The sequence below is a fragment of the Schistocerca gregaria genome, chromosome 11 (assembly GCF_023897955.1).
Source record: "Schistocerca gregaria isolate iqSchGreg1 chromosome 11, iqSchGreg1.2, whole genome shotgun sequence".
In the NCBI taxonomy this organism is placed as follows: domain Eukaryota; kingdom Metazoa; phylum Arthropoda; class Insecta; order Orthoptera; family Acrididae; genus Schistocerca; species Schistocerca gregaria.
Genome location: NC_064930.1, coordinates 58,715,169 through 58,848,431, shown reverse-complemented (window position 1 = coordinate 58,848,431; position 133,263 = coordinate 58,715,169). Strand labels below are relative to the sequence as shown.

At 41.2% G+C, this 133,263-nt stretch overlaps 1 protein-coding gene across 2 annotated transcripts; it reads left to right on the top strand.

Annotated features, from left to right (window-relative positions):
- Positions 1–13,873: 13,873 nt before the first annotated feature.
- On the top strand, positions 13,874–91,107 carry LOC126295406 (beta-1,3-galactosyltransferase 6-like). 2 transcript variants are annotated; one of them, XM_049987887.1, is made up of 5 exons: positions 13,874–14,169; positions 30,761–31,187; positions 40,813–41,000; positions 55,874–55,990; positions 90,937–91,107. In XM_049987887.1, exons 2-5 carry the CDS (start codon positions 30,774–30,776, stop codon positions 90,953–90,955), a joined length of 738 nt encoding a protein of 245 aa, XP_049843844.1. In that variant the 5' UTR covers positions 13,874–14,169; positions 30,761–30,773; the 3' UTR covers positions 90,956–91,107. The 2 variants fall into 2 exon arrangements, with proteins under 2 accessions (XP_049843844.1, XP_049843843.1); XM_049987886.1 differs by lacking the exon at positions 90,937–91,107 and adding an exon at positions 76,080–82,046 and having other exon boundaries at positions 13,875–14,169.
- The last annotated feature ends 42,156 nt before the right edge of the window (positions 91,108–133,263 follow it).

Genomic DNA, 133,263 nt, shown 5'->3' with positions numbered 1-133,263 from the left:
TTTACAGAAGCTCTTCTGCGAAACTTGCAGAACTAGCACTCCTGAAAGAAAGGATATTGCGGAGACATGGCTTAGCCACAGCCTGGGGGATGTTTCCAGAATGAGATTTTCACTCTGCAGCGGAGTGTGCGCTGATATGTTTGCTGAACATGGCTTGCACGTGTCTAACAGTTTGTTCCACATAGGAAGCACTGCAGTCAGGACATTCAATTCTATAGACATCTGACCTATGGAAAATATTTTGGCTTTTCAGCACGATTTTTTAAAATTCTACCCAAGTTACGTGTAGGAAAAAAATGACACATTTACTTTTTGTTTTCTAAAAAGTAAGGCCACCATGTCATTAATTTTACCATAGTATGGCAAACAAATGTACTTATTAATGCTATTGTCACCTACACTAAAACTATTATCTTTCTACCTTTTGTTCCGTATGCTGTTATACATGTCGTCTACATAATTTTGAGGAGAATTTTAAAAAATAGAGTTAAAAAATTAATCTTTTCCGTGAGTCAGGTGTCTATAGACTTGAATGTCATGACTGCAATTCTTGCTATGTGGGACAAACCGGTAGACAGCTGGAAGCCAGGATCAACAAACATATTACATTAGATCGTAAAAATGTGTCAGAAAAACCTAACTTCACTATGCTGCTTCTTGTTAGTGGGCACACCACATCAGTTTGCTTACACATCACTCATGTGGAGGGCTGTAGCCTCTCCCTGATGCTATTCAATCTGTATATTGAGCATGCAGTAAAGGAAACAAAAGAAAAGTTCGGAGTAGGTATTAAAATCCATGGAGAAGAAATAAAAACTTTGAGGATCGCTGATGAAATTGTAATTCTGTCACAGACAGCAAAGGACTTGGAAGAGCAGTTGAATGGAATGAACAGTGTCTTGAAAGGAGAGTATAAGACGAACATCAACAAAAGCAAAATGAGGATAATGGAATGTAGTCGAATTAAGTCAAGTGATGCTGAGGGAATTAGAGTAGGAAGTGAGACACTTAAAGTAGTAGAGGAGTTTTGGTATCTGGGGAGCAATATAACTGATGATGGTTGAAGTAGAGAGGATATAAAATGTAGACTGGCAATCGCAAGGAAAGCGTTTCTGAAGAATAAAAATTTGTTAACATAGAGTATTGATTTAAGTATCAGGAAGTCGTTTCTGAAAGTATTTATATGGAGTATAGCCATGTATGGAAGTGAAACATGGACGATAAATAGTTTAGACAAGAAGGGAATAGAAGCTTTTGAAATGTGGTGCTACAGAAGAATGCTGGAGATTAGATGGGTAGATGACATAACTAATGAGGAGGTATTGAATAGAATTGGGAGAAGAGGAGTTTGTGGCACAACTTAACTAGAAGGAGGGATTGGTTGTTGGACATGTTCTGAGGCATCAAGGGATCATCAGTTTACTACTGGAGGTCAGCGTGGAGGGTAAAAATCATAGAGGGAGACCAAGAGATGAATACACTAAGCAGATTCAGAAGGATGTAGGTTGCAGCAGGTACTGGGAGGTGAAGAAGCTGGCACAGGATAGAGTAGCATGGAGAGCTGCACCAAACCAGTCTCAGGACTGAATATATATATATATATATATATATATATATACACACACACACACACACACACACACACACACACACACACACACACACACACACACACACACACACGTGTGGAGGCTTCTAGAATATCACACACACACACACACACACACACACACACACACACACACACACACACACACACACACACACGTGTGGAGGCTTCTAGAATATTGCTCAAGTGTGTGGAACTACCAAATAGGACTAACAGGGGATTTTGATTTTGAACATATACAGAGAAGGGCAGCACGAGTGCTCACAGGTTTGTTTAGTCCATGGGAGAGTGACACAAGAGATACTGAATAAACTGAAATGGCAGACTCTTAAAGATAGATGTAAGCTATCCTGAAAAAGTCTACACAATAAGTTTCAGGAACTGGATTTAAATGACAACTTTAGGAATATAGAAGGATTGTTCAATAAGTAATCCAATTTTTTTTTTTTTTGGTTTTAAATTGGTAAATTTCGGCTGACAGAAATGTGGAATTCATGTGGGACATCGTGGAATATTGCCACTTGAGCCTCTATTGTTTCACAATGTTCCAATAAGTGGCGGCCTAAATGTAGCCTTCAAAATTGTGCCTGTAATGGAGGTGAATTCCAAGCAAAGAGTTGTGTCTCCTTCTTTTTTCAGAAAACGAGAGCATCACAGATATTCATAGGTGCTTGTAGGATGTCTCCAGAGATCTGGCAGTGAACAAAAGCATGGAAAGTCATTGGGCGACATGTTCATTATCATCACAGCTGTCCTTCCTCACTCACCCTACACCCCAGATCTCACATCTTCTGACTTCCATCTGTTTGGCCCAATGAAAGATACACTCCACGAGAAGCAGTATATGGACGATAGGGAGTTTATTGATGCAACAAGACGTTCACTCCAACGTCGATCAATAGATTGGTACCATGTGGACATAAAGGCCCTTTCAGTAGGGTGGTGCAAGGCCATTGCACTGAATGGAGATTATTTTGAAAAATAGGATTTTGTAGTCAAAAGAGTGGCGAATAATATGGTGTACTGGAACCCTGAATAAAACCAACTTGGTTTTAAAAAAATGTGTTGCATTACTTATTGAATGCTCCTCATACTACAACTCCTACAAATTGCTCCTGCAGGTGTAGTGATGACAAGATCAGACTAATTACAGCAAACAATGACACATTTAAATAGTCATTCTTCCCATACTCTGTATGTGGTGGTGGTGGTTAGTGTTTAACATCCCGTCGACAACGAGGTCATTAGAGAAGGAGCGCAAGCTCGGGTTAAGGAAAGATTGGGAAGGAAATCGGCCGTGCCCTTTCAAAGGAACCATCCCGGCATTTGCCTGAAACGATTTAGGGAAATCACGGAAAACCTAAATCAGGATACCTGGAGACGGGATTGAACCGTCGTCCTCCCAAATGCGAGTCCAGTGTGCTAACCACTGCGCCACCTCGCTCGGTCACTCTGTATGTGAATGGAATGGGAGAAAGTCCTAATAGCTGGTGCAATGGGATGCACCCTCTGTCATGCACTTCACACTGCCTTGGAGAGTATAGATGTAGGTATTGGATTTCTTGCTGACTGCAGAAATGATTTATTTCACTAATGCAGTTTCAGCCTTTGGGCCATTTTCAAGTGGCACTGCAAAAGATTTTGCTTCAACACATGTCAGACTTTAACTAAGGCCTTTGTTTACATGTAAACCGTGTGCTAGAACATTTATTTGTAATGATTCACATGAATGATGTTAATATTGGTAACATTTCATGTAATTTACATAATTTCACGGTGTACATAGCTTCACAGTTGTCTTATATTACTGTATATCTACAATGAAAAGAGAATTTTAAAGTCTGACATCTACTGAAGCACAATCCTTTGCTGTACCACTTGAAAATGGCCCAATGGCCAAAATTGCAATACTGAAATAAATCATTTCCGCAGTCAATGGTGAATATGACATCCTTTAAAAAATTCTACATGACTGTGTACCCGAACTATGAGAAGTTAATAAGCTCAATATGCTTTGCACAAAGACACATTTCATCCTCTGCTGACAGGAAAATAATGATCTTGTCTTATTCCGTGTGCTTCCACTCTTGGATCTTCTATGGTATAATATTATGAGGAAATGCTGCAAAAGTGGAAAAAGTTTTTAAACTGCAAAAATGAGCTTTGATGATCTGTGACATTACAGACTGGACACCCTAGAGGCACCTACTCAATACCCTTAGGATATTGACACAATTCAGTATATCTACTCACTGACATTATTTGTACTCATCAGCAAAACACTTTTCCAATACCTGTGACATTCACACTCATGACCCAATGCAGAAGCAAAGCTCTTGCAAAGACTCAGTAACTCAACACATTACAAAAAGGAGTTACCTAGTCTGGATAAGGATCTACTGAATATAAAAAGGATATTGATAATCCTCAGGTATTCAAGAAAAAACTGAAGCACTTCCTCATAGTCTGTTTGATCCATAGGAGAGAGTCACTGAGATACTGAGGGGACTGAATTGGAAGACTCTTGAAGGTAGACATAAACTAACCATAAAGTCTATTAATAAAGTTTCAAGAACCAGCATTAAATGGCAACTCAAGAAATATGCTAAAGTTCCATAAGTATACTCACCTACAGATCATGAGAATAAAATTATAATAATTATTGCACGCACAGAGGCATTTAAACAGTCATTTTTCCATGCTCTATACATAAATAGAATAGGAGGAAACACTAATAAGTGGTACAATGGCATGTATGTGAGTGTATCAGCTGTTGTTAAGCTGGAGCAAAATTCGCAAATGTAACCAGCAATATACAAAAAGAATGTGCCTGTTCCACTAAAAGTGACTGTGTTATTCTCCTAGCGGGATCAAACGATGTTTACTGCAATGAGGCCAGTGCATTTATAAGAAAGGTGATCATTATCTTGCAGTTTCTATCAACCACAAACGTGATAGTAGCGAATTTACCTCTGAGATCTGATCTGGTGGACTGGTCTCGTGTAAATAGTGAAATTCGACGAACAAATAAAAAATTACAACATTTATGCTCCAAGTTTAAAAATGTAAAACTTCTTTATGTCAACAGCTACAAAAACACTAGTTTCACAATGCATGGTCAACATTTAAATCTATCTGGTAAAAAGAGACTTGCATCCGACATAAACAAAGCTATTGATGTAATAATTCATGATAACAGCTGTGAAAACAGACCGTCTATCGCCCTAAATCCCAACATGCAGGGAAACTAGTGGAAAGGGCCAACAATCCAGAACAGGAGGAAATTCAAAGTGACAAACTAAAAGTACCATAAAGGCTCATGCACTTAAATATGCTATATCTTAGAAATAAGATCAATGTTTTGCAGACTTTTGTAAACGATCATTCACCTCATGTAGTTATGTTAACAGAGCATGGACTGAAATCTGAGGAAATTATTTACTTTAAACAAGATGGCTATTTCCTAGGAAATAGCTACAGTAGACAGCATCATAAAGGTGGAGGTTGTAGCAATATTTGTTACAGAGCAACTCAAAGTAAATAAATTAAACCATCTAGATCTGTATAATAATGAAGGCTTGACTGAAGTGACAAGTGTTGAACTCCATATCAAAGGTTGCAGACAGGGCACGGTGAAACAGAAAATTATTGAGATTTATCATCCACCAAATTCAGAGTTAGGGCGTTTCATAGGTATTTTTAGTAGAATAGTGGGGCACTGTGAGTGAAATGAGGTAACAATACTTGGTGACTTGAATATGGAGGCAACATCTTGCAATAAACATAACAACAGGTTAATAGATACCCTTAACTCCTATAATCTTATGAAAGCGGTAAATTCAGATACAAGAGTAACTGTCTACTTCTAGTAGAATAGACTACATAATACTAAGTAAAGAGGTAAAAGGTATTATTAGATGCTGGAATGTGGACTTTCACTACTTGGACCACAAATGTCAATTTGTAGACTATGAACCACCCAAGAAAGGACTCAGGTCGTAGAACATAAAAGAATGCTTAAAGAGAAAAACATTAATGTTTTTAAAAGTAAACAAGCATCTGGGGAATGGCAACTAGTTCTTCAGCAAAAAGGGTCTGAATACAAATGGGCCAAATTTTATGATGATATTTTACAGTATCTTAATTTTTGCTGCACAGTGAAAGAAATTTAAAAAAATAGTAACTCATAACCAAAATGTACAAAACACAAGAATGACTCTTCAAGCTTACATGATTAAACTCAGGCAAAATATCGAGGATCTATGTGTGTTACATAAATCAACTAAATTGAAAATATTTAAGGATAAGTACAATCAAGCTAAAAAACAATTTTAGGAACAGATCTCAAATTTAAGAAAACAGATCATAGATAAGGAAATAGCTTAGACAACAAACATAGGGAAGACTTCATGGAATATAGTAAATAGATATTGCGAGGCCACCCCTAAGTTAGGTGCTCAAATTGACAGAATCAAACATGAAGGAAACCTTATTAATTATCCAGATAAAATCTGCAATATATTTAATGAATATTTTATAACTTCAGCTGTGAATCCAGTTAATAACACAGGTCTGACTCAAATGATAAAGCCTACCCTAGCCTGGAAACTGCTTTAGAATTTTAGGAGGTGAGTGTGAAGGAAATAAGGAAATAAGAAAATAATAAATAACTTAAAGAATAAGACCTCATATGGCTGAGATGGACTGTGTAGTATTGTAATTAAAAAATGCAATAAGAAATTAGTTGGACTAATTACCCATATGATCAACAGTAGTATCAGGGAGCACACATTTCCAAACATATTGAAGAAAAGTACAGTTAAATCTGTGCATAAAAAAGGATTGAAAGAAAAGCTATCCAACTTCAGGCCCATATCACTAATACCAATTTTTGGTAAAATTTTGACATTTTGTTGTTGACACAACTTATTGATTATTTCACAAAGAATAATTCACTGGCAGAAATAGAAAGCATCACAGTACCATTATGGCAATTACCGAATTTCTCCACAAGATGTGTGATGCCCTGGATGAGGGAATGCAGACAGCAGGGATATTTCTAGACATTACTAAAGCATTTGACTCAGTGAATCATGAGCTACTACTAAGCAAACTGGAAACTTAGAATATAAATGCCACATTCATATAACTACTGATCACTTATCTAACCAATCGTAAGCAGTGTACAAAGCTGAGTTATGAAATTAATGGTCAGATCAAACATTTCCAATCCAGCTATGAAACAGTAAAACAAGGGCTAGGTATTGGGCCCCTTCCTTTTCCTGGTCTACATTAATGATTTAGAGGCACCTCTGTACTCACAAGTAGTAAGTTATGCAGATTATATCTCACTTTTGTCCTTTGCAGACAAACTAATGACTTGACTGCAACTGATGGCATAAGTCAAATAACTACTTACTTCCATAATCAACGTCTAAAAGTCAATATTAGCAAATCCCAACTATTACCATTTAAACTTGGTAATTCATACCAAACCTGTGTGGATAATATAAGTGGCATCAAAAAAGTAGACACTGACAAATGTAAATTTTTGGGGATATACCTAGATGAAAATCGTAGATGGGTAGACCATATCAATCTCGTATGCAATAAAATCAGCAGTTCGCTGCACTTAATTAGCAAACTACCAAAATTAGTCTCTGAACAAACATTAAAAACTGCTTATTATGGGACAATATTTGCATATATTAATTATGGAATAGAGGTACTGGGATGTGCTGCTGATAGACACATGAACAGAATCCTAACACTACAGAAAAGAGCAACCAGGACCATGCATTGGCTAGGATACAGAGATTCATGTAGGGAAACCTTTGTACAACATAAATAACAGTATATTCCTTGTATCTGCACAAATTAATAACATTCTTTGTGGACCATAAATATAATGAAACTAAGTGCTCTGATGTGCATACCCATAACACAAGACAAAAAGATTGCTTCTTCAGTAACAGAACTAAACTAAAGACAACAGATCATAGTCCTTGGATTATGGTTTAATCATCTGCCAAGTGCTATAAGATGTCACAGAGGTAAAGTATTCAAAAGGGAATTAAAAGAGAGAGAGAGAGAGAGAGAGAGAGAGAGAGAGAGAGAGAGAGAGAGAGAGAGAGAGAGAGAGAGTGGCACTGACACACTGTGACCTCAACAAAGCTGTTGACTGCATCTCACACACAACACTAATAGCCAAGTTAAGATGCTATAGTGTTGGAGGTGTTGTTCTATCAACACCCCAATCTTATTTGGAAAACCGAAAGCAGGTAGTACCAGTGCACGAAGCAACTTCTCTTGGACAAAAACTGGAACATGGAGTGCCCCAAGGATCAGTCTTAGGACCTCTTGTATTCCTCATGTATGTCAATGATATGAGCTGTAATATTCAAATGTTTCAGTTTGCAGATGACACTACCCTTATTGCCAAAGGACATACACCCGCAGAAGCTCTTGGTGCATCAAATTTGATGCTTGAAGAAATAAAAGAATTGTTCATCATAAATAAAATGAAAATCAATGAAGAAAAAACCCAACATTTGATATGCAGTCTAACCAACATTAAAGAGCAAGAAAACATGGAGACTGTCAGACTGCTGGGCTTCAAGATTGACAGCAAACTCTCCATGAATGATCACATTGCATATGTATGCACCAAACTTTCTTGTGTGATATACCTCCTGAGGAAGCTGAAGAGGGTAATAACTGACCAGTTTCTCACAATAGTCCACCATGCACTCTTCCACAGCCACATTAGCTATGGACTGTTGTTGTGGGGACACTCCTCAGACTGCAACCACTGTAAGCCTATTTTCACCAGGCTAGGCATAATGACTGTTTTTAGCCAGTATGTGTGTTTCTGACTAATTTATATAAAAGAAAATCAAAGGAATTTTAGCATAAGACAAGAAATACATAATCACTACACTCGCTGTAAGAGGAACATTGAAGTGCCAAGGTGTCTCCCTATCATGTACACAAGACAGCTTTCCAACAGTCGCCCTAAAAATGTACAATCAACTGCCTCCGGAAGTGAAATCCCTGCCACCTGAATTAGTTTGGGAAATAATTGCTCAGGACTTGAAACAACATCCACTATATTCTTCGGAAGAATTTTTCAACAGTGGTTCTAGTGAATGGACAAAATAATAAATATTGTTATGTTTTATATATATAATTTTGCCTAAATTTTATCTTCTTTTTACGTTCTCAGTCAACTGCACATTTAACTTTGTGTTTTACTTAAAGTATATATTTTGCCAAAACAAAACTTTATGTGTGTGACCTACATGGTTTTGTAAACATTTAGCTTTATGGTACTTTCATTTGCTGCTATGAAGTTTTACTTTCCTGTTTAGTTATATTTCATTTTCTCTATGTTCTATGTGTTTTTGTGCACTGCATAAATATGTTCTTTTATTTTTAATATAAATTTTGTATATGGTGTTGTATAAATGTTAGTTGATAGACATTGTATTTGTGATGCAGTCTGTCCAGCCCTGGCTGGTAAACGACGAAGATATAGTAATGAAGTACTATTCGTAGGTGATTGTAATATATATTATTTTTGTAACAACATGCTGTCAATTCAAATACCTATACTATGTAACAACTGTATGTTGCAGTATGAAGTACTGTACCATATATTGCCAAGTGTATCACTCTTAAGTGGATTCTTGTACATGTGAATTGCAAATTCCATCTGTTTGTACAAAAACTGTATAAAAATGCTATGACGTGCGCAGAAGTCACCAGATAATAAATAAAAATAAAATTAAAGTACCCTCTGGTGTGCGCCTCACGGTGGTTTCCAGAGTATAGACCTACAAACCATGATATAAATATATAATTTAAATGAATTTCTAGAGCTGTAAGTTATCTAAATTATGTATCATATTATATATGGTACAGAAATATTATATCTTGTGCGTATGTGTAATATTGTAAGCCTTGAATGTATGTAATTTCCAGTTTTTTGTTCTCCTTTTCTGTATGTAATATTATTTTATTCATTTATTTATTTAATTTTTGGACTTTTAGTATAATCATGGTACAGAATTTAACTTGCCGGACCAAGAAAGGATCATACTACCACAACCAAATGGGTCGAAATAAGAATTTTATTTTATTTCTACGCCTAAAAGAATCTTGTTTATCATAAATGTAATGAATATGTAATGACAACAGAAAATTTAAGCCATGCCAGGACTGATCACCATAAGAAGCAAATCCAGGTTTGAGTCTCAATCTGACAAGTTTTCAACTGTCAGAAGATAATCAGTACATTGCAGATACATCATTTTTGAATAGTTTGCACTGTAAAACGACTTAATTGCATCTTCATTGATTTCATCCCTATGTACCCATTCATTCAGTTTCAGTCCATTTCATATAGATTTTAGTGGTACACCAGGCTCTTAGGATACCTGGGACCCATTATATCTAGGGCACAAATTAACTCTGTCATGGGTAACCACCTTCCCCATGAACCATGGACCTTTCCGTTGGTGGGGAGGCTTGTGTGCCTCAACCGTAGGTGCAACCACAACGGAGGGGTATTTGTGGAGAGGCCAGACAAATGTGTGGTTCCTGAAGAGGGTCAGCAGCCTTTTCAGTAGCTGCCGGGGCAACAGTCTGGATGATTGACTGGTCTGGCCTTGTAACATTAACCAAAATGGCCTTGATGTTGTGGTACTGCGAACGGCTGAAAGAAAGAGGAAACTACAGCTGTAATTTTTCCCGAGGGCATGCAGCTTTACTGTATGGTTAATGATGATGGTGTCCTCTTGGGTAAAATATTCCGGAGGTAAAATAGCTCCCATTCGGATCTCCGGGCGGGGACTACTCAAGAGGATGCCGTTATCAGGAGAAAGAAAACTGGCGTTCCATGGATCGGAGCGTGGAATGTCAGATCCCTTAATTGGGCAGGTAGGTTAGAAAATTTAAAAAGGGAAATGGATAGGTTAAAATTAGTTATAGTGGGAATTAGTGAAATTTTGTGGCAGGAGGAGCAAGACTTCTGGTCAGGTGAATACAGGGTTATAAACACAAAATCAAATAGGGGTAATGCAGGAGTAGGTTTAATAATGAATAGGAAAATAGGAATGCGGGTAAGCTACTACAAACAGCGTAGTGAACGCATTATTGTGGCCAAGATAGATACGAAGCCCACACCTACTACAGTAGTACAAGTTTATATGCCAAATAGCTCTGCAGATGAAGAAATTGATGAAATGTATGATGAGATAAAAGAAATTATTCAGATAGTGAAGTCATGGGTGACTGGAATTCGACAGTAGGAAAAGGGAGAGAAGGAAACATAGTGGGTGAATATGGATGGGGGCTAAGAAATGAAAGACGGAGCTGTCTGGTAGAATTTTGCACAGAGCATAACTTAATCGTAGCTAACACTTGGTTCAAGAATCATAAAAGAATGTTGATATACATGGTAGAATCCTGGAGATACTAAAAGGTATCAGATAGATTATATAATGGTAAGACAGAGATTTAGGAACCAGGTTTTAAATTGTAGGACATTTCCAGGGGCAGATGTGGACTCTGACCACAATCTATTGGTTATGAACTGTAGATTAAAACTGAAGAATCTGCAAAAAGGTGGGAATTTAAGGAGATGGGACCTGGATAAACTGATAGAACCAGAGGTTGTACAGAGTTTCAGGGAGAGCATAAGGGAACAATTGACAGGAATGGGGGAAAGAAATACAGTAGAAGACGAATGGGTAGCTCTGAGGGATGAAGTAGTGAAGGCAGCAGAGGATCGAGGGCTAGTAGAAATCGTTGAGTAACAGAAGAAATATTGAGTTTAATTGATTAAAAGAGAAAATATAAAAATGCAGTAAATGAAGCAGGCAAAAAGTAACACAAACGTCTCAAAAATGAGATCGACTGGAAGTGCAAAATGGCTAAGCAGTGATGGCTAGAGGACAAATGTACGGATGTAGAGGCTTATCTCACTACTGGTAAGATAGATACAGCCTGCAGGAAAACTAATGAGACCTTTGGAGCAAAGAGAACCACTTGAATGAATATCAAGAGCTCAGATGGAAACCCAGTTCTAAGCAAAGAGGGGAAAGCAGAAAGTTGGAAGGAGTACATAGAGGGTCTATACATGATACTGCGTGAAGAGTTTGACAGAGCACTGAAAGGCCTGAGTCGAAACAAGGCTTCGGGAGTAGACAACATTCCATTAGAACTACTGACGGCCTTGGGAGAGCCAGTCCTGACAAAACTCTACTATCTGGTGAGCAAGATGTAAGAGACAGGCGAAATACCCTGACTTAAAGAAGAACATAATAATTCCAATCCCAAAGAAAGCAGGTGTTGACAGATATGAAAATTACCAAACCATCAGTTTAATAAGTCACAGCTGCAAAATACTAATGCGAATTATTTACAGACGAATGGAAAAACTGGTAGAAACTGACCTCGGGGAAGATCAGTTTGGATTCCATAGAAATGTTGGAACACGTGAGGCAACACTGACCTTACAACTTATCTTAGAAGGAAGATTAAGGAAAGGCAAACCTACATTTCTAGCATTTGTAGACTTAGAGAAAGTTTTTGACAATGTTGACTGGAATACTCTCTTTCAAATTCTAAAGGTGCGAAAGGCTATTTACAATTTGTACACAAACCAGATGGCAGTTATAAGAGTTGAGGGACATGAAAGGGAAACAGTGGTTGGGAAGGGAGTGAGACAGGTTTGTAGCCTCTCCCTGACGTTATTTAATCTGTATATTGAGCAGGCAGTAAAGGAAACAAAAGAAAAATTTGGAGTAGGTTTTAAAATCCAGGGAGAAGAAATAGAAACTTTGAGTTTTGCCGATGACATTGTAATTCTGTCAGAGACAGCAAAGGACTTGGAAGAGCAGTTGAACGGAATGGACAGTGTCTTGAAAGGAGGATATAAGATGAACATTAACAAAAGCAAAACGAGGATAATGGAATGTAGTCGAATGAAGTCGGGTGAGGCTGAGGGTATTAGATTAGGAAGTGAGACACTTAAAGTAGTGAAGGAGATTTGCTATTTGGGGAGCAAAATAACTGATGATGGTTGAAGTAGAGAGGATATAAAATGTAGACTGACAGTGGCATGGAAAGTGTTTCTGAAGAAGAGAAATTTGTTAACATCGAGTATAGATTTAAGTGTCAGGAAGTCATTTCTGAAAGTATTTGTATTGGGTGTAGCAATGTATGGAAGTGAAACGTGGACGGTAAATAGTTTGGACAAGAAGAGAATAGATTTTGAAATGTGGTGCTACAGAAGAATGCTGAAGATTAGGTGGGTGGATCATGTAACTAATGAGAAGGTATTGAATAGGATTGGGGAGAAGACAAGTTTGTGGCACAACTTGACTAGAAGAAGGGATCGGTTGGTAGGACATGTCCTGAGTCATCAAGGGATCACAAATTTAGCATTGGAGGTCAGTGTGGAGGGTAAAAATCGTAGAGGGAGACCAACAGATGAATACACTACGCAGATTCGGAAGGATGTGGGTTGGAGTAGGTACTGGGAGATGAAGGAGCTTGCACCAAATATATTAGCGTAGAGAGCTGCACCAAACCAGTCTCAGGACTGAAGACCACAACAACATGGGCAACCAAAATGAAACTATACTACGCTATTGCCGCAGATGGATATTAGTTTGTCTAACATGATCCGTTGTGGGAAATTCTTTTTGTACATCTGTGCTTTAATACTTATTGGGAATCGGATATGCATTACAGATGCTATATTTGAAGTGGCAGATTTACAGTAACGATGGAAACGAAAACTGCGACGAAAGCTATTTTTTATTTTCTGTAAAATCTTTCTTCATTCCCAGACTGCTTTCGTTATCATTCCAGTGCTTCGAATGTTTAACTTCAATATCGACTTTAACGTATGTTGTAGAGGGATACAGCGACACTTCTTGATTCTCTGGAGTTACAAATTTAAATATTTCGAAACACACCCGGTAGATTAGTAAACTGCTTCACTCAAAATCTACCTGGTATAGAAATTGTTCCCCCAAATAACAACATTCAACATCCGATCCGACGTTGTAGTGAGTATTGACTATTGAGGACAGCAGCCTGCAGCTGATTAAATCAAATCGTATATCAGAAAGATACACTAAATCAAAGATCGCATAGTGCAGCTGTTCTCGCAGAGCAAACAGAAAAAACGAGGACAAAATCACTATTTTCAATAGTTTACGTCATGTTTTCTGCTTAGGAGGATGAGCGTACTAAAACCAATTGCCACGGAAATAATCACTTGTGCATATCTCAGTTGTCTTCGCGGTTCCTGACAGAAGTCGACATTTTGCAATGGATGGAAATGGCTGATGCTAGTAATCGATATTGTCACAAATCAGACCTGAGATGTGAATGAAATGAGTGCATATGTTGTGAAAACAAGCGAAACTTTAAACGACTTCATTGTTAAGCTGCGTGAAGTTGAATTTAGGAGATTTATCACCTTGAGTGTTAATATACGTAGAAACATGTGAGAAAACTGTTTTTGTCGTCTGTGGAACACCCATGTGAGTGATAGATTTATTGTATTGTAAACAAACCGAAGGCGATACAAATAAACAACACTGGGTTTTCGTAGAAGATATCAAATACGGAACTGTAGACAGAATGCAAAAGCCACGGCAGTTTGCTGAGAAGTTTTGATATTTTCATTAAGTGTAATTACTACAAAGTAAGAGTGAGTTTCCAGATAATAATGATAACAAACATTAATTTAGAAAACAACGTTAGGAAGTCGAAAATGTGATATACTGGACGAAAGAAAATCGTTCAGTTTGTTGAGGATTTTTTTCAGTTTCGTCGAACATGTACGTATAATTCACTGGACTTTGATTGGCGTCTATACCCATTAATAGAAACATTCACAGGTGGCCAGACCCACCGCATATTGAGAAAGGACGCACATATTCACAACTCTTTTAGCATACGCTGAAACTGTTGAAATGAATGCAGCGTTTAACAGATTCGTTGGGATGGAAACTCCGTACCCTGTCCAGTCACCCTGACTTGAGTTTTCCGTTGTTTTCCACAGTTGTTACTAAGGCGAATGCTTGGATTGTTGCATTTATAGTTTTGGTCGATTTCCAGTCCTGCCCTCGCTTAATCCTACTCTACTTTGTGAATGTTTTACATAAGTATTTATTTTTTCTGTAATGTGTCTGGTGTGTTCAGTACTGTTGTACTGAGTGGTCTTAGGACGAATAAATAAACTAAACTACCGACTTAATGGACAATACGATCGTTGCCTAAAGTGGTTAAAATGTACATTTTTCGCAAACTATGCAGTGACCTTTTAAAAGTTGTACTACAGCAACTGATAGTTGAACCCAGTGGCAGGTGGAATGACACACGTTATAATTTTCTTTTTCTCGCTGTCCATATGGCACCACATAACAACATGTAGGATGAACGTAATGAATACCTTTACAGTTTTATCAATTTAGTGTACCAGTATGAAATATATTGCCCTGATAGAGAATATTTAATGATTAGTTTTTAAAACAGGTCCGTTACTGTTTAAAACTTTTATAGAAACTTCTGTCTGTGATAAGAGTTGAAGATAATTCTCAGTGGAAAGTGCATTTCTTCCACCAGAATCCCATATCCTGCAGTGTGCTGACTGGTGCATGTTTCTGTGTCAAATGACGTGTAGTGCTCAACAAATGGTTGAAGAATATGCATATGTTTTCTCACAATAATACTTAAAAAAAGTCTAATAGTTGGGCTGTTTGACCATTTCTGTAACAACGTATTCAGATGTGTAGGTGCTTCTGTGGTAGCTCTCAGTGTATATGCTTTCAACATGATATGTTGATAATAATAAAAATAAATTTAAACTGAACTGTGAGCTGCAGAATCATAAAATTAGAAATGAAAATGGTTATTATGTAATCTTTGTCTCCTTTTCTAGGGTTCAGTGTGGAGTTATGTACTCTGTTGCTAGGATACTCAACAAGTTCCTGCCTAAGATAAGGTTTTTGTAGTGTAGGCGACTCTCTGTTCAATCTAGGTAATGATAGCTGTGGGAAACCCAGAAGTATCAGTGTAAGATCCACAGAAATGCATCATAATGATTAACTGCCAAAGTATTTGCAACCAACTGCCAGAGATTGAAGTGATCCTCAAAAAAACAATGACACTAGAGTAATTTTATGCACAGATAGCTGGTAAAATCTGCAGTTACAGTAGTGAGATCACTGGAGAAAACTTAAGTGTATACTGACAGTATAGGGAAATGGTGTATTTGTTGCAGTAGAGAAGAAACTCAAATCCACCAAGACAGAAGTTGAAACTGCATGTGAAATTGTTTGGGCAAGACTCAGTATCATGGGTGGGCAACAAATTATAATAGCGATCTCCTGTCAACCACCAGATTCTCTTCCTGACATAACCAACAACTTAAGAGAAAATCTCACTCGGCCTATACTTGAGTTCCCTAATGGGAATGTGATCACTGGAGAAGGTTTTAACTGCCCGACAATCAATTGGAATATTTTTTGTTCTGCTAGTGGTGGGCATGACAAGACACCCTGCAAAACAATACTAAATGTATTCTCCGAAAACTATCTAGAGCACTTTTTCACTCCCCAAAGTGGGGCGGGCTGGCAGCAGCACAATACGTCGTTCTTCAGCCAAGAGAAAAACATAGTCAAATTTGAAAAGAACACATAACATAGAATGGTATATATTGGTGAATAAACAAGAACAAAAATAGATGAGTGTAAATGGTAGATTTAAAAACAACATAGACAAGAGACACACACACACACATGCAGAGAACGAACTATGTGAGTCGGCACGAAAACAAAGAAACACCGCAGTGGGAACACAAATGAATGATGCTGACGACACTGTTGGTGCTGGTGGAACGTAGCACTGCACACAGCACTGGAGAAATACTGACACCACAACGAAAATTTTAAAAATCACTGCATCGAAGGGGACCTACCACTGGGTGAAGGTTATGAGGGGGGGAAACGGGAGTGGAGAGAGACAGTAGAGAGAAACCAGGATGGGGGGAGGAGAGGAGAAGGAAGGTGCCAGAAGCCTGGGGGAGGTGAAAAGGAGAAAGGAGGTGGCAAGCAGAGGAAGAGAAGAGAAGGGGAAGAGGGAGGAAGCCCTGAGGAGGGGTAGATGGAAGGCACGAGGACATCGATCCGGGAGGGGGAGTTGGTGGAAACCACCTTGGGTGAGCGTATGGAGCGTGTGGACATGGAGACCAGGCGGGACACTGTGATACAGGCGCAACAGCGGGCTAGGTTGGGAGAGGATGGGGGAAACCAAAAGATTGGGGGGGGGGATCCAGTTTGCCTGAAATGTATAGGATCGTAAACAGCCAGTTTTGACACTTTGCTGTCATCTTCAGGTTTTCAAAAATTTTTGTTTTAAGATGTGTTCATTTTGAGTTTGACCTCACACCATGTAGTCAAGTAGATAAAGTGTAGCACATTTGTCTACATGTCAACTTGACATGAAGTCAAATCCAGGGTCGACCGAAGTGTCCGATCCCACCCATCGGCTTTGACCCGTGACGTTAGGCTGTTGTGGTGTGTGACGTCACGACGGCGCGGAATTTAGTTTGTGAGAGTGGCGTGTTTGTAGGTGTCGTTTTGATGCGATCAGTGGTGCTCTCTGGTGGTGTGTTAGGTGATGTTTTTGGTTTAGTTTGCGAATGTGGCGTCATGTGTGAATTTTGGTAAATTGCTTTTTTTATGTCTTTGTTAGGTATAGATATGACTGACAGGGTCAACAGTTTTCAGTTGTCGGCTATGATGGGGGCAGTGTGTTATCTCTATTAAAATTTCTTCAACTATTTGGGTTTTTGGATGAAGTCGTGAAGTGGTCAGTATGACGTGAAGAAATGAGTCTTACTTGAGGTTCCAGCGTCTTGGACCAGGGACGGCTGTATGTGGAGATGTCGTAAGGATAACAGGTCAAGGGAAGTGTTCGATCCCAATGTGTGGCTGTGAATGTTGGTATCGGGAGATGTTTTTGAGCTATATGGGTAAAGGGAAGTGTTCGATCCCAATTTATGAGATTGGGAACTGCTGTTGAGCTATATAGATCAAGGGAAGTGTCCGATTCCAGTGGTATTGGGGAGTTTTGTGCTGTCAGTTTTTTTCGTCGTTTTGCATGGTTCTGTATGGGGGTGGGTGTCTAAATTTGTTTATATTTAGTTTGCCCCCACCCAAAAACCCCGTATTTCCCGTGTTTGTCCTGTTAGTGTCATTAGGCTTTTTGTGGAATGTGTGTGTGTTTGTTTTTCAATGTATTTTCTTCCTCATAATGTGTACGTAATGACTTTATATGCGCCATATTGGAATTGTGGTTTATGGCCGTTTCCGCCATATTTGTGACGTCATGGGTCAAAGCAGACGGGCAGGATCGGACGCTTCCGTATTTCCAAAATCCAAAAGAAACACATTTTATAGAAAAATTTTTGAAGGCCTGAAGTTGACAACAAAGTCTGTCGAAACGAGTTGTTTGTAAATAAAGAAATTTTTATGTGCTCTTGGTTTTAGAAAGCTTTTACAAAATAATACAAATCACTCCTTCTGGTTTCTCAGCATGAGAAAATTCAATACACCCAGCCGGACAGTTCACAGTGGAAGAGATCCCCCATGGTATATGGACACAATTTTTTTTTTTTTTTTTAAAAAAGAGTCTAGTCAATAACAGTATAAAACAATGCATAGAGCTATAGTTAGAGAGATACTGAATGAAACATGTTTGACGGAAGCAGAATGTTGTTAATTTACCTTTGACAAAACCCAAATAAGTTCTGGTCATATGTAGAATCTGTTACCGGTAGAAAGTGTTCATTCACTCGTGGAAGAGACAGCAACTGAAATTGAGTGTAGCAAAGTAAAAGTAGAAATGCTTAACTGTTTTCAAATATTCCTTTAGAAAGGAAAACCTAGGAGTATTGCCCCAACTTAATTCTTATACTTCTGGAAAGACGAGTGAAATAGATATTATGTAAGTGCCATTGAGAAGCAGTTGATATCATTGAAATTCAATAAAGCCTCAGGGTCTGATGGAATCCCTATCAGATTCTGTACCCATTTTGTAGTTGAGTTAGCCCCTCTGTTAACTACAGTCTGTGATTGTTCCGTCAAACAACAGACTGTGCCCAGTTGTTGGAAAAAGCACAGGTGGTGTGTCTACAAGAAGGTTTGTAGATGTGATCCACAAAACCCCTGCCTACTATCCCTGTCAACCATTTGGGGAACCACCCCCTCCATACCAACCAGCATGGATTTTGTAAACATAGATCACGTGAAGCCCATCTTACACTTTTCCCACATGGCATCCTGAAAGCCATAGATCAAGTCAGTCAGGTGGATGCAGCATTTCTCCATTTCCAAAAATTGTTTGAGCTAGTACCTCACATATCCTTATTATGAAAAGGACAATTGTTTGGGGCATCTGGTGAAATGTGTGACAGCTTTGAGGATGTCTTGGAAAGAAGAATGCAGCAAGTTATCTTGAATGGAGAGTCACTGACAGGTATAAAAGTAACTTCAGGTGTACCACAGGGAGGTGTGTTGGGTCCCTTGCGGTTCATATTGTATATTAACAACCTTGTGGACAATATTAAGAGTAATGTCAGACTTTTTACAGATGATACAGTTATCTGCAAGAAAGTACAGTCTGAAAGTAGCTGCACAAATATTCAATCAGAGTGTGATAACATTTTGAAGTAGTGCTAAGATTCCAGAATGAAATTTCCACTCTGCAGCGGAGTGTGTACACTGATATGAAACTTCCTGGCAGATTAAAACTGTGTGCCCGACCGAGACTGGAACTCGGGACCTTTGCCTTTCGCGGGCAAGTGCTCTACCACCTGAGCTACTGAAGCACGACTCTTGCTCGGTACTCACAACTTTACTTCTGCCAGGGCCTCATCTCCTACCTTCCAAACTTTACAGAAGCTCTCCTGCGAAACTTGCAGAACTAGCACTCCTGAAAGAAAGGATATTGCGGAGACATGGCTTTGCCACAGCCTGGGGGGTGTTTCCAGAATGAGATTTTCACTCTGCAGTGCAGTGTGCGCTGATATGAAACTTCCTGGCAGATTAAAACTGTGTGCCCAACTGAGACTGGAACTCGGGACATTTGCCTTTCGCGGGCAAATGCTCTACCATCAAAGCTACCGAAGCACGACTCACGCCCGGTACTCACAGCTTTACTTCTGCCAGTACCTCGTCTCTTACCTTCCAAACTTTACAGAAGCTCTCCTGCGAATCTTGCAGAACTAGCACTCCTGAAAGGATATTGTGGAGACATGGCTTACCCACAGCCTGGGGGGTGTTTCCAGAATGAGATTTTCACTCTGCAGCGGAGTGTGCACTGATATGAAACTTCCTGGCAGATTAAAACTGTGTGCCCGACCGAGACTGGAACTCGGGACCTTTGCCTTTCGCGGGCATGTGCTCTACCATCTGAACTACCGAAGCACGACTCACGCCCGGTACTCACAGCTTTACTTCTGCCAGTACCTTGTCTCCTACCTTCCAAACTTTACAGAAGCTCTCCTGCGAAACTTGCAGAACTAGCACTCCTGAAAGAAAGGATATTGCGGAGACATGGCTTAGCCACAGCGGGGGGTTCCAGAATGAGATTTTCACTCTGCAGCAGAGTGTGCACTGATATGAAACTTCCTGGCAGATTAAAACTGTGTGCCTGACCGTGCTAAGATTGACGCCTAGTTTTAAATGTTGAGAAATGTAAAATTGTGCACTTCACAAAATAAATGAATAAAAACATAGTATCCTGTGACTATAATATAAATGAGTCACAGTCAGAATTGGTAAACTCATTCAAATACAGTGCTGCAACACTTATTAAGCACATGAACTGGAACAGTTGTGTAGGTTCAGTTGTGGGTAAAGCAGGTAGTAGGCTTTTCAGTTTATTGGTAGGATACTAGAGAAAAGCAAATGATCTACAAAGTAGGACACAAAAAAGTCACTCATTTGATCTATCCTGGGATATTGCTCAAGTATGTGGGATCTATATGAAACGAATGGCTCAGAGCACTATGGGACTTAACATCTGATTTCATCAGTCCCCTAGAACTTAGAACTACTTAAACCTAACTAAGCTAAGACATCATACACATCCATGCCCGAGGGAGGATTCAAACCTGCGACCGTAGCAGTCGCGCAGTTCCGTACTGAAGCGCCTAGAACCGCTCGGCCACCACGGCCAGCCATACCAAACAGGACTGGCAAAGGGTATTGAACATATACAGAGAAGGGCAGCACAAATGGTCACAATTTTGTTTGGCCTGCGGGAGTGTGTCACTGAATGTTGAAAAAACTGAACTGGCAGACTCTTTAAACTATACCAATAAGGAATTGGCTTTAAGTGATGACTCTAAGAATATACCCAACCTAATAGGATCATGAAGATAGGATTAGATTAATTACAGCACTCACAGAGATGTTTAAACAATCATTTTTCCCGCACTCTGTACTTCAATGAAATGTGACAAAGCCCCAATAGCTGGTACAGTGTAATATTCCCTCTGCTGTGCATTTCACAGTGGTTTGCAGTGTATAGATGTAGATGTAGAAGCAAGAAATTTGGAATCCCCACTGCTCAAAAGAAAATTGTAACATCCCTCTTTACCTGCATCTTTGACAAGTTATATGATTAGCAAGAGTCAAAGATTCCAAATTTCTTTTAGTTAGAGGGGAAGATGAAGTGTTCATTTTAATGTTTGCTAATGTACTGGAATCAGGTCCCTGTATTTGTATATGTATATAAACATTTTAATGATGTAAGTAAAATAGAAAGAAACATTCCACATGGGAAAAATATATTAAAAACAAAGATTCCATGACTTACCAAGTGGGAAAGCGCCGGTAGATAGGCACAATAAAAAAAAACACACACACAAAATTTCGAGCTTTCGCAACCAGCGGTTGCTTCGTCAGGAAAGAGGGAAAGCAGCTATTTGATTTAACTGAAGAAGCATCCACTTTCTTTCATATATTCTAGGTTGATTTTAGCAGTCCCAAGCACAAATATCATAAAGCAATATAGTGATAGTTTATTGTTAATATGGTACATAATTAAGTTTTTATGATTTACTTGTAATTTTTTAGCGTATACCTTGACTTTTACTATATCTTCAGTTTTTCTAGGATTTTTATGTTTCATAAGTTTTATGTTATGATGTGGTAGTGACAATTTAGAATTTGAATTCTTTCTATGTGATGCAGCAGTTTAGTGCTTGCTGGTTCTTTCAGCAAGGCTATAGTTGGTTCATTGCCCCATTTCTTTTGTAAACTGATCAATAGAACGGCTGTGGTGACAGTACTTGGCTTTCAAAATCAAATCTGTGAACTTCTCATGTTTGTTGTTAGATTGTTCTTCAGCTTCCTGTAGACCAGATCCTGTTGCAGAGCTGTTATTTTCTAGTGGTAATCGCCAGCACGTAATGAAAGTGTAGCATTTCCTTTGCCAGCAGGTAGGGCTATTGCGTTTTCATCTTCTTTCAGCAGTCTTAGTGCCCTCTGTTCTACTGTTGTCATATTTGGTTTCCGAAGTTGGTATTTTTTGATGATCTTGTATGTTTCCCATCTAATAAACAGCAAATGCCCATTACATACAATGTACTGGCCACCAGTCATAGGAGAAACACAGTACTACATCTCACAATACTGCATAGAACACATTAGATGCATACATCAGGAGCTTAAGATAAGTCAGCAGTGGCAGAACATAGCTTCAATGAGGGACGTACATTCGAATTTAAGGAAACCAAAATGTTGTGCCGAGCTAGTGAGAGTATCATCAAAGAATCTATTGAGATAAGACTCCATGTAACCTTGTTAACAGGGTCAAAGGCTATCAGCTAAGTTCAACATGGAACCCTGCGCTAGCAGCTATGCGCCAAGAACACACCCGACAGCTGGCGCTTCAAGAGTCAGAGGTCACCAATGATACCTCACCAGATGTCCACTGGGAACCTAACTTGGGATATTATTTCCCTAGTGTCATGTGAGTTCCACTTCCCCCATGTGTGAGAATTGCAGGTGTTCACAATACCATTACGTGTAAAAGTGTAGCCTTGTCTGTAAATAAAGTGTGTAGCATGACATATGTCTGTACAGTCAATCATTGACAAAATTGGGGAATACAGAAGCGTCTGATTCCACCCATCTGCTTTGACCCATGACGTCACCAGTATGATGCCTATGGTGTCATTACATAAATGACAACAAACACGAAAATACATATAACACCAACACACACATCTCTCTCCAAAAATATAATCAAACTAACGGGACGAACGTGGGAGATTGGGGGGTTCTGGGTGGGGACAAACTAAATATAAACATACAGACACACATACACCACAATCCCAAACCACACAAGACGATGACATAAAAACACACAAAATTCCCAAGTTCCGCTACACTTACAATATCGGCAGGAATCGGTTACTTCCCTTCATCTACATAGTTCAACCACAGTTGTCGAAACCACAAAATAAAAACCAACTACTCCAAAAATTATAATCACACTGCAACTATCAATACCATAAAACCAACACCTAAAACAACAAAAATTGGAATTGGACACTTCCCTTGACCTATATAGGTCAACAGCAGCTCACTATACCAGAACACATAGCTACAACACTTTGGAATTGTACACTTCCCTTGACCTATATAGTCAACAGCAACTCATGATACCAAGTCACACAGAGCTATGACAACAAATTGCTATCGGTCACTTCCCATGACCTAAGCAGCCCAAATACAGCTGAAAATTGAAATAGAGTACTTCCCTCTAAGATACATAAATCAACTACAAGTGCCGGAAAAAAAAAAAAAAAAAAAAAAAAAAAAAAAAAAAAAAAACGCCAACACATGCAGTAAATAACACCAAACCAACAACACATAAAAACACCACGGAAGATCATAACACATGAACAATAGACCCACAAAAAAAAGACTACTTACCATAAAAAAGTTCCAGCACTACATACTAACCCCAAACTCGCATATTCTGCTGGCATACCCCACATTTAACTGTCTCCGTCACAAGCCCAAAAAGTTGCAGAATCTTAATGACGGACGACATGTCGTCCCCATTTCAGCCCACAGACACATGCTATTAAACTTAGAAGTCATATCTGTACCTAACAAAAGAAGCCACAAATTGAATTAAATGACTTACCGCGCAATAGACAGCAAACCGATAACATCAAACGACACCACAATAACATAAACACACCGGAAACTTAATTCCTAACTTGCCGAAACTAACTGCCATTCTTCTACCGATAAATGCACACTCCCAGCACTGACACCCTAATGAACCCAATACACCACCAGAGGATACCACCAACCACAACAAGACGGCGTCTACAAATACAATACACTCATAAACTAAACTCCGTGCCGTCATGACGTCATACAACACGACACCCTTACGTCACAGGTTGAAGCCGATAGGTGGGATCGGACACCTCCGTTGACCCCACTGAGTCATCGGGATGTTGCAAAGGCTGCACATGGAATGGGTACAAGCCTTCAGAACGTAACAGACGCCGCACTCACATGCGCAGAATATCGAGGCAACAACTAGTGCGCCATGTACTGGTTGTGGTATTCTGTTGTACCATTGCAATAATGCCTTCTCTTTCCTCAGCTAGCTGGATGGCCTCACAGTCTGGTTTTACTTGTACACTGGGTGGTGTTCTGAGTTCACGTAATATATGAAAACTGTGGGAAATAACCTGACATAGGTAGTTCGTCCCTCAAGGAAAAGTCTGTGGTATTCTTTCAGAGCCGCATGGGTAGTGTCATCACAGTATCTGTATACGAACAACATGCCTGTACATTCTGCATGGGTATGCAGCATTTCAGTATTTATGGATACAAAGACTTGCTTAATTAAACAACACCAACCATGACTTGCACGTGGCCTGCTGACTGATCCGACCCATGATTGTGCGCTATGTACGCTTGCATCTGTTGCCTCGGTGGACGTCAGAGAGTTGCCATCTGTTGTAAAAGCCCCACACTTCGTGTAGGATAGATCAGTTATCCGTCCCACCATTATTCTGTCCAACGCAGCATCTACGAGGGCCGTTTGAAAGTCCAAGAGATGGCACCGCCAGCACGTATCGAGGTTATGTTTAGTTAGTAGCATCTTTGGAAAGAACACATACCAAGTTTCAGCCATATTGGTCTATTTCTTTGAGTTTGGCATTCGTGTCGATCAAGGATGTCGAGTGATTGTCAAAAATTGAAGAAAAAAGAATTCCGTGTGCTGATTTAATGTTACTTTATGAAAGGCAAAACGCCTCTGGAGACTAAAGAGGAGCTTGATAAACATTACGGTGACTCTGCACCTTTGATTAGAACAGTTTATAAGTGGTTTCAAAATTTTTTGAGTGGCCATATGGCCACAAGTGACGCTGAACATTCTGGACACCCTGTGGAGGTTACGACTCCACAAATCATTGATAAAACCCATGATATGGTGATAGATGACAGAAGAGTTAAGGTACATGAGATTGCTAGTGCTGTGGGCATCTTGAATATATGGATACATAATATTTTGCATAAACATTTGGACATGAGAAAGCTATCCGCAAGATGGGTTCCACGATTGCTCGCAAACAACAATCTAAACAATGGGTTACCAAGGGAGAATTTGCACCAAAACAGGTGAAGACCATTCCTTCGGCCGGAAAGGTTATGGCAACTGTCTTTTGGGATTCGTAAGGGATAATCCTCCTCGATTATCTGGAAAAGGGTAAAACTATTACGGTTCATATTATTCAGCGTTACTGGACTGTTTGAAAACCGAGCTGCAAGAAAAACACCAGCGATTGGACCGCCAAAAGTCCTTTTCCATCACGACAATTCACCAGCACAAACCTCAGCAGTTGTGGTCGCAAAATTAAAGGAAATACGATTCCAACTCATTTCACATCCCCCCTATTCTCCAGACTATTCTCCCTCGGACTAGTATTTGTTCCCCAATTTGAAGAAATGGCTGGCAGGACAAAGATTTTATTCAGACGAGGAGGTGATTGTTGCAACTAATAGCTATTTTGCAGACTTGGACAATTCCTATTATTCAGAAGGGATCAACAAATTAGAACAGCGTTGGACAAAGTGTATAAGTCTAATAGCGACTATGTCGAAAAATAAAAAAGGTTTATCCCAAACATGTAAGTAGTTTTTATTTTTGCATGGACTTTTCAAATGCTCCTCGTATACTGTGTGTGCTCTGGCCGAAGGCAGTTCGCTCCGCGCTCTTGTATGTGCAAGTGCTGAATAAAGCAAGACCCATAGGTAGTGTTGTTTGGATAAGTGAAACATACTCAGGTGGTATACAAAGCAAATCATTTAGTATTTATAATCGCCTATGGTTCTCTCTTGTGAAACACTTTTTCCACTGATAATTGCTGCATCATCAGTATGTGCATAAATCTGAGTTGGCTTCATGCCTATACAGGGTGTTACAAAAAGGTACGGCCACACTTTCAGGAAACGAAGGGAAGACGAATGGAATATTCCAGAATTTGAAACACGAACATCTGCTAGCATGAGTTTCTTAGAAGTAGATACCTTAGGGGTTGCGAAGCAATTCAAATCGCTTGATACGGGCAAGTCTTCAGGTCCAGATTGTATACCGATTAGGTTCCTTTCAGATTACGCTGATACTATAGCTCCCTACTTAGCACTCATATACAACCGCTCGCTCACCGATAGATCTGTACCTACAGATTGGAAAATTGCGCAGGTCGCACCAGTGTTCAAGAAGGGTAGTAGGAGTAATCCATTTAACTACAGACCTATATCATTGACGTCAGTTTGCAGTAGGGTTTTGGAGCATATACTGTATTCAAACATTATGAATCACCTCGAAGGGAACGATCTATTGACACGTAATCAGCATGGCTTCAGAAAACATCGCTCTTGTGCAACGCAGCTAGCTCTTTATTCGCACGAAGTAATGGCCGCTATTGACAGGGGATCTCAAGTTGATTCCGTATTTCTAGATTTCCGGAAAGCTTTTGGCACCGTTCCTCACAAGCGACTTCTAATCAAGTTGCGGAGCTATGGGGTATCGTCTCAGTTGTGCGACTGGATTCGTGATTTCCTGTCAGGAAGGTCGCAGTTCGTAGTAATAGACGGCAAATCATCGAGTAAAACTGAAGTGATATCAGGTGTTCCCCAGGGAAGCGTCCTGGGACCTCTGCTGTTCCTGATCTATATAAATGACCTGGGTGACAATCTGAGCAGTTCTCTTAGACTGTTCGCAGATGATGCTGTAATTTACCGTCTAGTAAGGTCATCCGAAGACTAGTATCAGCTGCAAAGCGATTTAGAAAAGATTGCTGTATGGTGTGTCAGGTGGCAGTTGACGCTAAATAACGAAAAGTGTGAGATGATCCACATGAGTTCCAAAAGAAATCCGTTGGAATTCGGTTACTCGATAAATAGTACAATTCTCAAGGCTGTCAATTCAACTAAGTATCTGGGTGTTAAAATTACGAACAACTTCAGTTGGAAGGACCACATAGATAATATTGTCGGGAAGGGGAGCCAAAGGTTGCGTTTCATTGGCAGGAGACTTAGCAGATGCAACAAGTCCACTAAAGAGACAGCTTACACTACACTCGTTCGTCCTCTGTTAGAATATTGCTGCGCGGTGTGGGATCCTTACCAGGTGGGATTGACGAAGGACATCGAAAGGGTGCAAAAAAGGGCAGCTCGTTTTGTGTTATCGCGTTATAGGGGAGAGAGTGTGGCAGATATGATACACGAGTTGGGATGGAAGTCATTACAGCATAGACGTTTTTCGTCGCGGCGAGACCTTTTTACGAAATTTCAGTCACCAACTTTCTCTTCCGAATGCGAAAATATTTTGTTGAGCCCAACCTACATAGGTAGGAATGATCATCAAAATAAAATAAGAGAAATCAGAGCTCGAACAGAAAGGTTTAGGTGTTCGTTTTTCCCGCTCGCTGTTCGGGAGTGGAATAGTAGAGAGATAGTATGATTGTGGTTCGATGAACCCTCTGCCAAGCACTTAAATGTGATTTGCAGAGTAGTCATGTAGATTCCTCACACACAAATAAAGAAAAGATGTTATGTGGACATGTGTCCGGAAATGCTTAATTTCCATGTTAGAGCTCATTTTAGTTTCGTTCACCTACGCTCAATGGAGCACGTTATCATGATTTCATACGGGATACTCTACCTGTGCTGCTAGAACATGTGCCTTTACAAGTACGACACAACATGTGGTTCATGCACGATGGAGCTCCTGCACATTTCAGTCGAACTGTTCGTACGCTTCTCAATAACAGATTCGGTGACCGATGGATTGGTAGAGGTGGACCAATTCCATGGCCTCCACGCTCTCCTGATCTCAGTCCTCTTGACTTTCATTTATGTGGGGGCATTTGAGAGCTCTTGTCTATGCAACCCCGGTACCAAATGTAGAGACTCTTCGTGCTCGTGTTGTGGACAGCTGTGATACAATCCTGCTTGAAGTCTACATAGAAGTTATGAAGCACAATATTATAGTCATATACCTCTTCATGTACTACCCTCAGCACAAATATGTGATCTTTTGTTGGTCTATTAGGCCAAAATTGACACTGATATTCTCCCAGAGTCTCCTCTGCATAAGGAACTTCTGTTATAAATAATACTAGGGAGAATTTTATAGTTACATTGAGCAGGGTACTGCCTCGGTAATTTGAACAAGTCTTGTCTACTTTTTTATGGATTGGTTGAATTATTCATAAGGTCCACTATTCTGGGGTTCTTTCCTGATTCTGTATCAACTTCATAAGTTTGTGGATTTACTTATGGAGACCAATTCCCCATTTTTCAACAGTTCTGCTGTTATTCCATCAGACCTGGTCTCTTCTAGTTTTTTCAGACAGTGCAACATCTTCTGTAGCTCCTGTAATGTGGGTTCTCCATCTTTGGATTTGCAGTGTAATAGTGTGGTTGCACATTTCTGCTTGAATAGTCCTCCAGAATTTCCTTGACGTATTCTCTCAATCAATCCAGAACACCTTATTTATTTGTCAGCAAATTTCTCTCTTTTTCCCTTACATGCTGTTGTTTTCTGTCTGTTTTTCTTGAGTTGTTTCTTTAATTTTTTTTACAAAACTTCCTGCTCTCATTCCTTTGACGGTACTCTTCCATTCGTCTATCTTTCTCCTTACGACTTACCCTTTTTTTCTCTCCTACACACCCTTTCTGCCTCTCTCTCTTTTCATTATGCAGGGTGTTTATAAATGAATATCGGAGTTTTAACGCTTCATAATATTTATTACATTAAACATACAGCTATAAATGATATGTCAAATGAAAGAGCAACTCAGTTCTACCAAGAACCTTATAAATGTTCAATGTGAGCACCATTTGTCACACGGCACACGTCAAGCCTATAGCCGAGCGCTGGATAGGCCGCAAGGGGCCCAATAACAGGGCTTGCTTTGCTTGGCCTCCACATTCGCCTGACCTAATGCCATGCAATTTTTTCCTTTGGGGCTTCATCAAGGATTGTGTGTATGTGCCTCTGTTACCAGAAGACCTCCCTGAATTAACAAACCAGATTGAAGCAGCTGTTGCTACAATCACTGAAGACACACTTACCAGCGTTTGGGACTTGATGTGTGCTGTGTGACAAATTGTGTTCACAATGAACATTAATAGGTTCTTGGTAAAACTGTTTGAGTTGCTCTTTCATTTAACATATCATTTATAACTGTAAGTTTAATACAATAAATATTATAAAGCATTAAAACACCCTGTATAATGCCTGATCTGATCACGTATTTTGCTGTAAGCATTCCAGCCTCACTTTGTTTTTCTGTTCTGCTGCCTGTCTGCATTCATCATCATACCAGTCTCCATTTCTGATTCTCCTTGTTTCCACCAGTATCTAACAAGCTGTTGTCAGAATGGCATTTTTAATAGAGTTCCATTCTTTGTCTATACGGTCTCCACCACCTTTTGTTTGTAACTTGTGTGTCAATCTGTTCTGATTCTGTTGAATAGTAGACCTATCTTTCAGTTTTTATGTATTCCATTTCTTTGCTCTAGTGCTATTTCCTTTGGGAGACACAGCAAGTTTCTGTCTCATTTTGGGGCCTACTAGATGGTCAGAATCTGAATTAGCATCTACATCTACAATTATACTCCTCAAGCCACCCAACGGTGTGTGGCGGAAGGCACTTTACGTGCCACTGTCATTACCTCCCTTTTCTGTTCCAGTCGCGTACGGTTCGTGGGAAGAACGACTCTCTGAAAGCCTTCGTGCGCACTCGAATCTCTCTAATTTTACATTTGTGATCTCCTCGGGAGGTATAAGTAGGGGGGAAGCAATATATTCGCCACCTCATCCAGAAATGCATCCTCTCGAAACCTGGCGAGCGAGCTATACCGTGATGAAGAGGCCTCTCTTGCAGAGTCTGCCACTCGAGTTTGCTAAACATCTCCGCAATGCTATCACGGTTATCAAATAACCCTGTGACGAAACGCGTCGCTTTTCTTTGGAGCTTCTCTATCTCCTCCGTCAACCCGACCTGGCACAGATCCCACACTGATGAGGAATACTCGAGTATAGGTCAAGCGAGTGTTTTGTAAGCCACCTCCTTTGTTGATGGACTACATTTTCTAAGGATTCTCCCATTGAATCTCAACCTGGTACCTGCCTTACCAACAACTAATTTTATACGATCATTTCACTTCAAATTGTTCCGTATGCATACTCCCAGATATTTTACAGAAGTAACTGTTACCAGTGTTTGTTCCGCTATCATGTAATTGTACAATAAAGGATCCTTCATTCTATGTATTCGCAATACATTACATTTGTCTCTGTTAAGAGTCAGTTGCCACTCTCTGCAGCAAGTGCCTATCCGCTGCAGATCTTCCTGCATTTCGCTACAATTTTCTAATGCTGCAACTTCTCTGTATACTTCTCAGGAAGTGTGCACATTTCTCGCACGCCAACCACTTCGATACCAGTACAGTGTGTTCAGTTTGCCGTAGTAAACACTATTCCACCGATTTGTGTTTTGCACCACAGCCGGGCGGGCGCCATGTTGACGCGACTGCTGCTGCACGCGCTGGTGCGGCGCTTCTTCTCCGTCGCGTACGTGGCGGTGGCGCTCGTCCTGGCCGGCAGCTTCCTTCTGCTGGCCGTGACGAGCGGCGGGCTGCCCTCGCCGTGGCCGGCGTGCCCGGAGCGGCCACCTCCGCCGGAGCGGCCGCCCGGCCGCTTCCTGGTAGTGCTGGTGGTGTCGGCGCCGGCCAACGAGGGCGCCCGCGACACGCTGCGCGACACGTGGTTCCGCTCCTGCCCGCAGGACGGCGACGTGCGCTGCTACTTCGTGTTGGGGACCGCCGGTCTCCCGAGGGACACGGTGCGCGAGCTGGAGGACGAGCGAGACCGCCACCACGACCTGCTTCTGCTGCCCGAAGTCACCGACACGTTCGCCAATCTCACGCTCAAGGTGCGTGGACCACCCTGCCCCGTACGGTTCTCTTTTATTTTGTTCACATGAGAGTGATCCGACTGTGGTGTCGGTTAACAGTTCCTTTTGAATTACATTACTTGTACGAGGTGCATTCAAGTTCTAAGGCCTTCGATTTTTTTTCTCCAGACTGGAAAGAGAGAGAAACATGCGCATTGTTTTAAAATGAGACCGCGTTCATTGTCAATACGTCCCAGAGATGGCAGCACTGTACGGCAGATGGAATTTTACCGCCAGCGGCAAGAATGAGAACCGTTTTAAATACTTAAAATGGCGACGTTTTCCTGACTCGAACAGCGTGCCATCATTCGTTTTCTGAATTTGCGTATTGTGAAACCAATTGAAATTCATCGACAGTTGAAGGAGACGTGTGGTGATGGAGTTATGGATGTGTCGAAAGTGCGTTCGTGGGTGCGACAGTTTTTCGAAGGCAGAACATCGTGTGACAACAAACCGAAACGACCTCGGGCTCGCACAAGCCGGTCTGATGACACAATCGAGAAAGTGTAGAGAATTGTTTTGGGGGATCGCCGAATGACTGTTGAACAGATCGCCTCCACAGTTGGCATTTCTGTGGGTTCTGTGCACACAATCCTGCATTACGACCTGAAAATGCGAAAAGTGTCATCCGGGTGGGTGCCACGAATGCTGACTGAAGAGCACACAGCTGCCTGTGTGGCATGTTGCCGAGCAATGTTGACGCGCAACGACAGCATGAATGGGACTTTCTTTTCGTCGGTTGTGACAATGGATGAGACGTGGATGCCATTTTTTAATAGAGAGACAAAGCGTCAGTCAGCTCAATGGAAGCACACAGATTCACCGCCACCAAAAAAATTTCGGGTATCCACCGGTGCTGAAAAAATGATGGTGTCCATGTTCTGGGACAGCGAGGGTGTAATCCTTACCCATTGCGTTCCAAAGGGCACTACAGTAACAGGTGCATCCTACGAAAATGTTTTGAAGAACAAATTCCTTCCTGCACTGCAACAAAAACGTCAGGGAAGGGCTGCGCGTGTGCTGTTTCACCGAGACAATGCACCCGCACATCGAGCTAACGTTACCTAACAGTTTCTTCGTATAACAACTTTGAAGTGATTCCTCGTGCTCCCTACTCACCTGACCTGGCTCCTAGTGACTTTTGGCTTTTTCCAACAATGAAAGACACTCTCTGTGGCCACACATTCACCAGCCATGCTGCTATTGCTTCAGCGATTTTCCAGTGGTCAAAACAGACTCCTAAAGAAGGCTTCGCTGCTGCCATGGAATCATGATGTCAGCATTATGAAAAATGTGTACGTCTGCAGGGCGATTACGTCAAGAAGTAGCACCAGTTTCATCGATTTCGGGTGAGTAGTTAGTTAAAAAAAAAAATCGGAGGCCTTAGAACTTGAATGCACCTCGTATACCGTGGATCCAGCAATTAGGAATATCTGAAATGTGAAAAGTATTCAAGCAGTTACCTCTAAATTAATTTTAGTTCAATCCAATGGTATACGGGATGTTCAAAAAGCACTTTCCGCAGTGCCGTATGATTGTTAGTCGCGCGTGCCATTTGATGTTCGCCTGCCTGGGTTACTTCCTTTTAAGTGGACTCTCCCAACATTCCATTGTATCCTTTATCTCAGCCTGCGTCAGTAGTATTGTTGTACAGTCTCACAGTTCTTTCAATTTGTTCATCAGAAGCGTTATGAAGTCCCCGCAGATCGTCTTTCATTATCAGGAACAGATGGAAGTCAGACGGTGCTAAATCTCGACTATACTGAGGATGCCATACGGTGGTGACATTCAGTCTCTGAAGTTCTGCTGTGGTGGCATGTGAAGTGTGTGGTTTGCCATTGGCGTGCTGCAGGAAAACATTTCCATTTTCCTTTCAGACCCTTGTTAGTCACCATTTCAGAATTCGCAGCATTGAGATATAACGCTCTGAATTTGTTGTTGTTCTGTGATCAAAGAAATTGACACGGATAACACCATCTGCGTCCCAGAACACTGTGGCCATGATTTTTCCAGCTGAGGGCTGCATCTTGAATTTCTTTTTCTGGGGTGAGTCTTTGTGTCGAAATTCAGTAGACTGACATTTCATCTCCAGGTCGTAATGGTGTACCCACGTTCCGTCTCCTGTCACAGTTGAATGGATTAAGGCATCACCTTCATTCTTGTAATGCAAGAGGAGTTCCTGGCAAATTTCAAGTCCGTGCGCTTTCATTTCAGGAGTCAGCATCCGGGGTATCTATCGTGAACAGATCTTCCGATGGTCAAACAAAGCAATAATGTGGCCCACACGTTCTTGTGAAATGCTGATCATGCTTGCAATTTCTCTCCGAGTGATACGACGATCATCCTGAATCAATCTGTCAACATTTTGCTTGTGAAACTCGGTGGTTGCTGTCACAGGATGTCCAACCCTTTCTTTGCCATGCAGGTCAGTTGTTCCCGCCTCAACGTTTTTAAACTTACTCACCCAGTACTCACATCGTCACAATTGCCATAAACTGCTTTCATTCTCTGATGAATCTCCTTTGGGGTAATGCCTTCTGCTGTCAGGAATTCAATGACTGCATGTTGCTTAAATCGCATTGACCGACCATCTGCTCAGGGTTCCATACAGTACACTGTAACAACACAATGGTTCAATGCTAAGGCTGCTTGCCAACTGGAGCTGTAGACAAGAGGTTACAGAACAAGCCAGTACCTGCTGCATACCAATGCTGCCAACTGTTGAAGGGCTATGAAGGTGGAGGCATTACTTTTCAGTCAACCCTTGTAATTTCCATATGAGATGGTAATATTTGTTACTTGTGTGCAATGTTTACAGGAAGGGATACAGACTTTGTACTGTGATAACCATCTGCATCTCCAGTAGCCTGCAGTCGCGTAAGAGATTCCATTTCACAATTGTTCGCAGTACTTTTTTGAACGGTGAGCCACGGAATGTTCAGTTGTTGCGACACAGCTTGTGCACTGCTCGAAGATTGCAAATTGCATCCAGCATTCTCAGCTGTGGTAATGGTAATATCTTCAACAATTTGTAATGCAATTGGGTATCAGTCTCTATCATGAACAGTTCCTGAATCGCCAACTAATGTGAAATTCTAAATTGTGCTCTTCAACCCACTTTGCAAAAAGAGGAACTCTCTGTATTCCTGTAATGCATCTGCACTTGTGAAGAGCAACAGCACTCTTGCTGTTGTTTTGATATACATACATATGTTAACTGTCTAAACTGCAGTACACACTGATGCCTGTGTTTCAACCCTATATCATCATACCAGTATCAGTACCGGTGCCTAATGGCAAATCATGACACTAACACTACTGACAACGTAAATCGTGCAGCACACACTTTGAACATCATTTCTATCAAGTGCAACAATGACACTAACAGCTGTGTTTGAAAATTATGAATTACCTCGGAGAAAATGACATATTGACACATGGTCAACACAGTTCCAGAAAACATTGTTCTTGTGTACCTCTCTTTCACATAAAGTAAGGACAGCTATCAACAGGTGATCTTGATCTGATTCCATATTTCTAGATTCTCAGAAGGCTTCTGGTACTGTTGCACACAGGTGGCTTGTAATCAGATTGTGTGCCCACGGAGTATTGTCGAAGTTATGTAACTGGATTAGTGATTTCCTGCCAAAGTGCTGGCAATTCATAGTAATTGAGAGAAAGTTGTCAAGTCAAACAGAAGTAATTTCTGGAGTTCCCCAAGAAAGTTTTATAGGCTCTTTCCTATTCCTAGCCTATGTAAACAATTTAGAAGGCAATCTAAGCAGTCTTCTTACATTGTTTGTATATAAACCTCTTGGTTCGTATCTAGTACAATCAACAGAAGATCAAAACCAATTGAAAAATAATTTAGACCAGATAGCAGCAAACCCCCGATTCCTGGAAGAATCCAACTTCAATGTATAAAACAGTTCCAAACATTTGGTTTTTTTTACAAATGAGTTAATGTGTTAAATGTGTGACCTCAAGAACGGAAGTGAGAAAAGTTTATAGAAGGCTTGAAATTGTGCTTAAAGTTTGTTGGAAGTTGCTAAGTACTCCCATTATGAAGCAATGGATGAATATACACTAACCTCCATAAGTTTAGGAACACCAGGCAGTTATGGACACTGGAAACAAAATACATTATAAAATTGCATTTTATTGTTTTTTTTTTTTTTAAGGTTTATTAAGCTCAAGCAATACATAAGTAAATGCAACTATTATATTTTAGATTCGTCGGAGTGGTATTTGAAAATGTACTGGGCCGGGATTCGAACCTGGGATCTCCTGCTTTCTAGGCAGGTATGGCAACCAGTGCGCCACCCGGAACTCCGCATTATCGCAACTGCATGTACTATCTCAGTGGGCCTCACGGCCGATCAACACTCCCATTGGGTGCCATCTATCCGCAGTCCCAGTCCATTATACTCCTGTTCGCTACTTACAAGGGAACCTCCCCATCGCACCCCCCTCAGATTTTGTTATAAGTTGGCACAGCGGATAGGCCTTGAAAAACTGAACACAGATCAATCGAGAAAATAGGAAGAAGTTGTGTGGAACTATGAAAACATTAGCAAAATATACAAACTGAGTAGTCCATGTGCAAGATAGGTAACGTCAAGGATAGTATGAACTCAGGAGCGCCCTGGTCCTGTGGTTAGCATGAACAACTGCGGAACGAGAGGTCCTTAGTTCAAGTCCTCCCTCGAGTGAAAATTTTATTTTCGCAAAGTTATGATCTGTCCGTTCGATCATTGACGTCTCTGTTCACTGTAATAAGTTTTGTGTCTGTGTTTTGCGACCACACCGCAAAACCGTGCAATTAGTGGATGAAAGGATGTGCCTCTCGTTCCACAGCTGCTCATGCTAACCACGGGACCACGGCGCCCTCATATTATCCTTCACGTTGCCTATGTTGCGCATGGACTACTCAGTTTGTATATTTTGCTAATTTTTTTCATAGTTCCACACAACTTCTTCCTGTTTTCTCGACTGATTTGTGTTCAGTTTTTCGAGGCCTATCCACTGTGTCAACTTATAACTAAATCTGAGGGGGATGGGGAGGTTCCCTTGTTAGAGATTCCCACAGAAGGTCGGCTGTATTTTTGCGTTCACACTGAAGAAAGTGGATCCATCATCCAGCCAGGCTTATAACGCTTAGCGAAAATGTGTACCGGTCGACAATGATTCCTCTTATATCCCTCTGCAACTGATAACAGTGATCCCCATTCAATTTCCATTCCTCAGAATAGCCACACATTTCTTCAGTCACTGTCTTGCATACTTTCGGCATGTGATGGGTCAGTTTTGGCAGGCTTTCATTTGGTTCCGTTCTTGCTCCAGGACTTCCCATAAGTGTGTCCCTCACAGATTCCCAGTTTTTGGATTGCCCTGCCTAACCCATACTGCAGTAGCTCAATTGGGTTACAATCAGGGGACTGGGGTGGCCACTGCATGTTTTTCAAAATTTTCTGAACCTCTTAAGACTTCACATAGTTCTGACACAGGTGGGGATGTATGTTTTCGGTCGTTGCCTTGCTGCAAGACAAACCCTTTCCCAATCAGACGCATGCCTTGGCATGTTGCTGAAATAGCACGATAATCCTTTTGGTTCATTTTTCCAACTACTTTCACCAAATCTCTAACTTTATTCCCTCCAAAGGTCCCCATACCATCACAGTTGGAATTACGCACTGAGGAATCAACCATTCGTCGGGTAAACAGTGTGCGAATCAATGGTGTTTACTTGTGTACGAATCAATGGTGTTTTATTCCAAATGTTTTGAACTTGGATTTGTCATCCTTGGATGTCCAGTGTTGGTGCGCTGTAACCCATTGAAGCCATTTACTCTTTTATTCTTATTAACAGGATGTAAAAATGTTTTCCTTCCTGCTAACATAACACTGGAGGTTGTTTTCTGCCACGTGTCGTCTCACTGTTGACTCACCCACTGGTGTATGCTCATTGTGTTTAGTTCAGCAATCAATTTATGGACACTTTTGAATCTGCTACATTTACTGGTCATTACCAAGTACTTTTTCTGGCATTCTGATATTTTCCCGGGTACTCCTGAGTGGGGACGATCATCGTAGGAGAATCTATCTCATTGCTGGTGTACAGTCTTGACAACTCTGCTAATGGAAATTTTCAATTTCTGTGATGGTTGTCGGACACTATTGCCTTCTTGGTGCAAAGTGATTATCTTTACTCACACATCATAAGGAATCTGACATCTTGTGGCCATTTTCAGTTACTTTTGCTGTGTGTACTACCTTCTATCGCAGTGTGTCCTTCCTTCGTACAAAAATAACTACAAGTGAACAAAACTGTGAACAACATACCTCTACACAGTCATGCTGTTTATTGGCGCCACCTGGTGTGTTTAGTAGAACTGTTTAGACAGGAAAAGTCAGTTTATATAAAAATGAGCAATACTTGTATGTACCAATATGTATGTATATGTACAATAATTATTTGTAAAATACTGTGTCATTATTAATTGTTGTTTGAGCATACTATTCTGTATTCTAACCAGTAACTCACATAGATCACTTCCATTTTGCACTGTTGTTTGGTGTTTCCACACTTACAGAGGGTACTGTAGTCTGAGTAATTTGTTCTCCATTTTAAGCAAAAGCAAGTATTTCACACATTTCAATGTTTGTAACATTGTATCTCGTGAGCTATGCCATTCAGCGATATAATTTTGCAACTGCATTCAGTGCTACACTCCTGGAAATTGAAATAAGAACACCGTGAATTCATTGTCCCAGGAAGGGGAAACTTTATTGACACATTCCTGGGGTCAGCTACATCACATGATCACACTGACAGAACCACAGGAACATAGACACAGGCAACAGAGCATGCACAATGTCGGCACTAGTACAGTGTATATCCACCTTTCGCAGCAATGCAGGCTGCTATTCTCCCATGGAGACGATCGTAGAGATGCTGGATGTAGTCCTGTGGAACGGCTTGCCATGCCATTTCCACCTGGCGCCTCAGTTGGACCAGCGTTCATGCTGGACGTGCAGACCGCGTGAGACGACGCTTCATCCAGTCCCAAACATGCTCAATGGGGGACAGATCCGGAGATCTTGCTGGCCAGGGTAGTTGACTTACACCTTCTAGAGCACGTTGGGTGGCACGGGATACATGCGGACGTGCATTGTCCTGTTGGAACAGCAAGTTCCCTTGCCGGTCTAGGAATGGTAGAACGATGGGTTCGATGACGGTTTGGATGTACCGTGCACTATTCAGTGTCCCCTCGACGATCACCAGAGGTGTACGGCCAGTGTAGGAGATCGCTCCCCACACCATGATGCCGGGTGTTGGCCCTGTGTGCCTCGGTCGTAAGCAGTCCTGATTGTGGCGCTCACCTGCACGGCGCCAAACACGCATACGACCATCATTGGCACCAAGGCAGAAGCGACTCTCATCGCTGAAGACGACACGTCTCCATTCGTCCGTCCATTCACCCCTGTCGCGACACCACTGGAGGTGGGCTGCACGATGTTGGGGCGTGAGCGGAAGACGGCCTAACGGTGCGCGGGACCGTAGCCCAGCTTCATGGAGACGGTTGCGAATGGTCCTCGCCGATACCCCAGGAACAACAGTGTCCCTAATTTGCTGGGAATTGGCGGTGCGGTCCCCTACGGCACTGCGTAGGATCCTACGGTCTTGGCGTGCATCCGTGCGTCGCTGTGGTCCGGTCCCAGGTCGACGGGCACGTGCACCTTTCGCCGACCACTGGCGACAACATCGATGTACTGTGGAGACCTTACGCCCCACGTGTTGAGCAATTCGGCGGTACGTCCACCCGGCCTCCCGCATGCCCACTATAGGCCCTCGCTCAAAGTCCGTCAAGTGCACATACGGTTCACGTCCACGCTGTCGCGGCATGCTACCAGTGTTAAAGACTGCGATGGAGCTCCGTATGCCATGGCAAACTGGCTGACACTGACGGCGGCGGTGCACAAATGCTGCGCAGCTAGCGCCATTCGACGGCCAACACCGCGGTTCCTGGTGTGTCCACTGTGCCGTGCGTGTGATCATTGCTTGTACAGCCCTCTCGCAGTGTCCGGAGCAAGTATGGTGGGTCTGACACACCGGTGTCAATGTGTTCTTTTTTCCATTTCCAGGAGTGTATATGTGGGCACTATATGGAAATTTTGTTGCTAATACAGTTAGTAGTAAAGAAGAAATAAATTAAAACATTGAGCCTGTTGCCATAGGTTTACTGTGTAAACAGTGAAACGGTAATAAGCGATAAACTATTTTACTTTCATCGTGATCTGGAAGGTGTCACTTAGAAATAAGTTTCATAAAGGTTTGAAATTATGTGTAAAGTTTGCTGGAAGCCATCAAGTGATCTTTCTGATTCTGGACAAATAAAGCCTGTGTATTTCTTGAAATTTGGTTGGTGTAACTCAGTTTATTCAGAATAATAAACATCGATCAGAAATTGTCTGTCTTTGGATCCTTCACTGCAGTTGATGTTTCCTGTAAGTTTCTTAAGTAAAATAAGATTAGAGAATACTATGGTTCTCAAATGAGGTGAAAGGTTAGTTATTGTTTTAGGTAAGGTCTTATGTTGTACTGCGTCTCTCACACAGTTTTTTGTGGATCGTATATACTCCTATTCACAATTGATGTATTGTTGTGTATAGCAAATTTGCTGATTACAATTGCAGAAGTTGCTCATAACTACAGAAAATGTTATCCAGTGGTTGCAATTGAAATGCATGGAATATGATACAAAAACGATTACATATCTCTTGTTTTTAGAAAAAAAAAAAAGTGAAATGATATGAATAAACAATGTAATTACATTTTTGTAGTAGTAGTAGTAGTAGTAGTAGTAGTAGTAGTAGTAGTAGTAGTAGTAGTAGTAGTTGTTGTTGTTGTTGTTGTCTTCAGTCCTGAGACTGGTTTGATGCAGCTTTCCATGCTACTCTATCCTGTGCAAGCTTCTTCATCTCCCAGTACCTACTGCAACCTACATCCTTCTGAATCTGCTTAGCGTATTCATCTCTTGGTCTCCCTCTACAACTTTTACCCTCCACGATGCCCTGCAATGCTAAATTTGTGATCCCTTGATGCCTCAGAACATGCCCTTCTTCTTGTCAAGTTATGCTACAAACTCGTCTTCTCCCCTATTCTATTCAATATTACAATATGTAATACAGCAGCCAAAATAAACAATTTGTTTACATTCTGAATCTGGTGTCATTTTATGAAGTGCAGTAATTGAAAGGTAACTAATGCTGTTATGTTAGACAATAGCACAGCAAGCTGACAGTATGATAAACAGTTGTTGTAGGTTTCGAACATTATAGTACAGCACTTTTGCTATCTCTTTTGTTACTTGATAGTAAGTGAAAAGCCCTAATTACATTTGAACACATTGACAGTACACGTTCCTCACAAAATTGTTGAAAGTTACATTACAGAGCTCAAAAGGTGAAATTACTTATCTGGGTCATAGGCTAATGATATAATAGTTAATTGTGCAATCCGAGCTAGCTTCAAAATCGTATGAAAAATGAACTGTTATGTTTTATGTCAGGCAAGTGTGATCAGCCAGTGCCCGTTTGACAGGTGCTGACGGCTCTCGTGTGGGCGGACGAGAAGGCGGGGGCACAGTACGTGCTGAAGTGTGACGACGACACGTTCGTTCGGCTGCCGAAGATCGTCAACGAGCTGAAGGAGGGCGAAACGGCACCGTCGTCTGCGTCGCTCTACTGGGGGTTCTTTGACGGACGTGCTGCTGTGCAGAAGAAGGGCAAGTGAGTGCTGCTGCACCAACCCCGTCCCTCCCACTCTGTTGTAAAAACTCCCTGACTGGCCATCTAACTCCACCTCCATTACTCATTCAAAATTATGTCTCAACTTAATTCAGCGAATGTTGTAGTTCCAGTTTGAGATGTCTGTTACTGATCGGTAGTTGATGCTTTGAAAACAGAAAGCAAATTAGTGAGCAAATTTACATGTTCTCACAGTGCACTACTTGGTCCATTAGATTGTAAGGATTCAGCTTGTGATGCCACTACCCGAATTTACTGTATTATTATTAGACCGTGCAGCATCGGACTTCTGGAAAGCGGCTCTCGCATGTAATAGGTTTGAATAGACACCCTATAGTGATCCAACTACTACATGGAATTTTTGGAATAAATAATGGTAATGGCGCATAACAAACTTATTTTTACGTCTATATTTGATTATTAGTAGCACTGATAATCTCTTTGAAGTGACTGGACAGGGAGCACTTAATTCTGTATGTTTGGTATTGCCTAGGAGGAGCACATTATTCATTTAAAACAATACCACGGCCTGAAATCGTTTCACAATACGTAAACACACATGATAACCACTTGAACTTGTTTTAGATTAATGTAAACTACACAAATTGTAATTAAATGATTAATGGAAAATGTCATATTAAGTTGTGAAACAAATACTAACAAAGAGGTAGAGAGGCTGGCCAGTACTTACCTCAGCTCATTACAGCCGATAGATTCACAAAACGTACTGACCAGCACCTCTATCTCTTTGTTAGTACAAATTGTAATTACTGAATTTATTGTTATTGAGCTTGCATTGTGCTGAAGAGTAATTAAGGTGGGCACAGTACCTGACATCTTCCATCCGTTGCATGAAGCAGCGTCTGCTGGCAATTTCGGCATTAATTCCAACTATTTTCTCTTGTAATATAGCTACGCCAATAGTCATGCACCATAACTTTTTACTGATGTGGCAGCACATAGAAATCACTGGATATGGGGTAATAATGAACTATTTCCTTTAAATAATTGATTACACTATGGGAATGTAATTTAAACCACACAATTATTATTGCCCCCAAACTTTATGCACACTGTAGAGAACTTGGTTTGACTATTACACAAACTGATTCACAAAATATAAATGTACTGGTAATGGCGTCAGTATAACAACCACTGTTCATAATAATACTCTTGTAAGATAACTTCTAGTTAATTGCTACTGAAGTGAGCTCACCAATGGACCTTATCAATTATTTAGATCACAATACGCTGTTGGATGCGGCTACTGGCCCCTTCACGCCTCACCGTTGGCACAAGCAACTCGTCGCAATTAACACAGCGTTGCACCATGCAGTGCCGTGTACCCCGGAGCGGGAAACCGTACTATTTAGCCGCTCACAGCCCATCTTCGTCGAAATACCGCATCTTATAAGTCTTAGTGCCCATTTAGCTTGTAGCCATGCGATAAACAAAGTCCATATCTGTTTTCAGCTCACTTCTAAATGGTCTGTTAGCAACGTTACTGTAGCACACACTGGCAGTCACTTTTACACCACTTAACACTTGTTCTGCCTCAGAGCTCCACCAACTTACTTCTAGTGTCAATATTACGCGCCAACCTGTACACTGTTCTCATTCTCGGGGCTTCCCCCCACACCTAAACATTATTTTACATTACACCAAGTTCTCTATTTACAATTAAACATACCATAGCATTACAATATTCAATTACAGTCATTTTCATATATTGAAGTAATATTACATTTATATTTTTACTACACGTAACAATATTATTTAGTTTAATTCTTTTGTTATTTCGCTGTCAGAGTGCAGCACAAGCCAGCCGCATAGCGTTCTTTAATTTAGCTGCCACCAGGCAGAAGCACTTTGGCTTTGCCTTCGATTCTGGCCTACAGGTGGCATAAGTGTCCACTTTCTCTACCGTTACGCCTTGACTATGCCTGGCATTCACTAGACGGCACATTGTCACATTACGAGGTGTAACCAAACTTCGACTTCTGCTAATATTTCTGCTGCAAACTTTTCCACTATCTTGGGAGCTGGCTGTAAAGACTTGGGGTAAAGTGCTTCTGTCTACCTTGGAGGCCATTATGGCAAGCCAGATGTGCTTCTACACACAGTAAATTGTAGTGAAAAAAGTACCACACAGCAGAGATATGTACCACTGTGGAGGATGTTATGTTACAAATTCTGGACAATAGTGAGGTAATATAGTTGTCTGTCAGTGCTAATTATTGCCTTTGCCGGATTCAACATATTGACGGGGTTGAAACCATCATCACGATTAATTTAATCACTAATCTTTCTCTCTTACTCGTGGTGTTTCTTTCACCATAATATGAAGTACCAGCTGATCCAAGAGTCAGTATAAATTTGAAAACAGAATAAATCACGGAATAATGTAGATAGAGAGGTACAAATTGACACATGTGCTTGGAATGACATGGGATTTTATTAGAACCAAAAAATACAAATGTTCAAAAAATGTTCGACAGATGGCGCTTCATCTGATCAGAATAGCAATATTAGCATAACAAAGTAAGACAAAGCAAAGATGATGTTCTTTACAGGAAATGCTCAATATGTCCACCATCATTCCTGAACAATAGCTGTAGTCGAGGAATAATGTTGTGAACAGCACTGTTAAGCTTGTCCAGAGTTACGGCGAAGCATTGGCGTCGGATTTTGTCTTTCAGCATCGCTAGAGATGTCGGTCGATAATGATACACTTGCGACTTCAGGTAACCCCAAAGCCAATAATCGCACGGACTGAGGTCTGGGGACCTGGGAGGCCAAGCGTGATGAAAGTGGCGGCTGAGCACACGATCATCACCAAACGACGCGCGCAAGAGATCTTTCACGTGTCTAGGAATACTTTTTTTTTGTTCTAATAAAACCCCATGTCATTCCAAGCATGTGTGTCAATTTTTACCTCTCTATCTACATTATTCTGTGGTTTATTAAGTTTCCAAATTTATACTGACTTTTTGATCACACTGTATATTCCATATACATATGAACAATTTTGTCACTCTATCAGTATATTAGTGCCCATTCATGTGGACAGACAGTTGTTGGTTGTCATGCCCACATAGAATGCAACACAGTGGTTGTAACTTAACTCGTAGATCACATGACTGGTTTCACAGGTGCCCCTGCTTTGATGGGACAGTGATGCTTGTGACCAGATTGGACTAGGTGGTGGTGGGAGAGTGTACGGTACAGGTCTTATATCTAGGTCTATTACACACGGTGTATACGAACTGGGAAATCCGGGAAAAACCCGGGAATTTTTTCATCCGGGAGAAAACCGGGAAAAATCCGGGAATTGTTTAGAATTCCGAGAATTTTTCATTGTTTTAGTTTTCAGTTAAATTTTTGTGATTTTGATTGGTAAGAACCAATACTCTAACAAAAGATATTATGGTATCCCGCTACTGTAGAATAATACTGCAGCAACAAAACGTGAACAAGAGAGAAAAAAAAAAAAGAAGGAAGAAAATAAAACTTAAGTTGCAAAGGAAATGTGCCGTATACAACAACAAAACAGTGCTCATACGAGTGTCTGCCAGCAGCAAAGTGTGTCAAAGGCTTTAGCAAGACTATGCAATGTTTTGTAACAACAGATTGCCTCCGATGAGCATGGCGTGACAACTGTTTAAATTAGATTCGTTTGAGCAGTTGCAGGCGGACTCTTGCGCGTGCGCAGTTGAGTCGCGTATGAGTAGTACCTTCTCCTGCTTCTGGTTACAGAAGTGTGGCTGGGCACCGCTACTTAATATTGCTCCGGTTTCGAAATTAGTAAGTCTGTGGCTGATGCACAGAGCAGTCTGAGTTGTAGTGGGGAGGTGGGTTGTCTGCACGTGACCTGTGTCTATGTTTAGTGATTTTGTTGTTTCCTCTTCGTTTATTGCTCTCATGTTAAATGATAACAAAATGGATTTTTGTGACTGGGAGCTATCAAATGAATTAAAATACGTTCGCGTCATTACGGAAGGCTAAAATATGTTATTAGTTTTAGATTTTATGTCCACCTTTCTGACTGTCAAACATTAATTGCCTTACAGAACAATGGAGTTATTTTGGCCGGTTTGCTAAAGAGATTTTGCTTTTATTAATCTTTTCTGTTGAGGCAGTCAATTTATTCGAAACAAAGTGTTTAATTTCGCACTATTGGCTAGTTTCAACTGTTCGCTGCATTTCAAGTGCACGTATGGCATTATGCCATAATAAAGAACCAAACATGAGATAATACAGTACTGGTACTCCAAGAAATTTTCCATGCGAATGTGCATTTTAATTATGCGTTTTAGTATGGTTCACGAAATTCCGACGCTCTTGAAGTATCCTCTGATGTCTTGTTTCTTTTATGACATAATGTAAGATCTTTTAAAGTTTTACACGTACAAACATATATATGGGCTTTCTGCATCATCGTAGCTGTGACGCCTATTATCTGGCGCTCTCTTGCGACTGCTGAAACGAACCTGTTTCTAACAGGTCGCAGGAAAATATTGCAAATGGTGGTTTGAAGAGCATTACATTCAAAGGAGATTTCCTTTTATGTAGGATGAGCTATGTGCGAGAATGTATGATGATTTTCTTAAATCATAAAGTGTTTGACTCTCATTTAAAAATCAACTCTTTGAGGATGACCATTTAGAATAATTTCGAGCCCAGAAGATCAGACATTTACGTCGTTATTAAAAATTTTACTGGCACATTTGTGTTATGTATCTTAAAGTGTAACAAGCTTCTCTTCCAGCTTATTAATCTTTGAGACCAATATTATAGATGACTGGTATATATATTAATTTAAACCATTAACTTTTCTTATTTGTGTGTTCGCGCAACTTAAGAGTGATGTTGCTATTGGCTGACTACATCACGTGTCCAATGCTGTCATCAGCTGGCGAGATCACGTGACATGAGCTATGACTGGCTTACAAAAGCGCATCGCAACCTCGATTTCAATGCTTCAGAAAGTGACTTGCAATGTTTGGTGGAATTCGAATTTATACCTTCATAATACAAAAATATACAGCGTACATGTTGCTGCACATCAATGGTCTTTCAAAACGTGTTTTTCCCCCCTGAGTTACATTTTCTAAAGTGCCGGGAAATTCTACTCCGGTATATAAAACCATTAACATTCAAAGGATTGATGAGTTTTACAGTGCCAAATAAGAGTATACTGTCACTTAACATGGAAAAAGTGTATTTTCATCCAGCAGAAAGTGTATTTTTAACCGGGAAAAATCTTGTAATTTTTTTTCCTTGTCCACGTATACACCCTGTTACAGGGGTATGAGTCAGGAGGTAAGGGTTTGGGAGCAGGGGTTGTGTAGGGATGGACGAGTATATTGTGTAGGTTCAGTGACGGTGAAATACCACTGTGGAAGGGGTGAGAAGTATAGTGGGCAGGACATTTCTGGATTGTGGGCAGGACATTTCTTATTTCAGGGCATGATGAGAGGTAACTGAAACCCTGATGGAGAATGTAATTTAGTTGCTCCAGTCTTGGATGCTACTAAGATACGAGGAGAATTTACCTCTGTGGCCAGACAGTGAGACTTTGGGACTGGAAAGATAAGGCACAGGAGATTTGTTTTTGTACAAGGTTGGGAGGATAATTACGATCTATAAAGGCCTCAGTGAGACTCTCAGAATATTTCGAGAGGGACCACTCGTCACTACAGATGTGACGGCCACGGGTGGCTAAGCTGTATCGAAGGGACTTCTTAGTATGGAAAGGGTGGCAGCTGCCAAGTGGAGGTATTGCTACTGGTTAGTAGGTTTTATATGGATGGAGGTACTGCTGTAACCATTAATGGGGTGGAGGTCAATACCTAGGAAGGTGGCTTGTTTGGTTGAGTAGGACCAGGTGAAGCGAAAGGAGTTCTGGAGGAATGTAGATAGGATGGGTTGGTGTGGTGTGGTTGTGTTTTTCATGGAGGGGGCTTGCACCTTCTTGCTTCCCACTGTTGAAGAGATATTCGGGGATGGCAATTGCACATGGTGTATACGTCCGGGACAACCGGGAAATCCAGTAAAAACCTGGGAATTTTTCTGAATTCCAGGAATTTTTCATTGTTTTAGCTTTCAGTTAAATTTTTATAATTTTAACTGGTAAGAATTGATTCTCTGGCAAAGAATGTTACTGTATGCTGCTACTGGAGAATGATACTGCAACAATAAAATAGAAATGAGAAAAAAAGACAAAGCAGAAGGCGAGACATAGGCTGATTTACCAAAATCTTTATTAGCTAATTCAGATATATGGTAAGTACGCAAAGCAATAAAACTTTAGTGGCAAAGAAAATGCGCCATTTACAACTACAAAACACCGTGCATGCACATGCGTCTGCAAACAGCAAAAATATGTCAAACGCCTTAGAGCGAAGACTATGTAATACTTAGTAACAATAAACTGTTTTCTTTGAGCGTGACATCACAACTGTTTACATTAGGTTCATTTGACCAGTTGCCAGTGGGCTCATGCGCATGTGCAGTTGACTCGCATATGAGCAGTACCTTCTCCCGCTACTTGATGTGTGGCTGTTAGCTGTATCTGCAGTAGCAGCAAGCAGCCAGATGCTAACGAGAAAATTTTTTCTCGCGTGCCCTAGCTGCCAGATTCATGCATGCGCAGAGTTGTCTGAAGTGTACTGGGGAGGGGGTTAGTTTCCATGTGACCCGTACACAAGTTAAGTGATTTCGCTGTTTCCTCTTCGTTTACAGCTCCCACGTCACATGAAAACAAAACAGATTTCTGCAGCCGGGAGCTATCAAGTGAATTAAAATACATTCATGTAATTACCGAGGGCAGAAATATATTATTAGTTTCAGTTTTCTGATTTTACTTTATTTACAAATTATTAGCCGTCAAGCATTAATCGCCTAGCAGAACAATGAAGTTATTTTTGTCAATTTGCTAAAGAAATTTGGCTTTATTAATCTTACCACTGAGGCAATCAATTTATCTGAAACAGTGTTTCGTTCAACAGTATTGGGTAGTTCCAACTGCTCGCTGAATTTCAAGTGCACCACATTTTCATCTTCTGCCATGTATGGCATTATGCCATAATAAAGAACCAAATATGAGATAGTACAGTACTGGTACTCCAAGAAAATTTACACCCCAAAAAACCACACTGAAAAGCTTAATATCAGATGGGACCTACTTCATTGTGAATCTGAAAAAAGCCAATTTGCACTTCAAGCTAAAGTAAGCATTTTAGTATGGTTTACAAAATTCCGATGCTTTTGGAATATCCTCTAATGTCCTGTTTCTTTTGTGGAGTAAAGTAACCTCTCTCAGTGCTTTATACATACGAAGATGCGGGCTTCCTACACCACTGCAGCTGCCCCCGCGCAATAATGCCTGTTTTCTACCGCTCTCTGCCAATTGCTAAATCGAATCTATTTCTAACAGTCTCGGGATAGTATTGTGAACAGTGGTTTGAAAAGTGTTACTTTCAGATTAAATTTCTTTTTACACAAGATGAATTATGTTATGTGTCAGAAAGTGTGATGAATTTCTTGAATCACAGAGCGTTTAAAACTGAACAGTTTGAGGACCAGCCACTTACAAGAATTTCAAGCCCAAAAGACCAGGCATATATGTCTTCATTTTAAATTTACTGGCACATTTGTGTGATGTTTCTTAAAGTATAACACACGCAAAATAGATCAATATTACATTTGAAAGCTCAGTTTCTCTTTTAGCTCATTAATCTTAGAGACCAATATTATATGTGAAAGCTTAGCTTTTCCTGTAGCTATACTATGTATGTTAATGTAAACAGTTAACTTTTCTTGTTTGTGTGTTTGCGCTACATAACAGTGATGTTGCTATTGGCTGACTATAACATGTGTCCTGTGCTCTGAATATGTGCTGTCATCAGCTGTCCAGATCACGTGGCATGAGATATGACTGGCTTACAAAAGGACATCGCAATCTCGATTTCAACGCTCTGGAAACTAACATGCTGTGTTTGGTGCAGTTCAAATTTATACTTTCATAATACAAAAATATACAGCATATATGTCGATGCACATTAAAGGATAAAACATTAACCATTCAAAAGCATGATAAGTGTTGTAATTCCAAAGGAAAAATCTATGGAAAACCTACTGTCGCTTAGCATGGAAAAAGTATTTTCGCCCAGGGAAAAGTATATTTTTTAAACGAGATATCCAGGAATTATCCTGGAATTCTTTTTTTCCCTTGTCGACGTGTACACTCTATTGCATCTTTCAACACAATCGAGCACCTGTTCATAATGCACGGCCTGTGGTGACAGACTTACATGACAATAACATGCCTGTAATGGATTGGCCTGCACAGAGTCCTGACCTGAATCCTATAGAACACATTTGGGATATTTTGGAACGCTGACTTTGTGCCAGGCCTCACTTACTGACATCGATACCTCTCCTCAGTGCAGCACTCCATGAAGAATGGGCTGACATTCCCCAAGAAACCTTCCAGCACATGATTGAACATATGCCTGCGAGAGTGGAAGCTGTCATCAAGGCTAAGGGTGGGCCAACACCATATTGAATTCCAGAATTACCGATGGAGGGCGCCATGAACTTGTAAGTCATTTTCAGTCAGGTGTCTGCATACTGTTGATCACATATTATACAGTAATATGGGGTCTCAAGTTGTGACTGGATTAAGGACTTTTTGGTAAGGAGGACACAGCATAATGTTAAAGTAGAGGCTGTAGCAGGCCTGGAGGCTTTTAACAGTTGAGAAATTGCTGCTTATCTGACATTTCAGGTTTGTGAGATGTACAACATAGATAGGGGTACACTTTATTATATGTCCACAATGCCTTTGGTTCTTGGGACAAGGAATCATTGCAAAATAAATGAGTCAGAGTTTGTGTCTGTATGGAGTAAAGGAGGTCTTAATTGCAGCTGGATGGATAGTCGTCATCAGATGTAGAAGTAACTTCGGGTGTGCCCCAGGGAAGCGTTTTTGGACCCTCGCTGTTTGTTTTCTATATTAATGACCTTGTAGACAATATTAATAGTAACCTCACACTTTTTGCTGATGATGCAGTTATATGTGCTGTACTTTCATGTCGGAAAGAAGCTGCATAAACATTCAGTCAGATCTTGAGAAGATTTCAAGTGGAGCAAAGATTGGCAATTTGGTTTAAATGTTCAGAAATGTTCGCGCGCGCGCACACACACACACACACACACACACACACACACACACACACACACACAGATATGACTATAATATCAGTAAGTCACTGTTGGAATTGGCCAACTCATAAAAATACCTCAGTGTAATACTTTGTAGGGATATGAAATGTAATGATCACGTATTGTATTGTATTGTATATTTATTGGTCCTGTGAATCATATACTGTATAGGGGTACATAATGATATAGGACAAGTCAAATAATTTGCAATAAAGTTTAAGAGAAAAACTGTTGTATGGTTTTCAGTATATAGCAATATAACTCTTAACATATGGCAATAACATTTCACAAATACACAAATAAATTTTATATGCACGTATTTCATACTTTTAGCCTGGATTATACAGACACACACGTATATGTAATAGGCCACATATAATACACAGATAAATTTACATGTACACATTTCTTATTTTGGCCTTAATTGTATAAACTATTTAAATTTTTCACATATTTACATTGTAGGTAAAAATTCATCAACACTATAGTAGCAATTCTGTAGCAAGTAGTCACTCACTGCACTTTTGAATTTATGCATGCCAGTTATTGCCTTACTTTTTAAGGTTCAGTTGTAGGTAAAGAAGATGGTAGACTTCAGTTTATTGGTAGAACACTGGGAAGACCAATCAGTCTGCAAAGAAGATTGCTTACAAAACACCCCTGTGACCAGTTGTAGAATACTGCTAGAGAATGTGGGACCTGTACCAAGTAGGACTAACGGGGGATATTGAACATATACAGAGAAGGGCAGCACAAATGGTCACAGGTTTATTTGAGCCATGTCACAGAGATACTGAAGGAACTGAACTGGCAGATTCTTGAAGACAGACATAAACTGTCCCAAGAAAGTCTGTTAACAAAGTTTCAAGAGCCATCTTTAAATAATTACTCTCGGGATATACTGCAACCCCCCATGTATCGCTCACATAGGGATTATGTGGATAAGATTAGAATAATTACTGCATGCACAGAGGCATTCAGACAATCATTCTTCCCACACACCATACTTGAATGATACAGGAAGAAACCCTAATAATTGGTACAGTGGGATTTAGACGTATATGTAGATGTTACGAATGTCAGTAGTCCAGTACTAGCCACGAACAACATAGTGAACCATGTTGCTAAACATGTTAAGGACTCAGGATAAACATGCTTTAACAGTCATCAATGACACAGCTTTGTTCCTGTTATTTTATTACAAAAATTATCAGCAGCAGCAAAATGAAATCACAGTATTCTGTACATAAATTACACGAAAGCATATACCTTCTTCTATATTTCTTTTTAAAATGTGTAAACGTGATGTACTGTACCTAACACATTTAAAATACCTAACACAGATAACAACATAACAAGAATAACAAATACTGTATTATTCCACTTCTGCACTTCGAAAACGTAACACAGATTGGACTTTCTTACTTTCTACAACGGCAGCATGACAGTATTATTTAGTTTGCTAACTAGCTGCTTTAACTTTAAAGTGCAGTATGGTAATGCATACTACAGTATACTGTCCTCCTTAAGATAATCCATTAGCATTGTTTGCTTTTTGCTTGTAAGATATATTGAGACATTTTACAATTGACAATGCATTCATTTTAATGCCTTATTTGAAAACAACAGTCTGCAGAAAAGTAAGGTAAAGTTTGGAAACAAGTGTTACATTGTTGTTAGTAATCCCCAAATATGTCACAAACAAAAATGAATTCTAGATGTTATAGCCAATGTACACTACTGGTCATTAAAATTGCTACACCAAGAAGAAATGCAGATGATAAATGGGTATTCATTGGACAAATATATTATGCTACAACTGACATGTGATTACATTTTCACGCAATTTGGGTGCATAGATCCTGAGAAATCAGTACCCAGAACAACCACCTCTGGCTGTAATAACGGCCTCGATACGCCTGGGCATTGACTCAAACAGAGCTCTGATGGCGTGTATAGGTACAACTGCCCGTGCAGTTTCAACACGATACCACAGTTCATCAAGAGTAGTAACTGGCGTATTGAGATGACCCAGTTGCTCAGCCACCATTGACCAGACGTTTTCAGTTGGTGAGAGAACTGGAGAATGTGTTGGCCAGGGCAGCAGTCGAACATTTTCTGTATCCAGAAAGGCCTGTACAGGACCTGCAACGTCCGGTCATGCATTATTCTGCTGAAATGTAGGGTTTCGCAGCGATCGAATGAAGGGTAGAGCCACAGGTTGTAACACATCTGAAATGTAACGTCTACTGTTCAAAGTGTCGTCAATCCGAACAAGAGTTGACCAAGATGTGTAACCGATGGCACCCCACACCATCACACTGGGTAATACGCCAGTATGGCGATGACAAATACATGCTTCCAATGTGCGTTCACTGTGATGTCGCCAAACACGGATGCCACCATCATGATGCTGTAAATAGAAACTGGAATCATCCGAATAAATGACGTTTTGCCATTTGTGCACCCAGGTTCATCGTGGAGTACACCATCGCAGGCACTCCTGTCTGTGACGCAGCATCAAGGGTAACCACAGCCATGGTCTCCGAGCTGATAGTCCATGCTGCTCCAAACGTTGTAGAACTGTTCGTGCAGATGGTTGTTGTCTTGCAAATGTCCCCATCTGTTGATCCAGGGATCGAGACATGGCTGCACGATCTGTTACATCCGTCATCTCGACTTCGAGTGATACGATGCTGTGCGGATCCAGCACAGCGTTCCGTATTACCCTCCAGAACCCACCGATTCCATATTCTGTTAACAGTTATTGGATCTCGACCAACGCGAACAGTAATGTCGCAATACGATAAACCGCGATCGCGACACCACAGATGCATTAAAAAATATGTCGTTTTGTACGATAAAGTGATGTCGTACTACATATTGGTAAATGTAGCGTTTAATAGGATTCGAACGGGACCTTTAGATTTTGCTTTTCTTACCAATACGTCATTAAAAGCAATGTTGCTATAAACAGTACTGACTGTCTGTGATGTGGTGACAGCCTGATTTGTAGTGTAGCCAGAGGTCAAGGTTACGTAACTCTCAGAATTCTGTAAGGTCAGGTGAGTGTTTTAAATAGAAGGGAAATGGTGGAATGCAATGCAAGATTAATGCCTGGGGCATTTCTGCATTTCGAAAAAGTGTTTAGAGATGCCAGGATAGATATGACTGCTGTAGAAAATTTGGAACACTTGAGAACCATAAGCATTGACAAATTGTGCACTATTTCAAATTAAGAAACCATGTGTTAGATAATACGCTGAGAACATCGGCATCCCCACTGATGGGAAACCACAATGAAAAGATTGAAGAATTATTGAAGAAACTGTGGCTTTTGGAATAGCATGTACCGTGAGCAAGCTGATTTCCAAAGTTATGTCCTTCTCCCTACTTTTAGATACTTATTTTTTCCTAACAAGAGAACCTCCCCATTGCACCTCAGATTTAGTTATAAGTTGGCACAGTGGACAGGCCTTGAAAATCTGAACACAGATCAATCGAGAAAACAGAAAGAAATTGTGTGGAACTATGAAAAAAAACAAGCAAAATATACAAACTGAGTAGTCCATTGGCAAGATAGGCAACATCAAAGATAGTGTGAGCTCAGGAGCGCCGTGGTCCCGTGGTTAGCATGAGCAGCTGCCGAACGAGAGGTCCTCGATTCAAGTCTTGCCTTGAGTGAAAAGTTTACTTTCTTTATTTTCGCAAAGTTATGATCTGTCCGTTCGTTCATTGATGTCTCTGTTCACTGTAATAAGCTTAGTGTTTGTTTTGCGACTGCACCGCAAAACTGTGCGATTAGTAGATGAAAGGACGTGCTTCTCCATTGGGAACCAAAAACATTTGATCGCAAGGTCATAGGTCAACCGATTCCTCCACAGGAAAACACGTCTGATATATTCTATACAACACTCGTGACGGCATGTGCATCACATGACAGGAATATGTTGTCGACCCACCTAACTTGTACACTCGGCGAATGGGTGAAAAGATTCTTCTACCTTGCTCGCTTTAGGTTTTCTTGTGGATGTGATAATCACTCCCAAAAAAGTGATGAAAACATAAGAGTTTGTCACATAAACTGCAACAAATGAATGCAACAGTTTCACAGTCGCACAGTTTTCCCTATGCTCTGTCAAAATATAAGTTTTTAACGTTTACAAATTTTTCCGTGTGTAGACTGTCAAATCCATTGGACGGATGGACGGACAGATAATAATTGACTGAAAATAAAGAAATTAAACTTTTCACTGGAGGGAAGACTTGAACCAAGGACCTCTCGTTCCGCAGCTGCTCACGCTAACCACGGGACCACGGCGCTCCTAAGCTCACACTATCCTTGATGTTGCCTATCTTGCCCATGGACTACTCAGTTTGTGTATTTTGCTTATTTTTTTCATAGTTCCACACAACTTCTTCCTGTATTCTCGATTGATCAGTATCCACTGTGCCAACTGATAACTAAATCTGAGGGGGGTGCGATGGGGAGGTTCCCTTGTAAGAAGACCAAGATGTAATGATTACTGTATGCCATGTGAAACACGGTGTTCACAACTATGATGGTTACCAGTTGCACGTGTGTGTGTGTGTGTGTGTGTGTGTGTGTGTGTGTGTGTGTGTGTGTGTGTGTGTGTGTGTTATGTGAGGGGTGGGGGGTGGGGAGAGAGAGAGAGAGAGATAGAGAGAGAGAGAGAGAGAGAGAGAGAGAGAGAGCACAAGTATGAGCTGTGGTCAGTATTTGGAAAACATGACACATGCATGCTGGGACACCACCACATGTTGCTGCTGATGTAAGATAATATCAAATGGCCGATACCGTCCAAGGAGGATAGGTTGAGCAGGGCCGGTCTCTGGGATTCCGAGGTCACCTGACCTCAGTCCTCTGAATTTTTCCGTCTGGGGCCATCTCAATAGTGTAAAGTACTTCCATTGATACAGTTGAGCTACAACAGCAAATTCTGAAGTTCTGTCAAGTTTTATGCAATGCAGTATAGCCTTGAGATGTGATGACATGTGCAGTTAATAGTGACATGTAACGTGCTGCAGTTGTATTGTAATTGCCGGCCAGTGTGGCCGAGCGGTTCTAGGTGCTTCAGCCCGTAACCGTGCTGCTGCTATGGTTGCAGTTTTGAATCCTGCCTCGGGCATGGATGTGTGTGATGTCCTTACGTTAGTTAGGTTTAAGTAGTTCTAAGTCTAGGGGACTGATGACCTCAGATGTTAAGTCCCATAGTACTCAGAGCCATTTGAACCATTTTTTGTATTGTAATTCTTGTTAAAGTGGGTGATGGGTGAAATACGAGCCTACATGGATTGGGACCTGATTTAAAAGATTACTTTTCAAATAAATTTGGCTTAACAGGGACATTTCATGCTGTATACAGTAACATATTTGTAATAACTCACAATACAGCTACTTTGTGGATCCATGCTCACTGTAAAGTTATTGCTTCTCTCTTGATATACTTTCACCCACATCAGTTGTCGTTATTAGTTATGGTACACCACTGATGAATGTGCCTGCTCCATAAATCTCGTTACTGTGCTGTTAAAAGTAATGTAGTAATTCATTAATCTTTAAATTCACTAACATTATTTAGCTAAAGTACTGTTTGTCCTTGCAGGTGGCAGGAGAACGACTGGATTTTGTGTGACCATTACCTCCCGTATGCCCTCGGAGGCGGTTACGTCCTGGGTTCCAGACTGCTGCATTACATTACTCGTAACCGTCATGACCTCCAGTGAGTATCCATTATCTGTGTAACGTAATATTTCCTCAGTAGGTACTGCCATTTGATGCCACCTGTTTGATTTTTTTTTTTAAATCAATTTTGAGCTTAAGGTGTTGTGGTTACCTGTAGGATAAAAACTGTTCTGTGAATCATCATAATGATTTCAAGTTTTACTGTGCTGGAGGCTGGTCACACATAAAATCAAATCAATATGGAGCACTGTTAATGAGAGACGGCGAAAGAAGTCACAGGAAATGATACTTCATCCATAAACCTGTCGGCTGAGATTCAGGAGACTGGTCTCGTGCATTTTCTTCTCTTGCTGTGCACTGCCACCTTAGTAAAGATTACTTCTGATAGTTCTCACTATCCTATAGGGGGGCTATAGATTTTTATGTACAATATATACACCAATAACATTCATGTGTAATCAGTTTCTGTTGGGAATATGAACACTTTTACAGTTATAACTTTAAACATAACTGTGTGCAGCAACTGTGAAAATATATTTTGTAGTAAAGACAGCTCACTGGTTGCACTGGATTTTATAGTTGAATTGACCATGGTTTCAACTCCTAAATTAAGGGAGTCTTCATCAGAATATATATTACCTAAATAACAGGGTTACAAAGTTAGTCATTAATAAGAAAAATACAAGACAGTAATAATTAATATTTGTATATAAAGATGTACTTACATACATAAAAAGTTGAGCATTCAGCTCTCGTCATACAATCTTAACACCAAAAAGGCCACGTCACATAGTAAAACATCATACATAAAAGTTTTACTGTCATTTCTAGTTCAAAATTAAAAATTGCTGCTAAGGGCTGCTTGTGTATACTGTAACAGGTGGCATCAGACTGTGTGGCGCGTGCGCTGGCTATACTACAATGTGGACATGAGGTGTCACTCCATCTAGCGATAAAAATTGGTAACATCTGCTTACATGATAGAAGTAAATAAATAAATACTTGTGAAAAAAAGGGTTATTATATTAAATAATTGCCCATTAAAACAAATTGCTAGTGTCAGCAATTTTTTGACACTGCACAAACTTTCTGAATGCTTCAAAATAAATCTTCATGTGACCTCCACTGCCAAAGCTTCATCTACAAATGTAAGACGACAACTATAATAATCTTTTAGACAACATAAAAACATTGACTTCAGGAGTAGTAGCTCAATCTACCAATGTACGATGAACCTGTGTTTTTTTAATGATGAATTTGGGGATAAAAAGCTCACCTTATAATTGGAAAAATGCAGCCCCTGAATAGCTCTTTTTTTATTTTTTTTAATTCTCCTTTCACTGACCATCTGCAGATCACAGGCCACAAACCTAATGAAATTAATATTCTGCTGAACACATCGCAAAATAGGGTTGGACAGTGTTACCCCATCCACCCTACAGCCCTGACCTAACCCCCTTGGACTTCCACTTTTGTCCTTTAATGGACGCCATTCGTGGAAGACATTTTGAGAATGATGAGGAGCTGATTCACACAGTGACGCACTGGCTCCGCCACCGGGACAAGTATTGGTACTGACAGGGTATACATGCCCTCTTTTCGCGCTGGGGGAAGACCACAGAACGGGATGGAGATTGTGTGGAAAAAGAGGTAGTAATAGTATGGTATTCTGCCTTATGGCAGGTCTTGTCATGGGTTAAATCTCTGCCACTTTTGTTTGTTCATAGCCAGTCTTTTCATTTCTGAATATTTGTCTTCTTTTATATTGTGCAGCATTCGATATCTTCCTTTTCCTCTTCCCCTTTTTCCCTCCACCATTCCTTCTATTCCTTCCTTCTATAAACAGTCCCTCCTCAAACAGTGTCCAATCCAATTCCGTTTTCTCTTTCCGATAACTTTCAGCGTGTTTCTTTCTTCTCCAACTCTTCTTAATACTTCTTCATTTCTTACTCGGTCTTCCCATTTCATTTTTTCCATTCTTCTCCATATCCACATCTCTAGTGCCTCCAATCTTCTTTCAGGTTCCTTCCTCAATCTCCAGGCCTCTGCGCCATATAGTGCAACACTCCACATGTAACATTTGGCAAGTCTTTTCCTCAGATCTTTGTTTAGTGGTCCACAAAGTAATTTCTGTTTCCCCTTGAATCCTTCTTTTACCATTGCAATTCTTTTCCTAATTTCTGTCGAGCAATACATATCATGCATTATTACACTTCCCAAGTAATTAAAGTTATTCATTTTGTCTATTTCCTCTCTTCCTGTTCTCATATGGCATTTTTTCCCCTTTCCTCCAATTACCATGATTTTAGTTTTCTTCTCGTTAATCTTCATTCCGCATTCTTATAATTTTGTGTGTAGATCATCTAACATTTGTTTCATCTCTCTTGCACACTCTGCCATCACAACTATGCCATCTGCAAATCTTACCCACTCCACTCTCTGACCTCCTATACAAGTTTCTCTCCTTCCATCAAAACTTTCACTAATAATTTCCTCCAGAAATATATTGAACAGTGTTGGTCATAAAAAAACAACCTTGTTTACACTCTTCCCAGTTCTATTTCTTCACTCATCACACATCCTATTCTTACTCTTACGCTCTTGTTCAAACATAAATTTCTAATTAGCCGTCTATCCCTCCAGTCAACTCCATGTTTTCTTACGATTTCCATCAGTTTGTCCCATCTGACACAGTCAAAACATTCTCAAGATCAATGAACACAACATACACCTTCCTTTTCTCCTCCATGTACCTCTTCCCTATCACTCTCAGTAGCCCAATGGGATCTCTAGTTCCCACTCCTCGCCTGAGACCAAATTGTTCATAAATCTAAGAATTTTTAGCATATTGCAGCCCCGTCAGCAACTCTGATAGACTAATATATTGAAAAATCTGCCTCAGTGCGAAAATATTCTGGTCTTTACCCAGGTTTCGGCTAGAATAAACTAGCCTCCTTCAGAAGCATAAAATTACTATAACATGCCAGCTGAAGGCACAGTCAGCACTAAAAATTTAAACCTGTGGTACTGTGGTACCATGTCGAATTGAAAACTACTGTATTTACTCGAATCTAAGCTGCACTTTTTTTCCGGTTTTTGTAATCAAAAAAATCGCCTGCGGCTAAGAATCGAGTACGAAGCGAGCGGAAGTTCTGAAAAATGTTGGTAGGTGCCGCCACAACTAACTTCTGCCGTTGAAAATATGTAGCGCTACACAGGCATGCTTTGTAGGCACAAAGATAAATACTGGCGCCAAAACCTCTGCGTCAGTAAATAAATTAAAAGAAAAAAAAATGTTGAACACAAGGTTTTTTTCTCCGCCCCGAGTTTCGACCACTGCACTTTCAAACATTATCCAATGAATTAAATACAAATTCCGTATTGTTCATCTTTGAATGTAGAAGAATTTCAATGTACTATGAAAATCTGACTGGCAAGACTGTTTGGGATGTTTTTCAATATGGCCAACTCTACGTTCTGAATTTTTTCCTACCTGGGAGAAGAGATGGTTGCTAATAGGAACTTTTATGAAATGTGAATCACATGCAGTATTCTCTTCACCATAAGAATAATATGAATATAAACATTTTGCCATGTATTCTTTCGTGTTTGTTGCTATCTCGTTTAAATCCTGTCTGCCTAATAAACTACGAAACTCGAGTGAGACCAGCAAACGCGGAAGAATATACGTATCGCGTGATGTTTATATTCGTATTATTCTTATGCCTAATAGTGATACAGTCAGAAATGAAGCACGGCAACTGACTAGATTTCTAAATCTAAGATGACTCTTAATTTCTGTGCAGAATTTGATGCACTAAAGAAGCGGCCGCAAAGATTTTCAAACACAGAAAATTTTTCGTCTAACTCTCGTTCAGAACCTGTTCTATCATACGCAGTTTATTATTTGGTTCTTGTTGATCATTGTCAAAGAAAGCAGTAGTGTAAGTAACAACAAATAGCAGTCTCTTGCCATTGTTTCGCTAATGAGACGATTCCTCTTTTTTTTATTATAAGCGGAGGTAGCGCGCACAAAAGCAAGCCATGCCGCGAGCGGCGACAGGCCGTAAACACGCACTATCAGAATGTGACAAACAATGCATGACATAGTACAGTAAAGCTTAGAGTGACTTACACATATAACAAAGTAAACGGCACTTATCAGATCAAAGCAAAATAAGCAATTGATTCAAACCAGACGAAGCACGTGAAAAAGGAAGGGTACCCGTATAAATATGGACAGAGCGCCTGACACATAGAAGTGGCTACCTGGTAAAGCTTAACTGCTAAGCTTATGACTCGAACCAAACTACTATCGCTGTATCACCATTCATTCGACCTAAATTGTGTCTCATATTACAATGGACCAACTTTGTTTCTATTTGGAGGTGCGGCCTAAAACTTTTCTCTCCCCTTGAATTTCGAGTCTCAAATTTCAGGTGCGGCTTAGATTTGAGTGAGGCTTACATTAGCGTAAATACGGTACTTAACTGAAGTCCAGCCTCGGCATCACATCACCACGTGGTCAGTTGGCAGCAGCAACTGCATTTTATGCTTCTGAAGAATGCTAGATTATTCTAGCCAAAACCTGAGTAAAGACCAGAAAATTTTCACAACTTAGGCGGATTTTTCAATATATTAAATTGTTCATCTCCTATTACACAGTTCAGCCTTCTGTTGAGCATCCTCAGCAGGACTCTGGCTGCATGTGATATCAGGCTCACTGTTCTGTGTTCCTCACACTTTTTGCTGTTCTTTTTCTTTTCTATAGGTATTAAGATACTTTCTGTAAAGTCTTTTGGCCATTTCCTTGTCATGTATATTTGATTAAACAGTTCAATCAACTCCCTTTTCCCTTCTTTCTCCACTGACTTAAACAGTTCCGCAGGAATCTCATCAGTTCCCATTGCCTTGCCATTTTTCATCTCCTTCATAGATTCTTCAATCTCACTAGTTAGTATTGGATTTCCTTTGTTATCATCTGCAACTTTATCTTCTTCTTCTATCCCAAGGTCTTCACTTGATCGGCTGTCTGCAGCGTATAGTCATTCTGTATATTCTTCCCATCTTCTCATTTCTTGGTGTTCATTCACCATTTCACCGTCTACTTCCTTTAGTCCATTGTTGTTTCTCTTTTCCCTGAATGTCAAATCCATTGCTTCTTTGTACATCAAATCATATTTTCCTTCTTTCTTCAATTTCTCTATCTTGTCACACTTTTCTGTCAGCCATTACTCCTTTGCTTTTTCTGTCTCCCTTCTTAATTCATTATTTAACCTCCTGTAGTTGTGTGAATAGTCATCAAAGCTCTCCCGACCAAATTTAAATTCGTTTGCCTACTTGGCAACAGTTGAATATGAAGGAGCAGAGTCCCTCGGTGTATTCTGGGAATCAGTATGAGTGTCCTTTGCTTTCATACTGTTATTTACGGAGTACTTAATCCTTCCTCAAATCTTGATTTTTTTCATCTTCGCAAATCACTACACAGGAACAACAACTGAGCCACATCACTGCCACAGGTGTCTTCCAAGATCACTGACGTGGCACGTGTTTACAGGCAACCGTCCAATGAATATCGCATGGACAAGTTGTTGCGCTAGGGCTGACCTCTCGTAGTGATTCCAAGAACTTTTCAAACCACCCTCGTAATTTGAGGTGTGTGCTACAGAAGGTATTTTATTTTCATGTGCAGCTGTAGTGAGAGAAGCCTCAACTATGGACTGTTTCATAGTTCAGACACACATGTGAAAAGCAGCAAAGTGTAGTTAGATATATGTGAGCCGAAGGTCACAAGCTGAGCAAAAGTCAAGGGATGTGCATGGCATCTATGGGGACGATTCTATAGATCATAGCAATGTCTGCAAATGATGTGCATTCTTGCAAGAGAGCCGTGTGAACCTTAGTGAATTATCCGGTAATAGCAACCCTGCAGAATGTCGGAGCCACTGTGCCAGTAATTTTGAACACTGGTGTGTGCAACTGTGGACCTTATTGCGACATTTCCTATAGTGCAGTGTACGATACTGTTCATGAAATGTTGATTTCGTAAAGTTAGCGCTCACTGGGTGCCTAAGAACCTGACAGACAACACAAGGGTCAGGAAATGATGACAAGCAAGCTTGGATCAGTTAACACATTATGCTGCGGAAGGGCGTGAGTTTCTGAAAGGAATCATCATCGGTGAAGAGTTGTGGTTGTACCACAACATGTTCGGAACTGAGCAGTCCTGTATGGAGTAGAAACACACTGGTTCTCCAGTATGGGGGGAAAAAATAAAAAAAATAAAAAATAAAATCAAAGTGACTCAATCTGCTAGGAAAGTAGTTGTGACAGTGTTCTGGGACACGCACGCTGTGTTAGTAGTGGACTCTGCTACTCTGCCGAACACAGGTCCCACTGTGAATGCTGCAGCCCACATTAACACTTTGGTGAAGTTGTGTCGTGCCCTTTGTGATAAACACCACAATGTTAATCCTGACAGTGTCAAAAATCTTCATGACAATGCTCAGCCCTATGTTGCTGCTTCGGTTCGTGAGAAAATCGCCAGATTTGCGTGGAAGGTGCTCCAGCATTTCCATACAGTTCAGACTTTGCACCATTGGACTTTCATCTGTTTGGTCCCATGAAGAAATTCCTGGCTAACTAATGCTTTGCAACAATTGCAGAAGTGAAGTCAGCAGTCTGCAGATGGCTATAGTCCAACCAAACCGATGTCTCTAAACAGGGCATATGGTACCGTGATGAGAGAAATGTGTCAAGAATGTTGGTGACTGTGTAGAAAAGTAGGTAAATGGCGTAAGTTCATTTGTAATTTTTTTGGTTTTGTTACCTGTTAAACTTTTTGGTAATAAAATTATTGTGCATTACTTTTCGATCTCCCCTCGTACCTTTTGCAGTCAGCACTTTATATGCTCTTGGCTTCTGCCACCTCTAATTATTGTGCTGCCTAAATATCAGAACTCATTTATGTTTTCAGCATCTATTTTGTAATGTCATCCCCTATGTATCGTCAGACCACATTAGTATTGCTTTACTTCTTTTTGTGGTCATTTTATAGCCTCTTTTCAGGACAATATCCATTTTGTTCAACTGCTTACCTAAGTAATTTGCCATCTCTGACAGAATTATAATGCCACTGGCAAATGCTAATGTTTTATTTCATCTCCATGAACTTTAATTACCTTTCCAGATCTCTTCTTTGATTCCTTCACATCATCGTCAGTGTACAGATTGAATAATGCAGGGGATCGGTTAGAACCATGTCTCACTCCATTATGAACTACTGCTTCTCTTTCATGTCTGTCGACTCTTATCTCTACAGCCTGATTTCTGTACAAGTTTGAAATAACCAACCGCTTCCATATAAGATTCTATCAGTCAATCTGTTCTTCTGTAAATAATTTTCCTTTCTCTTTTCTGCCAACACTACTCCCTCCCCATCCAGATCATGCTCTACCTCCTCCCACCACTCTTCCTCATCTTCCCCCCCCCCTCCCCCCCCCCACACGTATTGGCATTCCCTTTCCTCTTCCACACACACCCTCCGCCTGCTCCCCGCCTTCCTCCAATACATACATTCTTGGAAATGAGATTCTTAAATTAATTTTGAAGTTAGAAAGTATTCCACTTGCATCATATATCCCACATACCAGATGGAACAGTTTCATAAATATTGATTTTTAGCAAATATCTTAATAATCTTGAAGAAATGTTCTCTACTGAAGGTGCCCTGTTTCAATTTTGTTCTTCCAGTGCTCCGTTAAATTCTTCTCACACTATCGAATCTCCCATCTTTTCATCCACTTGCCTTTTTCTCTTTCCACAGCATTGACATCTACTTTCCTTTCTTTATACATCACTTCTGTATGTTCCTTCTGCCTTCAATTCTTTTTTAAAGGGCTCAGCTGACTTCCTTCCCCATCCTTCCCTAATCCGATGAGACCGATGACCTCGCTGTTTGATTTCTTCCACCAAATCAACCAACCAACCTTCACTTCTTGTCTGAGTTTTTCATGCTGATACAGCTACTTGCCTTTTCTCAAAAGATTTTATAATTTTCCTGAAAGCAGCATCTGTGTTTTCCATAGACACGCATGGTGTTTCTGCTTTGCAAATATTCATTTGTCACTCCTGTTTTGTCACTTTGCACCTGACAGTCATATAATTCAGGCATCTGTATTCCATGCTACCTATTTTATTTCCCACATTTGTATGTTTTCTTTTCTCATAACAGAGATTTATCTTATTTCTTAGAGAAATTTTTCTTTTGGGCCTAGCCTCTTTGCTTACAGCATGATTATAATTAAAGTAAAACTTTCAAACCACTGCAGAAATAACACCACTGTTCAGAATGACGTCAAATTGCAACGGAATATTATAGGAGAAGGGGGAAAATGTATGGCAGAAGAAAAATAAAAAGTTACTAAATGTACCAATGGATGGCTCTGTAAGCATCATAATTTAATGGTGTTTGACCACAAATAACAAATGAATCATACGGCAATGCCTAAGGTGTATGTTTGACACTAAACAAACTGTACTACTCAGTGTGCATGTGTGTACAGGTGTGATACTGTTAGTTACATTAGCCCATCCACTACGGCAAGGTCATATCACATTGGATGGGAAAAATCTGTTTTTAATTGTCCTGAGGCCAAAAAATGCATAAAAAGCATCAGTCAAAATCAAATCGGATTATTAATTTCCGTGTGACTGGTGCAAAACATGTTGAATATGGGATCCACAGTATTCTGCAACAAGTTGAAATTGAGAAACTACACGTTCCACAACTGATCAAAGTGTTTCCGGGGTCACATTCAGAATGTGTTGTGCAATGCATGCCTTCAATGCAGCTAAGTTTGCAATCGGAACACTTAACACATCTTTCAGATAGCCCCAAGGTCAGAAGTCACGCGGATTAAGATCAGATGGTAGGGACGGCCAGGCTGATAGTTCTAGCATTTCCGAAATGGCGCTTCAGCAGCTACTTAACTGGAGGTGCACCATCTTGCATAAAAATGATCCCATCCATGCTGTTGGAGAGCTGGAATGACATGGTTGCACAAAAGACACTTGTAGCGCTTACCAGTGACAGTACAGGTAACAGGACCGGAAGCACCTGTCTCTTCGAAAAAATATGGCCCTATGATAAATGTTGTCATAAACAGTTGATTTGCATGTGGATTTTCCATTGCCCATATCCGGCGATTCTGCGTATTGACATATCCTGTCTGATGGAAAGTGGGCTTCATCTGCCCACAGAATCTTCAACGGCCAATCATTGTCCACTTCCATGTGAGAAAGAAATTCTGTAGCTTCTCTTGCTGGCAGGTCAACAGGAAGCAACTTGTGCGTGTGGTTAATTTGAATGGATGGCAAAGAAGAAGGATGTTTTGTAGGATTTTACATACTGTGCTCAAGGGTACGTCCAATATTCGGGCAATTCTCCGTGCAATGTTTTTATGTTCTGTAATAGATTATTATAGGTGTCGTATTACATTTATAGATGAAGCTTTGGCAGTTGAGGTCACATGAAGATTTATTCTGAAGCATTCAGAAAGTTTGTGCAGTGTCAAAAAATTCCTGACATTAGCAATTTTTTTAATGGACTATTATTTAATATATTTAATCCTTTCTTTCACAAGGATTTATTTATTTATTTTTAATTTAACTTAATTTGGTGTGAGACGAGTGAGCGCTGTGGCTGACTGAGCGCTGTGGCTGACTGTTGTTCGTCAGCCGCATGACATAGACTGGCCGCTGCTACAGCTGCCATGCAGGCCAAAGATGCTGAGAGGACGAACTCAGTAACACTGCATCAAGGTGGTTACCCAATTCTAACCCCCTTGTGCTGCAGATACTGTACCTTTTTAAACAGTTAAAGTTAATTGTTTTCCTTTATTGATTGGAGAAGGTTGTCACAAAAGTAATAATATTTGTTAATTATCTCCATTGAGTAAAATGCAACATCGATTTTTCCAAAATATATTATACATTAACAAAACAAAAAACTTGAATTATTGTAGTAGCAATGAAAAAGATGAAACTTCCTGGAAAAACTGTGTGCCTGACCGAGACTTGAACTCGGGACCGTTGCCTTCGTGGGCAAGTGCTCTACCATCTGAGCTACCGAAGCACGACTCACGCCCGGTACTCACAGCTTTCCTTCTGCCAGTATCTCGTCTCCTACCTTCCAAACTTTACAGAAGTTCTTCTGCGAACCTTGCAGAACTAGCACTCCTGAAAGAAAGGATACTGCGGAGACATGGCTTAGCCACAGCCTGGGGGATGTTTCCAAAATGAGATTATCATTCTGCAGCGGAGTGTGCGCTGATATGAAACTTCCTGGCAGACTAAAACTGTGTGCCCGACCGAGACTCGAACTCGGGACCTTTGCCTTTTGCGGGCAAGTGCTCTACCATCTGCCAGGAGGTTTCATATCAGTGCACACTCCGATGCGGAGTGAAAATCTCATTCTGGCAATGAAAATATATTGCAACTGACTCTCTTTTTTTGGATTACTTCACAGAGGTCCAGTGTGGGCTGTAATTATTGTATGGTAGCGAAACTTGGTAGATATGCTAATGCATTAATGCAGAACTGATGTACATTAGAAAAATAATTTCAGTTGTGGCCACCAGGTGCAAAGCTGACACTGTACACTGTTTGTATGACGGTATGAAACTCGTGCTGTCATTTGACAATCCATAATGTGAGTCTGCAGTGTGGCTATTGAGAAGAGAGAGTGTGTAATAGTGGTGAAACTGTTTCATGTGAATGGCAGCGTTTAAAGTGCTGCATTGAGTATTGCCGACTGAAAATTCTGAGGACATGCCCGATCTCATTAAGTGGTTTAAAGATGATCACAGTGAAATTTGTAAATGTCAGTGAGTGTGGTGCGGCCTGTGGAAGAGGAAGGCATCCTATCCTGGTGGAAGTTCTTGGTGAGGTTGCTATTGCTGTAACTGACCACACAGTGTGTCCTCTGGGTAGTGTTAGTGTTTGTGCAGTGCCATGAGAATTGTCCATCCCATGGTCAACAGTACAGGAAGCTTCTGTGGTCTATTTTACACTGGTACCCATGTAGGATCTAGACAGTGCAACAACTGAAATCTTATGATCTGCAACAATGGTGTTTATTTGCTCTTTGGTTCCTGGCATGAATCGAAGTTTACGACATGTGGCTGGTCAATATTCTGTGGAATGATGAGAGACATTTTACACTACAGGGTGCAGGGAATACACAGAACAGCCAAATTTGGGTTACCGTTAACCTACGTGTTGTGCATAAAGAGCCATTGCATTCACCATACTAGGGGGGACCCAGTAACTGGAATCATAATGCTGCACATCGTGTACTTGTAGTAGCAGGTTGCGCCACCAGAGGGTTGTAGTAGGAGCTCTGCTGAGTCATTCTGCCATGTGACATCACCCAACAGTGGGAAGTGTGGTTTCTTTGACAGTTCTTTGAGTGTGCGTGCAGACGTGACACAAGGAAGTGGCTAGTTTTTACGAACGACGTGCGGCAGTGAAGTTTTGTTTCTTGCTCGGCACGAACGCAGCATAAACTGTTGCGATGGTTCAGACAGCCTACAAAGACCGTGCTCTTACTAAAACCCAAGTGTACGAATGGTTTTCTTGGTTTAAAAAGGGAGAAATGGAGGTTGAAGAGGAGCCCCGTTCCGGTTGACCTTCAACAGCTCGAAGTAAAGACAACATCGACAAAATCCGTGATCTCGTCAGTAGAGATCGACGCAGGACAATCGAACAGCTCGAGAACTTGTCTGGGTTGTCCTGGAGATCAATTCAGCGCATCTTGACCATCGATTTGGGGATGCAAAGAGTGACAGCAAAATTCGTGCCGAAGGTCCTTACCAGAGATCAAAGGGATCGTCGCATTTGAGCCTGTCTTAAAATGAAGGACCTGTTCAAAGATGATCCACATTTTTTCAACAAAATCATTACAGGTGATGAGTCACGGTGCTTTGGGTATGATCCAGAAAGTAAACAACAGTCATCACAATGGAAGTCACCTCGACCGAAAAAAGCTAGACAAGTGAAATCAAATGTGAAAACGATGTTGATCTGTTCTTTTTTTTAAATCAAAGGGACCGTACCCTCTAAATACGTCCCTGAAAACCAGACAGTAAACCGAAAATTCTATTTGGAGGTTATGAAACGGCTTCGCAGAAGTTTGCCATGAAAACGTCCAGCTTTGTGGGATTCTGGTGTGTGGCTCCTGCATCACGACAACAATCCCGCGCACACGGCTCTCAGCATTTGCCAGTTTTTGGCCTCAACGAAGATGACTACCTTGACCCACGCGCCCTATTCGTCGGATTTAGCACCCTCAGACTTCTTCCTGTTCCCGAGGATGAAAAGAGACTTGAGAGGGAAGCATTTTGCGGATGTGGAAGATGTAAAACGCAATGTCATGAAATGCTAGCAGGTATCAAAGAGGACGAATTTAAAAGGTGCTTCAAACACTGAAATGAACATTTGGACAAGTGTATTAATGCTAATGGAGAGTACTTCGAAGGAGATTAAGCTTGTATTTGAAAACAATGAAGTATATGCTTTCTAAAAAGAAATTCCGATTATTTTTGGGTCCCCCTTCGTGTGTGATTCTATGGTGTGGATTCACAAGTACCTTTATTTTCGGTCCTTTCTTCCTGGAAGAGAACACACCCGTAGGACCTCTCATGTGTACCATGACTCTGCTTGAGACCTTGTTTTACAACAGGTAATTCCTGCTTTGGAAGAGCACAACTGTGTAGAAACCACTGGTTTCATTCAATATGGGCAACACCTCATGTTGCTCACCCAGTGAAAGATGCAACGCCCACGAACGTGATATCTGCAGAGGTGTCCCAGATGCAAGGGCTGCAACATCACGTGATATGAATCCGTGTGACTTCTGGGCCTGCCTAAAAGAATGCATTTACCATGAACACATTTGGTCTCTATCTGATCTGAAGGCCAGTATGCAGGAACATGTTGCACTGATTCCCCGGAACTGCTGCAACCAACTGTTGATTATGTTGTTTTACAGATGCAGCATCTAGTTGAAGTGTCCAGTACTCATATTGAACAAATTATGTAAGCTGCTATTAATAATAAAATCAACATTATGCGTTTCTCACTTGTTTGACCTTTTCTGCCCACGTCCCGTTCCTAATCCATTGTGTATAGAAACTTTTCTGCATGTCTTTCTTGCATTCACAGCACCAGATTTGCATCTGGTGGCCAGAATTGGAACTAGCTTTTTTTCTGCAGTAATTCACTTGAGTAGTTACAAGGTTGTGCTGCAATATGATAATTGCAGCCCACATTGAACCTCTGTGAATAGTTGCACTTTAATTATGACCACCCAGTATTTCCACTGTTTACCAATATCACGCACCTCTTTCCTCAGACATAGTTCTTCTATTTCATCACTCTTTCACTTTCTCAACAGAGTTGGTGTCCATATATGTACACTACTGGCCCTTGAAATTGCTACACCAAGAAGAAATGCACATGATAAACGGCTATTCATTGGACAAATATATTATACTACAACTGACATGTGATTACATTTTCATGCATTTTTGGTGCATAGATCCTGAGAAGTCAGTACCCAGAACAACCACCTCTGGCCATAATAACGGCCTTGATACGCCTGGGCATTGAGTCAAACAGCTCGGATGGCGTGTACAGGTACAGCTGACCTTGCAGTGTCAACATGATACCACAGTTAATCAAGAGTAGTGACTGGGGTTTTGTGACGAGCTAGTTGCTCGGCCACCATTGACCAGACATTTTCAGTTGACGAGAGATGTAGAGAATGTGCTGGCCAGGGCAGCAGTCAAACATTTTCTGTATCCAGAAAGGCCTGTACAAGACCTGCAACATGCAGTTGTGCATTATCCAGCTGAAATGTAGGGTTTCGCAGGGATCGAATGAAGGGTAGAGCCATGGGTCGTAACACATCTGAAATGTAATGTCCATTGTTCAAAGTGCCGTCAATGCGAACAAGAGGTGACCTAGACGTGTAACCAATGGCACCCCATACCATCACACCGGGTGATAAGCCAGTATGGCGATGACGAATACACGCTTCCAATGTGCGTTCACCGCGATGTCACCAAACACGGGTGCGACTATCGTGATGCTATAAACAGAACCTGGATTCATCCGAAAAAATGATGGTTTGTTATTCGTGCACCCAGGTTCATCATCGAGTACACCATCCCAAGTGCTCCTGTCTGTGATGCAGCGTTAAGGGTAATTGCAGCCACGGTCTCCGAGCTGATAGTCCGTGCTGCTGCAAACGTTGTCGAGCTGTTGGTGCAGATGGTTGTTGTCTTGCAAATGTCACCATCTGTTGACTCAGGGATCGAGACGTGGCTGCACGATCCATTACAGCTGTGTGGATAAGATGCCTGTCATCACGACTGCTAGTGACACGAGGCCATCGGTATCCAGCACGACATTCCGTATTACCCTCCTGAACCCACCGATTCCGTATTCTGCTAACAGTGATTGGATCTTGAGCAGTAATGTAGCGATACGATAAACCGCAATTGCGATAGGCTACAATCCGACACTTATCAAAGTCGGAAACGTGATGGTACGCATTTCTCCTCCTTACACGAGGCATCACAACAACGTTTCACCAGGCAACGGCAGTCAACTGCAGTTTGTATATGAGAAATTGGATGGAAACTTTCCTCATGTCAGCACATTGTAGGTGTCGCCACCGTGTGAATGCTCTGAAAAGCTAAACATTTGCATATCACAGCATCTTCTTCCTGTCGGTTAAATTTCGCGTCTGTAGCACGTCATCTTCGTGGTGCAGCAATTTTAATGGGCAGTAGTGCATATACTATCAACTTGCCTAGGCTCTGAACATGTACCACTAAGTGTCTATGGCTGGAGATCCTGTCTGGCATAACAGAAAATCTGTTTATGTCCCACTTCACAGAGTTACACATAAAATTCTGAGAAAAATGGCAGATCACAAGCCCGGAAACTTCTTAGGGGTTGTCATTGTTATCTGTTCCATATGTGTTTGGTGTTGGGAGTGACATTTCGTGGCCATGATGGGAACGCATCATGGTTTAATTAATATGTTTACAACCAGTGTAAAGATTCTGTGTGAATCATGCTTGTATGAATGTGTAGGGGTGGATATGTTTTCGAATTTATAGCATATTACGTATCAAAGGCTGGCTGGTCAGAGGATGCCAGAAGGCCACAAATAGTAGAAATTGATACAGAAAGAAATGTGCCTGATCCAAATTTATACCTCATGACAGGACTCCTCTTGTGAAGCTTAGTACACACTGATTCAGTCCTCGGACTCGGTGTGCCAATTCTTTGTGGCAGACTAATTTGCCCTGCCATGCAAAGAATTGTGTTCACATCTAGGTTTGTTTTAAGGGAAGCAGAAAGATGAAAGATGAGTCATCTACTTCGCTGCTGAAAAAATTATCTTTACGTAAACAAATTAAAGCTGCATCCCTTGCTGAAGCAGTTATTTTGGGAATGTTTTACTTTTTGCATAAAATATTAAGAACCCCTATGTATTTGTTCTCAAATGATTGCTTACAATACTTGGAAGTTAAATAACTCACTGTCCATTGTTTGATGAATGTGAAGTAAATTGTGCATATTGTGGTTGCAACTGAGAGGGAAGCAGAAACGGACAGTCTGAAACTGTCTTCTTTTTTAGGGTTTCGTGCCTCAGTCAGTAAAAATGAAACCATTAATAGAATCGCTTTGTTAATCTGTCTGTCTGTCAAAAACCCTTAGTCTCAGGAAGAGTTGGACTTACCACATTGAAATTTATGTAACATAAATGTGGTCTCTTGGCAGTGTAAAACATAGTCAATGCAATCAAAAGATACCACCAGTTATTTCATATTTTAATACTGTCATATTCACTTGTCAAGCCCTGTAGGGTACTTCCTGTAGGCCTAGATTCATGAAATGTGACAAAAAGGAAGGTTTCACACTACAAGCAAAGGAAAAATCTGAAAACTATAAATTAATAATCATATCCTACAAAAGTTTCTAAGTCAATGCAGTCAGAAGGTGTGGCCATCTATGTCACATATTTTGATACTCACAAACCCACTCGTGAAAACCTGTAGGGGACAATGAAATTTGGCAAAAAGAAGAATTTCACAGTACAACCAAAGAAAAAACCTGAAAACAGAGATGATGTGACTTACCAAACAAAAGCACTGGCAGGTCGATAGACACACAAACATACTCACAAAATTCGAGCTTTCGCAACCGGCGGTTGGTTCGTCAGGAAAGAGGGAAGGAGAGGGAAAGATGAAAGGATGTGGGTTTTAAGGGAGAGGGTAAGCAGTCATTCCAATCCCGGGAGTGGAAAGACTTACCTTACGGGGAAAAAAAGGATATCCTTTCATCTTTCCCTCTCCTAACCTCTTTCCTGACGAAACAACCGCCGGTTGTGAAAGCTCGAATTTTGTGCCTATGTTTGTGTTTGTTTGTGTGTCTATCGACCTGCCAGCACTTTTGTTTGGTAAGTCACATCATCTTTGTTTTTAGATATATTTTTCCCACGTGGAATGTTTCCCTTATATATGTGTGTGTGTGTCTTCTAATAAATGGAGGCTTTTAAATCAGTGCAACCAGAAGCTACAGCCATTTAGGTAACATATTTTGATACTTGCAAACCCACTCCTCGAAACCTATAGGGTACTTCCTATTGGCAAGAAGAAAGATATTACATTACAAGCAAAGGAAAAAGTCCAAAAATTGTTAATTTTAATTGTATGATGGAAAAAATATTTATTTTGTAATTTGTTAGCCAATGTAAAACTTGAAATTAAAAGAATCAGTAGCTCTTCATTCAGGCGGACTAGTTTACAATGGTAAAAATCAAACATCAGGCTGATATTACTCTTTTAGGAATTTATACATTATCAGATATCCAGGAGTGATTACTGCATGTAGATACAGTATTTCAAGTTGTATGTGAAACAGATATGTGCAGAATAGTCTTTTGCCATTGCAACCCGGTCAGCCTGAATGCAGAACTGCTGTTCATTATAATAATGGCCGCCTGCCTCGTGCTTTATTTTGTGTCACATTTATATTATTAAAATTAAAACATTCTCAGAAATCTGTGTGTACCGAGCGAGGTGGCGCAGTGGTTAGCACACTGGACTCGCATTCGGGAGGACGACGGTTCAATCCCGTCTCCAGTCATCCTGATTTAGGTTTTCCGTGATTTTTCCTAAATCGTTTCAGAATGGTTCCTTTGAAAGGGCACGGCTGATTTTCTTCCCTAACCCAAGCTTGAGCTCCGTCACTAATGACCTCGTTGTCGACGGGACGTTAAACACTAACCACCACCGCCATCAGAAATCTGTGAATCAATGGGATTGGTGTCTTGTCAGTACCAATGTTGATAACAGGCAAAAATGGCCAAGATTCTTGATTCCCAGAATCGAGGAATTATCTACAGGATGTACATAAAATTCAGGAACACTTACATTCATTTATTTATTGTACAAGAACCAAACATTGTACAGATATCATGCGTATGTCATTTTGAAGAGAAACCCTGAAAGTTTTTTTTCACGTATACCACCAGAGCATAGTTTGGTGATTTGCCGATAGCCAGCACTAGTTGCAGAAATGGAGAGTTCATGTGTGGAGTGAGCCGTTTCACGAAATGGCCTCCCCAATCACCAGATCTCACTCCGTGTGTCTATTTTCTGTGGGGACACATTAAAGATCTGGTGTACATACCGCCTCTACCACGTGATGTAGCAGAGCTCCGGGAGAGAATACGGGAAGCGACTGCCACAGTCAACAATGCCGTGCTGGTACGGGTATGGCAAGAATTTGATTACCGTATTGACATCTGCTGGTTCACTCACAGTTCGCATATCGAATGTTTGTAATAAAAAAAAAAAAAAAAAAAACTTTCAGAGTTTCTCTCCAAAATGTAATATGTATGACATCTGTACAATGTTTAGTTCTTATGCAATAAATAATGGAAAGTGTTCCCAGACTTTATGTACACCCTGTGTATGTACCATCCTTGGTATGCATAAAAATTGTCTAGGGATTCAAAACTGCCAAATTGGAAAAATATTGTCAGGTGTGAATGTTTTGCTGTAATTGTGTAATGTTATTAGAAACACATATACATAAATAAGTTTGTACGGAACCCTCAGTGCGTGAGTCCTAATTGCATAGGTCAATTTTTCTAAATGCGTATCCCAGCCAGCTGTAGAAGTGTTTTGAAATTATCTGTAGTTATCTGATACCAGTTTTGGAATGCCATTCCATCCTCTACTTTCAAGGTATCGAGAAGATTGTGCCCACATCTGGTTCCTACTTTGTTGTTGTTATTGTCCTCAGTCCTGAGACTGGTTTGATGCAGCTCTCCATGCTACTCTATCATGTGCAAGCTTCTTCATCTCCCAGTACCTACTGCAGCCTACATCCTTCTGAATCTCGTTAGTGTATTCATCTCTTGGTCTCCCTCTACAATTTTTACCCTCCACGCTGCCCTCCAATACTAAATTCGTGATCCCTTGATGCCTCAGAACATGCCCTACCAACCGATCCCTTCTTCTGGTCAAGTTGTGCCACAAACTTCTCTTCACCCCAACCCAATACTTCCTCATTAGTTATGTGATCTACCCATCTAATCTTCAGCATTCTTCTCTAGCACCACATTTTGAAAGCTTCTATTCTCTTCTTGTACAAAGTATTTATCTTCCATGTTTCACTTCCATACATGGCTACACTCCGTACAAATACTTTCAGAAACGACTTCCTGACACTTAAATCTATACTCGATGGTAACAAATTTCTCTTCTTCAGAAACGCTTTCCTTGCCATTGCCAGTCTACATTTTATACCCTCTCTACTTTGACCATCATCCGTTATTTTGCTCCCCAAATAGCAAAACTTCTTTACTACTTTAAGCATCTCATTTCCTAATTTAATTCCCTCAGCATCACCTGACTTAATTCGACTACATTCCATTATCCTCGTTTCGCTTCTGTTGATGTTCATTGTATACCCAACTTTCAATACACTGTCCATTCCATTCAACTGCTCTTCCAAGTCCTTTGCTGTCTCTGACGGAATTACAATGTCAGCGGCGAACCTCAACGTTTTTATTTCTTTTCCATGCACTTTAATACCTATACCGAATTTTTCTTTTGTTATCTTTTTTGCTTGCTCAATATACAGATTCAATAACATCGGGGAGAGGCTACAACCCTGTCTCACTCCCTTCTCAAAACCTGCTTCCCTTTCATGCCCCTCGACTCTTGTAACTGCCATCTGGTTTCTGTACAAATTGCAAGTAGCCTTTCGCTCCCTGTATTTTACCCCTGCCACCTTTACAATTTGAAAGGGAGTATTCCAGTCAACATTGTCAAAAGCTTTCTCTAAGTCTACAAATGCTAGAAACGTAGGTTTGCCTTTCCTTAATCTATTTTCTAAGATAAGTCGTAGGGTAAGTATTGCCTCACGTTTTCCAATATTTGTGCAGAATCCAAACTGATCTTCGCCGAGGTCAGCTTCTACCTGTTTTTCCATTCGTCTATAAAGAATCCACATTAGTATTTTGCAGCTGTCACTTATTAAACTGATAATTCAGTAGTTTTCACATCTGTCAACACCTGCTTTTTTTGGGAATTATTAAATTCTTCTTGAAGTGTGAGGGTATTTCATGTGTCTCATACATCTTGCTCACCATATGGTAGAGTTTTGTCAGGACTGGCTCTCCCAATGCCGTCAGTAGTTCTAATGGAATGTTGTCTACTCCCGGCGCCTTGTTTAGACTCAGGTCTTTCAGTGCTCTGTCAAACTCTTCACGCAGTATCATATCTCCCATTTCATCTTCATCTACATCCTCTTCCATTTCCATAATATTGTCCTCAATTACATCGTCCTTGTATAGACCCTCTATATACTCCTTCCATCTTTCTGCTTTCCCTTCTTTGATTAGAATTCACTGACGTGCTACTTTTCGGACGGTGCACTTTACGTTGTAGAGAGATGCGCACGAAATGTAGCTTAATTTCAATATCCAAATACGTTTACATTACCCGTTTGCGATTACCGAAATGTGTCGGCAGGCTGTTCTACAACGAGGACGTGTCGGTGGGGACGTGGCTGGCCCCCCTGAAGGATGTCCGGCGCGTGCACGACCCGCGGTTCGACACGGAGTACAAGTCGCGGGGCTGCCACAACAGCTACCTTGTGACGCACAAGAAAAGCGCCGCAGAGATGGCGGCCATGTGGGAGCAGTTGCGCTGGGGCTCGGACCGGCTGTGCCCCGGGGGGCAGGAGACACGCCTGCGGCTGTCATACCGCTACGACTGGCAGGCGCCGCCCTCGCTCTGCTGCCGCCGGCACGACCCCTCCGTCCCGTGAGACTCGGCGTGGCCACTGCACCTCTGTTCCCCCTATCGTTAGACAGTTTGTGTGCAGAATTTTCTATTCTGCTTACTACTGAAAAATTGGTACTGTTGTGTGATCTTGATATTCAAATATCTGGGTTCGCACCCAAATTACTGTAGTCACATTCCACAGTGTTTCCAACAGCTTCCCTAATTGTCTTCGTCATGTGTGGTATGCATTCAGAATTGGACTCTGCACGCTATCCAAACAAATGTTTCCAGCCACCCTGAAGAATGAGAAAGTCTTGTAGAATTCTAAGGCTAAACAAAAGGCTGTGTCAAACTGCTGAAAGGAAAACTTCTTATAAGAACATCTACATCTACATATATAGTCAGCTAGCCACCAAGCGGTGTGTGGCGGAGGGCACTATTTGCACCAAAGTCATATTTCCTCCCCTCTGTTCCACTCGTGGATCGCACTAGCGAAAATCGACTGTCTGAACACCTCAGTACGAGCTCTAATTTCCCTTATCTTCCAATGGTGGTTCATTGCGTGATTTGAAAGTTGGTGGTAATAATATATGCTCTACATCCTTGGCGAAGATTGGACTTTCGAACTTAGTAAGTAGACCCTTTTGTTTAATGCGCAAGCGTGTCCCACTTAACTTTCTATGAGATTTGTAACACTCTCATAATGGCTAAATGTACCAGTCACAAATCTTGATGCTCTTCTTTAGACCTTCTCAATCTCCTGAATCAGACTCAACTGGTAAGGGTCCCATACAGACGAACAAGACTGGACAAACTAACGTATTGTAAGCAATTTCCTTTGTTGAAGGACTGCATCGCTTCAGGATTCTAAAGATAAACCACAATCTAGAGTTTGCCTTGCCTGTTACTTGTGTAATCTGACCATTCCATTTGAGACCATTTCAAACAGTCAGACCCAGATACTTGACGCACATTACCGCTTCCAAAGACTGGGCATTTATTTTGTACTCTTACGTTAATGGGGATTTTCACTTTGTTATACACACTAGGTTACACTTATGAATATTGAGAGATAACTGCCGGTCATTACACCACACATTTATTTTCTTCAAGTCCTCATTGCTTTGTTCACAACTTTCGTATGATACTACTTTCCTGTAGACTACAGCACCATCGGCAGACAGTCTAATGCCACTGTCAGTACCATCAACCAGATAATTTGTGTAAATTGTAAAAAGTGGCAGACCTATTACACTGCCCTGGGCACGCCTGATGTTACACTTGTTTCTGTTGACGTCTGCCCATTGAGAAGGACATACTGCTCTCTGTCTGTCAGAAAACTTTCTATCCAACTGCGTGTTTCAATACTGTAAGGGATGCCTTAATGGGCACTTATTTATGAACAGGCACAGAGAGAGTGAGTGAGAGTTTTGATATGTATCCTGACACATACTAAGCAGAATGAGATTTTCACTCTGCAGTAGTGTGTGCACTGATATGAAACTTCCTGGCAGATTAAAACTGTGTGTTCCGGACTGAGACTTGAGCTCGGGACCTTTGTCTTTCACAGGCAAGTGCCCTACCTAGGCTGTGGCTAAGCCATGTCTCTGAAGTATCCTTTCTTTCAGGAGCGCAAACCTTGCAGGTGAGCTTTTGGAAAGTTTGGAAGGTAGGAGACGAGGTACTGGCAGAAGTAAAGCTGTGAGGATGGGGCGTGAGTCATGCTGGGGTAGCTCAGTTGGTAGAGTACTTGCCCGTGAAAGGCAAAGATCCCGAGTTAGAGTCTCGGTCTGGCACACAGTATTAATCTGCCAGAAAGTTTCACATACTAAGCAATTCGAACACCAGATCCTAAACTGAAGCTGATGCTTCTCTTAGCTATGTTATCCACCACTGCCAGATTGTCTTCTTCATTACAAGATCACAGAAGTCCAGTGCTTACATTGTTGATGCTAATTACATTTCATGCTCAAATTGCAGCAGTGTTTAGCGACAACTGATTTAGTTGGTTGCTCCAGTCGCATGTATTTTGACAACATCATAACACTGCTTTCCTTGGTCAGCTATTTAGTTTTACTAATTAGTTGAGGGTTTATTGTTAAGTTTTCCACTCTTTACATGACATGACTAATCACTACAGTAGTACATTCTCTACAGTTTTTGAGTGCCCCTATTTGAAGTGAAGTTGTCATATTCCATACTGTAATGGTTATCATCAAATATAGCGTGCAGATTTTGTCACTCTCTATTTGTACTCTAACCAAACTGTGAACGCAACGTAAGTATAGAAACAATCTTCACGACGCATATGTAAATTTACATCTGAGGATGGGGTGAACATAAAGTTAATGTACTTTCAAAAATGTATATTTTGAGGCACAATTTGTTTTCGTGGTGTGTCAGGGAAGCAGTTTCATTGATATTGGTGCATTTCACTGTAATGTCACAGACACTATGATTTTGACTTTATGTGCTAGGAGCACTGCTGTTGAGTAAGCATATGAATCAGGTCCGTGGGTCACCAAAGGTTGCCCCTGTCTGCTTTAATGTTACCTGATGGGTATCCCAAACATTCAAGCAGTACTAAGGAATGGGTTGCACAGGTATTTTGTGTGCACTGTCCGTTGTAGATGTGCTGCACTTTTCTAAAACTCTCCCAATAATCCAAAGCCATTCACCTTCCCTACTAGCATCCTTATGTGCTCATTCAATTTGCAATGTTACGCCTAGCTATTTAATTGATGCAGCTGTGTTGAGCAGCACACTACAAATACTGTGCTTGAATGTTATGGGATGATGATTCTTAATTTGCATTAACTTACATTTTTGTACATTTAGAGCATGCTGATATTCATCACACAAAATAGATTGGTTCAAATGGCTCTGAGCACTATGGGTCTTAACATCTGAGGTCATCAGTCCCCTAGAACTTAAGAACTACTTAAGGCTACCCAACCTAAGGGCGTCACACACATCCACGCCCTAGGCAGGATTCGAACATGCGACTGTAGCAGTGACGTGGTTCCAGACTGAAGTGCCTAGAACTACTCGGCTTTGGTGGCAATACTTTGCCCTATTCTACTGTGTCGTCAGCAACCAGTTGCAGATTGCTGCTCCTAGTCTCCAACATAGCAATAGGAGTACTGCTAGTTTCACCATTATGGCTTGGAAGGCCTTCACAAACTTCTTAGTAGTCTTATTGGAGTTTTGAGATCAGTTCCTGTGCTTGCAGAAAAATAATAGTGAATTAAAGAGGCGTCTAACTTTTTGCAAGTACACAAATTATTGTTTTATTTTATCACTCAAAAATGCTTCACACATTTGCAGCACCCTCAGTGCTTTTCTTTAATTATTATTTTCCTCTTATTTTACATTGTGTGTGTCCTATGCCTGCCAACCAAAATCAGCCACAGGTCTAAATTAGTACACCATATCATCATTGTAGCATTCTGCTGGTACTTAGCTGTGACAAGTTTGTTTTTCTGTACCAGATGTGTTTTGTGTAGTTGACTTGAATGTTTTCTTCTGCTCATTTGTAAATACTGTGTCCTATTATGTTGCTGTTGCTCTGATCAGAGACATAAATTTGTGCATTGAAACATGTGTCCAAGTCACAGCATACCTATTTACAAACGATCAGGAGAAAACATTCAACTTGACTACACAAAACACTCCTGTTACATAAAAACAAACTTATCACAGCTAAGGACCAACAAAATACTACAATCATGATATGGTGTATTAATTTAGACCCATACCTGATTTTGGTCGGCAGCCACAGGACACACAAAATGTAAAATAAGAGAAAAATAGTAATAAAAAAACCACTAAAGTTCCCACAACTGTGCTGAAACTTGTTTGGGTGATAAGACAAAACAATAATTTGTTTACTTGCAAAAAGGCAGACCCATCCTTACTTCATTATTACTTTCCTTAATAGTAATTTTCTGTTCTACTTTATTCCATTGTACTGTTCCCCATAAGTTATCAAATTTTTTATTACAGTGGTGTGTGTGGATAAGTGTTAGTAGACAGTATAAAAAACAAATTAAGATGTGCAAGCATAATTTTTAGTACTTCTTTGTCCACGACACCTTTCAGTTAATGTATCCCATCCAGAAGCTGCAAGGACAAAAATCCAAACTGTGTAGGCTCATATACAGACTCAATGCCACTCTCCAGTGTCTCACAGTTCTCCAACATGCTCTTTTTTAATTGGTATTGTACAACAAGTTGTGGAATCTTCTTCTCAGTGCAGTTGTTTAAAACTGCAACTATGGATGTTTAAAACAACACAAATTTTCTGCAGTCTAGTTTCCCCTTATTGTTCTTGCAGTCCTCGTTCCAAACATTCCACGGGCGCACTTCTCCACTCGCTACAGTGACACCACCTCCATAGTCTGCTGCCTCGTCCACTCCTTTATTAAACTGTTTGTGAAACAAACTCGGCACTTGGCAGACACAATCACAACTCAAATTGTAAAAAAAGCTAGTGCCATGTGGCGATGATGTGGTTAGCTGGCAGAAACATTATTTCCTTTGATGTGTTCTGACACTATGACAGACAGCAATGCGCAAACATAGGCCATTCAGCAGTTGGGGGAAATGTTGTTTCAAACATGTTGCAGACTCAGTGTGTGTGTGGCTGTACTTATCCCTAGATATTCAATGTTCTATTTTCTTGGAGAGTTTGTAATAATTACTTCATTTTAAGTATTTGTGTCCTCATTTTTTAATTCCATATCAACCACGTATGAAATGTAATAATGTTTTCTCTCTGCATTTCAAGTCTCTGCAGTGGGGGGTCACTTTTAGCAAATTCTCTGTCAGTGTTCTCGAAGACAAGTTTAAGTAATACGGGTGTCTCAGCCCACCATACAACTTTAATTTCAGTTTCTCATACTGGTGTCTTATTCAGCAGAAGGTTTCTTCGATACACATTTTAACTAGTCTGATTAATTTGAGGCTATTCCCGAGTCTTTAACAATGTTCACTCTCATCTGTTCGTCCTAACATCTACTTACCGTAATGAACACTGTTTTGTAACTGCCACACTTGACATGACAACTAGTCAGTACTGGTATGTAAAATGCCTATTGTGAGAAAACATAATTTGATGTGTGCAAAATTGTGAATAGGTGAACAAAATGGCAACTTATCATAAGTGCACAGTCAGTGTAGGGAAACATTGCTTGGCTGTGACCTGGAAAATATTTGTTGTTTGACTGTGTAGCTGTACATACAACTCCCCAATGATATCTAGTCCAAAGGCTTCAGTTCTTAGTTGTTTAAGTCTCGTCGCCAGACACGCCGGTGGGATGAGTGATTTGTGCCATATAAATGCGGCATTTACTATGTGATATTTATTTGCAGCAGTATTCTTCTCGTCATGTCCTGTGTACATTTGTACCTCCTTTTTATTTGTGTACTTCAGTGTTTGTGTACCCTGTTAATTCAGAGGAATAATTGTTGTACAAACCATAAAATGCTTGAACATTGGTAACTAAAGACAAAAATAACGTTACCTGCACAAAAGCTATATTCAAGCATAATTTATGATGATGTTCCACTTACTGAGTTTTGTGTGTGTCAGTTTGCAGTAACTGTTTCCATATATATATGTGTAGAATATTGATGTTTTAAAATATACGCCATGAGTGGTGATAAATTGTCAGCTGTTTTTAAAAAATAAAGTAAATAAAATATTTATTCAACATCCTACCCCTTGTTATGTTATTTCTGTAATTTGCTTAACAACCATATTTCTTATTTCTTAGCTTATGTTGTGCTACGAATACTTCTTTCACAGTTAATTCTGTGCCCAATTTTGAAGTTAGTGAATGAAATGGTGCAACAGGTAAACTTGGACACAGTTGCATGCACCCCCCCTCCCCCCCCCCCCCCCCCCCACACACACACACACACACTCACAGCCATATAACAGCAGTATGCACAGGATAGATTGCTACTCACCACATAGAGGAGACATTGAGCCGTAGACAGGCACAATCAAAAAGTCTGCTTTAATATTAAGCTTTTGTACTAAGTCATTGTTCCAAAATAGGAAACACACACATTCACACAAGCCCAACTTACACACATATTTGTAAGGAGATAATTTTATGAACTTGAAATGGTACTTGATAAGTTTAGAATTCATGAACTTAAATTCAAAGATCTAAAGATCTTTTTTTTCCATTGCTTTTTCATTGAAACAGAGTGGCACCCTACTATCTCGAGGCTTGGGGTAAGTAGACATACTGAAATCAGCTGCAACTGGTCATTGAAATATTTCAGTAGAAACAGATGAAACAACTGTACCGGACTGGGACTCAATCCCGAACGTTGTGCTTTACATGAGCAGTCGTCTTAACCGCCTTGACTTTCCGTGCATGGTTTGTGACTGATTCAAATTCTCATTTGTTTGCAGAGTTGCCTGCATTCCCATAAGAGGTTTGGACCCTACTGTACACACGCCATGAAAATATAGCAGTCAAACTTACAAATGTACTGTTCATAGCCGGAACAGACACACTGTTTTTAATACAGCACCCATAAATGTCAGCATTTTGAGGGAGGTACTGCTGTCATCCACAATTCGGTATTGAAATAATACAAAGGTGAAACTTGAAAATTTGTTCTGGACTAGTTCGCTTTATGCGATCGGTCGCCATAACAAACTCGGTCATCTGAGCACTCTTGATGGCCGACCCAAATTCTCAACTTATCGCACACTACTAAGTACTGTCCCTGTCCACTTTACCTAATTTCCTCACTGCATTTCCTGTATTCTCGCGAGAAGTTCGGAGCTATTGTGCATCTGCTCTGGAGGTATCATAGCAGTAAGTTCACAGATATGCAGTATATGTGTGGTGTCTGGTGTGTCGGAACATGTTCGACACATATATAGGAAACCTCTAAATGGTGAATCAGTAACTTACAGGTGAGCTGGACCTTCTGTTTACGAGCTGGTCAACATAACCCTCCAGACACAATAATTCATAAGGACCAACTTGTGTCATTTGTATGTCTGATGCAGTAATGGGTAATGGCAGGAATGACCCATATCTTGCCCTAATTAATTAATTAAGGAGGGATAGGTTGTTACAAAGTCATAAGTGCAATAACAGTAGTTGAGGTTGATGTGGAGATGATGAAGGCTGTAAAATGGAAATGGACGTAACATAGTTTGCTAAAAATAACTGAAAATGGACCGAGACAGTACCAGAGTGGAGTCCAGAGGAAGATGAAGACCACAGGGCATACCAACTGACTGCTGGGGTAAAAGACTGAGGAAAGTTGCAGGCTTTAAAAGGTAGAGGATAGTGCGAGACAGACACACGTAGAAACAGTGACTCATATTTTATTTGCTAGCTTTAGGTCAAAGGTGTGTAGTCAGCTAGCTTGTATCGGTGGAATAACAGCCTTGCCAAAAGGTATGCACTGTTTTGGACAAACGAGGTGTTTTCGATCCTTTAGCTCGATATAAAACGGTATTTCTGAGGTTGAGTAGGTGAAACGTCTTAAATGTACTGCAATATAACAGCCAGAAGTGTGCTGTAATTTTAGAACTACTTTTCAGGTACATTTTTAATGAAGTTTTGAAAGAAGTGCCAACGGCTTAGAATTTTTTCACGTTTCTGGGCAGTATATGCATACGTGAGTTTTATCCTCGAATGTTCCCATTCATTGGAAAAATTCACAGTCACGGCCTGAAAATCTTGTGATCATTCATTCACATATCATATTCAATAAATCACACCATGAAGGTGAATCTTTTTGTATGTGGATTAAGTAAAGTTATACATTAAGAGGCAGAAACAATCACAGCTGGCTAATTCTGTAAACTGTACTAACAAAAAATTGCAACAGGTGATGACCGCCTCAAATAACTTTTCGCCCAGAAAAAAAAAAAAAAATTAAAAAATGTTTCAAGCACATGCTTAACCACCAGGGTGAAACTAACCTGCACAACCATCTTGCTTTTAACTTTCTACATTATAAAGATATGAACAGCTTTTTAAATAGCACCCTGTGTTTCTTATTGTTATTCCAGTGCTCTGATCAAAATCTGTTCAAAAATGTATCATCCTAACATTTACGACGTGTGTTCAAAAAGTAAGGTGACTTAACATTTTTGTGAAAAAATATTTATTTATTCATCAATATTAATATTGTCCCCTTCAAAGTAATCCCTCCAGATACAATACACTTGTCCCAATGCTCCTTCCAATCCTTGAAGCACTTGTCATTTTTGATATAGCCTTGAGTACTTCCAGCGATGCAGTTTTTATTTCTTCAATTGCAGAAAATCTTCGTCCTTTCATAGATCTCGTCAGTTTTGGGAACAGGATAAGGCGCAGGGGGCCAAATGCGGTGAATATGGTGGCTGAGGCATGATTGCCTTGTTGCTTCTGAGCAAAAAATCTCTCTCAAGCAATGATGAATGAGCAGGTGCATTGTAGTGATGCAAAAGCCATGAATTGTTTTTCCACAATTCCGGACTTTTTTGCATGTTGCTTCTTGTAAATGGCATATAATGTCAAGGTAATAGGCCTTATTGACCTTATGACATTGAGGCAAAAATTCATGATACACTACACCTCGGTAATTGAAAAGAACAGTGAGCAGAACCTTCACATTTAATCGAACTTGACGTGCTTTTTCCGGCATTGGCTCTCCGGGATGCTTCCATTGGGACGATTGGGCTGTCATTTCGACATCATAACTGTTAACCCATGTTTCATTGCCAGTTATGACCCCTTTGAGCAAATCAGAATCATCTTTGACATCATTCAAGAGCTCCTGAACGATGCTCATGCATGGTTCTCCTGATCAAAATTGAGAAGTTTAGGAACAAACTTCACTGAAACACATCGTGTGTCCAAAACGTGTGAAAAAATTGCATGACACAAGCCGACTGATATGCCAAGATCCTTTGCAATGTCTCTTACGGTAATTTGATGATTTACCAAAACAATTTTCTCCACAGCTTCGGAGTTATCATCTGTTGTTGATTTGCTGGGGCATCCAGACCGAGGTACATTGTTGGCATCTTCTCGGCCATCTCGGAAGAGCTTGTACCACTGGTAAACCCTTTTTTTCTTTTCTTTTTTTTCTTTTAGAGAGGAAACTCACCATATGCCACTGTCAACATTTCAAGTGTTTTAGAGCACTTGATTCCATTTTTCACACAAAATTTGATGCAAATTCTTTGCTCCATTTTTTATAAGGATTGAAAATTGTTGAGCACACTGAAACACATCTAATCTTTCTATCTGTCAAAAGCAAACAAAGTATGCTGTATACTTGAAACTGTGAACATATGTTGGGGACATGTGAACCAACATAACAAAAAAAAAATCAATAATCAAATATACTTTGCCTGTGCAATTTGATAAGTCATCTTACTAATTGAATAGGCCCCATTTACAAACATGATGTTATTAAAAACATAACAAAAAATTTACTTTGACTCTGCTGCACTAGCACACAGTACGTATATTTGGGCTAACATTAACTTCTCCACTTGCTGAAGGGACAGTAAACAAGTGGAAACATTAGGAAAATGCAAAATTACATTCTCCATAGGGAAGTAGCATTTCTACCTTCTTTTCACCTTTACTCGCACAAACCTTCAACTGCAGATGGCTGACTGATTGTCTGGTGTACATTTTCTACATCTACATCATTACTCTGGAATTCACAGTTAAGTGCCTGGCAGAGTATTCATCAAACCACGTTTAAGCTACTTCTCTACAGTTCCGCTCTCAAACAGCGACTGCGAAAAATGAGCAGTTAAGTCTTTCATGCACGTTCTGGCTTCTCTTATTTCAATATGATGATTGTTTCTTCATATGTAGGGGAGCACCAACAAAATATTTTCACACTTGGTGGAGAAAGTTGGTGATTGAAATTTCACGAGAGAGTCCTGCCGCAATGAAAAATACCTTTGTTTTAATCATTGCTATCCCAGTTCACATATCGTATCTGTGGCAATCTCTCCTCTATTTCGATACAGTACAAAACGAGCAGCCCTCCTTTGAACCTTTTTGTTGTCCTCTGTTAGCCCTATCTGATGCAGATGCCACACCGCACAGCAGTACTCCACAAGACGGCAGACAAGCATATCGAAAGCAGTCTCTTCAGTAGACCTGTTGCATCTTCTAAATATTCCGCCACTAAATCACAGTCATTGGTTCACTTTCCTCACAGCATTATCTATGTGATCATTGCAATTGAAGTTATTTGTAATTGTAATGCTTAAGTATTTAGTTGAATTCACAACCTTTTGATTTGTGTGATTTATTGTGTAACTGCAATTTGGTGACTGGTCAGAGGACGAGTTAGAAATTACAGTGTAAGTTTAGCGGACAAGAAGGAAGAAAGAAAATAGAAATACAAAGGGACGAGAAAAGTATGGATAGTGTTGATACTGTGACAGAGTCACTGATTCGCTGTTGGCAGAAAGGAAAACCGTAGAGTGTCCCAAGAGAGGAACTACGATGATGCCAACAGATGAAGCTCTCTTGAATACAGAGTGGCTTTGGACAAGACATAGGTTGTAGGGTAGTTTGTTAACAGTTGTGCCGAAAGCAAAGGTACAGCCAAAATGGTGGACACGAGCGATTGCAATTGCGGAATGACAACAGGTGTTTGATATTTGAAGGGAGGTTTTGAGGACCCTAGTCACTAGGAACTGATGAAGAAAACCAATCATAGCATCCACCCTAAATCAGCACCAGAAGCACTGATGTGGTCAAAGAACTGAATGTTAATCACATACATTAGACAGATAATGTTGGCTACTTCTAGTCATCTGAAGTTTCCTTTGAGTCACGTTGGACATCATAGGAGTAAAGACAGACTAATTTTTCTTTAATTTGAGATGGAAATAGTTTTTAATTTTTTTGGGCTATATGCATACAAGAGAGAAATTTCCTGCATGCCAAAACAGTTTGTTCTTCCCGATTTAGATGTTGGTCCAAGATTGTGCCAAGAACTTCGGCTGCTTTTTTATAGGGTAATTGAATGTGAAAATGTTCGTTGAATGACTTTCAGTGTGATACGCGGTTGACAACCGTCCCGTATAGTAATCGATTTTCCACATTTGACGGTTAAAAAAATAATCCCATATAGACCACATGCGAGACGCTACAATTTCGCATTTTATGTATTTCACCTATTTGTGAAACTCATTTCTTGAAATTACATGAATGTTAGGCGTATATGTTGCTGATAAATGTACTGAAGTGCGAATTTGTCTCACACGAGAAACATGAAACTTCTTGGCAGATTGAAACTGTGTGCCAGGCTAGTGCCCAAACCAGCGGCATTTGCCTTTTGCTGGCAAGTGCTAGTAAGCTATTAGAGCAAGGTTCACAACCTGCCCTGACAGCTTTACATCCACCAGCATCTCTTCTCATCTCCTCACTTGATGTGAATGATTTCAACTTTTCATAATTTAGAGTAAACTGCCACTTTTTTGTACCATACAGACATCTTGTCTAAATCATTTTGCAGTTAGTTTTGAAGATCTGATGACATTACATGATGGTAAATGACAGAATCATAGGCAAACAATCTAAGAGGACTGTTCAGATTCTCTTAAACAGTTTATGTTGATCAGGAACAACAGAGGACCTGTAACAACACTCCCTTGGAGAGTGCCAGATATTACTTTTGTTTTACTCAATGGCTTTCTGTCAATTACTACGAACTGTGACCTTTCTGAGTCCTTCCACACAATTAAGACGACACTCCATAGGCACACAATTTAGTTGTGAGGAATGGTGTCAAAAGCCTTCTGGAAATCTAAATATATAGACTCAATTTGAAGTCCCTGTCAACAGTACTCATTACACTGTGAGAATAAAAAGCTAGCTGTGTTTCACAAGAATGACATTTTCTGAATACATGTTGATTATTTGACAATAAGTTGTTCTCTTCAAGGTGAATGGTGATGTCCTAGCACAGTATATTTTCCTAATCCCTATAGCAAATTGACATTAGTGATGTGGGTCTGTAATTCAGTGGATTACTCCCATTCCCTTTCTTGGATTTTGGTATGACTTGCATAACTTTCCATTTGTTTACTGTCATCTCCAGCAAGTGCACTGTGTTCTAGTACAGAAGAGTTCAAGTTAGTTTTATGTTATGTTTTTAATATCATCATGTGTACATGAATGGTACACTGTGACATGGTTTTGAAAGGTCTTGAGAAGAGCAGGTGGATTACCAAATAAAACTAATACAGGTTGTTTAGAGAAGTGGCAACTGTCCAACTTTTTGATGCATTAATCACAATCTTTCAATATGTGCAACCTCCCTCACACAAAATACATCTACACAGTAATAAAATTCTTCCCATACTCATGGTAGCATGTTCTCAGTGACGGTCTGAAGTGCACTGTTTATGCGATCGTACACATCCTCGAGGGACATGGTCATTGGCGGTAAAAAACATCAGAGAACGAAATCACACGGTGTTAAATCCAGCAAATGGGGTACGCAGGGGAGAAAATTGTTATCTGCTGTTGCAGCACACCCAATCCAGCGTGGTAAAGATCACAGTTAAGAAGCTCATGTGCATTCCTTTGAAAATTGGGCAGAGCACTGTCCATTTGTAAAATGTAAGCATCATAATTGGTATTCAGCTGGGGTTACGAACTAGGCTTCCAGCGTGTCTCGAAATGAGTTACCCTTCACCGCTTGGTGCTCAAAGAAAAAATTCTCGTGTGACACCGCACACAAAACATTCACTTTTGGAGAGTCATGATACTGTGATGGTATTTCACACCCTCAGTTACAAACCTTGTGTGTGTTTACCTTGCCACTTACATGGAAAAAAGCTTCATGGCAGAAAACAAGTCTCTCTACAAAAACAGTATCCCCCATTTTTAACTGCAACTCTTCAAAAAAGTCATGCCTTTTCACTTTGTCTGCTGGCGTAAGGGCCTGCACTACACCTACTTTTTCTAATTTAAAACACAGCCCCTTACATACCACCAACATCATAACCTTGGGCGCACAAACAGTTACCTGCTTGCTTTATTAAGTGATTTATGAGGCCTTTTTCATTTCCATCAAGTACACGAGGTCGATCAGGACTCTTAACCTTACAAAGGCGTCTCATTTTCATGAACTGTGGCCAAAACTCACACTGCACTGTGACCATACATCTGGACACCTCGAAATGAAGCACACAGAATACTTTCTTTGTTGCGATACCATTTTGGAAACATACACACTGCCTGTGCAATAACCGTGACAAGCGCATGCTTCTTTTGAGTTATCAGTCTCATGACTAATGTGACCTATCGTAAATTCTTCTCCTTTACCATCTCAGAGTAGGACTTGCAACCTACATCCTCAATTATTTGCTAAATATATTCCAATTTCTACACTTTTTACCCTCTGCAGCTCTCTAGTACCATGGAAGTTGTTCTGCAGAGTACCTCTTCATACCTTACTTTATCAGTTCACATAATTTTCAGCATTCATCTGTAGCACCACATCTGAAATGCTCTGATTCTCTTCTGTTCCAGTTTTCCTCACAGTCCATGTTTCACTACTGCTCCAAACGTACATTCTCAGAAATTTCTTCCTCAAGTTAACATCCATGTTTCTCTCAGTTAGGGATGCTGTTTTCGCCAGTGCTAGTCTGCTCTTAATGGCCTTATACCACCTGTTATGGGTTATTTTGCTTCTAAGATAGCAATACTCCTTAAGTTAATATATTTCGGGATCACCAGTTCTGGTGTTAAGTCTCTCACTGTTCTCATTTCAGCAGGTAGCACATCAAAACTTTGACAGTTGCTGCTGCCTGTGCTGTAAGATTTGCCCATATAATTTATAAAGTAGCATATTATTGATTTTTAAAACCACTTCCATTCATTTATAAACATCCTGTATAAGGCCCTATTAAAAAAAAAAAAAGTACTGCTGTTGAATTCTTTGTAGCAGAGTTACAAGAAACACTGCCATACTGGGTAATGTCCCTCTGGTAGCTAAACAACATGTACTTGATACACTTTTTATTTTGCTTCTGGACCAAAACTTACTTGTGGTGGCCAGGACGAGTGGGACAGCCTGGTGATACACAAGAGGTAGTCACGAGGTTTTCATTATCACCCTGAAAAAATAAGTTATGTTTTTTCCCCCCTTGAAGCACAGGTCTGCAGTCCTGGTACACTTTGCAACACCTGCCCCACATATTGTATTGCATAAAGGGAATCCAGACAGCTAATGAAGTTGTCTTATTGGCCAGACTCAGCACAATAGTGTGATGCAGGGGTCACAATGTGTACCTGGGATGCAGGTCTGTACACCATAAGAAGAGTTACATAACCCTTTTAACCCTTAACTCACAAGATGACATTTCTGTAACGTATACCACGAAGTGGGGTCTCTGGGACCCCTATGTTAAAACCGAGATTTAAGGCAAAACTTATTTAAAATTTTTAATTTATGCTATATAACATTTTGGTAACGCAGTGGATACACCGGTTCCCATGAGATCACCGAAGTTAAGCACTGTCGGGCGTGGCCGGCACTTGGATGGGTGACCATCTAGCTGCTATGTGCTGTTGCCATTTTTCAGGGTGCACTCAGCCCCGTGATGCCAATTGAGGAGCTACTCGGCCGAATAGTAGCGGCTTCAGTCAAGAATACCATCGTAATGACTGGGAGATCGGTGTGCTGACCCCACGCCCCTCCTATCCGCATCCTCCACTGAGGATGCCACGGCGGTCGGATGGTCGCAGTAGGTCACTAGTGGCCTGAAGATGGAGTGCTTTTTTATATAATATTTATTTTTACAATTATTTAAATATTGCTTAAATGCTTATAGTTCATTTTCTTGCACTAAACAAAGCCTGCAGCATTTTACTATTCATCACATAACACACACAATTTTGTGTGGTCCTTATAAATAATACACAAAAATGGACTGTTAGAGTACTGAATATTACATTCCAAAAAATTATACAATCTCTGTAGCAAATAAATTTCCAAATAAAACTAATTTCCAGGGTTTAAATTTGTGCAAAAAAATTCCACTCAATAGGTACAAAAAGAGAGTGTGTCAAATTTGCCATTCATTGCTGGGAACTACACTTTTATCACCACTCAGAACACATTCAGTTTTCTCAGACACTTTAAGTATTTCATTGAAGAGAGAGACAGATGCCCATCACAATCTTAGTGAAGTTCTTCCTCTGAATGATACTCTTGTTCGATAGCAGAACTGTGATCACTGGCTAATGTAAAATCGTTATATTTTCTGCTTATTTCTTGATCTATATCACTGACACCTTCCTCCATACACTGAATAACAATTTCATCAAACTTTGGAAAGTTGAAAATGACACATTCGTGCAAACACATTTTGAGCTATACAGTACCATACTGAAGAAAACAGTACGTAGTTCACGAGGCGCAGTCTAGGAGACTCCAACACCTATCAATAACACGTGTCAACAATAAACACAGAAGGCGATAATGCAACCGAGAGCAGAACATCATAGGATTGGCAATTAAGGAGGGTAGGAGGAGTATAGAAGCATTCTACCACAACTGGCATCGGGGAGCAAGGTCGAAAATTTTCATGGGGTCTGAGAGACCACACCTCATGAGTTAAGGGTTAAAAAGCTGCTGCTCCTCACTTTTACTCAGAAACTGGTTTTATCTTTACACTAGCATTTATGTAACTTTACACAGAACACTAGCATCTGTCTATACATGGTGGTCGGAAATTCCCGTTGCAGACTTCTAGGACTTGTAGAGGGGAGTGAATACATTGTATTTTGTATAGGGACCCACATCCGGAAACGTCATCCAATGAGACTACAGAGTGCCAAAGTTATAGGTGAGGGCATCTTTAAATGTACGTGTACACGGGGTGATTCCGCGATGATGTTACAGACTTTCTAGGATGATGGATAACGAGAAATGTATTAATTTGAAGTAAGGAACCCTGTACCGGAAACGAATGAGTCGAAAGTTATAAATGAAACCCGTTCTGATACCTCTGACCAGTTGAATACATGTACCGGTTCTTGTGTTGCGAAGAGTGTTGGATTGGTAACTTCCATTGGTGGACAAAAACGAGAAAAAATATCCACTGAACGTGGGCTCTAAAGTGCGTAGCTTAACAGCTATGAACACTTGCTCAGTAGAGGAGATGTGTTTCACATTAGAGAAGATGAATGAATGGTCAGTACATGTATTCAACTGTCAGAGATATCAGAATGGTTTTTCTTTATAATTTTCGACTCTTTCGTTTCTTGTACAGGGATCCTTACTTCCAATCAATACATTTATCATTCTCCTTCATCCTAGAAAGTTTCTAACATCATCACAGAATCACCCCGTGTATACGTACATTTACAGATGCCCACGCCTATAAATTTGACACTCTGCAGTCTCGTTGATTGACGTTTCTGGGCATGGGTTCCTATTCAAAATACGATGTACTAACTCCCCTCTACAAGTCCTAGAAGTCTGTAACGGGAATTTCTGACCACCCTGTGCACTGGCAATGTCAAAACCTGTTTGTGTTAAACATTAGAGTTAATTTCCATCCATGATTCAAAATATTCTGATGAAGTAGTGGGTAATGTTTTTGAATATATAAGCACTGTACATACCCTGTCTGATGTCTGTCAGCACTCTGTGGTAGAAAATACACAGTGCAGTCACATTAATGTGATCACTACCTATGTTTGATGTCTACATGCAATAACCACTTGCAGAGGGCAGGTAGCAGCACTAGAAGAGGAAGGAAGATAAAGTTTGCCGAGAGGACACGGAGAACAGTACAGTTGTTATCGTAATGTGGAAATGGAGCAAATTATCTGATGTCCAAAATAGCACGATTATTGGATTTCGGGCCAAACGTGTAAGGAATTCTGAAATAGCTATGTTTGCAAACTAGTTTGCATGCTGCTCTGTTTAAAGTATACTGTGCATGGTAAGACAGCAGTATCCAAAACTAGTGCCAAAGCAACTGTCGTGCACCACAGGCCATAGATGGTGAGTAAACAACTGTGGAGAGGAGATACTATATGTGGTCAACAGTATGTGGACACCACCAAAACTATACGTTTTTCATATTAGGTGCAGTGTGCTGCCACATGCTGCCAGGTACTCCATATCAACAACCTCAATAGACATTAGACATAGTGAGAGAGCAGAATGGGGTGCTCCGCAGAACTCACGGAATTCGAACTTTGTCAGTAGATTGGGTGTCACTTGTGTCATATGTCCGTACACGAGATGTCCACGCTCGTAAACATTCCTAGGTCCGCTGTTTCCGATGTGATAGTGAAGTGGAAACGTGAAGGGACACATACAGCACAAAAGCGTACAGGCCAACCTCTTCTGTTGACTGACAGAGACTGCCGACAGTTGAATAAGGTCATAATGTGTAATAGGCAGACGTCTGTACAGGCCATCACACAGGAGTTTCACACTGTATCAGGATCCACTGCAAGTACAATGACAGTTAGGGGGGAGGTAATAAAACTTGTATTTCATAGTTGTGCGACTGGTCATAAGCCACACATCACGCCGGCAAATGCCAAAAGACACCTTGCTTGGTGTAAGGGGCGTAAACATTGGATGACCGAAACGTGTTGTGTGGAGTGACGAATCATGGTTTGTTCCCCCCCCCCCCCTCCCTCACCCCCCCCCCCCCCCCCTATGAACCATGGACCTTGCCGTTGGTAGGGAGGCTTGTGTGCCTCAGTGATACAGATACAGATAGCCGTACTGTAGGTACAACCACAACGGAGGGGTATCTGTTGAGAGGCCAGACAAACGTTTGGTTCCTGAAGAGGGGCAGCAGCCTTTTCAGTAGTTGCAGGGACAACAGTGTGGATGATTGACTGATCTGGCCTTGGAACAATAACCAAAACAGCCTTGCTGTGCTGGTGCTGCAAATGGTTGAAAGCAAGGGGAAACTACGGCCATAATTTTTTCCCGAGAGCATGCAGCTTAACTGTATGATTAAATGATGATGGCGTCCTCTTGGGTAAAATATTTTGGAGGTAAAATAGTCCCCCATTCGGATCTCCGGGCGGGGACTACTCAAGAGTATGCCGTTATCAGGAGAAAGAAAACTGGCGTTCTACGGGTCGGAGCGTGGAATGTCAGATCCCTTAATCGGGCAGGTAGGTTAGAAAATTTAAAAAGGGAAATGGATAGGTTAAAGTTGGATATAGTGGGAATTAGTGAAGTTCGGTGGTAGGAGGAACAAGACTTCTGCTCAGGTGACTACAGGGTTATAAATACAAAATCAAATAGGTGTAATGCAGGAGTAGGTTTGATAATGAATTTAAAAAAAAATAGGAGTGCGGGTAAGCTACTACAAACAACATTGTGAACGCATTATTGTGGCCAAGATAGACACGAAGCCCACACCTACTACAATAGTACAAGTTTATATGCCAACTAGCTCTGCAGATGACGAAGAAACTGAAGAAATGTATGATGAAATAAAAGAAACTATTCAGATAGTGAAGAGAGATGAAAATTTAATAATCATAGGTGACTGGAATTCTAGTGTAGGAAAAGGAAGAGAGGAAATAAAGAGGAAGCCGACTGGTAGAATTTTGCACAGAGCACAACTTAATCATAGCTAACACTTGGTTTAAGAATCATGAAAGAAGGTTGTATACGTGGAAGAACCCTGGAGATACTAAAAGGTATCAGATAGATGATATAATGGTAAGACAGAGATTTAGGAACCAGGTTTTAAGTTGTAAGACATTTCCAGGGGCAGATGTGGACTCTGACCACAATCTATTGGTTATGACCTGTAGATTAAAACTGAAGAAACTGCAAAAAGGTGGGGATTTAAGGAGATGGGACCTGGATAAACTGAAAGAACCAGAGGTTGTACAGAGTTTCAGGGAGAGCATAAGGGAACAATTGACAGGAATGGGGGAAAAAATACAGTAGAAGAAGAATGGGTAGCTTTGAGGGATGAAGTAGTGAAGGCAGCAGAGGATCAAGTAGGTAAAAAGACGAGGGCTAGTAGAAATCCTTGGGTAACAGAAGAAATATTGAATTTAATTGATGAAAGGAGAAAATATAAAAATGCAATAAATGAAGCAGGCAAAAAGGAATACAAACGTCTCAAAAATGAGATCGACAGAAAGTGCAAAATGGCTAAGCAGGGATGGCTAGAGGACAAATGTAAGGATGTAGAGGCTTATCTCACTAGGGGTAAGATAGATACTGCCTACAGGAAAATTAAAGAGACCTTTGGAGATAAGAGAACCACTCAAGAGCTCAGATGGCAATCCAGTTCTAAGCAAAGAAGGGAAAGCAGAAACTCGGAAGGAGTATATAGAGGGTCTATACAAGGGTGATGTACTTGAGGACAATATGATGGAAATGGAAGATGATGTAGGTGAAGATGAAATGGGAGATACGATACTGCATGAAGAGTTTGACAGAGCACTGAAAGACCTGAGTCGAAACAAGGCCCCCGGAGTAGACAACATTCCATTGGAACTACTGACGGCCTTGGGAGAGCCAGTCCTGACAAAACTCTACCATCTGGTGAGAAAGATGTATGAGACAGGCGAAATACCCTCAGACTTCAAGAAGAATATAATAATTCCAATCCCAAAGAAAGCAGGTGTTGACAGATGTGAAAATTACCGAACTATCAGTTTAATAAGCCATAGCTGCAAAATACTAATACGAATTCTTTACAGACGAATGGAAAAACTAGTAGAAGCCAACCTCGGGGAAGATCAGTTTGGATTTCGTATAAATACTGGAACACGTGAGACAATACTGACCTTACGACTTATCTTAGAAGAAAGATTAAGGAAAGGCAAACCTACGTTTCCAGCATTTGTAGACTTAGAGAAAGCTTTTGACAATGTTGAGTGGAATACTCTCTTTCCCATTCTAAAGGTGGCAGGGGTAAAATACAAGGAGCGAAAGGCTATTTGCAATTTGTACGGAAACCAGATAGCACTCACTCATAAAAGTCGAGGGACATGAAACGGAAGCAGTGGTTGGGAAGGGAGTAAGACAGGGTTGTAGCCTCTCCCCGGTGTAATTCAATCTGTATATTGAGCAAGCAGTAAAGGAAACAAAAGAAAAATTCGGAGTAGGTATTAAAATCCATGGAGAAGAAATAAAAACTTTGAGGTTCGCCGATGACATTGTAATTCTGTCAGAGACAACAAAGGACTTGGAAGAGCAATTGAACGGAATGGACAGTGTCTTGAGAGGAGTATATAAGATGAACATCAACAAAAGCAAAACGAGGATAATGGAATGTAGTCGAATTAAGTCGGGTGATGCTGAGGGAATTAGATTAGGAAGTGAGACACTTAAAGTAGTAAAGGAGTTTTGCTATTTGGGGAGCAAAATAACTGATGATGGTCGAAGTAGAGAGGATATAAAATGTAGACTGGCAATGGCAAGGAAAGCGTTTCTGAAGAAGAGAAATTTGTTAACTTTTGAGTTTAGATTTAAGTGTCAGGAAGTCTTTTCTGAAAGTATTTGTATGGAGTGTAGCCATGTATGGAAGTGAAACATGGACGTTAAATAGTTTGTACAAGAAGAGAATAGAAGCTTTCGAAATGTGGTGCTAGAGAAGAATGCTGAAGATTAGATGGGTAGATCACATAACTAATGAGGAAGTATTGAATAGGGTTGGGGAGAAGAGAGGTTTGTGGCACAACTTGACCAGAAGAAGGGATCGGTTCGTAGGGCATGTTCTGAGGCATCAAGGGATCACGAATTTAGTATTGGAGGGCAGCATGGAGGGTAAAAATCGTAGAGGGAGACCAAGAGATGAATACACTAAGCAGATTCAGAAGGATGTGTGTTGCAGTAGGTACTGGGAGATGAAGAAGCTTGCGCAGGATAGAGTAGCATGGAGAGCTGCATAAAACCAGTCTCAGGACTGAAGACAACAACAACAACAACAACAACAACAACATGGTTTGGTTGTGTTTTTCATGGAGAGGGTTTCCACCTGTTGTAGTTTTGCATGGCACTGTCACAGCACAGGCCTACATTGATGATTTAAGCACCTTCTTGCTTCCCACTGTTGAGGAGCAATTCGGGGATGTGTGTTGCATCTTTCAACACGATTGAGCACCTGTTCATAATGCACGGCCTGTGGCGAAGTGGTTACATGACAATAACATAACTGTAATGGACTGGTCTGCCAAGAGTCCTGACCTGAATCCTACAGAACTCCTTTGGGATATTTTGGAATGCCGACTTCATGCCAGTTAAGCACTCCGTGAAGAATGGGCTGACATTCCCAAGAAACCTTCCAGCACACGATTGAACATATGCCTGCGAAAGTGGAAGCTGTAATCAAGGCTAAGGGTGGGCCAACACCATATTGAATTCCAGCATTACTGACGGAGGGCGCCACAAACATGTAAGTCATTTTCAGCCAGGTGTCCGGATACTTTTGATCACATAGTGTACATATGGACTTATAGATGTACAAATGTTGGGCAACTGACTGCTCAGATGAACCAAAGGTCTACCAACAGTGTCTCCTCAATGACTATTCAGCAAATATTGCTGTGTATGGGGCTATGCCACTGCAGGTACATGGTTCATGCACCCGTGTTCACTGCTGTTCATCAGTGACAAAGGCTGGTATTTACATGGCAGTATTGCAACTGGACATCCACTGAATGGTGACAGGTTGCTTTTTCAGATGAATCATGTTTTATGCTCCATCAGGCAGATGGCCGTTGGTGTGTAAAGCGTGAAATGCCTGAAACACCCTCCAACAATTGTCTGAGTGTTACAGTCTGCGGAATGTTTTTGTGACATTCCTTGGCTGACCTTGCCATTCTGGAAGGCACGGTGGACCAACACAAGTCTGCAGCCATCCTTGGGAACCATCCCTACACGCAGTTTGTTTTTCCTTGGCACCATGGCATTTACCAGCAGGGCACTGTGTAACACTTATATCAATTATGAGTGGGTTTATTTTAAGTTACTGTGTATCTGTAATTTATGAAGTGTGCATTCTTTGTTGTTTGAACTCCTTGATGTATGGCAAAAAAATTAGACTTTTGTAATGTATATATGAAAAAGAAAATATATATGTTGAAGTTTTAAATTACTATGATATTAATATGTTTATAAAAAAAAGTATGTTTGTTAAAAGCTGGTTCATGCTTAGGACACTTGTATTTGTAACATGTAAATGCTGTAGGGAAGTCCCTCTGCAACGAAAGTGGTGTGGCGAGATGTAGAAGGTGGGTTTGGCAATCGAACTGAGTGGCTCCGTTGTGTGAACGTACACAGTATGTGGCTAGCCTTAGCACAGTACACCTCAATGGTGCTAAGAGGGGCAATTGCAAGCTGCATTAGAAGGGATTTGCCTTAGATGTTGATCTGGCTATTAATTGGTATTCACATAATAATGGAATGGCTCTAATATGTTGATAATTTGAAGCCAATAAGAGATTTTATAGAGCATTTGCACATCAAGAGCTGTGAGTACAGTTACCCGCCATTTTGCCTGCCACCAATCTTTGCCACAGCTTCACAGACTTCATACAGTCGGTTAAGTAATGTATATGGGCATGGACCAGTTAATTTGTGTTTTGTTTGAATAGTAATCGCATAAAACGTTAACTCGTGTTCAAAATCATAACTTCAGTCCTGATCGTGAACCTACACAGGGTCTTCACCTAATGTGTTTAAAAGTGATTTTTTGTCTAAAGTAAAAGCAGAAGCAAAAGTTAAAAGTAAGATGCTTTATTAATGAGCTACGCCAATTGAAATTGTTAAGGTAGGAAGTTTAAGTGCATAAATTCAAAGATCGATTAATAGGAAAGTGAAAACCTTAATTATTTAAAAGCTAAAACCACAAAAGTTTTTTTGCTGAAATATCCTTCGTTTATTATAAAATATAGTTTTGTAGGATTACAGTGTAAGATTCTGTAAATATTGTTGCCAAGAATACCTGCTTCACAGGTGATTAAGAATCTGCCCCACTTCAGCTCTTTGCATCGTTCCCTACTTTCCCCCACATCCATCAGCTCTGACAGCCACTTTCAATAATCGATTAGCAATAATCAGTAATTCCACGGCAATGAGAATGTGCGTTTGGATGTGCGTGTGTGAATATGTGTACTTCTGCTAAAAAAAGAGCAAGAGCTTGCAAGCTAGTGTGAGTGCTGTTTGCGATTCTGTGTTTCTCTGATCCAACCATTGTTTCACTACAAATGATAGGTTGCCTTTCCCTTCCTTTACATATTGCTGCTTACAGAAAGCAGCCATGTTATAATCAGCTACGCTGCAATTACTGTACAGAATCCTACGTTGGCACGACAAGTAATTGTACACTCACATGAATGGTCACATTAAACCTATAAATTACAATTTTAATATATATTCAGTTATTCATTTGTGTCCATTGTCTTTCTTCTTTGGTGCCGACATTGCCAGCAGCTTGCCTAGAAAGCAGAACTCTTCATCAGAATTCAGTGTGAGCACTTATAATTTGGATCACATTGTAAAAATCTTACTAGTGTGCAGTGCTTGTGGTGTACAGATCTGAGAGTGCCATATTTTAACAGAATGTGCTTATTATCAAGATTGTAACTGGCTTATCAGCTGACCTGAAATGAATATAGTTTGTGTTTTAAGATTCTATGTAATGTCTGACCTACATGGATTAGAAGAAGATTTTAATGCATTTTCTTTGTAGCTGGCTCATCATAAGTTTTCCCAGTGATTAACCAGTCACAGTTCACTGTTAAATTATTTCAGCTGTGGTGTAGTATTAGTAAGTGTATTTTAAAAATGGATTTTACAAACTGGTGTATGTATTTTGTGTATGTGCTTCTGTGTGAGTGTGACTGCCAGTGGAGCAAAGAATATCACATTTAAAAGTTGATATATTACCTTTTTGAAACACACAATACGAAACATTTCAGAGACATTTACCTCGACCTAATGTAGTAACATCGGTGATGACTTTGCTGTCAAGCACTGTACACGTACCGCTGAGCAAATGACCAACCAATGCTAGCTTTGTGATCAATTCTCAAGTGACTTTTATTTCATACACTATGTGTTTGAATGGTTAAACAATTATCATTAAAAGGAAAGCAAGGCTGCATGTAAGAATCTCTTAGGCATCCATATAGATAATAAATTGTGGTGGCTCTAGAATGTAGTTAAGTTAACAAAAATCACAGTTCTTCCTGCTTCGCAGTTAGACATATCTCTCATTATGGTAACTGCAAAATGGTTCAAATGGCTCTGAGCACTATGGGACTTAACATCTGAGGTCATCAGTCCCCTAGAACTTAGAACTACTTAAACCTAACTAACCTAAGGACATTACACACATCCTTACCCAAGGAGGATTCGAACCTGTGACCATAGCGGTCGTGCGGTTCCAGACTGTAGCATCTAGAGCCTCTCGGCCACCGTGGCCAACTGTTAACTGCAGACAAGATTAATAGTCTTGTGGTGTTGTCTTCTGGGGCATTGCAGCTAAGGTGAAAACCATTTATTCTACAGAAGTGCTGCAGTAACAACACTGTTTAAAGTTGATAACTGAACATCTAGTAGAAGCCCTCTTGAAGCAGTTAGGGATTCTTAGACCTACATGTGAAGACATTTACTCCATAATGGTGTTTGTTGTTAATAATAAGAGTGAGTTTAAGACAAACTTGGCAGTTCACAACCACAAAACTAGAAGTAGAAACATTTACAACGTCGTTGTTGTTGTTGTTGCGCGGCCGGCCAGAGTGGCCGTGCGGTTCTAGGAGCTACGGTCATAGGTTCAAATCCTGCCTCGGGCATGGATGTGTGTGATGTCATTAGGTTTGTTAGGTTTAATTAGTTCCAAGTTATAGGCGACTGATGACCTCAGAAGTTAAGTCGCATAGTGCTCAGAGCCATTTGAACCATTTTGTTGTTGTTGTGGTCTTCAGTCCTGAGACTGGTTTGATGCAGCTCTCCATGCTACTCTATCCTGTGCAAGCTTCATCATCTCCCAGTAACTACTGCAACCTACATCCTTTTGAATCTGCTTAGTGTATTCATCTCTTGGTCTGCCACTACGATTTTTACCCTCTATGCTGTCCTCCAATACTAAATTGGTGATCGCTTGATGCCTCAGAATATGTCCTACCAAACGATCCCTTCTTCTAGTCAACTTGTGCCACAAACTCCTCTTCTCCCCAATCCTACTCAATACCTCCTCATTAGTTATGTGATCTACCCATCTAATCTTCAGCATTCTTCTGTAGCACCACATTTCAAAAGCTTCTATTCTCTTCTTGTCCAAACTATTTATCGTCCATGTTTCACTTCCATATGTGGCTATACTCCATACAAATACTTTCAGAAACGACTTCCTGACACTCAAATCTATACTCGATGTTAACAAATTTCACTTCTTCAAAAACGCTTTCCTTACCATTGCCAGTCTGCATTTTATATCCTCTCTACTTCGACCATCATCAGTTATTTTGCTCCCCAAATAGCAAAGCTCCTTTACTACTTTAAGCGTCTCTTTTCCTAATCTAATTCCCTCAGCATCGCCTGACTTAATTCGACTACATTCCATTATCCTTGTTTTGCTTTTGTTGATTTCATCTTATATCCTCCTTTCAGGACACTGTCCATTCCGTTCAACTGCTCTTCCGAGTCCTTTTCTGTCTCTGACAGAATTACAATGTCATTGGCGAACCTCAAAGTTTTTATTTCTTCTCTGTGGATTTTAATACCTACTCAGAATTTTTCTTTCGTTTCCTTTAGTGCTTGCTCAATATACAAATTGAAGACTATGCAATCCTATTAAGTGTTCAGGATGGAGTCATACATTGTCCAGTCACTTGAATGTGAACATCTGTCAAAAGCCACAATAACCACCTTTTACAGCACAGAATGGTGCAAGACAAGCAGGGAGAGTGTCAGCGAGATAGTGGAAGGTACTGACTCCAGTGCTGTGCTAGAGTTCCCAGTTGAGGATTCACGGCACGAACAGCCCGATTGAGTTGGTCCCACAGACTCTCAATAGGTTTAAACCTGGGGAATTGGGTAGCCATACTGGTGGTTTTTGAACCATGTCTTAGTTGAAGATCAGGACTCGGAAAAAAAATCCCAAATCTGTGATCGGTACCCTCAGTACCTTAGAAACTTGGTTTCAGCTAAATGGGTTGATTTGAAACATATCTAAGACTCACGTGATGCAGTTCAGAATCAAACCATCAAAATGTGAGCAGATTAAGATTGTACACAACAACCAAGGTATAGAAGAAGTTGACTCAGTCAAATTCTTAGGTTTAAATGTAGAAACAAATTTGAGCTGGCAGGCACACATCGAATACCTGGGAAACAAACTGACCAACTTTGCATTTGCAATGCAAATATTGTCAACTGCAACTGACATGGACACACCAAAAGTAGCATATATGAGTTACTCCGAATCCATTATTAGGTATGGTATTTTTTTGGGGTAACTCGACAAACATAGTGTGGATACTAAACATACAGAATAAAATCATATGAAATATGTGCATTGCAAATCACGAAGAACCCTGTCGACCATTATTTAGAAAACTTATACATATATGAGATTATTATATTTTTGTACACCAGACATGAATTATTTGAGGGAAACCATTTTGTCCATTCACATGATACCAGAAACAAAGACAATTTTATGCTCCCCACCCACCGCCTCAGACTGTATGCCCAGGGACCTCAACACATGGGAATGAAAATTTGTAATAAATTGAAAGGGAACAAGTTGATGCAGATGAATTTAAGTTTACTTAAAAGAAAGCTATGTCAGGTACTAACACTGAAGTGTTACTACTCAGTGGATGAATTCATGCAGGAAAAACTGGAAATTTGAGCTGGGTATGATGTGTTATCCTTATAGTGTTGTTATTTATTATAGTGCTATTATTTATTAATGTAAAAATCATTGTAACTGTTTTATAAATTTTTGACATGTCTCCTGTATGCAAACCAAATGGATTGCAAATGTACGTCATGAGATGAATAAAACACGATTCACACTGTAAGCTGTGTGACATGTTGGAGTTATTACACTAACCAGCCGTGAAACACGCTAATGTTACCTTCTGAGAGGATTTCAAAGTTCGACCATGCATCTGTCTAATGGAAAGGGCTATTGGACTATAATTTAGAATTTTGTTACGTTAACAGAAAAACCAAACGGCCTTTAACCTTGGGAGTTAACAGAAGTGGTAAAATCATAAATGAATGAAAAAAAAGAGCCGTCTGCAGCCTAATTAGGCACATTAATTTGGAAGAGAATGTAGATGAAGATGAAATAGGAGATATGATACTATGTGAAGAGTTTGACAGAGCACTAAAAGACCTGAGTCGAAACAAGGCCCCGGGAGTAGACAACATTCCATTAGAACTACTGATAACCTTGGGAGAACGAACCCTGACAAAACTCTACCATCTGGTGAGCAACATGTATGAGATAAGTGAAATATCCTCAGACTTCAAGAAGAATATAAAATTCCAATCCCAAAGAAAGCAGGTATTGTCAGATGTGAAATTACCAAACTCTAAGTTTAATAAATCACGTCTGCAAAATATTGAGACGAATTCCTTACAGATGAATGGAGAAACTGGTAGAAGCCGACCCGGGGAAGATCAGTTTGGATTTCGTATAAATGTTGGAACACATGAGGCAATACTGACCCTACGACTTATCTTAGAAAATAGATTAAGGAAAGGCAAACCTACGTTTCAGGCATTTGTAGACTTAGAGAAAACTTTTGACAATGTTGACTGGAATACTCTCTTTCAAATTCTGAAGGTAGCAGGGGTAAAATACAGGGAGCGAAAGGCTATTTACAATTTGTACAGAAAGCAGATGGCAGTAATAAGAGTCGAGGGACATGAAAGGGAAGCAGTGGTTGGAAAGGGAGTGAGACAGGGTTGTAGCCTATCCCCAATGTTCTTCAATCTGTATGTGGAGCAAGCAATAAAGGAAACGAAAGAAAAATTCGGAGTAGGTATTAAAATCCATGGAGAAGAAGTAAAAACTTTGAGGTTCGCCGATGACACTGTAACCCTGTCAGAGACAGCAAAGGAACTGGAAGAGCAGCTGAATGGAATGGACAGTGTCTTGAAAGGAGGATATAAGGTGAACAGCAACAAAAGCAAGTGTAAAGGCGTTTTGCTATTTGGGGTGCAAAATAACTGATGATGATTGAAGTAGAGAGGATATAAAATGTAGACTGGCAATGGCAAGGAAAGCGTTTCTGAATAAGAGAAATTTGTTAACATCAAGTATAAATTTAAGTGTCAGGAAGTCGTTTCTGAAAGTATTTGTGTGGAGTGTAGGTGTGTATGGAAGTGAAACATGGATGATAAATAGTTTAGACAAGAAGAGAATAGAAGCTTTCGAAATGTCATGCTACAGAGGAATGCTGAAGATTAGATGGGTAGATCACATAACTAATGAGGAGGTATTGAACAGAATTGGGGAGAAGAGAAATATGTGGCACAACTTGACTAGAAGAAAGGATCGGTTGGTAGGACATGTTCTGAGGCATCGAGGGATCACCAATTTAGTATTGGAGGGCAGCGTGGAGGGTAAAAATCGTAGGGGAGACCAAGAGATGAATACACTAAACAGATTCAGAAGGATGTAGGTTGCAGTAGGTACTGGGAGATTGCACAGGACAGAGTAGCATGGAGAACTGCATCAAACCAGTCTCTGGACTCAAGTCCACAACAACAACCATTTGGAAATATATATTTGAGAAAATTGGATATCAGTTGAAGTTACTTTTGTTGAGATTTCCCTTTGAATAGCAAACAGTATACAAACTGATACAGTGCACTTTGTACTGTGTGTAGCAGCATTTACCACTAACTCACACACACAAGTAAATTATGGGGAGCAAAATTGCACTGAGCTCATACTAATGACAGCCACACTCAAGACCATTACTTAATCAAATACTGACACATCAGAGCATGCAGTGAAGAACTAATTTTGGATATGACTCCATGGCACATGGCAGCACAAGAAGACAAAAGCAATATAGAGAGTACAGCAAAAAGAGAGAGAGATATAGGGAGAGGGGATGAGGGGATGCGAGGAGGAGGGGAAGGTGGAGATGAAGAGGGCAAAAGAAAAGCAAGAGAGAGAGAGAGAGAGAGAGAGAGAGAGAGAGAGAGAGAGAGAGAGAGAGAGAGAGAGAGAGATGATCTGTCGATATGAATGGAAAAGAGTAGTGTGAGAAGATAGTGCACAACCTAGATCGGGAGGAGGAGGTGAGGAGACTGTGAGAACACAGTATATGCTGGAGAGACAATTTTCATCTGTGCAGTTCACAGTAACTTGCGTTGGAAGAGAGTATCCAAATGGCCCGTGTAGTGAAGCAGCAGTTGAGATCATTTGTGTTGTGCTGCACAGCATGTTCGGCAACTACACGGTCGCGTGTGTGATTCGTCACAATTTAGCAGTGACCATTCGTGCGAGTGTACAATTACTTGTCGTGCCAACATAGGACTCTGTACAGTAATTGCAGCATAGCTGATTAACATATCTACTTTCACACATGGTCCTGTCATTTGTAGTTACTGAATGTGGGACACCCACCCACCACCTCCTACCACAATCCTGTCACAGCTGTTTCCTATGCAATAAAGGACAGGGACATGTCTGAAAGCGGCTGTATTATATATCAGTTATGCTGCAATTACTGTACGGAATTCTATGTTGGCACAACAAGTAACCAATTGTATACTCACCTGAATGGCCACTGCCAAACTGTGCTGAACTGCAAACTCAACCATCCAGTTGCCCAACTTTCTGCACACCAGAATAAAAATGATTATAACAGCTGCCTCACTATACAGGCCATTTGGGTACTCTCTTCCAGCACAAGTTTCTCTGAGCTATGCAAGTGGGAATTGTGTCTGTAGCATATCCTGCTCTCTCACAATCCTCCTGCTCTAAACCTCCTCTAACCTGTTCTCACTGCCTCACTTTACCTTTTCCCTTCTCTGTTCTGTCCACACGACTCTTTCCTATCCAGATCATGTATTTCCATCACCCTTCCCCCTCCCCTCCCATCCCCTCCACACACCCATGTGGGCATAACCCTCCCCTTCTACCCCTTACTCCCCCCCATTTCTACCCTTCTCGCTATCATCCCTTTCTCCCTCTTAATCCCACATTCCTCTCATTTTCCTGCTTCCCTTTACCCCAGGGCCGGCCAAACGCTGCGGAAGTGCTGCACTTGTGCGACAGCGACAGCTGTTATTAGACACGTGTCCTAAATGAACGTCGGTGGCTACACTTTCCTGTTTATGTGGTACAAGCAAGAGCGCAACATACCCAGTCTCTTTTACCCTGGTGACCGTAACCTTAACAGAGAAGTACTGAGAAATGGCAGGTACTATGAAAAAGCAAAGGACGGGAGATCTATGTTCTCAGTCGTTTAAAAATTACTGGGAACTGCATTATTTTTCGTAGCAGTTGGTGAAAACTCACAGTGTTTGGTGTGCCAACAAATAATAGGCGGCCAGCGTAAGTTTTCAATTGGAAGACACTACAATACAGTGCGAAGTACAAAAGAATTCTACGAAAATTTTTCACAACAAGAATTTCCATGCCTGCACCGAGACTTATGCCCATGTTCGAGTCGACATATGATTGTGAAAGATTTTTCTCGGTGAAGAAAATGAATAAATCACGGTTTCGATCAAGCATAAGTGGTGAAAATCTTCGCAACTGCTTGCGTTTGTCAGTGAGCCGTGGTTTTTTTGTCCGATATTACCTAAATCATTTCTCATGACCAGTGATAGACGTGTTTGTATTTTTTCCTTTCACAATTAAAAATTATTGTTTACTAACTGTGCAGCACTGTCTCATTCTGCTCCATGTTACATTATTATCAGGAACATTGGTCATTAAACCGATTGTTCCAATGTGTACTTACATTTAGGTTTTTTTTAAATTATTTTTAGTGTGTGAAGGGCTACGCTCAGCAGAAGTCGATAAAACATAACATTCATCTAATTGTCGGTTATTATGCAGATTTCGGACGGAACTGATGAAAGGTATAGCAATAATGGTATTGAAATAACAGGTGATCATCGAGAGGTCTGCGGTTATCATTATGTTCAGAGGTCAGTGAAACAGAAATTATGTGGGTGTAACGGAGGGCACCGAAATTAGTTATAGGAAACCTTGCATTAGTTTAATGTTATTTGAAATCACGAATAACTTTCGTTGGAAGTCGCTAAGTGCTCTCTTTCTTAAATACTAGATCAAAAACGTTACGCGTATTTACGTGCCGTCAGTCAAGCTGCCTTAATAAAAACCCACGGTTGTTAACTGTATTACTTGTCTTATCGGGTTAAACTGTTAACATAAAAGTAGACGTCTCAATGAGTAGACTGTGACAGTATTTTAAATGTTTAATACGCGAAATACCTTCCCACGGTTGGCTTGCAAGCTGTGGAAACAGCACTAGAATGCGCCGGTACAGAGTATCCCAGCAAATGGATAAAGCGACATCTGTGTGTGGAAACATGCACTACATGAACGCTGACGGCTGCGGCGTGCACGCCGTGACTCGGAAGTTGCACACGTGCAGGAGCAACGCACGCGTGCAGAATTGCTGGCCAGCCCTGCTTTACCCCCTCTTCCTCTCCCTACTTCTTTTTTTTTGCTCTACCGTCTGTACTCCCTTCATCTTATCTTGTGGTTGCAGAGTTACATGCCCAAACACATGCCTCTTTCAAATGTAACATGTCCTCTTACACGATCATGTTTTGCTATTGTTATTGCTAGGAAAAATCTTTATTCTGTCGGTCGTCGAAATTTTGAAATAAAATTTATTATGGGCGTCACATAATAAATACACTACTGGCCATTAAAATTGCTACACCACGAAGATGACGTGCTACAGACGCGAAATTTAACCGACACGAAGAAGATGCTGTGATATGCGAATGATTACCTTTCAGAGCGTGCACACAAGGTTTGCGCCGGTGGCGACACCTACAACGTGTTGACATGAGGAAGGATTCCAACCGATTTCACATACACAAACAGCATTTGACCGGTGTTTCCCGGTGAATCGTTGTTGTGATGCCTCGTGAAAGGAGGAGAGATGCGTACCATCACGTTTTCGACTTTGCTAAAGGTCGGATTGTAGCCTATCGCGATTGCGGTTTATCGTATCGCGACATTGCTGCTCGCGTTGGTTGAGATCCAATGACTGTTAGCAGAATATGGAATCGGTGGGTTCAGGAGGGTAATACGGAACGCTGTGCTGCATCCCAAAGGCCTCGTATCGCTAGCAGTCGAGATGACAGGCGTCTTATCCGCAAGGCTGTAACGGATCGTGCAGCCACGTCTCGATCCCTGAGTCAGCAGATGGGGACGTTTGCAAGACAACAACCATCTGCACGAACAGTTCGACGACGTTTGCAGCAGCACGGACTATCAGCTCGGAGGCTGTGACTGCGGTTACCCTTGACGTTGTATCACAGACAGGAGCGCCTGCGATGGTGTACTCCACGACGAACTTGGGTGCACGAATAGCAAAACGTCATTTTTTCGGATGAATGCAGGCTCTGTTTACAGCATCACGATGGACGCATCTGTGTTTGGTGACATCGCGGTGAACGCACATTGGAAGCGTGTATTTGTCATCGCCATACTGACTTGCCACCAAGCATGATGATATGGGGTGCCATCGGTTACACGTCTCGGTCACCTCTTGTTCGAATTGACGGCACTTTTAACAGTGGACGTTACATTTCAGATGTGTTACGACCCGTGGCTCTACCCTCCATTCGATCCCTGCGAAACACTACATTTCAGCAGGATAATGCACGACCGCATGTTGCAGGTCCTGCACAGGCCTTTCTGGATACAGAAAATGTTCGACTGCTCTCCTGGCCAGCAAATTCTCCAGATCTCTCACCAATAGAAAACGTCTGGTCAATGGTGGCCGAGCAATTGGCTCGTCACAATACGCCAGTGACTACTTTTGATGAACTGTGGTATCGTGTTGAAGCTGCATGGGCAGCTGTACCTGTACACGCCATCCAAGCTCTGTATGCCCAGGCATATGTAGGCCGTTATTACGGCGAGAGGTGGTTGTTCTGGGTACTGATTTCTCTGGATCTATCCACCCAAATTGCGTGCAAATGTTATCACATGTCAGTTCAAGTCACCGAAGTGGCGTCAAATCGAAGACTTGCACCAGGCGAACGGCCTTCCTCCGGGGGCCCTAGTCACACATGTTTTTTTCTTGTATAATATATTTGTCCAGTGAATACCCGTTTATCATCTGCATTTCTTCTTGATGTAGCAATTTTATTGGCCAGTAGTGTATTTCGCGTGAAGCGCTGTTGCGACACAGGCAATAATCAATTGCGGAAACTAAGCCACTGAATATTACAAATAATGTTATTGAAGAATACGGCCGACTGACTACAAAAAAAGTTAATATTGTATAGGAAATGAGTCTTAAATATAGTTACGACTGAACACACTCAAATGTATGCGAACATACGAACGGGATAGAAGCACAAACATTTTGAGTGCAACCATCCCCCCGAAATGAAAAGAAAGACTGCAGGTTCTGAATGTCTCGGCAAATATATTGAAATTGACGGTAGTGGCCACGAAAGGAAAAAAGATGAACACATTCATGTACCTCTATTGTTGAGCAGCGTCGCCATGAAGATCGTCGCTTCCATTTAAATTCTCTGCATAAAATTAAAATAATAGTAATAATTTTCCAGAATTTCAGAAGCTGGGACCCATGGTATCACAAAAGACGAAATCGCTCTGCTTCAAAATCACTTTCATTATTTAACCCAATTTTATCAGTAAGAAATGGCACAACACGTCTTAACGATAGCACAGGATAACAGCGAAAGGTAACTTATTCTAAAACTAATAAACGAAGAGCGTAAAACTTCTTTTGTTCAGCAAATGCTTTACGCATTAATCTCTTGTAGTTGACATAGAGTCGTGTGTGTGTCCGTATAGCGACCTGTATATTTCGAATGTCACTACATCCGTAGTACAGACGGATTCTTTTCGTACGTGTCGTGGATTATTTATATATGTTGCGCAGACATTTTAACAGTGTCCATTTGATACCGGGAATAAACCAGCTACGTAACTTTTAAGGGCAAGTGATATGGCGTTCTCCTTCTTTGCGATAGGTGCCACAGTTCAGATGCACTCAGTTTCTGGTAGTTTTCGGTATGATACGGCACTTCATTGTATTACAGAGCCTGACGTACATTTTTGCAGTGATAGTTGCAAAACGACTTGACAGTACGCTAGTACTTTTGCAATTGTCCGAAAAACACCGAATTTGCCTCAAATTAGCGATTATATCCCTGTTAATTCGTCCTTTTTTTGCTATTTCTGCTTATTTATTTTCTCTCTTTTTTTCGACTTAAAGCACAATTCTTCTTACTGGTGACACTTTGAAGTGTTTATTTAACGGATTTTACGTACTTGCTCCCAGTTTATTAAATAAATAGTAGACTGAGTAGGAAGGGGGAAAAAGCGATCGGAGAATAAATGTACTGTAAAGCAAATACAGTTGGTCATGTAACAGTCAACCCATATAACACCATCAAGGGAAGTGAAAAGTCACACAAATGAAAGACTTTGGGGACATGTTTACTAATATTTTACGCTTCTTAATAAAAAGACGAAGAAAATAAATTGAAGTCAAAATACACCAAAGAAGATGAATGTGTACTTTGATTAGCTATACTGTTGTGTTTTTTATTTGATTTGTGCAGAAAATGTATTTAAGCTGAATGCAGAAATTGGTAGTAGGTGATGTGGAAAATTAAAAATAGTTGGTATAGCATCTACCTTCATCCACACACGTCCATATTTTTCTCTTTCTAAACATTCCTCTTCAAAGCGTTTTGAACATACTTTGGAATATTTTGTGAGGACAAAATTACTCCTCCTTATTTTCTGGAGCCACATCTTTACTCGTTGTTCATCCTTCGGGAAACTAAAATATAAATGACACATAATCATTCTCCATGTCCTAGACACACTTAACATGTTCTCCTACTGTAACTTCATAGTAAACAAAAAGGTTTGCACACACACATTATATGAAGACAATTACAGACTCCCACTCTATTGAATTTATCTGTCTCCCGTCTTCCAAATCTATATACATAATCGACAAGTCACTGATAAACACATGGAGGATAGTATTTGCTGAAACAACTAACCATTCCCTTTCCTGTTCCACTAGCAAATTTACGAGAGGAAGCGATTGTTTGTAGGCCTTTGTACGAGCCGTAATATCTATTATATAGTCATAAAATCGTAAAAAATAGGTCAACACAATCAAGTCTTAATTATAATGCGTCTCGAAATTTTTAAACATAGTACCCATGAAAATGTACTATCGCTCCTTTCACATATTTTTATTTGAATCCGTAGCAACAACAGTAATTCACCACCGCTGTTACACTATCGACAAACGGTGAAAACACAACAAAATCTCTTGATATAAGCTTTAAACTCTGCGGAAAGCACACACGCAGAGCGAAGTCCCGAAAAACACGTGACAATCCTGGTTTAATGTTGACAACATGCGCAGAACGCAGTGCTCACTCCAGAGATACTTACTCTATGGTAGTTGAACTAGCGTCTATATATTCATAAATTTTTTAAATATAATTCCTGTACACACACTACTGAGTGTTTGTGTCCTTCCCTACCTGCTCCCACCTTCATTGGCTCAGGCCATTGCTTTCACTCTTAAGTTATCCATAGTTAGTATCACCGTGACTGCATGTTTCGGGTGCCTGCGTGGCTGTGCTTGTAAATGTGCGTACTTGTAATAGTAAAAGATCAAGAGCTCAAAAGGTAGTGTGATTGCTGTTTCCTGTTACACGTTTCTGTGTCCTGTGCATCAGTCTGCTATAGGTAATTTACAGGTTTACAACAAAATGGCACTTTTGATTTTCTTAATTGTTGTAAAACAAAATGTGGACGATTTTTGTAATGTGTTGCCTATTATTCTGTATTTTAATATAATACTTGCAAAAGTGTTAATTTATTTATTTACTTAAGTCAGGTGCAGGGCTCAGTTTCACCTGGAACACTCCAGGATAGCGTTCCAGCATCTCCCACGGATTTTTTTTTTTTAATTCACACTAACAAGTCGGCACCACAGATTTGAAATGGTCTACATGTATTATATCACAATGTAACTATTATCTGCCACTGTGCCAGAATCAGTGAATCTCACGATGGGTGACCGATGTAATGTGATAGACCAGGATGTGGGGTGAGGTACTGTGTAACTACGAGGGTGGTTAGAAAAGTTCTCAGAACGGAATAGAAAAAATGTACTTACATCACTGAAACTTTTTTTATTTTTCAATGTTGTCTGCTTGTGCAAGGTGTACAACTTCGCTTCCGCCATTTTTCCCAACATTTGAGGCTTTAATGAAACAAATTGGTTACACATGTATCGTTCAAAGTATTTTCCATCGCTCCCGTCTTTCGGGCAGTGTACGAATCCCGCGTCGAAAGAATTGTTCATCTTTCGAAATGATCCGTGAATGTCTGGAGAATACGGCGGGTGGGGTAGGACTTCCCATTTTAACGTTTCCAAGTACGTTTTGACCTCTTTTGCAACGTGGGGTCGAGCGTTATCGTGCTGCAAAATCACTTTATCGCGCCTCTCGCTGTATTGCGGCCGTTTCTCTTTTAATGCTCTGCTCAGACGTATTAATTTCGTTCGATAACGAGCACCTGTGATTGTTTCACTTGGTTTTTTAAGTGCGTATCATTTACGACGGCGGCCGAGTTTAGGTTAGTTCTGCGCATCTGACGTCACAAAACACAGTCAGCCAATGAACAGAGAACGACGTTGCCACAGCTCGACTGCAGTGCAGAGCATGGACGAGTGTCTTCAGTTTTAGAAACGTTCAGTCATAAATAAAGTAATAGAACAAAAGCAGACTTTCTTTTATAGAAAGTTTGGAAAAAAGCATTCTTTATACCAGTTGCTTCATATTCTATTAATTAATTAAACCAAACAAGCAATAAGCCTCCTAATTCAGGCGATAGCAAGGAAAGGTGTTTGTATCATTCTCACTAACCGCTTTTTCGCAATAAAGAACGGCGGTAATTGTTTATTTCCTATTGTACTGCGACGAAACGTGGGTAATTCATAGCCATACCAACAGTGTTTGTCGATATTTTGCGTGATATTTTAAAGTCCTCCGCCGGGAGAGCTACTGAATGACAGGTTGCATTAGTGTACTGGTTACAGTGTATGGGTGCAAAGTGAAAGGTTCTGAGTTCAAAACCTTGTTTGGTGCTTCATATTTTCTTTATTTAAAAACAATATCGAAGTGTCTTACTTCATGAATTTTATTCCTTTGAATGTACTTTTTTGAAATTTGTAGTGGCAACTAAACTCAACCACACGGAAAGTATACGCTATGGACTTTTACCTCTGTAAACTCTTCAAAATTTCGTGCACTGTTTTACTACATCTAATGCTGCACAATAACTGCGTTGAACATCGAAACAAAATTAAGTCATTTATGGGGGGAAGGTATCAGTCAAGAAGATGTGTAAAAATCAAATTTTTGGGCCAAATAGTTTTTGTCAAATCGAATGATAAAGTGTGTCAAAGCTGTCGAAACATCACGTGTCTGCACAGGCGAACAGCGCAATGATGACAAAATCGCGCACAGCGCCGAATGCGGGGAGCACGTCTCTGTAGCAGGGAAAGGGTTAATGCGGCCGTGGTGGCTTTACTTCATAAACTCCGCGCTCCCCACTAAACGTAAGTTTGCCAACTATACTATACTATGGCGCTGCTTCTCTTGGCGCGTACAACTGGAAACGCAGCAATCTTCCGCGTCTGGGCGATCATGCGTGATCCGCCAAGATAAAAAAAATTGAACTTATACATCTCATAGTACAGGATGCTGAGCTGGTTCCACCAAATGTAGAGCATGATCTTGGAACCATGAATATTCGTTTTGGCCGTTGACGTGGAAGCACGGCCGGGGTATCCCCATGATTTTTTGCGTTTAGGGTTATCGTAATGAACCCATGTTTCGTCCACGATCACAATGCGATGCAGAAATCCCTTCCGTTTTTGGTTCTGAAGCAACTGTTCACAAACACAGTTCAGCGTCTCTTGCTTTCAGCTCACATGGGACCCAAGTTCCTTCTTTCTGAATCATGCCCATAGCCTTGAGACGTTTTGCAATGGCTTGTTGTGTCACTCCCACACGAGTCTTCACTCAGCAATGTCTCCAATTCTGCATCTTCGAAAACATTCTCTCTTCCACCAGTATTCCGGTTGTTGTTGTTGTCTTCAGTCCTGAGACTGGTTTGATGCAGCTCCCCATGCTACTCTATCCTGTGCAAGCTCCTTCATCTACCAGTACCTACTGCAACCTACATCCTTCTGAATCTGCTTAGTGTATTCATCTCTTGGTCTCCCTCTACGATTTTTACCCTCCACGCTGCCCTCCAATACTAAATTGGTGATCCCTTGATGCCTCAGAACATGTCCTACCAACCGATCCCTTCTTCTGGTCAAGTTGTGCCACAAACTCCTCTTCTCCCCAATCCTATTCAATACTTCCTCATTAGTTACATGATCTACCCATCTAATTTCAGCATTCTTCTGTAGCACCTCATTTCAAAAGCTTCTATTCTCTTCTTGTCTAAGCTATTTATCGTCCATGTTTCACTTCTATACATGGCTACACTCCATACAAATACTTTCAAAAATGACTTCCTGACACTTAAATCAATACTAGATGTTAACAAATTTCTCTTCTTAAGAAACGCTTTCCTTGCCATTGCCAGTGTACATTTTATATCCTCTCTACTTCGACAGTGATCAGTTATTTTGCTCCCCAAATAGCAAAACTCTTTTACTATTTTAAGTGTGTCATTTCCTAATGCAATTCCCTCAGCATCACCCGACTTAATTCGACTACATTCCATTATCCTCGTTTTGCTTTTGTTGATGTTCATCTTATATCCTCCTTTCAAGACACTGTCCATTCCGTTCAACTGCTCTTCCAAGTCCTTTGCTGTCTCTGACAGAATTACAATGTCATCGGCGAACCTCGTAGTTTTTATTTCTTCCCCATGGATTTTAATACCTACTCCGAACTTTTCTCTTGTTTCCTTTATTGCTTGCTCAATATACAGATTGAATAACACCGGGGAGAGGCTACAACCCTGTGTCACTCCCTTCCCAACCACTGCTTCCCTTTCATACCCCTCGACTCTTATAACTGCCATCTACGACGTTAAAATCACCGTTCTTGAAGCGTCGAAACCACTCACAACACGTCGTTTCACTAATAGCGTCCGTACCATACGTACTTTAGAGAATTCGATGAGACATACCCGTTGTTTTCTTCATATGGAAACAAATCAGTAACATCTCCCGCAAATGACGACAATTAGACTCATAAACTGACATTTTCAATCAAGAACAACTTTATGATGCAGACACAAATCGAGTAATGTTTAAATGAGGTTATGTTGACCGAGGTCCAAGCTAACTGCCTGATATCTGCGATCTGTTTCTTTCGACCGCTACTCACCGTTGTTGCCACCTATCGGCAAACGGCGGAAGCTAAGTTCTACACCTTGTAAACTGATGCACTTGTTCCAACGATGTTCCAGTGCCTTGATCCCATCTCAGAAATTAGTTTTTCTCCAGGCCTGCTATATTGTTTTCAACTTCGTTTGAAGTGAATCTTCGTCCACCAAGAAAAATTTTCCGTTTTGGGAGGAGAGTGTAGTCCGAAGGGACCATATCAGGCGAATAAGGCGGTTGTGGCAACAGTTCATACCTCAGTTCGTGTAATTTTGCCATGACGACGGCACATGTGTGCGGGAGTGCATCAAGAGTCCAGGCACCCAATATACAGATAATTTTTTCATTCACACAGTGTTGGCCGTTGGAAGTACCCTCATTCTGTTAAGCTGTTTCCTTAGATTTGCCAGTGCCCATTCAGAAACTGTTAAGTGATCTCTGTGTGGTCCAGTCCAAACTGTGTCCAGCTGGTAAGCATTCTGCGTGCTTTACCCTTGCTTGGAAATAATTTATTTTGGCTTTCTTGGCTGATGTGCCTAGTGCAGACATTGACTGTAAAAATCTTTTTGCTAGATTCCAACCTAGGTGAAGGTGGAGTTTGGACGGTCATTGGATGTGACTCATTTAATCCACTTTTGGCCTTTCGGCATTTGCACCATTTCCTGGCTTATGTCAGGAGGAGCAATTTTGCCATGTAGTGCAGTTTATCAACATGAGCTGATTTCAGACATACAGTATACAGACATACAGACATACAGTATACAGACATACAGTTTAACTGAGGGTTGCATCTACTTCCATCCTGTGGACAGATTTATGCCAAACTCGGCAAGCATTTTCACTAGCCGAGAAACAGAGTGCCATAGCAGAAGTACCGGGAGTTGGACAGCCCAGTTAGTACCAACAAGCTTCCAGCCGAGGTTGTTACGCGCTGGCACATCATGTCTGGTACTAACACAGTTGGTGAGTCAATGGTCTGTCCAAGGTAAAGGTATTTCATTGTAAAACAGTGCTCCAGCGCAATGCCTTCTCAAATTGTTTTTAGTTTCCTTTCTGGCTGTCTGTTTCATAGCTGGAAAGTGCAGGCTTGGGTCTAGCTCCAAGTGATCATTGTTACACTGATCAGAAAATGCTCCCAGAGCTCTTGTCAACACCTATTTAAATGACCTGTCTGTACTGTCAAAGGTATATAATCAGCGTAAAACTTTTGGATTAGGTGATGATTTGTACAAATGTATGAAGAGTACAAGTACAGAGGGAAACGTTCCTAGTCTTATCAGACACGTATATACGTTTCTACGCACGAGTGCAAACGTATCTCAATAAAGGCAAGTGCAGGAATACCCATCCTCATAGTAGATGCAGATATTTGCCGTTGTGGTCTGCTGGTTGGTCGACGTTTGTGAGCCCACAGGTTCACTCTTTATATATATACTCTCCTGGAAATTGAAATAAGAACACCGTGAATTCATTGTCCCAGGAAGGAGAAACTTTATTGACACATTCCTGGGGTCAGATACATCACATGATCACACTGACAGAACCACAGGCACATAGACACAGGCAACAGAGCATGCACAATGTCGGCTCTAGTACAGTGTATATCCACCTTTCGCAGCAATGCAGGCTGCTATTCTCCCATGGAGACGATCGTAGAGATGCTGGATGTCGTCCTGCCATTTCCACCTGGCGCCTCAGTTGGACCAGCGTTCGTGCTGGACGTGCAGACCGCGTGAGACGACGCTTCATCCAGTCCCAAACATGCTCAATCGGGGACAGATCCGGAGATCTTGCTGGCCAGGGTAGTTGACTTACACCTTCTAGAGCACGTTGGGTGGCACGGGATACATGCGGACGTGCATTGTCCTGTTGGAACAGCAAGTTCCCTTGCCGGTCTAGGAATGGTAGAACGATGGGTTCGATGACGGTTTGGATGTACCGTGCACTATTCAGTGTCCCCTCGACGATCACCAGAGGAGTACGGCCAGTGTAGGAGATCGCTCCCCACACCATGATGCCGGGTGTTGGCCCTGTGTGCCTCAGTCGTATGCAGTCCTGATTGTGGCGCTCACCTGCACGGCGCCAAACACGCATACGACCATCATTGGCACCGAAGCAGAAGCGACTCTCATCGCTGAAGACGACACGTCTCCATTCGTCCCTCCATTCACGCCTGTCGCGACACCACTGGAGGCGGGCTGCACGATGTTGGGGCGTGAGCGGAAGACGGCCTAACGGTGTGCGGGACCGTAGCCCAGCTCCATGGAGACGGTTGCGAATGGTCCTCGCCGATACCCCAGGAGCAACAGTGTCCCTAATTTGCTGGGAAGTGGCGGTGCGGTCCCCTACGGCACTGCGTAGGATCCTACGGTCTTGGCGTGCATCCGTGCGTCGCTGCGGTCCGGTCCCAGGTCGACGGGCACGTGCACCTTCCGCCGACCACTGGCGACAACATCGATGTACTGTGGAGACCTCACGCCCCACGTGTTGAGCAATTCGGCGGTACGTCCACCCGGCCTCCCGCATGCTCACTATACGCCCTCGCTCAAAGTCCGTCAACTGCACATACGGTTCACGTCCACGCTGTCGCGGCATGCTACCAGTGTTAAAGAGTGCGATGGAGCTCCGTATGCCACGGCAAACTGGCTGACACTGACGGCCGCGGTGCACAAATGCTGCGCAGCTAGCGCCATTCGACGGCCAACACCGCGGTTCCTGGTGTGTCCGCTGTGCCGTGCGTGTGATCATTGCTTGTACAGCCCTCTCGCAGTGTCCGGAGCAAGTATGGTGGGTCTGACACACCGGTGTCAATGTGTTCTTTTTTTCCATTTCCAGGAATATATATATATATATATATATATATATATATATATATATATATATATATATATATATATATATATGGTGTTACAAAAAGGTGCGGCCAAACTTTCAGGACACATTCCCCACACACAAATAAAGAAAAGATGTTACGTGGACATGTGTCCAGAAACGCCTAATTTCCATGTTAGAGCTCATTTTAGTTTCGTCAGTATGTACCTACGCTAAGTGGAGCACGTTATCATGATTTCATATGGGATACTCTACCTGTGCTGCTAGAACATGTGCCTTTACAAGTACGACACAACATGTGGTTCATGCACGATGGAGCTCCTGCACATTTCAGTCGAAGTGTTCGTACGCTTCTCGACAACAGATTCGGTGACCGATGGATTGGTAGAGGCGGACCAATTCCGTGGCCTCCACGCTCTCCTGACCTCAACCCTCTTGACTTTCATTTATGGGGGCATTTGAAAGCTCTTGTCTACGCAACCACGGGGCCAAATGTAGAGACTCTTCTTGCTCGTATTGTGGGCGGCTGTGATACAATACGTCATTCTCCAGGGTTGCATCAGCGCATCAGGGATTCCATGCGACGGAGGGTGGATGCATGTATCCTCGATAACGGAAGACATTTTGAACATTTCCTGTGACAAAGTGTTTGAAGTCTCGCTGTTACGTTCTGTTGCCTTGTCTTTCCATTCCATGATTAACATGATTTGAAAAGAAGTAATAAAATGAGCTCTAACATGGAAAGTAAGCGTTTCCGGACACATGTCCACATAACATATTTTCTTTCTTTGTGTGTGAGGAATGTTTCCTGAAAGTTTGTCTGTACCTTTTTGTAACTCCCTGTATATACTACTAGTCACTAAAATTGCTACACCACGAAGATGAAGTACTACAGACGTGAAATTTAACAGACAGGATATACAAATGATTAGCTTTTCAAAGCATTCACACAAGGTTGGCGCCAGTGGCGACACCTACAACGAGCTGACATGAGGAAAGTTTCCAACAGTTGACCACCGTTGCCTGGTGAAACGTTGTTGTGATGCCTCGTGTAAGGAGGGGAAATGCGTACCATCACGTTTCCGACTTTGGTAAATGTCGGATTGTAGCCTATAGCGATTGCGGTTTATCGTATCGCGACATTGCTCCACGCGTTGGTCGAGATCCAATGACTGTTAGCAGAATATGGAATCGGTGGGTTCACGATGGTAATACGGGACGCCGTGCTGGATCCCAACGGCCTCGTATTACTGGCAGTCGAGATGACAGGAGTCTTATCCGCACGGCTGTAACGGATCGTGCAGCCACGTCTCGATCCCTGAGTCAACAGATGGGGACGTTTGCAAGACAACAACCATCTGCACGAACAGTTCGACGATGTTTGTAGCAGCACGGACTATCAACTCAGAGACCAAGGCTGTGGTTACACTTGACGCTGCATCGCAGACAGCAGCGCCTGCGATGGTGTACTCGACGAGGAACCTGGGTGTACGAATGGTAAAATGTAATTTTTTCGGATGCATCCAGGTTCTGTTTACAGCATCACGATGGTAGCATCCGTGTTTGGCGACATCGCGGTGTACGAACATTGGAACTATGTATTTGTCATCGCCATACTGGTGTATCACCGGTGTGATGGTATGGGGTGCCATTGGTTACACGTCTCGGTCACCTCTTGTTCGCATTGACGGCACTTTGAATAGTGGACGTTACATTTCAGATGTGTTACGACCCGTGGCTCTACCCTTCATTCGATCCCTGGGAAACCTGTACATTTCAGCAGGATAATGCACGACCGCATGTTTCAAGTCCTGTACGGGGCTTTCTGGATGTAGAAAATGTTCGACTGCTTCCCTGGCCAGCACATTCTCCAGATCTCTCACCAATTGAAAACGTCTGGTCAATGGTGGCCGAGCCACTGGCTCTTCACAATACCCCAATCACTACTCTCGATGAACTGTGGTATTGTGTTGAAGCTGCATGGGCAGCTGTACTTGTAAACGCCATCCGAGCTGTGTTTGACTCAATGCACAGGCGTATCAAGGCCATTATTAAGGCCAGAGGTGGTTGTTCTGGGTACTGATTTCTGAGGATCTATGCACCCAAACTGCGTGGAAATGTAATCACATGTTAGTTCTAGTATAACATATTAGTCCAATGAATACCCATTTATCATCTGCATTTCTACGTGGTGTAGCAGATATGTAAAATTGGACACATAAAAAATCTACTCACCAAGTGGCGGCAGAACACACATATAAAAGACTGTCAGGCACAGGGGTTGAGGGGGAAGGAAGGAAGGTGAAGGAGAAGGATTGGAGAGGTCTAGGAAAAAGGGAGTAGATTTTGGGAAAGTCACTCAGAACCCCAGGTCAGAGGAGAGACTTACCATACGGGATGAGAAGGAATATATCTATGGTGATTCTAAAGTCGCTATACATTTTGTTCTTTTTGTTAACCAATATATATTGGCACTGCAACTTATGTTACAATAGGACATAATTTCAGCACACTTCAATGTGACTACGTTGCATGTCTAGGCACACCCCCCACCGCTCCACTGTAGACTGAAAAACCTGCCCAAGCATATCTGGTGTAATCACAGCAGCTGCGGCTCGAATCCGCTGTGTTAAGTGTTCAGTGCTGCGGATCTTCACCTGTTATACCTTAGACTTGATAATCCCCCCCCCCCCCCCCCATGCAAAAAAGTCTAAGGATGTGAAGTCAGGAGAGCGGGGTGCCAACATCAGTGGAGAGGCAAGACCAATCCATGCGCCGTGAAATCCTTGATCCAGATAAACCCGAACAACGAGGGCAAAATGGGGTGCTGTACCATCCTGTTAAAAAACAACAGTATCTCTAATCCCATCAGATATCAGCTGGGACTCCAAAAGCTGTTCCAGCATATCTAGATATGTGGTTCTAGTAACGGTTTGTTCTGTGAAGAAGAAGAGGAGCCCGTACACTGTTGATCTCGTTATCCCTAACCAAAAGTTCTCTTTTGCTGTGTCCCGTAGCCACTCCTGCAGCACACTTGGTTGTTCGTAAGCCCAGATCCTGCAGCTGTGTCTGTTCACATGTCCACAGGTATGAAATGTATCAATGAACAAGACATTTTGCATTAGTTACCATTTCCCACAGCTTGTAGCCGGTCATGACACACAGCTTGTCTGGCTGCGTAGTCCTCCAATTCAAGCTTATGTACGACCTGGATATGGTACACACGTTTGTGCAGCTTGTAACGGAGAACTCTCCATACAGTAGTTTGAGGGATACCAAGCTCCCTACTACATCTCCTGGTAGATGCAAAAGGGCTATGTGTGATTGCACCCTGCACACTTTTCACGGTGTCTGGCGTTAGGCCGGCCTCCCTGGACATTCTTCTTCTGCAACACTACCAGGACGCTGGAATTTATTGTCTAGGGTCTTGAGAGGCAAGCCTGGTGGGGCCTGTTTTCCGGAATCGACAGGCAGAGTCTGTCATGTATTGAAAGTTGCTTGCCATACAGTCTTCGTAACAACAGACCAGTACATGTATTCCACTGTCAGAGGTATCAGATCGGTTTTCACTTATAACTTTTGACTCGGTCATTTCTGGTACAGGGTACCTTATCTCAAATTGATACATTTATCCATCTCCATCATTCTTGAAATTTGTAACATCATCATGGAGCCACCCTGCATGTACAAACATTTACTGGCGCTAGTGACTGTAGCATCATTGGATGACGTTTCCGGAAATGAATTTCTTTTTAAAACTTCGTAGATCCCTCTACAACCTGTAGAAGTGTTGGAAAAATTTTTCATTGCTAGTGTTAGGCTCTTAAAGGGCGTAGCGATGGTGGTGTATGTTTCTGACCACCAGACTTTGTGCCAATGTTCTGGTTTAAATAAGTCTACCAGACTTCCCTGCAGTGTCTACATCTACATCTACATCCATACTCCGCAAGCCACCTGACGGTGTGTGGCGGAGGGTACTTTTAGTACCTCTATCGGTTCTCCCTTCTATTCCAGTCTCGTATTGTTCGTGGAAAGAAGTATTGTCGGTATACTTCTGTGTGGGCTCTAATCTCTCTGATTTTATCCTCACGGTCTCTTCGCGAGATATACGTAGGAGGGAGCAATATACAGCTTCACTCTTCGGTGAAGGTATGTTCTCGAAGCTTTAACAAAAGCCCGTACCGAGCTACTGAGCGTCTCTCCTGCAGAGTCTTCCACTGGAGTTTATCTAACATCTCCGTAACGCTTTCGCGATTACTAAATGATCCTGTAACGAAGCGCGCTGCTCTCCATTGGATCTTCTCTATCTCTTCGACCAACCCTATCTGGTGCGGATACCATACTGCTGAGCACTATTCAAGCAGTGGGCGAACAAGTGTACTGTAATCTACTTCCTTTGTTTTCGGACTGCATTTCCTTAGGATTCTCCCAATGAATCTCAGTCTGGCATCTGCTTTACCGACGATCAACTTTATATGATAATTCCATTTTAAATCACTCCTAATGCGTACTCCCAGATAATTTATGCAATTAACTGCTTCCAGTTGCTAACCTTCTATTTTGTAGCTAAATGATAAGGGATCTATCTTTCTATGTATTCGCAGCACATTACACTTGTCTACATTGAGATTCAATTGCCATCCCTTCACCATTCGTCAATTCGCTGCAGATCCTCCTGCATTTCAGTACAATTTTCCATTGTTACAACCTCTCGATATACTACAGCATCATCCGCAAAAAGCGTCAGTGAACTTCCGATGTTATCCACAAGGTCATTTATATACATTGTGAAAAGCAACGGTCCTATGACATTCCCCTGCAGCACACCTGAAATCTCTCTTACTTCGCAAGACTTCTCTCCGTTAAGAATGACATGCTGCGTTCTGTTATCTAGGAACTCTTCAATCCAATCAGACAATTGGTCTGATAGTCCATATGCTCTTTATTCGTTCATTAAACGACTGTGGGGAACTGTATCGAACTCCTTGCGGAAGCCAAGAAACATGGCGTCTACCTGTGAACCCGTGTCTATGGCCCTCTGAGCCTCGTGGACAAATAGCGCGAGCTGGGTTTCACACGATCGTCTTTTTCGAAACCCATGCTGATTCCTATTGAGTAGATTTCTAGTCTCCAGAAAAGCCCAACTTTGAACATGGCTGACGCTTACAGCAAACGTATACACAAATTTGAAAAATATGTAAAAATCTCCCAACCGGTTACATAGGTTTTCTGTATACCTAGACCAGGTTTCGTCACCTCTAAGGGTGACTTCATCAGAAGGTAAGGTAATTACATGAAGAACATATCGTCAAGATGAAATCACCCATAGAGATGACGAAACCTGGTCAAGGTATATAGAAAACCTATGCAACCAGTTGGCAGATTTTTACAAATTTTTCAGATCCAGAAAAGTCATTATACTCGTACATAATACGTGTTCCAAAATTCTACAACTGATCGATGTTAGAGGTATAGGTCTATAGTTCTGCACATCTGTTCGACGTCCCTTCTTTCGGAACGCTACGCTCTTCTACAGACCTACGGTACACCGCTGCAAAAAGGGGGGGGGGGGAAGTTCCTTTGAGTACTCTGTGTAAAATCGAACTGGTATCCCATCAGGTCCAGCGGCCTTTCCTCTTTTGAGCGATTTTAATTGTTTTTCTATCTCTCTGTCATCTACACTACTGGCCATTAAAATTGCTACACCACGAAGATGACGTGCTACAGACGCGAAATTTAACCGACAGGAAGAAGATGCTGTGATAAGCAAATGTTAAGCTTTGCAGAGCATTCACACAAGGTTGACGCCGGTGGCGACACCTACAACGTGCTGACATGAGGAAAGTTTCCAACAAATTTCTCATACACAAACAGCAGTTGACCGCCGTTGCCTGGTGAAACGTTGTGTGATGCCTCGTGTAAGGAGGAGAAATGCGCAACATCGCGTTTCCGACTTCGATAAAGGTCGGATTATAGCCTATCGTGTCGCGACATTGCTGCTCGCGTTGATCGAGATCCAATGACTGTTAGCAGAATATGGAATCGGTGGGTTCAGGAGGGTAATACGGAACGCCGTGCTGGATCCCAACGGCCTCGTATCACTAGCAGTCGAGATGACAGGCATCTTATCCGCATGGCTGTAACGGATGGTGCAGCCACTTCTCGATCCCTGAGTCAACAGATGGAGACGTTTGCAAGACAACAACCATCTGCACGAACAGTTCGACGACGTTTGCAGCAGCACAGACTATCAGCTCGGAGACTGTGGCTGCGGTTACCCTTGAAGCTGCATCGCAGACAGGAGCGCCTGCAATGGTGTATTCGCCGACAAACCAGGGTGCACGAATGGCAAAACCTCATTTTTTCGGATGCATTCTGGTTCCGTTTGCAGCATCACGATGGTCGCATCCGTGTTTGGCGACATCGCGGTGAACGCACAATGGAAGCTTGTATTCGTCACACCATACTGGCGTATCACCCGGCGTGATGGTATGGGGTGCCATTGGTTGCACGTCTCGGTCACCTCTGGTTCGCATTGACGGCACTTGGAACAGTGGACGTTACATTTCAGATCTGTTACGACCCGTGGCTCTACCCTTCATTCGATGCCTGCGGAACCCTACATTCAAAGCAGGAAATGCACGACCGCTTGTACGGGTCTTTCTGGATACAGAAAATGTTCGACTGCTGCCCTGCCCTGCACATTCTCCAGTTCTATCACGTCTGGTCAATGTTGGCCGAACAACTGGCTCCTCACAATACGCCAGTCACTACTCTTGATGAACAGTGTTATCGTGTTGAAGCTGCACGGGCAGCTGTACCTATACACGCCATCCAAGCTCTGTTTGACTCATTGCCCAGGCGTATCAAGGCCGTTATTACGTTCAGAGGTGGTTGTTCTGGGTACTGATTTCTCAGGATCTATGCACCCAAATTGCGTGAAAATGTAAACATATGCTAGTTTAATATATTTGTCCAATGAATACCCGCTTATCACCTGCATTTCTTCTTGGTGTAGCAGTTTTAATGGCCAGTAGTGTATTTCGATATGTACCATTTTGTCATCTGTGCGACAATCTAGAGATGGAATTACAGTGCTGTCTTCCTCTGTGAAACAGCTTTGGAGAACGACATTTAATATTTCGTCCTTTGGTCTGTCATCGTCTGTTTCAGTAACATTGTGGTTGCTGACAAAAATTGTCGGATAGGTAGGCAGATAGGCCATCCTGCAAGGGCTCCCCTTTTACCGATGAGACGCGAAACCCTAAAAAGAATCATCGAGACGTGGAGATAAGGCATTTCTTGGTAGCCACGTAGCGCAGCGGTGATAGGTGGTGGTTGCCGCCTGGAGACGAGATACGGGCTGCGTTTCGTCACGCAGCCCGGCCGACCTCCTCAGGCAGGGGTTATCTGCTTCGCGGGGGACCCCCCAGCGCCACGCCCCTCGCCATGCGGTTGGTAACACAGCCCGTGGGGTCGCCTCTATCTCTCGCTGATAGCCCGGCTGCGTAAGGCTCCATCTGGTCCCTCGGCTGTGACTCAGCCGCGCGATGAAAGAAAAAAAAAAGTCCACGGAATATTCCCAACTGTCCCAGCGCGGTCACAGAAAGGGTCTTCTCACCAATTATTAAGGTTATCAGCTGGCGTCAACTGTTCCCTAGTCGTACAAGGGCGTGAGTTACGAGGAGCGTTCAATAAATAGTGCAACACATTTTTTTATCCTGTGCCAATTTCGGTTGAAAAACTGTCGAAAGTGTTGTTAATAAAAAATTCTGTATTTAAACTAGACTGAACTGCATGTGACTGCTTTAGTTTTTAATAAAACTTGCATCTGACTGCGTATTTAACTGAACTGAAACTTCCTGGCAGATTAAAACTGTGTGCCCGACCGAGACTCGAACTCGGGACCTTTGCCTTTCGTGGGCAAGTGCTCTACCGTCTCAACTACCGAAGCACGACTCACGCCCGGTACTCACAGCTTTACTTCTGCCAGTACCTCGTCTCCTACCTTCCAAACTTTACAGAAGCACTCCGCTGCAGAGTGAAAATTTCATTCTGCAAAAAATCCCCCAGGCTGTGGCTAAGCCATGTCTCTGCAATATCCTTTCTTTTCAGGAGTGCTAGTTCTGCAAGGTTCGCAGGAGAACTTCTGTAAAGTTTGGAAGGTAGGAGACGAGGTACTGGCAGAAGTAAAGCTGTGAGGACGGGGCGTAAGTCGTGCTTCGGTAGCTCAGATGGTAGAGCACTTGCCCGCGAAAGGCAAAAGTCCCGAGTTCGAGTCTCGGTCGGGCACACAGTTTTAATCTGCCAGGAAGTTTCATATCAGCGCACACTCCGCTGCAGAGTGAAAATTTCATTCTGTGAACTTTATCTGACTGCATGAAAATATTGTTGGAAAATTAATACTCAAAATACACATCTGACTGCATGAATGTTTAGCAGTAAAAATAAATGAAAGTCACCAACCTGCATCTGACTGCGTCTGTGGACTTAGCTCGTGCGCTGCTTCCCGTTTAGCCGATAATAAAACATATATTCAACTCAGCCGTAGTTCAATGGCATAAAATTGTCGTTCTAGATGTTGTTTGTTGTGGTCTTCAGTCCTGAGACTGGTTTGATGCAGCTCTCCATTGTACTTTATCCTGTGCAAGCTTCTTCATCTCTCAGCACCTACTGCAACCTACATCCTTCTCAATCTGCTTAGTGCATTCATCTCTTGGTCTCCCTCTACGATTTTTACCCTCTATGCTGCCCTCCAATACTAAATTGGTGATCCCTTGATGCCTAAGAACATGTCCTACCAACCGATCCCTTCTTCTGGTCAAGTTGTGCCACAAACTTCTCTTCTCCCCAATGCTATTCAATACTTCCTCATTAGTTATATGATCTACCCATCTAATCTTCAGCATTCTTCTGTAATACCACATCTTGAAAGCTTCTATTCTCTTCTTGTCCAAACTATTTATCGTCCACGTTTCACTTCCATTCATGGCTACACTCCATACAAATACTTTCAGAAATGACTTCCTGACACTTAAATCTATACTCGATGTTAACAAATTTCTCTTCTTCGGAAACGCTTTCCTTGCCATTGCCAGTCTACATTTTATATCCTCTCTACTTCGAGCATCATCAGTTATTTTGCTTCCCAAATAGCAAAACTCCTTTACTACTTTAAGCGTCTCATTTCCTAATCTAATTTCCTCAGCATCACCTGATTTAAGTCGATTACATTCCATTATCCTCGTTTTGCTTTTTTTGATGTTCATCTTATATCCTCCTTTCAAGACACTATCCACTCCGTTTAACTGCTCTTCCAAGTCCTTTGCTGCCTCTGACAGAATTACGATGTCATCGGCGAACCTCAAAGTTTTTAGTTCTTCTCCATGGATTTTAATACCTACTCCGAATTTTTCTTTTGTTTCCTTCACTGCTTGCTCAATATACAGATTGAATAACATCGGGGAGAGAGTACAACCCTGTCTCACTCCCTTCCCAACCACTGCTTCCCTTTCATGTCCCTCGACTCTTATTACTGCCATCTGCTTTCTGTACAAATTGTAAATAGCCTTTCGCTCCCTGTATTTTACTCCTGCTACCTTCAGAATTTGAAACAGAGTACTCCAGTCAACAGTTTCAAAAGCTTTCTCTAAGTCTACAAATGCTAGAAATGTAGGTTTGCCTTTCCTTAATCCATTTTCTAAGATAAATCATAGGGACATCTGTCTGTAAAGAATTCGTGTTAGTATTTTGCAGCCGTGTCTCATTGAACTGATAGTTTGGTAATTTTCACACCTGTCAACACCTGCTTTCTTTGGGATTGGAATTATTATGTTCTTCTTGAAGTCTGAGGGTATTTCGCCTGTTTTGTACATCTTGCTCACCAGATGGTACAGTTTTGTCAGGACTGGCTCTCACAAGGCCGTCAGTAGTTCCAATGGAATGTTGTCTACTCTGGGGGCCTTGTTTCGACTCAGGTCTTTCAGTGCTCTGTCAAACTCTTCACGCAGTATCATATCTCCCATTTCATCTTCATCTACATCCTCTTCCATTTCCATAATATTGTCCTCAAGTACATCGTCGTTGTATAGACTCTCTATATACTCCTTCCACCTTTCTGCTTTCCCTTCTTTGCTTAGAACTGGGTTTCCATCTGATAACTTTACTCATTTTGGCCCTGTTTGTTACTTAACAAAAATTCTGTCCTGATCTGAATAATTTGCCATCTATGCAATGGCATATAGATTATTTTACTCTGATAAATGAAATTATTAGCTTTACTCATGGGAACTTTACTTTAATGTACCTTTTGGTTCAATGCAAGCACAGGAAGAACAACATAAGGTGTGAGATGAAACTCTAATTTTATCTAAAAAATATTTATTGTTCAAACTTTTAAGGCGCATGTGAAAAACTAAAAAAAAACTTCTATAGCATGGATTTACGGGAAAGTTTCACAAAACGCTTATTGCATCAACAATGGGATTTCTATCTAGCTTTTAGACATTATTTTACCAAAGAAAAACTATTTTATTAATTATTCTTTCTAGTTACCCTTGGTATATGCCGAGTTTCGCTCAATATATAGCTTATTACGTGCGTAGCGCCAATTCTTAGTTTGATACTGTCACGACCCGGCTGCCTCCTGCAGGTATCTAGCTCCGTCTCGAAACACGTCTGCTGTCTCTGCGCATCTCCTCACCACTCTCAAACTTTTACCGCGTGCACCTAGCTCTGTTAGCTGTCAAAGATCTTACTACTCAAAGATGTACTACCTTGCGGTGGGGAACTATCGACATTTTTCACTGGCTCTATCGTGATCGTATCTCAGCACATACCTTTCAATGTGCAAATCGTTGTGTGGCATCGTGAAATACTGCCGCTCCAGCCCCCACAGTTTCATGAAGTTCCGACAGGTGGCGGCGCCGTACATAACCTTCAAAATGGCGTCTGTAGCGGAGATGCGTTCCAACTGTCATTGAGTTTCCTTTAGCGGAAAATTATGACATCCCCGATATTCACGTGCGCTTGCAGATTGTCTAAGGGGGACTGGCAGTAAACAAAAGCACTGTGAGTCGTTGGTCAAGGCCTCGCAAACTTGCCCGATGTCCCGCGCGCTGGTCGGCCACACGCAGCTGTGACCCTTGCAATGGTGGAACGTGCGGACAGTCTCATTCGAGATGATCGGCGGATCACAATCAAACACTGTCGAGTATAATGACTTATCTGGAGACTAGAAATGTAGTCTGTAGCAATCAGCATGGGTTTCGAAAAAGACGGTCGTGTGAAACCCAGCTCGCGATATTCGTCCGCGAGATTCAGAGTGCCATAGACACGGGTTCCCAGGTAGATGCCATGTTTCTTGACTTCCGCAATGCGTTCGATACAGATCGTTTAATGAACAAATTAAGAGCAGGACATGTGGCCTGTAGTTGAAGAAGTGTCGTAATGATCTCTCCATTAGCAAAAGATTCCGGAATAGTCCCCCATTCGGATCTCCGGGAGGGGACTGCCAAGGGGGAGGTTACCATGAGAAAAAGATTGAATAATCAATGAAAGGATAATGTTCTACGAGTCGGAGGGGGGGGGGATGTCAGAAGCTTGAACATCATAGGGAAACTAGAAAATCTGAAAAGGGAAATGCAAAGGCTCAATCTAGATATAGTAGGGGTCAGTGAAGTGAAGTGGAAGGAAGACAAGGATTTCTGGTCAGATGTGTATCGGGTAATATCAACAGCAGCAGAAAATGGTATAACAGGTGTAGGATTCGTTATGAATAGGAAGGTAGGGCAGAGGGTGTGTTACTGTGAACAGTTCAGTGACCGGGTTGTTCTAATCAGAATCGACAGCAGACCAACACCGACAACGATAGTTCAGGTATACATGCCGACGTCGCAAGCTGAAGATGAACAGATAGAGAAAGTGTATGAGGATATTGAAAGGGTAATGCAGTATGTAAAGGGGGACGAAAATCTAATAGTCATGGGCGACTCGAATGCAGTTGTAGGGGAAGGAGTAGAAGAAAAGGTTACAGGAGAATATGGGCTTGGGACAAGGAATGAAAGAGGAGAAAGACTAATTGCGTTCTGTAACAAGTTTCAGCTAGTAATAGCGAATACCTTGTTCATGAATCACAAGAGGAGGAGGTATACTTGGAAAAGGACGGGAGATACGGGAACATTTCAATTAGATTACATCATGGTCAGACAGAGATTCCGAAATCAGATACTGGATTGTAAGGCGTACCCAGGAGCAGATATAGACTCAGATCACAATATAGTAGTGATGAAGAGTAGGCTGAAGTCCAAGACATTAGTAAGGAAGAATCAATACGCAAAGAAGTGGGATACGGAAGTTCTAAGGAATGACGAGATACGTTTGAAGTTCTCTAACGCTATAGATAAAGCAATAAGGAATAGCGCAGTAGGCAGCACAGTTGAAGAGGAATGGACATCTCTAAAAAGGGCCATCACAGAAGTTGGGAATTAAAACATAGGTACAAAGAAGGTAACTGCAAAGAAACCATGGGTAACAGAAGAAATACTTCAGTTGATTGATGAAAGGAGGAAGTACAAACATGTTCCAGGAAAATCAGGAATACAGAAATACAAGTCGCTGAGGAATGAAATAAATAGGAAGTGCAGGGAAGCTAAGACGAAATGGCTGCAGGAAAAATGTGAAGACATCAAAAAAGATGTGATTGTCGGAAGAACAGACTCAGCATACAGGAAAGTCAAAACAACCTTTGGTGACATTAAAAGCAACGGTGGTAACATTAAGAGTGCAACGGGAATTCCACTGTTAAATGCAGAGGGGAGAGCAGATAGGTGGAAAGAATACATTGAAAGCCTCTATGAGGGTGAAGATTTGTCTGATGTGATAGAAGAAGAAACAGGAGTCGATTTAGAAGAGATAGGGGATCCAGTATTAGAATCGGAATTTAAAAGAGCTTTGGAGGACTTACGGTGAAATAAGGCAGAAGGGATAGATAACATTCCATCAGAATTTCTAAAATCATTAGGGGAAGTGGCAACAAAACGACTATTCACGTTGGTGTGTAGAATATATGAGTCTGGCGACATACCATCTGACTTTCGGAAAAGCATCATCCACACAATTCCGAAGACGGCAAGAGCTGACAAGTGCGAAAATTATCGCACAATCAGCTTAACAGCTCATGCATCGAAGCTGCTTACAAGAATAATATACAGAAGAATGGAAAAGAAAATTGAGAATGCGCTAGGTGACGAGGAGTTTGGCTTTAGGAAAAGTAAAGGCACGAGAGAGGCAATTCTGACGTTACGGCTAATAATGGAAGCAAGGCTAAAGAAAAATCAAGACACGTTCATAGGATTTGTCGACCTGGAAAAAGCGTTCGACAATATAAAATGGTGCAAGCTGTTCGAGATACTGAAAAAAGTAGGGGTAAGCTATCGGGAGAGACGGGTCATATACGATATGTACAACAACCAAGAGGGAATAATAAGAGTGGACGATCAAGAACGAAGTGCTCGTATTAAGAAGGGAGTAAGACAAGGCTGTAGCCTTTCGCCCCTACTCTTCAATCTGTACATCGAGGAAGCAATGATGGCAATAAAAGAAAGGTTCAGGAGTGGAATTAAAATACAAGGTGAAAGGATATCAATGATACGATTCGCTGATGACATTGCTATCCTGAGTGAAAGTGAAGAAGAATTGAATGATCTGCTGAACGGAATGAACAGTCTAATGAGTACACAGTATGGTTTGAGAGTAAATCGGAGAAAGACGAAGGTAATGAGAAGTAGTAGAAATGAGAACAGCGAGAAACTTAACATCAGGATTTATGGTCACGAAGTCAATGAAGTTAAGGGATTCTGCTACCTAGGCTGTAAAATAACCAAGGACGGAGCAAGGAGGACATCAAAAGCAGACTCGCTATGTCAAAAAAGGCATTTCTGGCCAAGAGAAGTCTACTAATATCAAATACCGGCCTTAATTTGAGGAAGAAATTTCTGAGGATGTACGTCTGGAGTACAGCATTGTATGGTAGTGAAACATGGACTGTGGGAAAACAGGAACAGAAGAGAATCGAAGCATTTGAGATGTGGTGCTATAGACGAATGTTGAAAATTAGGTGACTGGTAAAGTAAGGAATGAGGAGGTTCTACGCAGAATCAAAGAGGAAAGGAATATGTGGAAAATACTGATAAAGAGAAGGGACAGGATGATAGGACATCTGCTGAGACATGAGGGAATGACTTCCATGGTACTAGAGGGAGCTGTAGAGGGCAAAAACTGTAGAGGAAGACAGAGATTGGAATACGTCAAGCAAATAATTGAGGACGTAGGTTGCAAGTGCTACTCTGAGATGAAGAGGTTAGCACAGGAAAGGAATTCGTGGCGGGCCGCATCAAACCAGCCAGTAGACTGAAAAAAAAAGCATATGGACTATCAGACCAATTGTGTGA

What these genes read in the sequence shown, in the direction of transcription:
- LOC126295406 (XM_049987886.1), top strand. Translation starts at nt 30,774, where the DNA reads ATGTTGACGCGACTGCTGCTGCACGCGCTGGTGCGGCGCTTCTTCTCC. An exon ending in TCGCCAATCTCACGCTCAAG is followed by an intron (nt 31,188 to 40,812) that starts GTGCGTGGACCA and finishes CCCGTTTGACAG; the next exon opens with GTGCTGACGGCTCTCGTGTG. An exon ending in CGTAACCGTCATGACCTCCA is followed by an intron (nt 55,991 to 76,079) that starts GTGAGTATCCAT and finishes ATGTGTCGGCAG; the next exon opens with GCTGTTCTACAACGAGGACG.